The sequence below is a fragment of the Apus apus genome, chromosome 1 (genome assembly GCF_020740795.1).
Source record: "Apus apus isolate bApuApu2 chromosome 1, bApuApu2.pri.cur, whole genome shotgun sequence".
NCBI lineage: Eukaryota > Metazoa > Chordata > Aves > Apodiformes > Apodidae > Apus > Apus apus.
The window spans coordinates 96,852,517-96,985,642 of record NC_067282.1 but is presented as its reverse complement, the minus strand read 5'-3'; the positions used below and the strand labels follow the sequence as shown (position 1 = coordinate 96,985,642).

General features: G+C 40.3%; 3 protein-coding genes across 9 annotated transcripts; 2 read left to right on the top strand and 1 right to left on the bottom strand.

The window, feature by feature from the left end:
* Positions 1-32,510: 32,510 nt before the first annotated feature.
* On the top strand, positions 32,511-57,480 carry VPS26C (VPS26 endosomal protein sorting factor C). Of its 3 annotated transcripts, none has more exons than XM_051608589.1 (8): positions 32,511-32,656; positions 40,442-40,585; positions 42,475-42,624; positions 46,197-46,277; positions 48,722-48,796; positions 53,679-53,829; positions 54,166-54,318; positions 55,977-57,480. In XM_051608589.1, the coding sequence occupies exons 1-8, from the start codon at positions 32,600-32,602 to the stop codon at positions 56,057-56,059; spliced, it is 894 nt and encodes a 297-aa protein (XP_051464549.1). In that variant the 5' UTR covers positions 32,511-32,599; the 3' UTR covers positions 56,060-57,480. The 3 variants fall into 3 exon arrangements, with proteins under 3 accessions (XP_051464549.1, XP_051464550.1, XP_051464551.1); XM_051608590.1 differs by lacking the exon at positions 32,511-32,656 and adding an exon at positions 39,507-39,732; XM_051608591.1 differs by lacking the exons at positions 32,511-32,656; positions 40,442-40,585 and adding an exon at positions 41,412-41,568.
* An 876-nt stretch (positions 57,481-58,356) lies between these two features.
* On the bottom strand, positions 58,357-127,855 carry TTC3 (tetratricopeptide repeat domain 3). Of its 3 annotated transcripts, none has more exons than XM_051608587.1 (46): positions 127,795-127,855; positions 126,571-126,656; positions 121,810-121,855; positions 120,887-121,013; positions 120,372-120,456; positions 119,097-119,150; positions 116,221-116,344; positions 115,435-115,520; positions 114,588-114,682; positions 112,869-112,931; positions 112,273-112,327; positions 110,406-110,568; positions 110,246-110,294; positions 109,068-109,191; positions 105,921-105,984; positions 101,302-101,362; positions 98,241-98,298; positions 96,050-96,187; positions 95,394-95,474; positions 94,585-94,697; positions 92,353-92,479; positions 90,656-90,778; positions 90,390-90,491; positions 89,131-89,223; positions 88,406-88,470; positions 86,195-86,331; positions 82,938-83,252; positions 81,884-82,147; positions 81,410-81,456; positions 79,713-79,763; positions 78,454-78,530; positions 77,553-77,705; positions 75,962-76,862; positions 74,038-74,103; positions 73,155-73,304; positions 71,772-71,911; positions 70,316-70,384; positions 69,508-69,604; positions 64,912-65,012; positions 64,143-64,233; positions 63,514-63,612; positions 60,831-61,252; positions 60,250-60,370; positions 59,878-60,099; positions 59,220-59,309; positions 58,357-58,666 (listed from the first exon to the last, which is right to left on the bottom strand). In XM_051608587.1, exons 2-46 carry the CDS (start codon positions 126,643-126,645, stop codon positions 58,556-58,558), a joined length of 5,895 nt encoding a protein of 1,964 aa, XP_051464547.1. In that variant the 5' UTR covers positions 126,646-126,656; positions 127,795-127,855; the 3' UTR covers positions 58,357-58,555. The 3 variants fall into 3 exon arrangements, with proteins under 3 accessions (XP_051464547.1, XP_051464546.1, XP_051464548.1); XM_051608586.1 differs by having other exon boundaries at positions 126,571-127,157; positions 127,795-127,851; XM_051608588.1 differs by lacking the exon at positions 127,795-127,855 and having other exon boundaries at positions 86,225-86,331; positions 126,571-127,377.
* Positions 127,856-128,059: 204 nt separating this feature from the next.
* Positions 128,060-132,652, top strand: PIGP (phosphatidylinositol glycan anchor biosynthesis class P). Of its 3 annotated transcripts, XM_051642939.1 has the most exons (5): positions 128,060-128,140; positions 128,476-128,577; positions 129,881-129,953; positions 130,559-130,677; positions 132,020-132,652. In XM_051642939.1, exons 2-5 carry the CDS (start codon positions 128,496-128,498, stop codon positions 132,157-132,159), a joined length of 414 nt encoding a protein of 137 aa, XP_051498899.1. In that variant the 5' UTR covers positions 128,060-128,140; positions 128,476-128,495; the 3' UTR covers positions 132,160-132,652. The 3 variants fall into 3 exon arrangements, with proteins under 3 accessions (XP_051498899.1, XP_051498879.1, XP_051498889.1); XM_051642919.1 differs by lacking the exon at positions 128,060-128,140 and having other exon boundaries at positions 128,410-128,577; XM_051642929.1 differs by lacking the exons at positions 128,060-128,140; positions 128,476-128,577 and adding an exon at positions 128,584-129,247.
* Positions 132,653-133,126: the final 474 nt, after the last annotated feature.

Below are 133,126 nucleotides of genomic sequence, written 5' to 3'. Positions count from 1 at the left end.
CTCCCGGCGTGTCCCCGCCGGACCCTCCGGAGACAGTTTGTTGTTTGGTTTTTTGGCTTTTTTTTTTTTTTTTTTTTCCCCCGGGGTGTTCTTTCGTTTTTCTCGGGAGATAACGTCTTTCGAGGTGGAGGTGGGAAGGAAGAGGAAGAAAAAAAAAAAAAAAAAGAAAGGAACCCCCCACACACACCACGATTCAGGCGGGAAGAGGGTTTTGGGTTGGTTTTTTTTTTTTTTAAAAAAAAAGGCAGCTAACTGACAAAATGGCGGCGGGGAGAGCCTGTTTCTATGGCAACTGTCAATCAAGCGGCCCGGCCGCCCCACCCCGGCCGGGCGGGAGACGGCGCTGACGTGGGAGGGCGGGGACGCGCGCGACGGGGGAAGGGCGGGCCTGGGTCGCCCGGGCAACCGCTGCTCCCTCCCCCATCCCCCCCTCCCCCCGCCCCTCCCCGCGCCCTCCGGCCTGTGACGGGTTCCGCGCCGCTGCGGGCCGGGATGGCCCCGGCGCGGGGGGGAGGGGGAGGCGGCGGGGCGGGGCGGGGCGCCGGGCGGGAACGGCGGGGGCGGGGGCTGCCCCTGCTGCACGGTGCGCGCCCGGGAGGGGGCGGCCCGTCCTCACCACCCCCACACACCCCCCCCCCCCCCCCCCTTCCTCGCCCGCCACCCCGCGGGGCTGTGTCGCCTTCCCCGGCCCGCAGGGGGCGCGGGCAGCGCGGCGGCCGGGGCGGGGCGGGGCGGGGGTGGGAGCGGGAGCGGGGCTGTGCGGGGCTGTCCGGGGGCCCGAGGGAAGCCCGGGAGACAGGGCTGCGCCGGGGGGCAGCGCCCCTGCACTGCGGGGCCGGTGCGGTGTGTGCGGGGGAGTCGGGCGGGTAGGGGTGGTCCTCGTCGTCTCCCCCCCCCCCAAAAAAAAAAACACGAGCCCCGGCTTGCTGAGGGAAGGAAGGCTCCTTTCCACCTGTGACTGCGGGGTGGAGCTGCGGTGGCGGTGCAGCAAGCCCAAGTCTTGTGACAGGGGTTGTTTTAATGTGGGTTGTTCGGGGTTGTTTTTTTCTGGGATGCCCACGAAGGTTTTAAAACGAGGAGAGCATGGGTTTCATCTGATACTTTAGCATGTGATACTTTCACCTAGTCATGTTAGTTCACAGCCAGCCTCCGTGAAGGAATGAGGACATAGTACTGACACTTGTTCCACTTGCCTTTCTTTCCATTTTAATATTCTTAATCTCAGCTTATAAAGTGGAAGTAAGCAGCCAAGGAGAGGGAGACAGGTGCAGCAACAGCCAGAACCATAGGGCCCCCAAAATAACCTAAGCACTGATTGCAAATGCAGTATCACACATGGTTCAACCAAGCTAAAAATTTGTTACAGTCCAGAGCCTCTTTCACCTTCAGCCACACAGTACTGCTGCCTCTTTTTTCTGCATCGGCAGGAATGCTAACAAAAACACCCTTCCAAAATTGCAAAGTTCCCTGTATGGCTAGGAGAAATACTGAGGCACAGGAGGCAGCAGGAACATGTCATAAAGGAATTGTGAGACCGCCCCATTGAGTATCATCCGTGAAGCTGAACCTGAAAGCTGTGGTAGGTGTTGGGGAGCACCATGATTGAAGCAGTCATTGCTCATTCCCCTCAGCCCCAGAAAGACAGAGAGGACGCTTTGAGCTGCTTTGACACTTCTCTCTTTCCCCTCCAGTGTGACTACAGTGCAGCTCTTACCCCGGGATGAGGAAAGCTAGCACACACATGTGCTGTGCAGTGAAACAAAGCCCCACAGGATCTCTGGCTTCTACAGAGGGACCCCCAAGTTAATATGATAGTTTGGCCTAGAGCACCTGCACGCACAGTGCGCTGTGCAGGAAATCCAGAACACACGGCATGGGCTGTCGTCCCTGGGCTCCGCTCAGTTCATCAGTAAGGAAAGGCCACGCTTCTGAGGACAGTGGGACCCATCCCCATGAGGATTTCCTAAATCTTGCTAAAATCTCTTTGCCTTTCTGTGGGAATGGTGACATGCAGTGGTGGAGTAATTTCGCTGTTGTTCAGTGTAAGTAACTGTAAAGTGCATAAAATGTTGTCACACTAGGTACTGTATTAGAGAATGTTGCACCATGTCACATGTTGGGGTTTGTTTGAGTTTCTTGAGAGTCTGGGTTTTTTTGCTGATACTTAAAAATATTGCAGCATTTTCATGAGTTTGTGCACTCAGTAGTCCTCCACCTTTACTTTGCTGGCCACACCCAAGTTTATGGTATATATGGTATATATATATTTATGGCAACTTGGGCTGAGATAAAATGTCCTTTAAAAGGTCATGGCCTTTTTAAAAATTTTATTTTCCAGCCCAAACAACTAAATATTTTTGTCTTGTTAATATTATCTTGATAATGAATAACCTGTATAGTTCTTCTCATGTACAACAGTATTCTCTTAAACGTCTATTTCATTAAAAGCACGTGTATACACTACGGATGGTCTATAACATTTTCTGCTTAGGTCCTTAACAGCTGAAGTGTTAGAGCTGGTAACGACTAAAATGTAACGATAAAGGCTGTTGTGATCTGGAGTTCTGCCAGAATCCTGCTCCAGCTGCCGAATCTGGGATCAGAGCTTGTGTCAGGATGGAGTTGTTTGTCTGTGTGCACTGGGAGGAGTATTTGTGTCCTCTGCTGCCAGTAGGCTTAGGGCTAGAGTTAGGGATCTGAGTATTGTCCAGGCTGCAACTCTTCCAGAATCCTGCCTCATCTGGAAACCTAGCACATGGGGTGAGCACAGGACAGAGCTTTATATTACCACTGGGAGCTAGGAGTCCTCTTCTGCACTGCAATAACAGCTAGGGTGAAGGTTGGTTCTAGCATGTGGGAAGTGAGGGTCTTCCAAGCTGGGACTCAGCTAGAATCTTGCTCCATCCAGAGAAGTTTTGTTTTTATTTTAAAACCAGGTCAGCCTCCTGATCCGTTGTGTAATGCATCCCATAAATGGTTGTACCGGGGTAATCAAGAAGTTGGTAGTGCATAAATGTGGGGTGGGAGTAAGGGCTGGACGATCCACGGACACTAACTGGTTTTGCTAGAGAACTCCATGCAACAGGCCAAAAATAAAGAGGACAGCAAGAGACACTGCCTTCTAAGGGATCAAGTGGAGAGACATAGCTGAGATAATAGAGACTGAAGATGGAACCGTGAGAAGCAGTTTGTGATTTGGAAGAAGGGGATCCAAATGCTTGCTAATTTCTTCTACTTTATTCAACATAAAGTTACTGTATCTTAGTTTGGGTGGGTTTTTTTTCCCTTAGGAAAGAAGGGACTGTCAAGACAGAGTCCTTTTTTTAAAAAAGTCTTCATCAAAAACCACCTAGAGTAGGTTGACAGTATTTCAGTATCACACTTGAAAAGAGGAGTTTGCATACATTCTTTATGAATTAGTAGACAGGCTCCCACAAAATACTTGATTTTCTCTTCCTAAGAGACTAACCCCTCAGAAAGGTGAGTATTTTGGGACAAAAAGAACAACAGTAAGCAGAAAACTTGAGAAAAAAAGAGGAAAAAAGTACATAAAAATGAGGAAAGAATACAGTATGGAGAAGTAAGATCTACGAGAGAAAATAATATACCACAGTCCAGAGAAATAGAATAGATGTAAAAGAAACAACAAAACAGTATAAATTTTTTCTTAGTTTGGTAGGTACAAGGTGGTATGATGCACAACATTCAAAACATTTTATTACAGTATCTTGCTGGGACAGTAATTTACATCACAATCAACCTTGGTTGACTATTCTGCATCTCCTGTTTTTCACTATGATTATGCTGAGAAATATAATGCTTCCAGTTTTCCTCTGTTTTTTTGGTGTGCATTTACATCTATGCTGTAAACAAAGTAGACTTAGGACGAGTGAAGAAATGGTTGTAATTGGAACTTAAATTTTAATTCAGGAGTTCCTGGAGGTGCAGGACTACCACAGAAAGTGTGCTGTAGAAACAACAGGTTTCCCAGAGTGATGGCTAGCATTACTATTATTGATATTAGGGGAAAAAAACACACACTTTGTTATCTAAGTGAAGAACAATAGGATGCAGCCTGGCAGGTTAATATAAGGTCAGAAATAAATATTTGTGTGTTCCTATTTACTTTTAGCAAAGATCAATGAGATCAGTAAATCATAGGGGAAAACTGAAAATTGCATCATGTTACTTTCATCCTTTGAGGTTTCTACCCAGTAAAGATTAGAAATTACTTGTTAGGTCTGCTTGCTTTCTAATTGTTTTTAAAATTTAGGGAAGTGAGAGGATGGACTACTAGTGCACTGAATGTGGCACTTCTTATATCCACAGTGGTCAATTCTGCTCATTTATTTGGTAGTTTATTTGTTTGCCTCTGATTGTGGGCATAGTCTACAAGTCTGAATATGATGCCAGATTTACTTACCTGGCTTCCCACATGTTGGAAGCAGTAGGCAATTCCAGATCCTTCCTCACTTCCTGTGGAAGATTACTAGGACTTCATAACTCCTCAGTTAGGAAAGCCTACTCACGTAACTAGTATTTTAAAATAGCTTTTTAGTTACCCAACTCAGTGTTCTGCCAATCATAGAATTAAAGCACTATAGTTATGTCAACAGTAATTATTGTGGCCTTCAGAGTACATGTTACATCAGTAAGACCACCTCTACCATTTTGGGGATGAAGACGTTTTCCTAATTAAAGGGAAAAGTACTTCCCAAGGCTATGGAAGCTCCTCAGTATCTTATCAGCTTGGATCCATCTCTTCCTGCTTTAAACTACAGAGACTAATTTTGTTCTTTTAGCCACACAATTGCCTGATAGTGGAATATGATTATGGGTAATATGTCCCATTGTTTTCCTTTTCGGCCTTTCTACATTGAGTAGAGTGGTCCATTTGCCTCTTCACCATATGTTCTGGAAGTCATTTTGTGATCCAAACCTTAAAAAGCCCTTGTATCCATGCAGTGTGTCTTTTGGAGTGTGTGCATTTCTATGTGAACTCCAGGCTACCTCCACACTAGTCATGGGCACTCTGGCCTTCCCAGGACTTAATATTCATCCTTGGATAGATGCTTCAATCTAGATGATGTGTTGTGCCAGTAGCAATTAAAATAATCCTTGGCATCCTGCATGTCCTCTGCAAGAATGGCCTTTTTAGGCCAGCAGACCAGCTTGGATCTTCAGAAAGGATTTCTTCATTGTATAGAAAAAATATTATGTCAACTGTTCTGTTAACTTGTGTTTCTCAGGCAAATACACCTTTGGTACTAGGCCACAATCTGAAGCTGTCCCAAAAGAAGTTCTCCTCTCTGAGTTACATCATTAACACTTCAGAGAATGCCATAGCAGCTCTCAGACAGATTTAATTCTAAATCAAACCATCATCTGGAGTGAGCAGCTTGTGTTTCGCCTGTCAAAAAGGTGCTGCTAAGTAACTGATGTGGTCCATCTCTTTTTAGGCCAGAGAGGTTGCCATGGTAACCTATTCAAATGTAGATAGATATACTTTTGAGTCATCAGCAGAGCCCAGCTTTGATAGCACAAGCCTTGGATTGACAGCCAGTACTGCATATTGTGTAGGTTGGCACGCCTCTGGACCAGAAGGTCCTGGAATTGCTGCTGTTGCTGCCGGATGAGACTTGCAATGAAAAAAAATATGTAGCTTCTTGAGTTCTCTCTAATACTCTCTTGAATGGCAGGCTTGTATTCCTTGGTGTTCTCATACTATAAAGGGACAGGCTGAAGAACAGACTCCTTAGTATGACAACTTCTTCCTTCTAGTTTAAAAGTCCTTCACCAGGACAATGGAGGTTCTTGGAAAAGAAGCCTCTGGGAAAGAGGCTGTGTTACTCATTTTAGGGGAAACATACTTTAAAGTTTTATCACAGAAGTTCTCTTGAAAACGCTTTTTCTGATATATGCATTTGCAGGAGTGCAGAACAGTTTTAAAGTCAGGAAATGTGATTCTTTAAAAATTTTGCAAATCAAGTGCTATAATGTCAAGTGTTTCCCATCTGGGAACTCCTCTACATCCTCAGTTTTCAACTTCTACAGGAAGGTTTCCCTGTGTTTGAAAAGATGAAAAAAAGCATTATGTTAATTTAATCATAAAGTTTCATTCACATCCAAAAGGACTAGTACAACACAATTCATCTATTTGCATTTGGTTCTCCTGATAGTAACACAGCTAAGTTGAATCTACCTACACCTGTTCAATGTAAAACTTTTCCTTCTCTGTAAGAATTCTTGAAGAGTCAAAAACCGTTCTCAATCCTGTTAAAATTAGATCCTTCATTGGCAGCTTCTCTAGAAGCTTATCCAGTTACACAAAATACAGTTTCCTTACTCTGTAGTTGTGCAGCAGAACGTATGTCTTTGCTGGCTAAAAGGAAAACTTTGTTCTTGATGTGGGGAGAAAGATTCTTGTTCTCCCTCTGGAGGGATATTACCTACATGATATTTGCAATATTGTGACTTCACAAATCTGTTCAAGCAAGTTCTTAGAAGTATGTTCTGCTAGGTGCCTACATGACCATACAACCTCCTGCTAGCTAGGAAGAAGAAATTGTCACAAGTTTTAAATTATATTTCTCTAAAGTTGCCACTTATGTATTTCACCATACAAAAAAATCATTCTTTGAGCAGTAAATGCAGGAATGCTTGGTTGTCCATCCCTTTTTCCTCCCAGTCCAATATATTATTTCAGTTTTTCAGATTCCCTGTGTACCTCAGACACTGAACTACCCCAAAGCTCCAGCTTGAGACCCTGCACTATCTATTGAACAAAGGGGACTGTAAACTGTGACTTCTCTGGGGTTACATGTGTGCAGCTTGGCCAGTTAGCCAACCAAAAAGAAGCATTAACAGTTCAGCTTTTCTCAGAGTGAGAAACGGTTAACTAATTAACCAGGATCAATCCTTGACCCAGTCACCACTTTTCACAGAAGTTCTTTGAACCTCTTCTATTCAAGATCTCTGCCCAGGATGGGTCTGTCAAATCGTGAGGTGGCAAATCATTACTGGGAGTTTAAAAACTTTCACAAGAGATGAATTGAGCATCTAATCAAGAGGCAATTCACCCAGCTTTATGAAACACAAATAAAAATAGTTTGTTTCTTTCCAATGTGCAGGTAAAACCAATCAGCTGTGTGTACAGTACCTTGCTGTAACGTATATTTCAGATTGAGTTCCCTGGCTGTCCACATTGTTGTGGCCCTTGAGCGTATTCTGTGGCATCACTAATGTAGGCTAATTGCTATGTGGGCCAGCACTCCTTTTTGTAGGACATGTTTTTTAGGGGCCTGCAGTTTTACTGCAAGCTATTCCAGGGAACTGGAAGGCAGGCAAGGTTGGTGCTGACCCCGTGCTGGGAATGTGTCTGCTCACCACATCATGATCACTACTGCATGCCAGGCCTGTGGTGTCAAGTCCCACAGGGGTAGTCCTGCCAGAATGGAGCTACTAAAATAGTGTGTTGGCTGCCTGGCAGGGTTTTTCTGGTAGTGCGAGGATATCCCTTCAGTATTCCCACTGTAGGTTCCCCAGGCTGTCTGGGGAGGACACAATGCCATAAGCATCTGTGGGTGAAACACACACATGGACACAAATCTGAAACTGACATGAGAAAATTAATGTCATACAAAGAATGTGGTACTAGCATGTCAGCCAGCACCTCTTCCTGTGTTTAATTCAAGTCCCAGTCCCCTTTTAGAGGTGTAGCAGGGGGATAGTCCAGAAGGTCACTAGGTGGTTTGCAATGAGTTAGGCTGGCTTGATTTCATTGGACCTTAACAGTTTTCCATCCCCATTCTTTTTAAAGAGGCTACAGGGTGATCCATCTTCAGTGTCAGTGCTAGTGACTTCTACCCCAAAGTCCCTTGTACTGGGACTATTATATTATATTATAAATATAGCATAATAGAAACTGCCTGTTGAACTGCCAGGATGAGTTAAAGGGGGGGGGAAGGTTGGAGAAATTATGGCTTTCAGGTCTCAGGTAATCCAAAAACCTTGCAAGGGGTCCAGCTCCCCAAGAAAAAGAAGTGGGGGTAATGCATCCTTTTCCTTCCTCAGCTGCAGTCAGGACATGTCTGTTCATTTATTCAGCACAGATATGTTTGTGAAATTATTTGAATCATCTCCAAATCAGTTCAGGAAATCCTGAGCTGGGCCAGATACTGGCATTTTGGCAACCCTTGCTGGGCAAGAACTGGCCTATGAGCATTGCAGAACAGATAGTCAGTTATTATTAGTGGTTTTCCCTCTGCAGGACTGTTTATTGCCACAGGTTGTTCTACTAAGGTCAGTTCCAGGCTTTGAGTAAATCTACGGTAACACAAGATGCACAACGAGTACACTAATGTGTTACATCTCTCTGATACTCCTGTAGTCACACTGATTTGTTCAGAATATGTTTACACAATGACAATGCCATAACTACAGATTGCCTAAACTTGCAGTCAAGTGTTCCCAGTGTCAGTATGTTTGGAGTGCACGTCTGAATAAAGTCTTAGATCTGGTTTAAATATAAATTACTAAATCTGCATTTTGGCTCTTAAACAGTAATGGTTTGGTTTTCAAGATGCTAAGCTTGTTGAACTATGTTTATCCCCTGCTACTGGCAATCCCATTATGTCTGTTATATGTATGTAAATAGTATAGACCTCCTTCAGCTCACCTTTATCTGCACCAATATTAAATGTGGAAGGTGGATAGAGTGGTTTATACTGGGGATGATGGAAGACTGGCAAGCATTGGTAGTACAATTGAAGATGAGGTGAGCTGTTTGCCCAAGCGCTGTGAAACCTGATTGAGAGGGGAGGAGAAAAAGGTCTTCTGCTGCTGTTTCATTTGTTGCTGGGTTTTGTGCATTTGCATTGGTGGTACTTCAGGAATAGTATTTTTAAGTGTTTCAGAAGAAATCTGTCATTCACAAGAAATCTCTCATTTTTGAAGTGTAGAACGGACGGGGTAAAGGTGGCAAGTCTGCAGAAATGTGAAAGATTTCATTCAGCAGCAGCTGTGCATTAAACTTACTATGCCAGTGGTTGCACAAAACCACTTCTCTGTTCTCTGTTAAGTGCATTGCCCATAAATTCTTTCCCTTCTGGAGAATAAAATTAACATAACTCCAGCTAGCTAATATTTTTATGTGTAGGGCCCATCAAGTTTATGAATGCACAGACTAGCACGCTTATGAGTGCACACATCGTCGAGTTTATAAGCAGAACACATAACAGTTATGCTCACAGCACATGAAGTTTATCTCTTGGCATATAAAACTCAATTATGAAAAAACAAAAGCTGAAAAATTACTTCAAACTCCTTGGTTTTTTTCACCCTTCCAACCTATATGTTACAGCAGGTCTTTTCACAATAAGCCTCAACTGAATTTTTAATGTATTGACAGAGGAGTTTTTTTTAAGATACTACCTCAGGTATGTTAAATTGGGCTACTGTAGCCAAATTTCAGGCAGAACATAGTTTTGAAGACTTCCAGTTAAAAATCATAACAAAGCAAAATTAATAGCATACAGAAAATTCAAAGTGCCTAAAAACTAAAATGTGAATGCTTGTATCAAAATCCTGCTAATCTCAGAGAAAAACCCAAATTTGTTAATATTTAAGCCATTTTTTTAACACAACCCTCTCTTTGCTGTAGCCAAGACGTGTCCATGTAAAGTATATAAAAATCCTAATGTAACATACCTACACTAACTTTTAGTTTATTCTGTGTGTATCAGTATTGAATGTAAATTCCATACTTGACACCAAGAAATCTGCATTAATACATTATCTGAAGAGCTAGACTATATTCATTTAATAACATAGTAATTACACAGTGCCAATTATATACATGGGAGACTAATAAAAAAAACCACCACAAAAAAACAGTGCTCAAGTGTACACAGGTACTTTATATCTGGAATGGACAAAGTGTACAATTTTCTTTTCTATGTGAAACAGCACAGAACACTGTGTTACTTAGCTCTTCTGTTTTATAATTACAAACTCTCCCTTCCTGGTACTTAACTACTCTAAATACTACCTTAATTGTTAGGCTAATGCCAGTGGCCACTGAGCAGAGCACATACCTCCCAATACACTGAAAAGAATCATAGAATCATAGAATCATAGAATCCTAGGGGTTGGAAGGGACCTTGAAAGATCATCTAGTCCAACCCCCCTGCCAGAGCAGGGTCACCTAGAGCACATCACACAGGAAGGCGTCCAGGCGGGTTTTGAATGTCTCCAGCGAAGGAGACTCCACAACCTCTCTGGGCAGCCTGTTCCAGTGCTCTGTCACTCTTACAGTAAAAAAATTTTTCCTGATATTCATCTTAAACCTCCTATGCTCCAACTTGTATCCATTACCCCTTGTCCTATCACTGGTCTTCACTGAAAAAAGCTTAACTCCATCGTCTTGACACTCACCCTTTACATATTTGTAAACATTGATGAGGTCACCTCTCAGTCTCCTTTTCTCCAAACTAAAGAGACCCAGCTCCCTCAGCCTTTCCTCATAAGGGAGATGTTCCACTCCCTTAATCATCTTTGTGGCTCTGCGTTGGACTCTTTCAAGCACTTCCCTGTCCTTCTTGAACTGAGGGGCCCAGAACTGGACACAATATTCCAGATGTGGCCTCACCAATGCAGAATAGAGGGGGAGGAGAACCTCTCTTGACCTACTAACCACACCCTTTCTAATACACCCCAGGATGCCATTGGCCTTCTTAGCCACAAGGGCACACTGCTGGCTCATGGTCATCCTCCTGTCTACCATGACCCCCAGGTCCCTTTCACCTACACTGCTCTCCAGCAGGTCAGCCCCCAACCTGTACTGGTGCATGGCGTTTTTCTTCCCCAAATGCAAAACTCTACACTTGCTCTTGTTAAACTTCATCAGGTTTTTCCCCGCCCAAGTCTCCAGCCTGTCTAAGTCTCTCTGAATGGCAGCACAGCCTTCTGGTGTGTCAGCCACTCCTCCCAGCTTGGTGTCATCAGCAAACTTGCTGAGGGTACATTCTGTGCCCTCATCCAGGTCGTTGATGAAGATATTGAACAACACCGGTCCCAGTACCGACCCCTGAGGGACTCCACTAGTCACAGGCCTCCAACTAGATTTTGCCCCATTGACTACAACTCTCTGACTTCTTCCTTTCAACCAGTTCTTGATCCACCTCACTGCCTGATCATCAAACCCATACTTGATCAACTTATCTACAAGGATGCTGTGGGAGACGGTGTCAAATGCTTTACTGAAATCAAGATAGACCACATCAACCGCTCTACCATCATCTATCCACCTAGTAATTTCCTCATAGAAGGCTATGAGGTTAGTCAAACATGACTTACCCTTGGTAAAACCATGTTGACTGCTCTTGATGACCCCCATCTCCTTGATATGTCTAGAGATAGTGCCAAGGACAAGTTGTTCCATTACCTTTCCAGGGATGGAGGTGAGGCTGACCGGTCTATAGTTACCCGGGTCCTCCTTCTTGCCCTTCTTGTAGACTGGAGTGACATTTGCTATCCTCCAGTCCTCAGGCACCTCTCCTGTTACCCATGACTTACCGAAGATGATGGAGAGTGGACTAGCAATGACCTCCGCCAGCTCCCTCAGCACCCTTGGATGCATTTCATCCGGACCCATCGATTTATGGATGTCCAGATTATGCAACTGATCCCTAACCCAATCCTCATCTACTATGTCCTCACCTATCTTGACTACTTCTGGGGTTATATGAATCTGGGGCTCATGGGAAAAGCCTGCAGGAGTAAAGACAGAGGCAAAGAAGGCATTCAGCACCTCTGCCTTCTTCATATCCTCTGTCACCAGGGCACCCACCTCATTCAGCAGTGGGCCTATACTGCCTCTGGTATTAGCTTTGTTGGCTATGTATTTGAAAAAGCCCTTTCTACTGTCCTTAACCCGACTTGCAAGGTTAAGTTCCAAGGAGGCCTTAGCTTTCCTAGTTGCCTCCCTACATTCCCTGACAACATTCCTATATTCCTCCCAAGTGACCAGTCCCTCCTTCCATGATCTATAGATTTTCCTCTTCCACTTGAGTTTCCCCAGCAGTTCCTTTTTTAACCACGCTGGTCTCCTAGCTCCCTTACTAGATTTTCTACCCATTGGGACACACTGATGCTGTGCTTGCAAGAAGTGGTCCTTGAATATTGTCCAGCTATCTTGAGCCCCTTTACCTTCTAGCACTCTGTCCCATGGGACTTCCCTTAACAATTGGTTGAGGAGGCCGAAGTTTGCTCTGTAGAAGTCCAGGGTTCTGGTCCTGCTGGAAATTCTGTTCCTCCCACACAGGATCCTGAACTCCACCATCTCATGGTCGCTGCAGCCAAGGTTGCCATTGACCACCACTGCTTCAATAAGGCCCTCCTTGTTGGTGAGCACAAGATCCAGCAGCGCTCCTCTTCTAGTCGGCTCATCCACCATTTGCATTAAGAAGTTGTCATCAATGCATTGGAGGAACCTCCTAGACTGTGAAAGGCTGGCTGTATAAGTCTTCCAACAGATATCAGGATAGTTAAAATCTCCCATGAGGACCAAGGACTGCAGTTGTGAGGCTGCTTTCAGCTGCCTGTAGAAAGCTTCATCAACTTCCTCATCTTGATCAGGAGGTCTGTAGTAGACCCCCACAACTGTGTCACCCATACTACCCTGTCCTTTAATTCTTACCCACAGAATTTCAACTCGCCCCTCATCAGCCCCTGTACAAAACTCAATACATTCTAGCTGCTCTCTCACATAAAGAGCAACTCCACCACCTCGCTTCACCGACCGATCTTTCCTAAAAAGCACATAGCCATCCATGGCCACATTCCAGTCGTGTGAGCTGTCCCACCATGTCTCTGTTATTGCTACCAGATCATAACCCTTAGACCGCACACAGACCTCTAACTCTTCCTGTTTATTCCCCATGCTGCGTGCATTGGTGTACAGGCATTTCAGGAAGCAAGTAGAGCACATCGGTGGGACTAAATCCTCCTTAGCCCATCCTCCTACAGGCCCTGGTATGTTCCTCTTGGGCTTGTCCCTAACAGACCCAGTTTTCTCCCCTTCCCCCTTCACATCTAGTTTAAAGCTCTCTCAATGAGCCCTGCTAAGTCCTGCCCCAAAAGCCTTTTCCCCCTCTGGGACAGGTGCATCCCACCCGCCACCATCAGGCCAGGTGTCTCATAGAGCAGCCCATGATCAAAAAAGCCAAAGCCCTGCCTTTGGCACCAGTCTCTTAGCCATTCGTTCATCATTAAACTCTTCCTGCTTATCTCTCCACCCATTCTTGCAGGAGGTATGGAGGCAAACACGACTTGTGCTCCAGACCCCCTAACTAGCTGTCCCAGGGCCCTGAAGTCTCTCTTCATTGCCCTTACATTTCTTGTAGTAATTTCGTCACTGCCAACCTGAAAAATCAGCAGTGGGTAGTAATCAGATGGATTTACCATACTAGAGAGTTTCCTTTTAACATCTCTAATGCGAGCCCCAGGGAGGCAGCAGACCTCCCTGTGGGATGGGTCAGGTCTACAGATGGGCCCCTCTGTTCCCCTCAGAAGGGAGTCACCCACCACAACTACCCTCCTTTCCTTCTTAGTTGAAGAAGTCCTAAGTCGTGGAGCTGAGCGACAAGTCCTAGGCGGTTCACTAGACAAATCTGCCACTCCAGCTTCATTTTCCTTTCCCTGAAGTTCCAAGACCTCGTACCTATTCTTCAAGGGCAATTCGGAGGATGGACGGAGTTGGGAGGGTTTTTTCTTGCCTCTCCGAGGACGGACCTCCCTCCATTCCTCCATGTTCCTAAAGTTCTCTCCTTCTGTCTGAGAACAGGAGGGGAGGGGATCCATCACTTGTTCTAGCATCTCTTCCTCCTGCCCTTGCCTCAGGGTTTGACTCCACCAATCTATTTCATTCTCACATTCTCTGATAATTCTCAGTCTTTCAACCTCCTCTGTCAGTCTAACCACCTGCCTGAGGAGATCATCGATTTGCTCGCACCGCACACACGCGGTGCCACTGGCTCCCTCTGGCACCAGTGCCAGGCTCAGGCACTCGCTGCAGCCAGAGACCTGCACGGCTGCGTGCCTGCTCAGAACCTCCGTCTGAGTTCCCATATCCTTCTTCAATACAGTTTTAGGGCGTGTTGCCACCATGCTAGAGAAATTTACTGGTGTTCTCTGCTTCCTGCCTCCACTCACGCCGCTCTCCCCCTGCCCTCGCGCTCCCTGCCCTCGCGCCACTTCACTTCCTCTGATGGCTAGCTGCCGCTCTGCGCTCTCACCGCTGCCGCGTGCTCTGAGGGAGCTGCCGAGATGGCCGCTTTTAAACCTTGCCGCGGTTCTCAGCCACACCCCCTGCCACGTCAGCCTTCCTGCTCCTCTCAGGATTCCCGCTCAGACTCGGGTCTCCTCGCTCTGCTCCGGCTTCGCCGTCTCCGGGAAGCCCGGTCTCTTCTCTAATCCTCAGTAATTAAAGGAGCAGCTCTCACCGCTGCCGCTCTGCGCTCTCACCGCTGCCGCGTGCTCTGAGGGAGAAGCCAGCTACTCTGATCAAATGCTCAACTAGGTGAACTAAGATGTCGTATTTGAGTTGTGCTATGGGAAGTTACTCACTTTTTCTTAAATAAGGCAGAGTCCTAATACTACAAAACATCACAGAGTGTATTTAAAGCACGCGCTGCTACTATCAACCATGAAACCACAGCAAGAGCGGTATTTACTGAAAGAAGCCTGAGGCCCAAGGCTGGTCTTACTGACACTTCTTTTGCTGAGGCTGAAACTCCTGTCTTTACCATCAGTATCCATCAGAGATCTTTTTTTCCTCCATACTTTTTCCCCTCATTTGTACCTATCCCCTCACCACAGTAACCCTGGTCCCTGTCCTCTCACATTCAGTGAGATGTTTGGTTCCTCTGGACCTCAGCAGCAGCAATGCTGAAGAAACAGAAGAGACATTCTCCCCACTGGAGGTGCAGGTGCCCAGAATTCAGAGGCCAGTACATTCTGGAGCAAGCAACTTCAAATAACCTGCTGCTGTGCTAATTGGAGAAGCAGAGACTTTGGGGAACTTGGCAAAGTTTCTACTGTGCATGGGCAAATATGAGTCTTTAGACATTCATAATTTTGCTTGGGGAGGATAATAAGAAGGGTTGAGTCTTCTTAAGCCTTGGAGTGAGAACCAAGTCCCAGTTTCAGATAGGTTCCACAAGCAGTGTTCAATAAGTCTGACAATGAACTTAATCCATTCATGTACATGGTGTGTAGTCACTGAGACAAGACTCTCTTGCATGTGTGATGCAAAGCCATATTCTACACCCGTGGAATACAGCAGGTGCCTCAGACATGCTGTACTTGCATCATGGTGTCAGAGCTTTGAGCACCCGTAACATGACATTGGGGGTAAATCTGAAAGGAACAAAGAAACTCTCTGCCAGTAGGGCAGCACCTGTATTATTAAAACCTGGTTCTAGAGGACTGTGTTTTCAGTTAAAATATATGGGGTTATTTTTTTTCCTTTTCTGGCCTTGCTTTTTTGGGTTTTGGGGTGGTTTGGGGTTTTCGTGTGTGTCCAAAACATTCAAGCTGAGGCAAACATCCAGCTAATCCTTGTTTGTTTGTTTCCCTTGTTTATAGATTTGCCAAGCTTTGACTACTTGAAAGACAGTTTCTGTCCTGGGTGTCACCTTTTTTTTTCTTTTTCAGTTGTTAGGGGGGTTTTTGTTGTTTTGTTTTTTAAAGGGGAAGGAATAGGCAGAAGTTTAGGTTATTTTGGAAGGGGTAGTATTTCAGTTGGGAAATCTATAAGCAACTGCAAACAAAAGTTCAGAATTCTGAAAACAGCATAAAAAAATTTCTAGCAGAGATTTTAATAAGAAAAATCTTTTAGTTGTCTTTGTACTGTTGCTTTTCAGGGTGGTGAAATCAGCATATAATAAATTATAGTCAATATTCCCACTCTTCTGTCATTAATTTTTTATCCAAACCCCACATGGTCATAAGCATCTACTTCTTAGACAAAGAGACAACAATATACATTTCTTTATAGGCAACAGACAAGTGTCACTGGATGTGTTCCACAATAGAAACAAAAAAAAACCCCAAACCTGCTTATTCATATAAAACTATAAACAATTTTGCCTATATATCACCTAGAATTAATAGTGATTTTTATTACATCAATGTAGATATTTCAATTCTAAATAACTGCAGCATCAAAATAATTATTTTATTTTATTGATACTTTGATTCTTTTCCTTCCCTTAATGGCCTCACAAGACAAATTACATCTTTTGAATTATGATTATGTGACATTTCAACTGGAGACTATTGGAAAATGTATTTTCTTTCATGCTATATAAGCAAAAAAATGATTTTGCTAAACTTCTATGTTGAAACAAAGTACACAGTGCAAAAGGTTTTTTTAAAAATTATTAAAAAGGGAGATTAAAAAGGTTACTCAACTACAACCTTAGCTAATATAGTTCAGTGTAGCAAGCATTATAATCTGGTAAATGTGCAGAGTTGAGGTAAAATGAGCAGCTATATAAGCTGGTTTTGGATTACATTTATGCAACTGAATAAAAAAGTTTTCATTCAGGCTGCACTGTAATATTATGCCAGGTTTGACCATACATCCAAAAGGAGAGAAGTTTTGAGTATACAAATGGAGGAAAATAAGTTTTCTTTTTCTCATCTGAAGGTCACGCTCCCTCTTGCATTACTACCTCCCATATTTGCACTCTTTTCTTTCCTGTTTCTCACAGTGGCAGCAGCCACCTGAAAAAGCAAATTATTTTGGAGAATTTATGGACAATTTCCTTTTCCTTTTGGAGAAGAATTTTGAAGTGGCCTCTTCTTCTACAAGGAGTTAGCCTTTCTTCCACCATGCGCTCGCTCTTTCTTCTTCTCTTGCTTTCTAAATTAATTCTCTCCCTCTGCTCAGTGATGTGCCTTTGTAGCTAGCAGCTGTCCCAGTGATCACCAGCAGAACCATCAGACACCAGCATGCCTTCCCTGCAGAGGGCTGGTGTTAGGTATTTACACACGGGTGACCTACTTCACTGCCTAACTGGTTTTGACACTATTTTCCAGCTATATGGATTAAGATTTTTTCTTCCTGAAGTCATCGGTCTTTCTCCTAACCTTTCATGACTCTGAATCATGTCATAATGGTAAACCTCATGGCCTCTGAATCTTCTCTTTTCTATAGTATTTGCATGTGTAACTACTATACTGGGAACTTAAAACTCATCTAGTTCAGTGTCTGGTTTCCAGCAGCAACCAATAGGGGATGGCCAAGGAAGAGCTCATGAACAAGGTAAGTATTTAGTCTCCAAGCATTCCCAGTTCCAGTAATCAGTGGATTGGAGGCTTCTGCAGTGTAAACAGTGGGTAGTGTTTTCTTATTTAACAGTCCTCATACTTAACAGACTTTATTCTGTTAATTTGATTGAATTTATCTTTCAAACCTTTAGCATATTGCAGTACCTTACAGTATCTTGCAGCAAAGATTTCCACAGCTTAAAATCATGTAGAAAATCCATTTTTTTTAACATGCTTTCTACGAGCTTCATTAATATTCTTAGTACTCATATTGGGAAAATATAGTAACAGTGTCTCCATCGTCATCTTTTCTCTGCCACTAGTGATTTTGAAGACCTCTGTCATATCTCTCCTCAGTCATCTTTTTCAGAATTAAGGACCTCACGCAGAACCATTCTGTTTCTTTGGTTATCCTTGTCAAATATTTTCTGAATAATTTCCAGTTCTGTTATGCCCTTTTTGAGATGTGAAGAACAACTGTACAAAGGACTCAATATACAGAGAACTACTGATTGATACTGGGGCAGATGTGTTACAGTGTTCTCTGTTTTATTCTCTGTTCCACTCTTAATAATTCTAAATATTTTATTTCTCTTTCTGAGTAAAAGGGAACATTGTGCTGGCATTTTCAGAGAAATGTTTATCATAACCCAAAGATCTCATTTGTGAGTGGAAAACCAGCTCACAGCCCATCACTGTATGTACATTCCCCATGTGCACTACACAAAACTACATCAAATTTTAGCTACTGTTTTATTATCCAGTCACTCAGTCTTGTAAGGTCTTTCTTAATTGCTTCAGTCAGCCCTTCAGCTGCATCACAATTTGTCCTCTAACTTTTCTTTACCTGACTAGCTTAATATCATTAACAATCTGTGATATCTCACTGCTCACCCTCTTTTTCCAGATCATTTATGAATACATTAAGCAGCACAAGTCACAGCACAGGTCCCTGTGGGCCCCTTTTGTGAGCTCCCTCTTCTATGAAAACTGACCTTTTATTTCTGTTTTATTTATTTTTTTCTGCCATTTAGCGGTTTGGTGTGTTGGGGTTTTTTTAATTCCTCTTGCTTCTTATTGCATGAACGTACTTTAATTTTTTTTATTATTTTTTTTTTAAATTAAGCTTTGTCTAAGAACCTTATTGCCCATGAAAATCCTGGCAAACCCTTAAACATGAGATCTCCCTTATCCACATATATGTTAGCATTTCCAAAGAATTATGGATAAGCAATGCTTGATATAACTCAACAAAAGTTGTGTTGTCTTCCTGGATATGTCATATTTATTTATGTGTCCAGTGACTGCTCTGTAGGACAGATATTACTTACTTGCACAGCACAGACAACACAAGAGGCTCACTCACATGTAGTTGCCTGTGTCTTCTTCACATTTGCCTTCCCCACCTGGCTAGCAGGGGAAGGGGTTTTAAAATAAGGGTTACAGACTACAGTTAGCACTTCAGCTTTTTGACACCTGAGTTCTCTTAGAACACCTAGATCGAGGCCACTTGGTCCCCATGATGTCTAGCTTATTTCATTTGTTTGTTGTCTAACTTTTTCTGCCCTACACTTACATTTGAAATAGATCTCCTAAATTCTCCACAATGCAAAGTTCTGGCATGGATTTCCGTTAAGTTGTTGCACTGTGAATACAGATACAAGAAGATTCATGTAGTTTTCTCTTCTACAGTCTTGTTTTCTTGGAGTGTTCCTTTTACACCTTAAAATCATAGAACCATAGAATCATCTAGGTTGTCCAACCTTTAACCCTACTCTACCATGTTCACCCCTAAACCATATCCCCAAATACCCCATCTATATGACTTTTAAACACATCCAGGGATGGTGACTCAACTACCTCTCTGGGCAGTATGTTCCAAAGCCTGAGAACCTTTTCCGAGAAAAATAATTCCTAATTTCCAGCCTCAACCTCCACTGGTGTAGCTTTCGGCCATCCCCTCTTGTCCTATCACTGTTTACTTGTGAGAAGAGACCAGCAGCTACCTCACCACAATGTCCTTTCAGGTAGTTGCAGAGAGCAACGAGGTCTCCTTTTCTTTAGACTAAACAGCCCCAGTTCCCTCAGCCACTCCTCATAAGACTTGCTCTCTAGGCCTTCCACCAGCCTAATTGCTCTTCTCTGCACCTGCTCCAGCACCTCAATGTCCTTCTTGTATTGAGCTGCCCAAAACTGAACACCATACTCAAGATGGGGCCTCATCAAGGCCAAGTACAGGGGAAGGATCACTTCCTTAGACCTGCTTACAACACTATTTCTAATACAAGCCGGGATGCCATTGGCCCTCTTGGCCCCCTGGGCACACTGACAGCTCATGTTCAGCTGCTTGTCAATGACCACCCCCAGGTCCCTTTCCTCTGGGCAGCTTTCCAGCCACTGTTCCCCCAGCCTGTAGCGTTGCATGGGGTTGTTGTGGCCCAAGTGCAGGACCTGACACTTGGCCTTGTGGAAGCTCATACAGTTTGCCTCAGCACATCAATCCAGTCTGTCTAAGTCTCTCTGTAGAGCCTTCCTACCCTCAGGCAGATCAACACTCCCACACAACTTGGTGTCATCTGCAAAGTTACTGAGGGTGCATTCTATCTCCTCATCAAGATCGTTGATAAAGATGTTGAACAGAAGTGGTCCCAACACTGAACCCTGAGGAATTCCACTTGTGACCGGCCACCAGCTGGATTTAGCTCCTTTCACCACCACTCTCTGGGCCCAGCTGTTCAGCCAGTGTTTTATCCAACAGAGAGCACACCCATCCAAGCCATGAGCAGACAGTTTTTTCATCAGAATGCTATGGGAGACAGTGTCAAATGCTTTACCAAAGTCCAGGTAGACTACCTGCACAGCCTTTCCCTCATCCACTAGGTGAGTCATCTTGTCAAAGACAGAGATCAGGTTAGTCAAGCAGGACCTGCTTTTCATAAACTCATGCTGATTGGGCCTGATCACCTGGTTGTTCTGTACATGGTGCATAGTGGCACTCAAGATGATCTGCTCCATGACCTTCCCTGGCACTGAGGTCAGACTGACAGGTCTGTAGTTTCCCACATCCTCCTTCCAGCCTTTCTTTTAGCCTCACTACATCTTTGTAGTCCTCATGAGAGACCTGCCCCCTCTTCCAAAGGCCATAAACTCTCCTTTTGTTCCTGAGTTCCAGCCAAAGCTCTCTATTTAGCCAGGCCTGTCTTCTTCCTCGCTGACTTACCTTTCAGCACATGGGGACAGGCTGTTCCTGCCTTTAAGACTTCTTTTTTGAAGTATGCCCAGCCTTCCTGGACTCCATTACCCTTCAGGATTACCTTCCAAGGGATTTTGTCAATCCATCCCCTCAACAGACCAAAGTTTGCCTTCTGGAAGTCCATGGTGGCAGTTGTACTGACCCCCTCTTCTTACTTCCCCAAGAATTGATAACACTATCATTTCATGATCACTATGCCCTAGAAAGCCTCCAACCATTACTTCCCCCACAGGTTCTTTTCTGTTCACAAAGAGCAGTAGCTTCCCTGGTCGGTTTCTTCACCAGATGTCAGAAAGTTATCTTCCACACCTCCGGGACTGTGCTCTCTCTGCTGTACTCTATTTCCAGCAGACATGTGGGAAGTCGAAGTCTCCCATGAGAACAAGGGGTAGCAATCGTGAAACCTCTCCCAGCTGCTTATAAAATTCTTCATCTGCCTCTTCATCCTGGTTGGGTGGTCTATAACAGACTCACACCACGGTATCAGCCTTGTTGCCCTTCCCCCTAATTCTTACCCATAAGGACTCAACTCTCATTAATTTGCAGGCATTCCTGTGTCTCCCTATTAAAGTTGGTAGCTATGACTCTTAGCACTCCAGTCATCTGAGTCATCCCACCACGTTTCCATGATGGCAGCTATATCATAGTTTTCTTGCCACACTATGGCCTCCAGCTCCTCCTGTTTTTTGCCCATGCTGCATGTGCACTGGTGTAGATACACTTCAGCTGGGCTAAGGGTCCTGCTACCGTTCTGGGGGGAGGAGCCCTAGTACCTACCTGACTGTTCTTGCCTGCTTCCAGTTACTAACCTGGCAACGGAGCCTGGTGTTTTTGCTGCCACATGGATCAACATCCCCCCCCTCCACTGAGACAGCAGATTGAAAGGCCCTACCAGCACACCATCCCACAAGCACTGGCACAGGCTCTTCTCCAGTCAGCCCAGCCCCATCCCCTTCAAGTCTAGTTTCAAGACCCTTCTATAAGCCCTGCCAATACACATGTAAGGATCCTTTTTCCCCTTTGAGACTGCTGAATCCCATCTGTTGCCAGTAGACCCGGTGCCATGTAAACCTCCCCATGATCAAAAACCGCAGAATTCTGTCAGTGACACCAGCCTCTAAGCCTGTTTTCCTGTTTCTTTCAGGACACTTCCCTGCCACTGAGGGGATTGACGAAAACACTACATGTGCTCCCGATCCTGCAACTAATCTCCCTAATGACCTGAAGTAATTTTTAATCCTTTTGGACTTCTCTGTAATCTTGTCACTACCAGCTTTGATAACCAAAAGTGGGTAGTAGTTTGAAGGCTGCAGGGAGTCTTCTACTAATATGCCTAACCCAGGCTCCAGGGAGGCAGATTTTGCTGTGGGAAGGATGCAGTCAACATATGGGGCTCTCAGTTCCCCTCGGAAGGGAGTCACCTACCATGATTACTCTCCTTTTTTTTCTGATTCAACTACTCCTAAGGTGTGGGGGTGACTGATTCACCCTGGGTGTCTTCCCAGATGGACCTTTCCCTCCATCCTCACTCATCTAACCCTCAATTTCCAAAGCCCCACACCTGTTGCGCAGTAGTAACTATTGAGGTAAGGGAGGCAGGGAGGAGATTCACCTGCCTTCCCCAGGAAGGACCTGTTTTCAACCCCCCTCATGTCTTCAGTCCTCTCCACCTGCTGGCAAGAGGGCAGGGGATCCTGTGCTTCATGTGGAACCTGCTGCCCGTGCCTCAGGGATGGGAGGGTCTAACTCCACTAGTCTCCTTTCCACCTCCTCCTTTAGCTCAGCCACCAGGCTGAGCAGACCATCCATCCGGTCACATCAAACACCGGTGCTGTCTGTGCCGCCCTCTGTTGCAAGTACCAGGCTCCGGCACTTGCTGCACCCAGAGACCCGCACGGCTGTGCGGGACCTCCGTCGGGATCGCCGCATTCCTCCTGCCAACGGGTTTTAGCCCGACTGGAAACCACAGCTAACACTCTTCTGGGAGGGCGACGACCACACGTTACGTTAGCCTATGGAGCCAAAGGGGCTCTGCGGCCCCCCCGCACCCCCGCCTTGGGCGAAGTGCTTCGCCACTCCCTGCCCGCCGCTCTCGGGCTGCCGGGGGGCTGCACTGGCACATTGCGGGGGGCGGACCCCGCCCCCCCGTGCCCCGCCCAGGCTGAGGCAGCGCCCGGCCCTGCTGCCCCGCAGCGCTCTCTTCCCGCCGCGAGGAGGGGGTCGCCGCTCCCGCCGCTCCTGCCGCACCTCCGCGCTGCCGCCGCGTTCCCTGCCGCGGCATCCGTCCCACCGCGGGGGTCCCTCTGCCTCGGTGACTTCGTCTCGGTGACTCCTTGGTGGTCTACAGGCCCTACCCATTCTGTGGCAAGTCTCATGTTCCTGATAGTTCAGGAAAAGGGCTTAGATTTTGTCGTTTTGTTGTTTTTCTTTTTTTTTTTTCCTCATGTCCTTGCACGTCATTCCTCAAGCTCACTTGTGATCTACCTTATATTAATGTAACAGAATGTATGAACTCATTTGTTTTCTGCATTTCCAATACAGTTTCCCAAGGATACCTTCTTGTTTCTGTTGACCTCCCTTGTTTAGTCACATGCTGGCTTCCTCTTCTCGTATGTCCTGTATGATGTTCTAAAAAGCTCGAATAGCTCATTATTAGCAAGAGATTGAAAACTAGGTTTCTCTTGAATACTAAAGAATAGACCAGAAAGGCCAGAATTTACCTTGCAGGGGTGTTACTTTGCATCTTTCTGACAACAGAAGCTTTCTTCTCCACAATTAAAGGATTCTTTCTTGTCTGACGTGCTTAAGTCGATGCCCGGTCCTGCCCAACAAGCAGCTGAGGATGTGTCTCTACAATGTTGAATGAGACCTAAAAATGAACACTAGTGATGTTTTAAGAAGAATATGTGCTCTGCTGCCTTTGAAAATTATTAGATAACTTTACTCTGTGTATGTACCTGTATGAAAGTTAAAAATAATTTCCATACCATCCCTCACTCCCTTTTAAAATATTGCCTCCAAACATACAGAAGAGTATGTCATTCAAAAAGCATAGTGCCACTGAACATTTGTGATGGTGTCTCATTGCCACCATAGCTACAATATGCCAAAGGAAGAAGCTAATTTAGGGATCAAGTTACATAGTTTTATTTTTACGTGCCAAAAAGAAAACTAAACAAGATCTGTGTACTATCTTAGCTAGCTCCGTATCCAACAATCAGATTAGTATGGTTGTAAATACCCAGTCATTAACATACCTTAAATTTTATGCTCATTTGCATACTTCTTAAAACTAGAGAAACATTAGTAAATAAAAAAATAACATATAAATTGTAACTTTAGACTTGCAGTTTTAAAAGCTATTTATATCACATTAAAATGTAAAAAGCTGAGAATATTGATATGTGACTGATATAACTTTCTTTCTCAGTCCCAAATCAATGTTTTTTTAAAAAAATATATATTAAAAAGTTCCGTTACATTCAAGTCTCCTTTGAGGCCACTACAAAATTTGGCATATCTAAGCTTGTTGATAATACAAGCTGATGTAAAATGTGAGGTTTCTGTTGCATTATTAGCAAGTCCATACGCTTGTTTCCTAGGAACACATGGCATTTTCTACTCCTCTAAGTGGCTGCTCTGACCTAAGCACTGGGCTTAATGACCAAAGGAATAAAAAAATTAACAAGATAAATCAAACTAGTGAGTTGATTGATCAAAGGTTGTGCTATCTATATAAGGCTTGTAATAAAAAAACAGCATGGAGAGTTACAGAGTATCCAACTCCCAGATAATATTTGGGCAACACTTTTTTTGTTTAATATGAATGGACGTTTTCAATATCTATAAAAATATCAATTTATTTTTCAAGTGCCATCAGCACTCAAAGAGTTAGTCAATTTTACACGTTAAATATGTGAGATTATTTTCGTATTATTTTAACATTATTTTAGACAAAACCTTTTTTTTTTTTGACACTGCCTACTTCCATGTATGGCTGCTAGCAGATTATGCAAGTTTTGGTAGGAGTGTGTAACTTACTTTTTGCTGGTTTTATTCTACATACTTGTATCACCCGATAGACTGACAACTTATCAGACAGTTCCTTTAGATCAATTAAGTCTCACCAGAAGTCTGCAAATTTTACTGTTTCTTTTAAGAACTTACTTTTTTGCAACATTTTTAAAGATACCACCTTGCACATCATCATACAGAATCTCACAACACCCATTATTAACCTTTTGCACTACCGTTTATTTCTATAGTTTTCTGATTTTAAAGTACCTCTTATTTGGGCCAGACTCTTTCAATAATTGTTTTTAAGGTCTAAATCACTTGTTTTGTTTTATTCGCTGTTGATTGTCATCCCCTACATGTTTCATAATGTTATTTTCCATATTTGCTAATCCCTTTAAGAGGGAAGTAAAGCTCAGTGCAATTTTCAGTCAGTTCAAGCTCTTTTTAAGTTATCTAATCACAGGATCATAGAATGTCTTGGGTTGGAAGGATCCTATAAAGGTCATCTAGTCCAACCCCCCTACAATAAGCAGGGACATCTCCAACTGGACCAGATTGTTCAGAGCCCCACCAAGCCTGATCCTGAATATCTCCAGGGACGGGGCCTCCACAACCTCTCTAGGCAACCCATTCCAGTGACCCACCACCCTCATATTAAACAACTTTTTCCTAATGTCCAAACTAAATCTACCCTTCTCTAGCTTGAAAGTCCTTATAGTTAAATGCCCTAGTGAACAGGTCCTCCCCAGCCTTCTTACAGGCCCCTTTCAGGTATTGGAAGGTCGCTATAAGGTCTCCCTGTAGTCTTCTCAATCCCGACTCCCTCAACCTCTCTTCATAAGAGAGGTGCACCAGCCCACTGGTTGTTTTTGTTGCCTTCCTCTGGATGCACTCCCAACAGGTCCACATCCTTCTTGTGTTGGGGGCTCCAGAGCTGGACACAGTACTCCAAGTTAGGTCTCACCAGGGCCACACTTCTTTTGATGCAGCCCAGGATGCCTTCTGGAGTACAGTTGCACATTGGTGGCTCATGTTCAGCTTTTGATCCACTAGTACCTCCAGATCTTTTTCCACAGGGCAGCTCTCTAGCATGTCTTCCCCCAGCCTCTGTTGATATCTCTGGTTGCTCCAGCTCAGCTGCAGTACCCTGCACGTGGCCTTGTTGAACCTCATGATGTTCACCTGGGCCCACTTCCCCAGCTTGTCCAGGTCTCTCTGGCTGGCATCCCATCCCTCTGGCATATCGACTGCACCACCCAGCTTGGTGTCATCGGCAAACTTGCTGAGGGTGCTCTCAGTGCCACTGTCAGTATTGTTAATGAAGATATTAAAAAACACTGGTCCCAGTATGGACCCCTGAGGGACACCACTTGTCACCATTTTCCATCTGGTTATCAAGCCACTGACCACTACCATCTGGATGTGACCATCCAGTCAATTCCTTATCCACTGAACAGTCCACCCATCAAATACATATCTCTCCAGCTTGGAGAGAAGGATGTTGTGGAGGACCATGTCAAAGGCCTTCCAGAAATCCAGACAGATGACATCTGTAGGTCTTCCCTTGTCCACTGATGCAGTCACTCCATTGTAGAAAGCCACGAGGTTGGTGTCACGGTCCACTCCTTGGTGGACACATGATGGTTCATTTCAGCTGTGATCCCAAAGTGCAAAAACAAAATGGCAACCAGGCCAAGGAGTTATCAACACACAATGACTTTATTGGTCTTGCCCATAAAGCGGCATGCAATAGAAAGGAAGAAAAATAGGAAAGATGAGGTAAAAAGGAGGGGGAAAAAGGATAATAGGTACCACCACGGGTCCAAAGGTGTCCCTATGGTCCCGAATCCAGCAGGTGTTCTGCTGCTTCGATCGTTGTGATCTCTTGGTGGGGAGGATCTTTGAAGTTTGGAACTAAGGAACCATCTTTTATCCTGGGTAGCACACCTTGCTCCTCCTTGGACCTTCCTCCACTCCACCTCTGTCTCGTGGAAATCTCCACCTGTCTGGAGTGAGGCTTCCACACATGCCCAGAGAGGAGTGTCTGAGGCATGGCCAGCTTTGGAGGCAGGTAGCTTCTTACCAGGAGGTGTGGTTTTGTATTATAATAACATTATAATGAGGAAAGTTCAACTGAGTCTTCATTGGTGTTGGCACAGAAAGCGCAATCCATCTTCCTCATCAGCAGTTCTTGGCTTTGTTGCTCCAGTAGAATAGACCCGTACTAGTTACTGGCACTGTCCGTACCTCAGTCCATTCTCCATGGTTTCTGCATCTGCAAGCCAGTTCAGCAAGTCACTGCAAACTCATGTCAAGATGTTAGTCCAGATTTTGGGGTCTAGTCACTGATGACAATGTTGAGACAATACTGATCTTATGATCGACTCTTACAGTGGGTCAGGCAGGATTTGCCGCTAGTAAAGCCGTGCTGGCATGTACCTTAGCATGTCTTCTAGGAGGATCTGTTCCATGATCTTCCCAAGCACAGAGGTGAGGCTGACATGTCGGTAGTTCCCAGGGTCCTCCTTTCTACCCTTTTAAAAAATGGGCATCATGTTTCTTACCTTCCTATCACCATTTTCTGCTTTTTCAACACCCTAGCTTCCAGCACTACTTTGTTGCCCGGCACAAATAAATTAAGTATCCCTAAATCTCCTGTGACACATCAGTTTGCAGTGTTTTTACCCTCGTTAGAAGAGTCCTCATCATGCTGCCACTGAAGTAAACATTAAAAGCTCTCTAGGTTTCAATAGCACTAGATCTAGTCCTTGTTCTTTTTACTTTCTGGTGGCTGAATATGGCCCTCTAATTAACCTGGACAAAGAATCTACATCTGCATTCTTCTACTATATTTATGTCTCTTGTTTGCATGTCTTTGAACATTTACTTTTATTGTACTTCTCTTAATTTTAACATGACTACTATCTGGCTTCCTTTAGATCTTCCATACGGATTTTTTCCCAGCTTAGTTTCATCTTGACTAGCTTTTTCTACCTTGACGTTTGAACAAGCAGATATATTTTTTTTTCTTCTGTAGCCTTTTCTTGTTTTCATACATGTGTTCTTTTAAGTCTGATATATTTTAAAGGATAAGTTTTAAAGACAAATTTATGTACAATGGGAAATGTTTTAGAAAACATGGATAAGATTTAGTGTTACAAGATTTAATGTGTATGCAGCCCCTCTATGTGGCACAGAGATTTTAATTTCTTTTTTATTATCTACCTAATTTCTGAGGCACTCAGAAGCACTACCACTTATGTGTTACAGTGCTGGGATTTGGTATGATTTCTCCACCAAAGGTAATGAATTTCAATATGCATCCTATTTTGAATGTATCAGTTACAGTCATTTCTTCACCTAATTCCTTTGTGTTACTTAAGAGTAAAGAATAGTCTTTCCACAGAGGTGTTGTAAAAAAAAACCTTTCAGCTTCTCAAACACATGTTTATATAAACCATACAGTGCTCTAAAAATTGTCCAATACATGAACAAAATTTGAAATTACTGTTTTATTAAACTTAATAATCTCTGATCTCTTTCATTAGTATATACTCCATATTCTTCTAGTAGCAAGTAGTGAACTTTCAAGCACTTTTCTGTTGTTGTGACTTTGTTACCTGTACAACTTCTCCCATTAAATTCCTTAAGTACACCACTGTTCCCCAAGCAAAGACTATTGAACTATTAAAAAAGGAGGAAAACAACTCCATTTTGACATCCCCATGGACTTTTACCCAATTTGCACAGACTAAATTTTGCTTATTCTAAGTTATTAATGCTATTATTCTGTACCAATTCATGCATAAGTATCAGCTCTAAGTTGAGGCAAATACAGAAGTCTGATTATTCTAAACAACTTACACATTCATTTGTTTTTTAAATAGTGTCCCAAAGACAATCAGTTATATCTGGAAAACAAATGTATGTATCATACTGTTCAAGTTAATGCAGTATTTCCATTTGGTTTCACTTAAGTTCATCTGTTACCAGAGTTATTCTAGTTCAGTTCTGGTTTAGGCTCAGAAAAACTAGAAAGAAAAAAATAAAATTAAAAAATGACTGAACTTCAAAGTCAAGATTGGGTTTGGCCAACTCCACAAGTAGAATGATATACAAGATTAATTCAAACAAAAGTATGCCCTTTTAGTCTAGTTCTTCATGATAAATCCAAGAATAAACAGAATATATTTATTTAATATTATTCTTGTAGTTGAATACAGCACTGCATGAACCAACGACAGTAACAATTATGTAAATTAAGTAATAAAGAGCTGTCATATCATAGTAACTACTATGTTTCTAAGGGAATTCGGATCTCCTAAATAAATCTATGTTAAAATAAAACAGAACAACCAAAAACCAAACAGAAGAAGGGGGGAATAAAAGAACTGCTTTAAGGGAGAGAAATATTCCATACAATTTAGTCATTAAAGTACATATACAGAGAGAGCACTGGAAGATTGCAGAGTACCTTTAATGTTGTAATTATCTACCCTGTGATTCTTTAACTTTGGGATCTAACTAGAACCTACAAATTCCTAAAAACTGAAGAAAGCAACTAGAATATCTCCCAAATTCCCCTAAACAGCACAGCAGTGATCCACACAGACATCACCTGTTGGGAACATCTTAACCCCCATCACAGGCCACTGCTACAATTGCCTCAGAGCAATACAAACTGTTGCCCTGGGCCTGCCCTAGAGGCCATAAGCCACATGTTTTGCTCCAGTCCTCACAGGTAGTGGCTATCAACGCAGGCAGGGTGGCCAGTAAGCTGCCTTCCCAACTCCAGCATGTGGGCAACAGTGTTTCCTCAAGAAGCCTCTTATCCCCTTTTTCCTTTTTATTGCTTCTGCACCTTCACCCTCAAGTGTGGCTGGTGCAAACAAAAGGCAGTTGTGACTTTTTGAAGGACCTCCCGTTGGCCAAATGAAGCCTAAAAATTTCATTCTCATCATTTGTCCAAATTTGGAGTAGATTTTTCAAGAGGATAGAAGCAGCACTGTCCTGACAATGAGAGGACTCACTGCCAAATTTCAAGCATTTGCCTTCAAACTTGAACTGTTTAGCTGATTTTGCTGAAACCTCCCAAAATGACTCAGTATGAAGTGGATACTCGGTAAAGAAATTTTTTAACTTGGATAAATCAAAATAAATCAGTTCCTATGAATGGTTCTAGTTAGACCTGTAGCTAGTAACCTGACAGAAACAAATAAAACAAGAGATGATCTCTTGGTGATCCATGATCTTCTCCTCCAAGAGCTGGATTTTACTCTGACAGACCTTCTTTTTTAACATCTTGGGATAAAAGTGGTTAAAGAGAAATAAGAGTAAAAATCAGTGTCAGATGTTGGCAAGCTGAACTGAAGAGATGAGGTTGGTATTTGACTAGGGCATCTCTAGCTGTTGTAACTAGCATCAACTTGGACTAGACATTTAGAAACTCTGATGGCCGCATCTGCAAACCTCTTTATTTTAGCCAGCAGCGTCACTAGTCCACCAGAACATAACTTGCGTCAGAGCTTATGGTCATGAAGGAGATACCCAGTGCTGGCAAAAAAACCCAACAAACTTGCCATGAGAGTGTTAAACCGCAGATGCAGAGACTGTATTTGGACACCACACTCATTGGGAGCCAAGGATGCTCCAGAGCAGTTTGTTTGTGATCTGTGTTGCTAGGCAGATGGGCAGTTACAGCTTGTAGCAATGGGAGCTTTTTCTGGACATGAGACTTCAGTTCCTAGAAATCAGTAACTGAAGTACCTTTAAAAAGTTTCCTAAGAGGGGTAAACACTGGACTGTGAAAGTGATGGCAGAAAAATCTACATACTCAGAAGACAACTATATTATCTAGGCTAACATGTTTTTCTTTAGTGTTCTCCTTTGTTGGGGTGAAAAAAAAAAAAAATTTCCCTCTTTAGCTGCCTCACAGTAAGTAAAAACAGTAACCAGGTATATGACACATGGTACTAATATTCAGTAATCAAAGTTAAGCACTCCTCTTTACATTGCCCAGTTTTGCCCTCTCTTCTCTGAACAAACACTGCAGAATGTGGAATGACTTGAGATACCTCACTTATTTTCCCAGAACAAAAGATGCTCCTCATTACTGTCTTTTGCCAAGCTTTTTGTAAGCGCTCAAGCAGGAAGGGGGGCACAGTGATGAGGTGGCCTTCAGTACTGAAGCGTGTGTAGAGGCAGGGAGGAACAGGATAGAACCATCTTCTCAGCTTCACATAGCCAAGAGGATTGGATGCAGCCTTGGAGTGCTGCAGATGGCTTCATGTAAGCAGTGAGCGCTCCCCTCCTGTCACTTCTAGAGGCCCTGCATGCTCAGGAATGGTCTCTCTGCACACTGTTGCTAGGGCATGGAACTCCCACCACTGATAGAGACTGTATTTTTTTTTTTTAGTTATGTGAGGCTTAAGAAAATTTATCTTTAGATTGCTACTTCTAAATACCAATCTTTAAAATAAACACAATAAAATTAAAATACAGAGAACTTCAGAGTACTTGAAAGACATTCATTCTATAATTTCATCTAGATACATTTTCATTCACTGTTTTCATGGAGAACCATAATAAAAATGCTATCAGAGTAGTCTTCAAGCTCCTATCAAGAGAACCAGCTCTAGCAATCAGGCTTTAAAGATCTGTAACGCCACCAATGAACCAATCCCCCAATGTCTTGGACCATCTAAAGACTTCTCAGAAGACAGCATTCCACAGACAGATTTGCCTTGACCCTTCAGCTGTGCACTTTATGCACGTTTGTTAGAGTAGGGCCAGCTTACAGTAGCTGCACAGTCCACTGCCAGATTTTTTTGTTCAGGCTTTCAGTAGTTCTCTTATTTTGACTGCTGGTATTCAAAAACCTAGAACTCTATCACAATCCCTGGCTCCCTCACCAAGCGATAGTTGAAAGAGTGAATTGAAGAACTCCCACCTTTTCAAATGAGCTAGGAATGGTGTTGCCAGACCCTGAAGCTGGTTTCTGCTTAGAATATCTCAGTGAAATGGCTGCCCTCACTTCTGAACACAGGAAGAAAAATGACTTTAGAAAAGCATTAAAATTCATTACTAGGTTCGTGCTGTACAGATTCCTTTTGGGATTGCTCTGGGGATACTGCTGGTGGGGCAACTTCTGGCCCCACTGAAATCCCAAGAACTACCTATCTGTGCTGCACAGCTGCAAGAGACTGAAGCATTTCCCAGCGCCAAAACGTGACCGCACACGTTAGCCGTTCACCTGCCGCGCTTTCCAGACAAGGTGCTTTCCGTGCCTCAGGTGGTTTTTTTTCAGGACAGGTTTTTCTCCCCGCACGTTTTACGAGGCACCGCCCTCTCAAGCGGATCAAGCAGGCTGCCGACGAGCTTCTCTCAGCAGAGCGGCCGGGACGCCCGCTGCGGCGCGCTCTCCTCAACCGCACGTTAACGGCCGAGCCAGACCAACGGCCCCGCGCGCGCCCCCAGAGCCCCGCCCGCTGCCGCTGCCGCTCCCGCCCCGAGCTCGGCCGCGCGTGCCCCGCCCCGCCCCGCCCTCCCGCCGCCGCCGCCGCCGCCGCCGCCGCCGCCTACACGTCCCGTCAGGCCGCGCGGCGGCCCCTCGGGCTCGGAGCGCCCGGCCGGCTCGCCAAGCACCTCCCTCGGGAGCCGTAGTGCCCGCGTCACCGGCTGCTCGGCCCCACCGCCCTTCGCCCCCACGGCGGCGGCAGAAAGGCGCCGACGTGCCCGGCGGGAAGTCGTCCGTGTGTCTCCTCACCACCCCCCCCCACCCCAGACCCCCCCTCCCCTCCGGTTGCTATGACTACCAGGAAGCGGGCGGAGCCGACCGGGAAGCCGAGTCGCCGGCCGAGAAATGACGGCAGCGGGGACCCGGATGTGCACGGATCAGGCCGCCGCCCCTCCCTCCCGCCTTCCCTCCCTCCCTGCCCGCGGAAGCGGGTGCGGGGACCGGCCCCCTCCCCGCCGGCGGGTCACGCGGCCGCGGCGATGGGCACGGCGCTGGACATCAAGATCAAGCGGGCCAACAAGGTCTATCGCTGCGGGGTGAGTGCGGCCCCCGCCCAGCGCCCGCCGCCGCCCCCGCCCGTCTCCGGCGCGGTTCGGGGTGTGCCCGCCCGCTGCCGCGTCCCGGCCGCTGGGTCTCGGCTGGGACCTGCCCCCGGCGCGGGGAGGGCAGGCCGAGGAGTTCGCCCCCTTGTGTCTCCGTAGCGGCGGCGCCTGGCGCCGCGGGGATGGGCTGCGGCAGGGCGTGCGGGGGGCTGCCGCCGCGCCGGGGGAAGCTCCGCTGCTGCCCTCTTCAGAATTTTCCCCCCTCTACCGTCTCCCCTTCCCGCTGCTCCCCCTGCGGTCCCTAGCGGGGACGCCGCGGGTTCCCGCTGGCTCCCGTCGCGAAGCAGTGCCCGGCTCCGGCTCGCCTCGGGGAGGAAGGCCTGCTCTCCGTCCCGCTTGGCCCGCTCCCTCGCGGTGGGCTGCAGGGAGCGAGGCTACCTGGGGCAGGGTCGCTCCAAGTTGTTCCCGCTTGTGGATGACGGCGGGACTGAGGCGTTGGAACAGCGTCCGGGTGTGGCCGGTCGCTGTTCCTGAGTCTCGTTCCGTTTCTGTACTTTGCAAGAAACCTGAAAGTCTCCTGAAGCTGTTGCTTGTACCTCATAAGAGAGCTCCTTGGGTCAAGTCCTGCGGCAAGAGAAGATTCCCCCTCCTCCCCCCGCCACTCGGCAGGCATCTGATTTCTTAACTTTTTTTCGCTGATGTTGATAGTGATAAAGTGATTGTATGCATCTCAACTTTTGCCGCTGCTTGAAGAAATTCTGTTCTTCAAGTACAACTAGAAAAAAAAAAAATCACCTGGTAGTTGTTTTCGAGATTTATCACTGTTTTTCAAAAAGTATTCTGTTTTTTAAGCAGAAGTTGAAGTTTTCTGAAGTTTTCAGGTCTCTTTTCTTTTTTTCTATCCAGCTACATACTTGTACTATAAAAATCCATTTCACACATAACTTTCTCATATGTTAGTAGTTCAGCTGTTACAGTGGATAAAGTGTGTTTCAATTTATTGAATATTTTTAATGCTGGAAAACTACTTTAGATATATTTGAATGGAAGAGTATGCTGCATCTGTTCTACAGTTGTCAAATCTGCTAGAGAATGACTTAAATAAAGCAAAATTACCCTTTTGTGAACAAAACATCCCTGTAGGTGTGGCATCATAGTGATGAACACTACTTTCTGTATCTCACTTTCATGGTGTTTTGTTAGAGCACATTATTATAAGGATCTTTTTATTTCAGTATCATAATGCTGTGCCTGTTCCCAGTTTCCTCACTGGGGTTGCTTTATATCACTCTAAACTGGATTTATATATATATATTTAATACAGGAAAGGGATACTTCCTCTGTTTGTAAACTGAAATTAAGTAAGATATTTATGGTTAGTAAATCTGTCAGTATTGTCTTTTTGCTTCCACTTTAATTCCATGTGGAAAGGTTTATAAGTATAGTTTGTTAACGAGTCCTGAAATTTGGAGGTCTGAGTGATGTGAAAATACACAAATGAAATAACTGTACACTAGAAGTACAACTTGGATTTTTGGTAGAAATTTCCTAGGCACAGAAAGGAATCGCAAATCTCTCTTAATTATGTGTGCAGTGTATGGAGGTTTGTTTTAGTTTCTTTGTTTGTTTTAGAAATTTACTGATTGTTGTGTATGTTAGTGACAGTAACTATGCTAATAATACCTTCAGTCTAAGGCAAATTTCATCACAAAATACGCTTGTGTCAATGCTGCTTGGGAGTCCTGTGGTAAAGACAGTAGTTCATCACAATGTATATGTCTGGCTATTAATTTTGAAGGCAATAGGGATACTGTGGCTAGACTCGATCTTTTGCTTTCTGTCCTTACTTAAAACTGCATTTGGATATGGAAGAGGTGATGTCTAAATTATGCGCTGATATAAAAGTCCTTTAGTTACACTTGTTACTTTCTAATAGCACAGTAATGTGCTAAAATATTATTGAGCTTTCTAAGTCATAATTTGCCTGAGAGAATGATTAATCCAGCATTACTCCACAATGCCACTCACCTCCCTGGCCATTCCATTTCTGCTGCCTTTCCTGTGCTGGTAGTATTGGTTATGCAGTGAGCCAGATCAGAGGAACAGATAGTATTTGGTTGGTGTGACACCCAAGAGAAGTAAATAGTAATAAATTAAAGAATCAATCTGTTGAATCAATATGCATTCTTTTTTGTTTTTCTTATTAACGTCTTCTAGAGTAGAAGAGAGTTTATTTAACAATGGGTGTCAGAATGCTCTTGTGCTGGATGGTCTACAGAAGAGAGATTAGATGTATGGAGCAGCTCCAACGGCAGAAAAACAGACCAACAAAATAAAGTAGGGTGAATGAAGAACAGTCTAAAGGATCTCATACTGTGATTTTAGGTGATAATAGATGAAAGAACTGGTAGCAGCAATAGTTGCTGATTCTTCCATTCAAGCCCTTGTCTTTGTTCATCTTGAGAGTGCATGTTCCAGGTGAAATATTGAGGGATTTTTAGCAATCAGCATATCTTGCTTTGTTGCATGTACATCAACCAGCGTATTTACAACTGTTGAATGTATTTGCCATATGTCTTTATTGACTCCAAGAGGGAAGGGGTGAGAGGAAACAGAGGAGAGACTCATATTTAGGAAGCAACTGTTTTGAGGATCTCGTACTGGTAAATTGCATACCGAATAAGGCCCTGAAGATGCAGGAGTTTTTAATGTAAGCTTCTAAAGAAGAACTCTACAGATCGAGAAACTTAGCTTTAATAATTTGAGTCTTGTTAGGGGAAAATGTTGATAAAAGTACCTGTGAGAAGACTGGTGAGTGGAGGAGATGAGGATGTGTCTAAAGCAAATAGCTGACAAGGAAAGTTAATGTTGAATAACTTCTTTTTTGCTTTTTGTAAGATTGGAATTATGTATATGTTTAATTATAAGCTTTCCCCATCAGGCCAAGATCTTTAAAAATTCTCTTTGGTGCTGAATTATCATAGAATCCTAGAATCATAGAATTGTTTTCGTTGGGAGATACCTTTAACTCGATGATCTTAAAGGTCTTTTCCAACCTAAGTGATTCTATGATTCTAAATCCAACCATTAACCTAACTCTACTGAGTCCAGTGCTAAACCATGTCTCTAAGCACCACATCTATACATCTTTTAAACACCTGCAGGGATGGTCATTCAATCACTGCCCTGGGCAGCCTGTTCCCGTGTTTGATAACACTTTTGGCGAAGAAGTATTGAACAGTCTCAGAAAAAAAGCAATGGTTCCTAAAAAGAAGTCATCATGTAACAGAACCTTCAGATACTCTTCCCTGTTGTCTTGGGTTGGGTCAGACTACTTTTCATCCTGGTACAGTGACCTTGGTTATACTAAATCCAGCTGAATTAAAACATTTTTCAGTGTTTCAAAGCAGTCTCCTACACCAAGTGGAAGTCACTTCACTTCCTAAAACTTCCGTTAGCTCTAGGTAGTTGAGTAGACAACAATTATGTTCTTTTTAGTTGTTCTTTGTTTCTGCGCTGATGGTTCTTTTTGAATTAGAAAAAATTATTATACAAAATCTGTAAAAATAGTCATGCAAGCCTGAGATTGTGCTCCTGCTTTTAAAAAGGAAGTTGGTTAAAATAACTTGCTGTGTTAAACAGTAAGCAGTTTCTGTATTCATTAGTTACAATCATCAGAAACTGGAGGAACTAAGCAAATAAAGACCTTTATTTTGTCCAGACTTCACTTTGAGAAAAGCTGGTTTAAATAAATGTCTGTAAGTTGTGAGTGAACAAACAAGTTTGCCACCTCTTGGACCAAAAGTGTAATAGTTAAAAAATAAAATAAGAAGTTATAAGGGTTTTAAGAAGAAAAAGACAATAAACTGAATCCTAATAGCACAGTAAGGCTTATTGCACAAAAACTGCTTCAGTTCCTAGGAACAGAAGATGTGTGTTCAGGAGACTATTTTTTTTTTTTTTAATTGGATGGAGAATTCTTGAGCCATTGAGCCTCATTTAATAAACTGTGGAATGCTAGAAGAACTAATAGAGAGGCACAACTAATGATGTGTTTTATGTAGAAAACCTAAACAGGATGACTCGAGTGACTGTGGCAGTTAGTCTGAGATTGATAATTAAGAAAATTCTAGGCTGAAAGGCCTGAAAATGCATTGTACAAAGCAAGGTGCATTGTACAAAGCGCTGGAACAGGCTGCCCAGAGAGGTTGTGGAGTCTCCTTCACTGGAGACATTCAAAACCCACCTGGACACATTCCTGTGTGATGTGCTCTAGGTGACCCTGCTCTGGCAGGGGGGTTGGACTAGATGATCTTTCGAGGTCCCTTCCAACCCCTAGGATTCTGGGATTCTGTGAAGGTGCGATATTTAGTGTCAGCCAAGACTTCTAATAAGTGAGTCCAAAATATGCTTAAGTCAGAATTTGCCAAAAGGAAGCCTTTTTTCCTAAAAAAGCAAACTGATTAGTAAATCTGAGCATCAAGGTTTTAAAGCATCTGATGACTGGTTAGTTTGGTCTAGCAGACTTTTTCTATAGAATGCACTCAGTTTCCTTCTAAATAATCAGAAGAATATGTAGTTAAGATTTGCAGGTGACTTGCGTAGAGGTATAGATACAGAAGAAAATGAATATTTAGTAAATGTGACTTACATAAACTTAATCTGAATTTTCAAATTGCGAAATGTTTGATCTTTGTCCAAAAAACGAATGCCTGTGATGTGGAAAGTGGAATCTAGAAGGAACCTAAGGCACCTTGTTGGCAACCAACTTACCATGGACTTCCATTCTACTAAAATAATGAAAAGCTTAATCTATAGATTTATAGATAATATCAAATGAAGCTAGAGAAACATTAATAATTTGGCATAGCATTAGTTGTGATGTCCTGTGCCATTGTCAGCACCTCAAAAAGTGTGCTGACAGATTTCAAGTGGTCTTGAAAACCTGCCTTGTGGTTTGTTTGTTGTTTTTTAAAAACTACCTTGCATTTGAAAAATAAAAGGCTGGTTTTTCTTACCAGGGATGTTGTAAAATAATTAGGTACAATCAGGAAATACATAGTATCTAGTTAAAATTATTTTTATAGCTCTATGATGTAGCAAACAGACCTGTCAGTGTAAACAGTCAGGTTCGAATTAGTCTATATTTTGACAGTAAATGTAAATTTTGCAACAATTCATGGGACAGTATCGTGTACTTTGATCCTTCCATCTTTATTGAAGTTTATAGATATAGAATATCTGTCTAGTTCAGTCAGAAGTCTAGATGCGACTTAGGACTCTTGAGATGAGATTCTGTGATCTGTGTTATGCACCGTTTCATGTTATTGATTGAAGATAGTTCCAAACTCTCCTCAGCCAGACTTGGGTAACTCCACTCCACAACTAGAGGAACGAGGCATTGTGCTGCCAGATCAGATCAAGTGGATGTTTGCTTAGTTGTGACTTTGAAGGTGACTGAAACTTTGAAAGTGTCAATATTTCTGGCACTTTCATGAGCATATCTGAATGGTAAGGAGTTGACAACAGAAAACTGAAAAGCTTGTTTGGGATCATTAACCTGGGACAGCCTTCTCACAGGAGTGTCCTGTTTGTAGCTTAGCCTTCATAGCTCACTTCTCTGACTGCTTTGTACAATAAGCTGGCTTTCCTGTGTGGGTGGGTACCCTGTTTTAGATGAATAGTTCTGTGTAGAACCCTGTTAGCATAGTTCCATCTTGCAAAGTTTTGGCATTGCCTGGTGAAACCATGTGGAGTCCCTATAAAGACAGAAAAGAAAAAGTGATGGAGAGCAACTGATCATAAGTTAATATATTGTAGTAAGTGCAGATTAATTCCAGAGGTGACTTTCTCTACATGTTTAGTTTTGTGGTGTTAAAGGTAAATGAACCCCTTTTGATACGAACTAAAACAGTGCTACTTTAGTATTAGATGATGCCATGTAACTTTTACAAATGTTTGCATATATTTTGCAAAAATAATTTTCACATCAATTGTGTGCTGCTAACTGTTAAGTATTTGAACATCTTGATAAGCTTATGTTCTTTGATTTGTAGCTTTTAGAAGGACAAGTGTACATACTGCTTAATATTTAGAGAGTACCCTGCTTCTACAGAAAAAAAGACAAAGTACCTCTCCAGGAAAGGCATAGACAACTTCCCCACATTCATCAAACAGAAATATAATCTGATAGCACACACACAGATTAAGTGAATATTACAACATCTTTTTCATGATGCTTCCCTCTCTCTAACACTACCGAGCTTTAAAAGTTTTTTTTTAGAAAGCAGTTTTGAGTTTCTTAAGAGACATTGAATGTTATAAGAAAAGTTAGTATCTAAGTTCAAGTCATTCTGCTTTCTGCCCCTAACACATACAACCTTACGTCATGAAAGTATGTAGGCAGTAGCGCTGGAGTAGGATGTTGCTGTGTGGTGGGAGACTGTTCTCATTTCTTAGAGCAGTTCATATGTTCAGGATTGTCCTTGCTTCTTATAGTTCAGCTGTACTAATTTTTCAAAGCAATAACCTAATTGCTTGTACTAATTAAAGCCTGTTAGCAAAGCAGTACAGTATTTAGGTCAGCTTTTCTTCAGTGTCCTTTCGTGCTTGTGCCTCCTGTTCCTGGCATTTCCCAGTTGCTGCAGGTCCTCTTTTCAGACTTGCAGCATCTCAGCCTTCATTGTGATGCTCAGTGTTCTACTTCTGTCCTGTTTTGCTCTAATCTGCCTGACCCATTTTCTGTATTGTCACCCTGTACCATCAGTCAAGACAAAAGGCTGGAAAAATTCGAATAGCAGCTGATGTACATAGCTAGACTGGTTTTAACTGGTCGAGTGTAGAGTGGGCAGTCTGACTTATCCTTTGATAGGAGTGATCTGTAGTTTGGTGTCTAGTCTGCAAGCCTGGTGAAGGTTCAGAGTGCATTACTGTCGAGCAGGAGAAGGTTAGCCCCAAGAAACTTACTTCAGTCTCTCAATTCACTTGCTAAATCCAGATGTATATGAATGCTTGACATGGAACTCTGCATTGGAGTGGATTCTTTGTTGTAGGAGACGATGAACTGTGGGGTATGTAAAATGAACTGTGTGTTGCTCTCCTTCAGTAAATCTCTTTTTCAGTGTTAAAATTTCTCAGTTGATACTTCCAAGATGCAGTGTTCTTGTGCAAATACAATTTTGTAGACAAAACATTCTTAAATGGGATCTCTTCAGTCATATAGCTTGTGTCTTGGATTCAGATGCACTTTTAGACCATTTCCCATGTAGCGGAAAAACTATTTAATTGTTTTATCTTAAATATATTCCACTCCATTCTTGAGGTAACTCTTATCCTCAGCTTGGCCATCACCTTTACAGTTATGCCTTTTTTTCCATCTCCTATGGCTGACTGTCCCACTCTTCATGAAAAAATTCCTCCTGGGATTTCATTCTAACATGTGAAATGGAACTTGTCTGTTACCAACTGACCTGATAGTTGTTTATGAGGATACTATTCATATTTCTGGAGAGGAAGATCTTGAAACTTTGGGAAGAAATTAAAGCTTGGCTTAATACTTCTGGAAGGAGAAGAAAAACATTTCTAAAGCAAACAAACTAGAAGTACAGAAATCTGTTCCTTCGCATTACTTTCATTATCAGTATTTGTCTTTTCTGGCAAGGTTAGACTGTTCTCTGGGAACAGTTTTCTAGAGTTTGAAAATCAGTTAGCACACTGAGCAACAGCTATAGAAGAAATTTATTTAAACAAATGCTTTAATGTTGTATTTTCTCCAATTAGGAAGTTCTTTCTGGAGTCGTGGTCGTAACAAGTAAGGATGCAGTCCAGCACCAAGGTATCTCATTAACAATGGAAGGATCAGTAAATCTGCAGCTTAGTGCCAAAAGTGTGGGTGTGTTTGAAGCTTTCTATAACTCTGTCAAGGTAAGACCTGTGCAAGTTTATATTTTTAGCACAAGACTTTTGTCTCTCTCTCTCACTTTGAGAGTTACAGCACTTCATGGTATGTAAATGATAGAAAACAGAAACACTCAGCATTATCTAGGGATATATGATGATGTTTTGGAGGAGGAGCTTGCACTGATTGGAGAGTTTTCTTTAGGGCTGAAATACAGTATCATAAATAGTATGATTACTGGATGATGCATTGAAGGACCACAGTTTGAAGTAAAATTGTGTCTTTTTATTTTTAAGTACTGGGTTTAATTGGGCTTTTTGCCAGATCAGTCACTATCAGAATAGTTTCTGCAGAGGTCATTGAAGCTGTGTGTTGCTAGGCATGCTACAGGACATGCACATGTTCTTTCTGTAGAGGATGAGACTGTGAACAGACTGATTTGCAGAGCTCCTGGAAGGCCTCTGCACCGCTCTCCAGGTTTGGCAAGTATGGGATTTGGAATCTAGCAGGACAGGCTATCTCAGGCTCCTCACGAACATGGCTGTGCTGATTGAAGCAAGGCTGGCTCTGTCTAGAGACAGTATAGTTATATTTACAAAACAGTTGGCTTAAGTTAGGATAGCCTTGGTGTCACCGTTTGACTCAGGTCTGACAACAACGCTCTTGATCCTCTCCCCCTCCCACCCAGGTAGGGAAGGAGAGAGAGAAAAAGAGAGAGACTTGGCTGGTTTGAAAACTAAACTACACAGCTTTAATTAAACACTAATGATATAAGAAAATACATACAATTATATACAGATATGTTCAGGTATGTGCAAAAGCCTCTCGCCTCCCCCCACCCCCAGCAGCTCCCACCACACTCCCCTGAGCTGGAACAGTCCCAAGAAATCCCGGAGTTGCTGCTGGAGAAAGCAGAGAGTGATGAGGGTCAGGAGAGCTCGAGCCTAAGGGTTGACGGTGCTGGATGGACAGAGTCCTCTCCGAATGCTGGCCAAGGATGGAAGAGAAGGCAAGAAAAAGCAGGAAGGAAGTTGTCTTCTGTGATCTCTGACCTTCCTTTGAGCTTACATAGATATATGGAATGGAATATCTCTGGCCAGTTTTGCTGTCTGTCTAACTCAGTCTCCTATGGGGGGGTCATAGATCTCCCCGTAGTGTCTGAACCAGCAGAGTGAAGGTGCGACCTTGGAGACCCAGCAGTTAGAAAAACATTCCACTGTCTTATCAGCCTAGCTAGAACAGAATGTTGCTAGTTAAAAGAAAGCTCACTGAAGAAAGAAAAAAAAAATCAGTAAAAAGGGAAATTGGCTTCATTTGTATCATAGTTAATGTGTTTACAGCATGAATAATCTGTCCATGAATGATTGAGAAACAGAAAAAAGAGCAGAAGCAATAGATTTTCTTATTCCTATCAGTAAAGGGAAAATAATAGTAGAACTCCAGACAGAAAAGAAATGTAATCTTTAAGCAAACTTCCTGGGTTGAATCATAGTTAACCATTGTTTCAGGGAAAGACTATCCCTAAATATAGATCTTTAGGGTGGGAACAGGACAGGGAGAAGGTGGGAGGGAATGGCTAACTACTCAACTGGCACACATATTTGTTGATTCCTTTTGCTACTGTCAAGGGTTATAATTTAGAAACTCTGCTTTCCAAAGTGCTTGAGATGCTGCTATTTAGCTCTCTGGTCATTAGTATGGTACAACCATAAAATAGATCACAAATTGTTTTCTTGAGGAAAGCATTCTTACTATTCCTTTTCATTGTAAGACTGGAGAGCTGTGTGTCATGAAGAAATACCTGAGTTCCTGGTAATTCAGGAAGTCTATTAGAGTTTAGTGGGTGTTTTTAGTTCTTGAAATGAAAAAACGTAAGTCTGCTTCAGCCTAAACCTCTTAATAATTCTGTTTACAGCCTATTCAAATTATCAACAGCACTATTGAAATGGTAAAACCAGGGAAACTTCCCAGTGGGAAGACAGAAATTCCATTTGAATTTCCACTGCATATGAAGGGGAACAAAGTTCTGTATGAGACCTATCATGGTGTCTTCGTTAATATTCAGGTAAGGCAGTCATATCCGTGAAGAATATCTGGACTCTTGTTATCTGCAGAATGTATTCTAAGCATCTCTTATTCCATGGAAGCAGAGGATAAAGTTTTGTAATGATGTTTTCTTTTCATAATGCAATATGTTTTCTTTTCTCAGTTTGAAGAACGAGCAGAAAGTTAGAGATCCTTTGATGTAGATAGCTTTTAAACTTCCCTTTATTAATATAGTATTCTTCTGGTGTGTACTGTATATTCTAGATATAACTTTACATTAAAAAATCATGATACATATTAACCTTCTAGTACTAGTTTGTAAGTAGTTTCTAGTTGCCTTTTTCAGTTTCTAGGAGTCAACACTTTCCACAGGTGGTGACACTTCTTAAATGTTGCAGAAGAACCATCCCAGGATCTTGGAATCTCATCAATATAGTGTTGCTTTAAACAATTGTTCACAATGTCTGTTCCTCCTTTTTTTTACAGCAAGTTTAAGCTTTTCATTTGAAATACTTGATGGTAATAAAACTTACCAGATGTGACATGGGATGTACAAGAAATAATTAAAAGCATACTGGAAAGAGGGACTTCGAGTTGAGAAAGGATAAAAACGTGTTTGTTGTGCTCATTAAATCTTGTGCAGTTCTGTTACGGGATGATGTTTTCATCTAGTTCTGATTTGATTGTGAAGAAGTTGCATTTACCTTTTTGTAGATAATCTATATACTGGTACATATACAAATATACAGATACCAGTGTCTTTGCTGTTAACGTAGTACCACTGAGACTTTGTTAGCATAGTAGATAACCAATTACTGCTAATAATACTTAAATATTAAAATTAAGTGTACTGACTTACCAGATCCATTTCAAGATACTGGGATAAATCCTACAGGAACAAAGCTACTTAGTGTTCAAACTCTGTTTTCTTGCATTCAGTCTTGAGAAGCGTCCTCTAGCTAAAGGAAATCCTACCATTGCTTGTTGTTTCTGGTCTTCCATATGGAGTAAATCTTTAAAGACTGATGGCACAAGCAGTAACAAGATGTCTTGCCTGAAATACCGTGTCAGAACTACTGTATCATGTGTCTGATCCCTCCTTATGTTGTAGACAACTACATCCATTCTCTTCATGAAAAAAAGACTCCACCAGTCTCCTTTCGTTCAAAACAAATATGGCTATGTAATTTCATAATGAAGACTCAAAATAAAGTGTTGAGAGCTTTTAGCATCTTTCTTGTGAAGGTGACTGGTAAAATTTCCTGCCTGAATCTGTATGTACTACATGTTTCTAACACCCTGTGGAAAAACAATTTTTAAGTTTAACCTTTTTTGGTTAAAAATTGTTTTAACGTAGGAGGGTTCATTTGTTGAAGGTTGTTGGGGTTTTTTTGAGGGAAAGTCTTTCTTCAGACATGTCTTGAAGGTTAATATTATGTTAGACAATGCTTTTTCTTACCGAGGAGTGGTGGTTTGGGTTCTTCGTTTGTTTGTTTTGTTTGTTTTTTCCTCAAGGAAAAAGTTGAAGAAGCCACTAAATGTGAAAATGTTCAGACCGGTGCTGGTGAAGAATCTCTGGGTTGAAACTTTTTTTTTTTTGCTTCCACTTGTATCTCACTGATAAGAGTATTGGATTTGATGACAGAGTATAAAACGGTTAGCAGTTTAGCTGGACTGCATGTCTTACATTACAGTCTGGCATTTAAAAAAAAAACAACAAAACCCCACAAAAATCCCCCTACCTGCTAGCCTATCGGAAGTAACCCAAAGAAAAATTCACTTGCTTTTTGTCTAGGTTCAGATGTTTTGTTTAAGAACTTCCCAGATGTTTTTTCAGTCTTGGTTGTCTTCCTAATGTAACATCTACTGTTTGTGGTAGGTATGTCAAAAGTGGTGCAAAGCTGGTTGAGTTGCTTTCCATAATCCAGATAACTCATCTATGATCAGTGTCAGTTTTTTTAAGGTATACTTTAAAGCTGAATATTTGTTTTGTTTTGTCATCCCCTCTCTACATAGCTTCTCTTTACAAGCTGGGGATAAAATGTTATTAAAAGGTCAACCATTAGATTTCAGCCAGTCCTGCACTCCTGAAGGGGAAGATGTAGTCTCTCCCAACGTTATTTAAGGTTATTTAAAGTGCACTGATACCTGATAAAACAGATACATAGATACAAACTGGGGAATGTTAAGTCTGTTTTCTAGGAAATCAGGCTTGAACAACTTAAAAATACTTCACTAGTTTTAAATATTTCAAAGTAAACAGTTCATTTGCTTGGACCATGTTTATACTTCTTTGTCTGTGCAAATCAAGAAATAGAAAAATAGACTACAGTTTACCACCTGTTCATTTTTTCAGCTGAGTAATGAAAGGTGCTGTTGCAGAAACACTCCCTAGGCTTTTGTCCAAGTCCTGGGTAATTTAAAAGCAAGCCTTTCTTCCTTGATCTAGCTAGTAGTATGTTAGCTGGGGGTTCAGTGTCAAGATTCAAGTCTGTGTTCTCATGCAGAGATCTTCTAATTAGGCACTGATGGGGAGGCTGCGGGCCAAATTGCAAGGCATGTGTGGTCCTGCAGCCTCATTACACTGTATTCTGTGGTCTGAGTGAAGTGTAGCGCAGCAATACAATGTTTGCTCAACGGTGATCAACTTCAGTGGAAACCATAGTCTGTGATGGGGAAAGAGATATGCTCCCTGATCTTATTCTTGCACACACATTCAGGTTACCTGCAGAGAGAGACCATAAACTAGAAGTTACAAAGCTGAGTACCTTAGTCTGAGTGTACCTATTTTTTGCCAATTCCTCATCTGTAAAGAAGGAATTAAAAACAAAGCAACAAAAAACCCTCCCTAACAAATTCCCTATCTTGTAAGGATGTCGAAAGGCTGTGTTTTAGATGCTATGTGATAATCAGGGTCGTGCTATTTTAAGTCACTGGTTTATGGCTCCCTTTTTAGGGGAGAAAGGGGAGGAAACAGGCAATAAGTTTTTGAACAGTGAACAGGAAAACTAACCTTTTTGCCTGATGTCTGACTTACTATACACTGCTGCTTTTCAGTTCAACTATATGGTTAAAAACAGTTCCTCATTAAATATGCTTATAACTGTTACCACTGTGAAATTGACTGTAGATTGAATTTAAAATTAGAGGGCTATTAATAAATCTTATTGATAATCACTTATCCAAAGTATGGTGAAAAGCAATACTGTAATCACTTAATTGAATGTCATTTGGGTGCCGAAGCCATTCAAGAGCACTACTGTCTGTCAGAAAAATTGTCCCTCAATCTCATGTGTTGTCACATAGCACAGAAGGTATGGAAAGCATTTGCAAAGGGCTATGGGACTGTAAACATAAAGAAAAACCATCTTTCATTTGGGAGCATCTAAAAATCATCATATACCTCTTATCTGCTCCCCCTCTCCTCATCACTGGTATATACCTTGCCTACCAATCTGTTGTAAATGATGTCTTCAATTTTAGTAACAGTAATATTCTGTATATATGCAATAAAAGATGAAATGTTAAGAGAGATAGAGGAAATATCAGCTAAGGCTCTTTTCTTTTTCTCTGCCATCTTGTTCTTGTCAGTATACCCTACGGTGTGATATGCGACGTTCTCTGTTGGCAAAAGATCTGACTAAGACTTGTGAATTCATTGTCCACTCATTGGTAAGTGTGGTTTGTATTAACTATATAAAGTGAGATATTTTTTGTTGGTTGTTTTTCACTTTAAGTAAAGTTTGGCAATAATGTTGGTTTAGAAAACCAGGTGAACTAATTTAATCTGTAATAGCAACACATGGGATATGTATGATTAAAGGAAGCTAGCCTCAAAAAAAACCCCAACAAAACATCCAGAAGAGCCAGGGCATCAGTTGCTTCTGATCAGAATAACTTACCTCTTTATTTAAAGAAAATGGTACAAAGAGGATTTAGATTATAAGATCTTTTTATACTGTGCTGAGTTTATTTTCTTATTCATCCTTTCACTTCTGAAACAGTGGTGTAGGTAAATACTATGATGTTCTTCTAGACAGTGTTTCAGATTATCTGAGCATTTTTTTAGCCAAAGGTTCTAGGCACCCACAGTGCCTGTCTTAGAAATGGGAGTTTGTTGATGAAAATATCTGATTTCTCTTCTTCAGATGACTAATTGGGATTTAGAGCCCTGACTCAAAGTATCAAAGCTGGGACTACATTAAGGTGGAAATAAGAAGCTTTTCACCTTAATCATCTTTGCCAACTGTTGGCTTACTTAATAGTAATATGCTAAGATAACTAGGTTACCAAATATCCACATCCTGGGGTCAGTACATGGAGTCAACCTTCTTCCTGTGGAGATGCCACATGGGATGAGATTTGACTATCTCACAAAAAATGCTTTGCTGCTTGTTATTTGAAGTTCCTGTGTCAGATTGGTTTTTAGTTTATATTGACTTGTACACATGTCCAGGGCATCTGATGTCAGTACAAACTGTGCTGGCCTAATTAAGTAAATTCTTTTCCCACCCACAACTTGCTGGAACACATTGTTTGGATCATTCCTTTGAACTCTTAACAGGACAGTAAAGTATTAGATTCTTTTGTCTTACTTATGAATAACAGTGGAAATATATTATTTTAATTCTATAGTACCTTTTTTAAAGTTTGGCTAGGTGCTATAAAGAAGTTTCTTGTTCTTTAGATTTCATTATTTTCTAAAACATACTATGCTACATTTTATTGGTCCATTATTGCATTATAAGTAAGCCACACTTGTCAAAATAGTGAACAAATTACATATTATGCTGTTTCATGCTTTTATTTCTTGTTCCCACTACAGCCCTTCTTAGATCACAAGTCAGTAAATCATGAATCTCCCAGTTAGGGTGAATTAATGATGTTTTACTGAACATATAATTCTCACTGTCAGTGCTCAATGTACCATTTCACTTAACCTTATTCTTTGCCAGAATTTGTCATTTATGGGAAAATACAATCAATCTTTTGCTAATATCTTCCATCTTGCAGCTGGGCAGCAGAAGCTATTTTGAATTCTTAAGCAGTGAGAGTAGATCCTAACTTAAGCATTCAAGTTAAACCATTGGTGGTGGTATGCTCTGCCAGCTCCCAGTCACATCCAGCTGGGTCTCATATTTGATGCTGCACTGGTTAGGGAAAAGGCAGTGCACCTCAGTGGGGTAAGGATGGAGTGGGAGCTCAGTGAATGTCAAGCAAAGCTTGTCTTTCTGATGCAGAGTATGAGCTGCATGTTGCAGCAGGGCTCAGAGCCCGTTCAGCCCCTTACAGAAAGACTTGGCTTCTTGGGTTTGTCATAAACGTGTTAAATAGATATTGAACAACTGTAATAATGTGCCCCTAATATAGCTTTCCTGGTGTGGAAAGCTAACCTGGATCAAGTTTGGTTTATTTTAAAATTAAAGAGGCTGGAATGTTAAGCCCATTAAATCAATGCTATGCTGAATTCCGTCAGCTGAGGATCTCCCAGTAATATGGGAATGGCTTAGGAGACCTGAGCTCTGAGCTGGTACTGAAAGGGCAGGAGAAGGAGAGGGAGAGTTTATAAAACATATTTGAAGCAATGGAGCATTCATTTATTATCTCCCCCTTTCTCCCCTACCCAAATTTATAAGTATTAATAATGAAGGGGAACACTGCAATTGACATATAAAATGTAATTATTTGTAAATACAGAAATGTGAAGTTCAGCTTTTTCCTAGAACGTACGCTGTGTTTCAGATAGGTAATGTATTTCTTCTTTTCCAGGCAGTTTAGAGTAGTGAACCACATGGGTTTTTTTAATAGTAGGTAGAACTTATGCCAAAAACTTACACATGTAGAGCTTGTTGGTATATGGCAAACACAAAGTAACCAAAAATTGACACAGTTGGGTTTCCGCAGTTTGGATTTGTGATGCGTGTGACACATATTTAGACAATATCATAATGCTATTTAATAACAAAGGCAGGAAATCTCAGGGTTTTTATTATGTAGGTGCATACTTTCAGCCTGAAAACTAACACATCCAACAGTGGGTTGACTTTGTTGCATTTTTTAATATTCTCTGTTTTGTAAATCATAGTTTACAGTTTTAACTCTTTTTTCACTTGTAGTCGCAGAAAGGGAAACTGATGCCAAGCCCAGTAGACTTCACAATTACTCCTGAAACTTTGCAAAATGTTAAAGAGGTAAGAGTGTTATGTTATTATGTTCTTTTAAATGTAATGCTTGTGTGATCCTGAGTGAGCACAGGAGAGGAATGATTAAATGCTGCCCTGCTTTTTTTTTTTTTTTTCTTTCCCCTTTTTCCTTTTTTACTTTTGTAAGCAATAAAGTGATTCTGTCTGATCTCTTGTGACAGTGGTGACCGATAGAAGGTGGAACTTTGTTCAGTAATGGTGCGACATTTTTATCATTTTTCTGAGTGAAAGATAACAGTGAAGCAAGAAAAGATGTACTATACTATGTTTAGCCAAGATCCTTAAAAAATATATGTTCTGATATTTGATTGTCTTTTTTTTTTTTTTTTTTTCAGCCCCACATGGCTTTGGGAAGTCAGTATGACCAGAAGTAACTCTCTGGGTCATCTGGCTTTCTGAACACTCGTTACTGTTTGTCCACTGACACTTGTGTTCTATTTTTCCCGGTTTTCCTGTTGTGATCTTTTTGTTAATAAGACTGCTTCCCTGCTTTAGGTCTCCTTTCTGCATCCTCAATTTGTCTTCCATTGCTCTTAGTCCCAAACTTCTGAATTTAGATCTAGTCTTTCACTTTTTTGTCAAAACAGGCCTCTTAATCAACTATTTGGTTGTTTCATGCCTTTTTTTTACTTATTCTACATATTGACAGAATCTCTGTGGTTGGAAGGGACCCCTGGAGATTTGTTAGTCCAGCCACTGTGCTCAGAGCAGTCATCTGCAGGTTGCTCAGACCCACGTCAAGTTTTCAATATCTCAATGGATGGGGACTTGCAGCCACTTGGCAATGTTACATTGTTTGACCACCCTCAAAGGATTATAAAATAAACTAATGCAAAAAATAATAATTCCCTTTATTTCAATTTTTTCCCATAGCCTCTTGTTCTTTTGCTAGATTCCACTGATCAGCGTCTGACTCCATCTTCTTTACTCTTTCCCATTAGGTATTTATGCATATTAATAAAATCCCCCTGAACTTTCTGTTCTGCAGGGTTAACAATCCCAACTCTTGGCCTCTACTTTTATGTGATGTGCTCTTAACCATCTTCATGGCCAAATCCAGAAAAGGCTGGACTTGCTCTAGGAAGTCTGTGTTTCTTGTACTGGGAACTCTTGAATCTCGGAGACACTATCGTCAGTTTTGTTTCACCAGTGCTGAAAAGATGGGGAGAATTGCCTCCCTCAGCCTGTTGGCAATACTTTCTAAAGCAGCTCAGGATGCTGTAGGCCCATTTGTCCAGCCTGTTGAGGTCCCTGTGAAGAGCAGCACAATGACCTGGTTCACCAATCCTTCAAATTTTTTATTTTCTGCAAGATACAAGGTAGTATTGGCTCTAGTATTGACCCCAGTCACTATTGTACACCACCGGTGACTGGCCTTCAGCTGAACTTTGTGCTACTGATCACATACCTTTGAGTCCAGTAGTTCAGGCTGTTCTCAGTCCATCTCAGTGTCTGATCTGTACATCTGGTCTGTACTCCATCAGTTTGTCAGTGAGGTTGTTAGGAGGAAGAGTATCAAATCCAGCACTGAAGCCAATGTAAACAGCATCCACTGCTCTCTACTTGTCCATCAAGCTACTAATTTCATCATAGAAGGCTGTCAGGTTGGTTAAGTATGATTTATTTTCCATAAATCTATACTGACTGCTTCCAGCTACTTTCTTGTCCTTTGTTTGGAAATGGCTTTCAGGGTTATTTGCTCCACTGCTTTTCCAGGGGCTGAAGCAAGGCTGATGAGCCTATAGTCCCTTAGATCTTCCTAACTGAAGAGTGACATTTACTGTCTTGCATTTCTCAGGAAACCTTTGTTCATTACAGCCTTTCAAGGATAATAAAGATTGGCCTTATGGTGTTGTAGGTGAGCTTCCTCAACACTTGTGGGTGGGTGCATCCCATCAGGTCCCATCCCCTGGTGTGCATCCGGTTTGTTTAAATATTTTCTAACCTGCTCCTTTTCTACCAAGAATGACTCTTTCTTTAGGTTGCAAGGGCCTGGGATTCCTGAAGGCAAATCTGATCAATAAAGACTGAGGTGGAGAAGACATTAGTGCCTCTGTCTTTTTCATGTCTTGTTACTAGGATGCTGCCATATTCAGTTGCAGGCTGGCATGTACCCTTGTCTTCCTTTTGCAGCTGGTAGACTTGCAGATGCCCACTTTTTTTTGCCTTTCTTGTCTCTTGATTTAATTCCAGGTTGGCTTTGGCTTTCCTAAAACGATGCATGCACACTCAGATGGTGTTTTTTTGTTCCTTCTGGGTCACCTGATCCTACTTTCATCTTTTGTGTACTTCCTTTTTATTATTTTATCAGTACCATCTTGTTCACCCATTCAGGTCTCTTCCTACCTTTGCTTGACTTTCTGCATGTTGGAATAGGCTGTTTTTGAGCATGGAGGAGGTGATTCTGGAAAGCCAACCAGCTGTCATGGCTGAACTTAAAAGGATGAGCAGGTTGTGTCCAGCAGCCTCTCATTTCTCTGGAGACTGCTGCACACTGAAAGGATATGGTTTTCCAAATAAAAGCTATAATGACTCTTCTTGGTGGCAAAATTAGTTTTTAGACTATTGCTAAATACTAAGCTCTCATCATTCTGCTCTTCTTACAAGCTGTGTTTTTATATAAATGTTTTTTCTGTTTCTTTTTTATCTTCTGTGTCTTGATTCTCTTCTCATTAGCTTAGCAAAGACTCAGTGGTGTACATCATGAGAAGGTCCTGCCCATTAAAAGCTTTTTCTTAAGTTCAGTAGCAGACCCTGTGCCTTTTTCTGTACATAACCACAAAAGTAGGTTCTAAAACTTCTGACATCTCTGATCCAGCAGAACTTGGTATTTAATTGTGAAGCTGTCTAAATAATGGTATTGAAACATGTATGGTAGCACAAGCAGTGGCTTTTTTTTTCATTCCTCTCTCTGTCTCAGAAAATTGTATGGGTCTGAAGTGACTACCCGGTGGACAGGTAAAAAAAAGTCACTGTTCTGGCATATTTAAAATACTAACATTTTAATTCTCTGCTTGTCTAGAGATTGTGATTGACCTATGATTTCTGGTAGCGTACTAGAATACTGATTAGGAGATTTTCAGTAGCCAAATAAAGCACAAAGATGTTAGATGGAACAAACAGGATAGATTTGATCATATGTTCTTGATTCTCTTTTTTGGAGGATTATGAATTGGAGTGTAAATGGTAGGTCCTATGAGAGATGAGCTGGCTAGGATTAAAATATTAAGAGTACTAAGACTTGAGGGGAAATACACCTTTAAAAAAACAAGTCTCATAGACTAGGATTGAGCAAAATGGCCTTTAGTTCTTGTTCCATAAGTTCCTTTTGTATCTCTCTCTGAGGTTCCTGACAACTTGTGCTTCCAGGGATGATGATGTCCCTATGAAGCAAGGAAGCAACTCATTGCTTACTAAATGGTGATGGGAAGATCCTAGTAGGGATCATACAATAAAAAGCATTTTACTGATACATTATTAGGACCAAATATTTCATAGGGTGGTTTTATCACGGATGGAACTTCTGTTATTTAAGCTGGGAGACAATAACCAAGCGAGGTCACATTTACTAAACACATGAAAATTCCCCTCTTCTTATTTCCCCCAAAGGTGTATTTTGAGTGGAACAGCTAAATTCTGCAGGGGTGTTGGGTGTCTGAGTGAAGCAGTAAACAATAGCTGAGGAGAACTTTTCTGCCATTGCTGCTGGCAGCCAGGACTAAGGAAACAAAACAAACAGACTGGGAGAAAAAAAGTTTGCCACCAGAGAGTTGGTTCGGAAGAAGGGAAAAATCAGTTACGTGGGCAATGAGATATCATGCCACAAGTAAGTGTGAGCAGATGGTTGGAGAGAAGGGGCTAACATGAAAGTTGTCAATAACAAAAAATCAAGGAGGGAGGGAAGAAAAAGGCTTGCAAAAGAAGGGGAAGGTTAGAGCAGGATGCTCAAAGAGCTTGAAGAAAGTTGGATGGTGAAGATACGAGCTGAAGATGTGAGTAGAAAACTTGACTGTTTCAGTATGCCTCCTGCCAGAACTTGACATGTAAATGGAGCTTCTGGCATAAGAGTTTCTATGCTGGCAGAGAGTATCTGTGATACCTGCTGGCCTGAAGAAGGGCAGGGCAGGGGGAGCAAGCCTCCCACTTCGGTCTTTTATGGAAAATGATTTATAAACCTTCATCCTTGATCAGCTTTTCTTACTGCTCCTTCCTTAAAAAGCAGGAAGCATGCTTGCTGTTACAAAAGTTTTGAAAGTTAAGTGTGATTCTGTATTAAAATTAAACTGTTCGTTGTCCTCAATTGGTGTCTTGGTACATAAGCAGTATGCTCAGCTTGCGTTACACAAAGATTTTTAAATGCTTGTCTTCCAATAGCAGTGGCCACAAGACAGCAGTGTAAAAAGGTGGGAAAATCACTGAAACAATCACTGAGACTTAATGTAATCCATTGCAAAGTGGAACCAGAATGCAGTTCTCTAAAGCACTGCCAGCTGACTTAACTTGGCCATCCTGTTAGTTCCTGTCAGCCTCCCTCCTTAACAGTGAGGTTCCCGACATCTGGATTAGTTGTAACAGCCAACTTTTGTCACATCATCCCAGGAAAAATGCTCCTGTGGATAGATGGTATGCACGGGGGGCTGCATGTCAAGGGGAAGGGTAGTAGGAAATACTGTAATGTATCTGCATAAGGATGCATATTTAACAACTTACATCATTTAAGTTTCATGAGGTATATCTGAAGTTTTGAGTTGATAACTTCGCAGCTTTTTGGAGTTTTCTACATATTTTGATAACTGTCTTTCTGTAAGGTACTTTTTTCTTAGCCTGCTTTTACAGTTTGTTGTGGTTTTTTTCCCCTCAATCTTTTCAGAGAGCTTCACTCCCAAAATTTCTCATCAAAGGTCATCTCAGTTCTACAAACTGTATCATTACACAGCCATTAACAGGGGAGCTGGTCGTGGAGAGCGCAGAGGCTGCAGTCAAAAGCATTGAGCTGCAGTTAGTACGTGTGGAGACGTGTGGTAAGTGTCTCTATAAATGCCACATGTATAGAAGAGGCTGCAGTAATGACCACTTGCATTCTTTTAGTTTAAATATGAAAAATTGTCCAGAGCCAGATCATTAAACAGACTTGCAAAAGATTGTTTTGCACTTTAGGTGGAACAGTCCAAACGTAAGATCTGTGATCTTTAATTCCTAGTGTTAATGTGAAAACTTGGAGGTCAAAGGGCAAAATGTTTTGCACACACATACCTCTCCCCTAACCCTGGTGTATCTTGGTTGTAAATTTTGGCCACTGCTTTTTCTTCTCTCTTTCCCTTCACCCCCTCTGCCTTTGAATTTCCCACTTCCACCAGGGTGTGCGGAGGGTTATGCCAGAGATGCCACAGAGATACAGAATATTCAGATTGCTGATGGAGATGTCTGCAGGGGCCTCCCTATTCCCATATACATGGTGTTTCCCAGGTTGTTCACCTGCCCTACCCTGGAAACGACAAACTTCAAAGTTGGTAAGTGAATCTGACTTCATGCTGTATTGGTCTCTTTTATCTGAGATAAGTTTCTAGTTTCACTTTAGCCTGTGGCAGGATGGGATAAATCACTGACAGCACTGCAAGAACAACCAAGGACATCCATCTGCTTCCTTGTAGAGGTTTCTTGAACAGGATTGTAGTTCGCTGTGTTTTATACAGAGTGATAAAATACAGCCCATATACTTCTAAATAAAAACAGTTGTGCAACTATTAAGCTACTTCTAATAGAATTATATAGTAAAGGGACAGGAGAAGCAGTGCAATGGCAGGTGATTTTTCTTTTTTTCTGCCAAAAAATTATGATTAAACACTTGAGCAATGGCCCAAGAATAAAATGCCAACATGATCCTCTCCTGTTCATCACCAGCTAGAACTCCTCTTTCTGTTTTTGTTTCCCATTGTCCTGCTGCCCAGACTCAGAAGTAGAAAAATTAAGGTCAGGATGTATGTGACTTTGCTTTTCTTGGTCAGCACCAGCTGCTTCTTGCTGGTTTTTTTTGCCAAAATCCACCATTTTCAGAAACAGCTGAAATTTAGTATTTTTTTCACTTGTTCAAATAATCACTGCAGAAATTCTCTTTGCTAGCATCTTTTTCTTCCCTTCATCCTGCTGGAATCTGTTGGTTCCTTTTGTATTTTTTATTTTATTGTATCAAATTGAATCTAGAATTCCCTGCCTTTAGGATACTTCCCAACTGAAGCCCCTCCCACTTTGCTGCTCTATACCTTGGATAAATGTGCACAACTGGTTTTTCGGTTTTGCCTACCCATTTATCTGTTCTCCCAAGAGCATTTTTGCACCTGATATATACTGAGATTTTCCCCAAAACCATCTTCTTGTCTATTTTTTGTTATTTCTAGCTATTAAATAGTAATGTACAGTGACAAATGATGACTACAGTGACTACTATTAGAGTAGTATCTACTTCTTTATAAGAAGTCTTAAAATACTTATGATTTTTTTAAAAAGGGGCAGTTATTCTCAGTTTATTTTGATCTCTGCTTCTGTCATTTATTAACTCTACCTGACTTTGTATTCTGTCTACATTTAGGATTTATTATAGACTTGATATGATTTTCATTTTGAACAATACAATAGAATGTCTGAAGAATCGATTATTTTGTGAAAAATGGTTTTTTATAGCTTGCAGGTATATGGCGTTTTGGTGTTCAGTGTCAGGAGGCCACACACAATGCAGGATTCTAAGGCTACGTTATACACTGACAGCACAGGTGGAGTCTGTTCCCTGACTCTTCCACTTTAGGTGCTTCTGAACAGTGTGTATTGGTGTCAGGCATCTCTCCCAAAACATTTTAATCTCAGATATCTGAACTCTGCCTATTGTCAAGGAGACTGTATGTTGTAGTTTTTCAGTGATACGGAAGTGAATCCAGAGGTCCCTAAGACTAGAATGACCCACAGTTCTCTAGGAAAGGTCAAAGGACTAGGATGCATGTGGTTAAGGTTCTGTCTAGAGTACCTTGTTCATCTCTGCCACAGGAAAACCCAGGGTGTTGAAGTGGTTTGGAAGAGCCCTGTGAAGTGCTGTGCCTGATGGCAGGAAGTGCCTGCCTCATCTTACTGTTACAATCGAGATTCATACAGAACTCTGGTTTATGTTCCCTTTTTCCAGAGTTTGAAGTTAACATTGTCGTCCTCCTGCATGATGATCATCTCATCACAGAGAACTTCCCACTGAAGCTCTGCAGGATGTAAATAGCCAGAGGAGAATCACTTATGGATTTACTGAAAAAGAATGAAATTCTTCAGAGGCCAAGTGAAAATTTATCCATGTCTCACTTTAACTGAAAACACGTAATTTCCTTCTCCCTGGTCGTAGTTCTTGTGCTTTCAGTTCTCTATAGATCTTGCTAAGACTGCCTGCCTTCTGATATCCTGTGTGGATGGATGTATCCAGACAGCCTTGTCAGGTATTTTCTCCTGACTTCAACAACCATGTTTTCCTCCATTTTTCTGTGACAAATTCTGAAGGAATGATTCTGTATATTTCTACAACTTGTAGAAGTATGTAGTAAATTTCTCTCTTTAGTTCATTTTGTAATACTTGTCCCAAAGTCCTTTAAAAAACTGTTACACCTGGTATGTCCCACTATATGTGGTGTATAGATTCTGGGAGGAGGATACAAGACTTGTAATATAATACTTAATAGTGTCTTTGAAGCTGTAATAAATGGTGCTACAACAATGCAGGGTGGTGGTGTGGGATAAATATCACAAGATGAGGATGAAATAAGTGATGTGCAATGAATAATGATATGAAATAACACCAAGTGTGTTTTGGTCATAGTTGGAATGTGAGTCTCTAGTGAAAGGATGCTTAAATTGATGTTGCTTTGCATGTGGTTTTTTCCCTCCATTGCAGGGTGTTTTCTCTGGATTAGAAAAACTGCATCTTCCTTTATCTTTGCTATTTGTGTAAAATAACACAGAAAAAGATGACAAGTCAGAAGTTTTAGCTTGAGGATGTACTTGTACATTGTCATCTTGCCTTTTATAAGACTTAGAACTCAGTTTTGCTGTGGAATAGCCTGATCTGCCAAACAGCACCAGCCAGCCCAGGCTGAGGGCAGGGTGGAAAAGTGGAGGGAAAACTGCATTGGAAAACTGCTGTGCTGTGGCACCTTCTGCCTTCAGCATGTGACTTGTCCCTTTATGAACAACCCTTCCAGGGGAACCAGGCCAGTCATCCTTTTTTCATCAGGTGGGTTAATATTGCCCTTGTTCAATGTAAAGTATAAATGTAAATGCCAGGAAAGTTAAGGCAGTAAGTACATTAAAGTGTTTGTAACTGTGCATCTTAAACAAAATATATAGAAAACTATTTCAGCAAGAAATAGCCTTTGCAACATAAACAGGGTGTAGGTTTTGATATTAACAAAACAGCCACAATTCCATTTTAATTGTGAATGTTCAGTACAATATGTGGGATGGAGGCAGGCTAAGTGCAGAAAGTGTTAAAGTGCAAGTGTCAAGATGGCAACCTGAAAAGGCAGAATGAAGAAAACTGCCAAAAAATAATTTCTATTATCTTTATCGCCATGCAGGTAAATGTAGTTCTTGGTTTGGCCCTGGTGCTGTATCATCTGTATTTTAGGAATAAACATCTGAAATTTTTATTTCAGTGTCTTAAAAGAGTGGTGGGGAAAAAAAAAGCACTATTTATTAGAACATAACACTTCTCTAAGATCAGGAAACCAAACAGGATGGTTTTTCTTAAACCAAGACCACCTTTCTGGTTTATGTACCGTTACACGAGTGCCACCTGCTGCTCAGACTAGAACTGTCACCTCCCACCTTCAAAAGTTATTTGGAAAGATCACCAGGGTTCATCCTGTCCCCAGCCCAGCATCCAGCATAGAACAGCTCGAACCTGCTCCTTTCCCTGTGTAGTGATGGTCTGGGGCAGGGGAGGGGTGTATGCACCAAGGCTTCCTTTTTTTGAAGTATGAAGGAACTCCCTGAAAATCACTACAATGCTTCCAGCTTGTGAGAGTCAGGAAAAAGGAAGAACGATCAAAAACCATGCTGCTTATTTAGGAACTTGGGGTTCTGTCTGTGCTGTGGGTAGAGGAAAAATAAAATTGGCTGATAACAAGCAGGTGAATGTAAATACCAGTTCAATGTATAAACAGCAAGTGAGGTCTTGCCAGAGGCAGCCCATCAAGGCACTCTGTTCTCTTTGGAGAACAGTGTCCAATACAGCATGCGTGGAGCTGCTTTGCCACTGCTCTACGGGTCAAGTATAGCTTTGGTCTGGAAGTCTCCTTGGAAAAGCCAGTGACATAGGCTGCTTTATAGATGAGCGAAGATGATGATGATACAGACATATCCCCCATCCCCAAAAATAACAGAAGCTGAAAATGACACAAGTGCTGTATGGCTGAGCAGCACAGTACCAAGTTCTTCAGGCAGCAAGGTGCCTTAGCTTTCTAGCACAGCGTAGATCACTCACCAGTACCTCAGACTTCACAAATAGTAAATATACTCATGAATCACAGAACACTTTAAAACTTTATTTGGAAGATACATACTTACTTGGGGAAATGATCCCTACAATCAGCTAGACTAACCTCATTTAATCAACTGAATACTGATTCTATCCAAAATATTTTCAGAGTGGTTAAGCTGTGCTGTTCCTCACCACCATGGTTATTTTGCATCTTATTACACAGTGTTAAAATAAAACAAGGTTTACATGTATTTGTTCCGTGCAGGAAGCTCAGGAAAGTCTTCAGGTAACAGAGCATGAACGCGGCACACAGGGCAGGTACTTGAATGTTGCTTCAGCCATGTTCTAATGCACTGCAAGAATGGGAAGATAACGTTGGGGAAGCAAAGGCTGGTACAAAATGTTCAGCTTAAGTATATTAATAAATTGTTACTAACAGGTTAAGAATTTTTCCTATATGTTCTAAAGATTTGCAGTTAGAAAACTGTTCTCCAGTTCTGATGCTGTGCTGATCAGTTTACATTTACACTTATTCCACAGTAACAAATCAGCAGTAAACAAGTAATGGGAACAGGTCACAGACAGAAATATCATTAAGTTAGACAGAAGTATCAGTAGTTATTCTAACATAATTCTGACTTCCTTTCTATGTGGAGTTATACACGTGACTGCTGTCAGGTGGCAAATGCAGGGTTTATCGTGAATTACCTTGTCAGTTAAAATCTAAACCTGGATACTTTCTGTAAGACCACATATATAGCACATCTTGGTGTACTAAGTATGTAAAAAAAAAATGTGCCCTGTTCTTTAAGCACTGAGAGGTAAGCAAGGAGGGGGGTTACATGTAGGAAGTGGAACCATGGCATAACTGAACAGAGTTCATAAGCAAAGAACAAAAATCCTTACTTCTTTGTGAAAGCGATGCCCACATTCTAGTTCACATGGGTCTCTGTTTAGCTCATCATGACATATTGTGCAAGGATCATCACTGGAGGCCTATACATAAAATGTCAAGTTATTTGCAAGCTAGCAACAGTTAATCAACAAATTCCAGTAAGTTAATGTTACGAAACAGCTATATTTGAGCTTTTGAACATGAACAAGTAAGTTATTTTTCCAGCAGTACTTTGATTGGTTCATGTCATGTTAGAGACCTGGGGCTTTTCAGTCTGGAGAGGAGAAGACACAGAGAATATCTACTCAATGTCTATACATGAGGTCTGGGCATTAAGAACCACCTCTTCACTTGTGCCCTGTGATAGGAGGAGGGGCAGTGGATTCAAATTCAAGCATGGGATGTTCCACCTCAACATGAGAAAGAACTTCTTTACTGTGAGGGTTACAGAGCACTGGAACAGGCTGCCCAGGTGTTGTGGAGTCTCCTTCTCTGGAGACTTTCAAGACCATTCTGGATGCCTTTCTGAGTGATCTGCCCCACTTTGGCAAGGGGGTTGGACTTGATGATCTTCAGAGATCCCTTCCAACCCCTAACACGTGATTCTGTGATGTTATATTTGATTAGTACATGGCAACTTCAAGTTCATTGAAACAGCAAAGAACTTACTGTATTGTCTTGTTTTTTCCATTTCAATTTAGATGTTGCTCCAACATTTCGCCATGGTTGGAGATTGGGCTGAGATGGATTTTTACTTGAGGCATTCTTATGTGCCGGTCCTGCCTTGGGTGTGCTGGGTGCACTTCCTTCTGCAGGCACTTCCCGACTCCCAGTCTGCACAGGTGAAGCTGCAGATACTGCCTGCACAGGCCTCCCTGTTGGAGTTGGTGCCTGGACAGGTATGGGAAAAGAATTTTGAGCAAATTGGTATTTTGGAGCTTAACAGCAAAGGGGAGCTTGCATCCTTTTCTGGACTGTGCTGCTGTTTGCTCTGCCAGAGATGCACAGTAGAAAAGGCAGTGATGACATACACCCCAGTACCTGATTCTGCTGGTCCAGAATGAGTTCTGTCACTCTTCTCAGAACTTCATCTAAGCTCAAATTTGACAGTGTATTCCCATTTCTTCTGTTTACGTCTTTTATGAAGCTGGTCAAGTCTGAACTAAAGGGACAAAAAAGACAATTACTGAGTGGCAATACTATGGCAGTTCTCAGCTTAAGAGAACACTAGCTTCCATGTTTGACTCACAGCAGCAGAGCCTTTAAAAGGTACTAACTTCTCAAATGGACTGTAGTACTTGCTTCCACTACCTCTCAACAAACTAGGATCTAGTGACCTTAATCATAAAAAAATCCCAAATAATAACATACTACTACTAGCTATAGTGGTTGAAAAAAAATTGAAAAAAAATTGAAATTGAAAAAAAAAAACCACAAAACATGTAAGTCAACACCACAGGTCTTTTCCCTTAAGAAATATCTCACCGAATGGGCACAACCAATACTGCTACTCTTGTGAAATAGAATCCACCTAATAAGAAATCAGTTCTTTTTGCAGTTTATCATGGGTTGTTCAGAACTTCTGTTATCCAACATAACATTATACCCATCAAAAACCATACCTGCTGTAGTTTGGGAATATACTCTGTAGATGCACAATAATTTTTTCAAGTGGTTTTGAAAGCATTTTTTTGACTGGAAGTCCAGAAGGCTTCAGTTGTAGAGCTGGGTCATCTTGTTGGTTCTGGTTTGGCTGGACATTCTGAGTATTACTTTCAGAATTCCCTGAAGGGCAAGTTTCCAAAACTTTATCAGAATATGATCCTTCCAGAGGCTTGGATTGTGTTTTCACAGGCCCACCACTTGCAGAACAAGGCTTACAGTTTGCATATCCTGGCTTAACTCTGGCCTCTGTGTTAAATGAAGCACATGTTGGACCTTGATCTTCAGAACTTGAAAATGCAGGAAGTGAATTAGGATGTGCAGATGCAAAGGAATACATGACAATGGCTGGATCACTGACTGGAGGTCTGGTTTGGTTTGCCTGGGACATAAACAGATTTCATGGGAAAAATAGTGAATCAAGTCAATTCACTCTCAAGCATTTGCATCATGAACTATGACAAATTTAGTCATGCTAAGGAACTTGAAAGTCTTACTGACTTATCTTCATTTGCTTTACCTAGATGAAAATATTGCACAAACATGCTCCTTAATATGTAGTACATACAGACACAACCTGTTTGAAACAGGATTAAATAGGACAGCACATACACAAACTGGTCCTTATTACTGCTTTGCTGAAGAACCCATGGCTGTGGGACAGCTGTAAGAAGCATAGTTTGAAGTTGGTAGTGGTGGAAACAAAAGAGCCATCAAGTTGAAAATACAGAATTCATCACTTTTAACTGATTATAAAATCTAAAAAAATTACACTGGATTCTATATAAACAGAAACACATCAGCTGTAGTCATCCTCTTGAAAAACTTGGGAGCTGACATGACCCAGGAAGACTTCTTTTTGTGCTAAAAACCCCTCTTTCATAAATGGAAATAACTTCTTAAAATAAGCTTAGCTGTTTGACCCATAACTGCTCTTTGTTTCAGAACTCAGCTGTAGGATGGTTGCACTCTAACACAACAGAACTAAAATTCTGCACTTCTCCATAGTCAAACCTACTGGTTCTTGCTCAGTGTTCTTCAGTTTAATGCCTTTCCGAGGCGATAGTTTACCTTCTCTGTAAAAGGTGTTTAACTAAAGGAATTTAATAAACAGGAAGAAAAAGTTTCCATCAAGTCTTTTTCATTTGGACTCAGTATTTGCCTATTAAAGTCTTCTCAAAGCTGAAATAATTACAGATCTCTCTTCTAAAAGGTTACTCCTCTATTACTGTCGTAAAAATAAACAGCAAATGCCAAGTAAGAGCCTCAGTTGCTCTTTCCCAACCTGTAAGTTGATGGTAACTCAAGTTATCTATTTCAGAGTTCTGTGCCAGTAAGGAGAAAGGAGATCCCCAGAAGTAAGTGGGGAAGAAAACGTATGCAGGAGAGCCTAAATGTAACTATGGGGAAAATTAGGTTAGACATTAGGAGGAAATCTCTTCACTGTGAGGGTGGTGAGACACTGGAACAGGTTGCCCAGGGAAGCTGTGGAAGCCCCATCCCTGGAACTGTTCCAAGGCCAGGCTGGATGGGGCTTTGAGCAACATGGGAGGTGTCCCTTCCCGTGGCAGGGCAGGCTGGAACTAGATGATCTTTAAGGTCCCTTCCAACCGAAACCATTCTGTGATTCTATGGTTCTATGATTACTTGTACAAGTCCAGAAAAGCTGTAATAATCATGAAATATACAGTATTAGTACAGAGACCTGAATCTAGACTATATAAAAAACAGAAGGAAAACACATTGTAGATAATATATATTAAAAAGTTGTGGCATGTTTGATGAATTCAGGCATTTCATATGTCTGTGCACTATGAATGCATTTTACTTATTTGGCAAATTATCTCTCTTATTTTGAGCCACAGCCGAACCCTTTTTTCCTTATTCCAAGCTGTCTCAGTTCCAGTGGTTTTTGAACACCATTTGTCTTCAGGACTGGGCATCAGCTCTGTGCCCTGGAATTCAATTTTACCCCCAGTGCATGGCAGCATGTAGGCTGTTAGCACTGCTGCAGCCAGCTTGGCTGTAAGGATTTCATCATGGTTACCTGACGCCCCAGCACTCTGATGAACAACAGTTCAAGGAGTATTGACTTAGACTGACTTTGTCCTGGAACAATCACAGAGTTCAGAAGTAACTGACATGATTTAAGTGCTTTTGGAACTGTTGGCCCACGAGAAAATGTTTTAAACTTGTATTTATCCGGGATTCAGTCATTACAGATGCATCTTCATAAATGCCTGTACTCCGTCTAGTTCATAAAAGATGTGACTGGAAGCTGATTTTGGTATTCACAATCACCTACACATGTTGGTGTTATCAGGCCTTGTCCCTATAGATTTTGATGCTACAAGAAAGTCACAATAGGTGAAAATTGTAGTCCTAATCCAGATAGAACATGAAACTTAAGCCTCTCACAGGACTTGAGAATGTGCTGCTCACTGGACTTCATCATGCTAATCTGCAGTCACCTTTTCCTTTTGAACATTACCTGGGCATATGGAAAGCCAAATGACTTCGCATTCAAGGGTGTACTTTTATATATATGTATGTATTCAGGTTACTTGTGTACATGTCCTATAACAGACAATGCAAACTTAAAAGACCTTCTTAACAACCTGCTATCAAAGGAAAGATACGTACTAAGGTGTTGGGAAGAGAAGGAAGCTTCACAGTTTCCACTTTGGTGAGGCAGTTCCGTACTCCATTTTTCACCATCTGAATTTTTTCTTCATACTTGGCCTGCAGAAGGAAAACAAATTATCCTTCACATTAGCATTCAGTAAAGATCTATATTTATTTAAAATGGCATCAACAAAACTATTTTTTTGCAGAACACTAAAGATATTGGGCCTTTCAAACGGAGACACAAGGCTACCATTTCAGTACTTACATTGATGCTTGAAAGTGTTTGGGAAACCCTTTCTAGTTCTTAAAATTCAGCCCAGCCATTCTACAGCTTTTCATAGAGTTTTATGTTGTTTTTGAAGAAGCTGCACAGATTCTTAAAGATGAAAAAATACAAAGGAACCAAAAGACTAAACTCATTCATGTGGGATCCAATTTTTGAAGCAAGTATATAAAGGGCAGATTTTTGTAACTTAAATAATTTGGACTTAAAAATGGATCTTTTTATAATTAAAAAGTGCAGTTCTGTATTTGGAGGACAAGCTACTATTGTTTTTAAAGAGGAATGGAAAATTATTTAAGGTATTCTGTTTTACTTTCAGAAGTTCAACTTAAAAAGCTTGTTAAGAGAAATTAAGACTTACCTCTACTTTTTCCAGTTGATTCTTTTCATTTGAAATAAATACCTCCAAAAAATCAATATGTGACTTCAACTTGGGTGCCACTGAAGTTGAGCTGTTGAAGTATTTGAGATTTTCAATTAAAACTCCCAACATGGCTATTATTTTTGTTTCAGACCAATGGTTTTAGTACAACAGTTCCTTCCCGTACCAACTAAATCACAGTTAAAGACTACAACCAATTTCAAGTTAAAATCAGTTAAATTACTGGTACTTAAGAACCCATCCAATCTTAGAAGTGGAGTCCTCAAATGTGAATTAGTATTTTGCAGCAACATCAAGATGGGGAAGGGAAACATGGCATACATTTAAAAACAGGCAAACACCAAGAGCTAAATTAGTTCCTTCTAAGGAAGAAAATAATACTGTTGCATGCCCAGCAGTTTTGTTTGCACCCTTGACTATTTACATTGCAGCCCTTTCCCAGTGGTACTGGGCAGGAATAACTAATGTTCCCAGTAGCCTATCTTCCCTGACTAAGAAAGAGTAAGACAAGAAGCTTGCTCCTTTTCTTGAGTACCACACATCTGTATAACTTAAGACTAAGAAGAAACTCAGCTTCAGGAATGCTGCATTTAACTATTTTTTTTCTACCCACCTTCCAGGCTGGCATCCCTTTGTGAGAAAAACTGACTTGTCTATTTAAGTGACCATGATTTAGCATCCAGTAGTTATTTGTATTTAGTTAGCATCTAGTAGTACAGAAATGTCTGGTGCAAACTCTCCATCATACCTGCTCATTGACTTCAACACCTTGAGATTTGCTTCTGCACTGGCAAGTATGTCATTTATCTTGCATACGTCAGTTTCTTTCCAGTTTTTGAGTACAGATACCTGTAACAAAACACAGCTATGTAACAAAACACAGCTATGTAAAAAAAACAAGTGCCATAAAAGTACAAGGAATAAGTTACGATAACAACAGATTTTAAGAAGTGCCTGAAAAAAAACAGTTTGGTGATACCGAGAGCACAACACACACAATTCCTATGGTGAGGATTACAAGTGAGATTAACAGCCCTGGCAGCATTTGGGAGGATACAAAGGCTACATTCACTTCAACTGATAGTAGAAAGCTTCCATAAATGTTCCATTTGCAACTCATCCTATACATATATATGTGTGTGTGTGTGTACATATAACACAAATGCACACCTACTGCAAGTGATTAAGGCAGCCATTTAAACACTGCATGGTTGAAGAGTAATATGGACCAACCATGTCGTCTTTTTTTAAAATCCCACAGCTGCAGGTAAGGCAGATAAGCCTTTCTGAAGAAGGGAGAAACGTTCATGATACTCAAAGCATTTCCAGTATAAAACATACTGGTTTAGAAAAAAACCCCTTTATCAGTTTTCTCCTCCTTTAAGTGAAACATGCAAGTCGGTTGTTACATTCTCATTCTACGTGATAAAGAAGCAGCTATATAGTCACTAACCTTAACTAACTTTTAACAAGGCATTTTTTATGTTCCTATGTTTTTATTCTCACTAATTGAATCTATTCATAACAAGGTTAAGTATGAAACTGAATTACTAGTTGAATTTTGATTAGGACAATACCCTCACATTCTGTGTACTTTTAATACTGGTTAACAATAACAGTAACAATAGTAACAATATTTTGATGATCCTGCAAAGTTTTGTAGGATAACATCACAATCAGCACTTGTCAATAGTTGATTAATACTTGATACACACTTATGTGAAGTTTTAGATGCTAAGGTGGCCAAACTGCAAGAACCAGTAGCAAGGCTACACAGTATTAGAGGAGCTGAAGAGGGATGGTTGCAAAACCCATAATCCTTTATGGGACACCACTGACAATGAGACACCTTTGATCCTGGTTACCCATAAAAGCAGGACCAAATGTCATGCCCCACCCCCTAACATCAGTACCAAGAACAGATATGATGCTTTTGACGTCTCCAGGCACTCCTGATCAAGTACAACATAGCAAAGCTCCACCAGAAAACCAGTTATCATAAAAACAAATGACGGGTGCTCACAGGGGAGACTGTCCGTTAGAGGGCACCAAGACACCCATCTGCTGACCTGACAAGGAATTTTGTCAAACTTGCTGCCTCCCAAGAGCAAAAATCCATGACGTTGCTGAAAGGGTGCCAGCATTTGTTATCAGTCCAAGCTGGGACATTTACTGCTAGTTAAAAGAGAGCTTATTGAAGGCAAAAAGAAAATTAAAAAATCAGTAAAAGGAAAAGCGGCTTCATCCTGGCTCAAACCAGGACAAGATCACTGACTACTACCCATTGTTACTCTTCCAGGTGGTTGTGAATGATAGACCAGGAACCTGAGCAAAATCAAGGCAGACTATAAAGCTCTGGGGGCACAAGTTGAAAAAACTGGGGACCAAGTTATCTTTTCTTCTATCTTGCCAGTTACAGCAAAGGGGACAGTGAGGTATAGAAGAATAATGAACATTAATTTCTGGCTAGTAATTGGTGAAGGTTTTGGCTTCTAAGACAACAGGACATTCTATGATGACTATGACCTGCTAGAGTGGGATGGAATACACTTGTCTTGAAGAGGCAGTAGAATCTCTGGGGGTAAGCTGGCCGACTTGGTCAGAAGGGCTTTAAACTGAAGCTGGGGGGGACACCAACACAGCAAATAGACCAGACCAGTCACAACCATAACAGATGCTTCTCAACTAAGTCCCTGAAGTGTCTGTGCACCAGTGTGAGAACCATGGGGAATGAACAGGACGAACTAGAAACCTGGGTGTGGTCACAGGGCTGTGATCTCATTGCAATTGCAAAGACATGGTGGGACAGCTCACATGGCTGGAATGTGGTTATGGACAACTAGCTCCTTTTCAGGAAGGGTAGACTGACAAGGTGAGGCAGTGGAGTTGCTGTTTATTTGTAAGCAACTCAAATGCATTGAGCTTAACCCAGAGGGAGACTATGAAAGTGTTGAATGCTTATGGGTAAGAGTTAAGGGACATGCAAACATAGGTGGTACTGCTGTGGGCATCTACTACAGACCACCAAGCCAAGAAGTTGTCAACAAGGCCTTTAACAGGCAGCTGGAAGTAGCCTCAAGATCATGAGACCTGGTGCTCATGGGGGACTTCAATCCCCCTGATTTTAGTTGGAAAGCTCACACAGGCAGGCATAACCAGTCCAAAAGGTTCCTGCAGTGCATTGATGACAACTTTCTGCTACAGGTGTTTGAAGAACCAGTGAGGAGAGGTGCAATGGACAGGTTCCAAAGGACCAAAGGTCCAAAGGACAAAGAAGGTCTGGTCATGGATGTTAAGGCTGGGGGCAGTCTTGACTGTAGTGACCATGACATGTTAGAGTTTAGTACTGTTAGGGAAAAAAGCAGGATAATAAGTAAAATTTCTACCCTGGACTTAAAGAGGGCTAACTTGGTCCTCTTCAAAGATCTACTTACAAGTATCCCATGGACTAGGGCTCTAGAAGGCAGGGGGGCCCAAGAGAGCTGGCCAATGTTCAAACACTGCCTTGTCCAAGCTCAAGATAAATGTATTCCCTTGGAGGTGGGGGAATAAATCAAGTAGAGCAGGCAGGAGACCTGCATGGATAAGCAAGGAGGTCCTGGAAAAACTCAAATGGAAGAGGGAAATTTACAGTATGTGGAAAAAAAGTCTGGTTAATTGGAAGGATTATAGAAATGCTGCCAGAGTGTGTAAAGACAACAAAAAAAGGACAAGGCTCTCTTGGAACTTAGTCTAGCTAGGGAGGTGAAAGAAAACAAGAGCAGCTTCTTCAAGTACATCAGTGAGAAAAGGAACAGTAGGGAAAAAGTGGATCCCCTGCTAAATGAGGTGGGAGATACGATAAGAAAGGATGCAGAAATGGCAGAATTGCTGAATGCTTTCTTTGTCTCAGTCTTTACTTCTAACACCAGCCCTCAGGGACCCCAGTCACTGGAAGTAAGGGAGCAAAACTGGAAGAAGACTCTCCACTGGTCAGTGAAGACTGGGTTAGAGATTGCGTGGATAAACTGAAAATGCTCAAGTCCATGGGCCCTGATGGGGTGCATCCACGTGTGCTGAGAGAGCTGCCTGATGTTGTTGATGAGCCACTGTCATTTTTGTAAAATCATTGAGAGTGGGAGAGGTACCTGAGGACTGGAAGAAAGCCAGTGTCCCTCTAGTCTTCAGAAAGGGCAATAAGGAGGACCCAAACAACTACAGACCAGTTGGCCTCACCTCCATCCCTGGAAAGGTGATGAAGCAGCTCATTCTGAAGGCCATCTCTAACCACATGGAAGAAAAGAAGGTTATCAGGAGTAACCAACATGGATTTACTAAGGGGAAATCTTGCTTGAGTAATCTGATAGCCTACTATGAAGGCATGACCAAATGGGTAGATGAAAGGAGAACAGGGGATGTCTCATATACCTTGACTTCAGTAAGGCTTTTGATAGTGTCTCCCATAACATCCTCATAGGAAAACTCAAATGTGGGATAGATGACTGGACTGTGAGGTGGATTGAAAACTGGCTCAGCAAGAGCTCAGAGGGTTGTGATCAGCAGCACAGAGTCAAGCTGGAGGTCTGTGGCCAGTGGTGTCCTCCAGGGATCAGTATTGGGTCTAGTTTCGTTCAATATCTTAACGACCTGGATGAGGGGACAGAGTGTATCCTCAGCAAGGTCACTGATGATACGGAACTGGGAGGAGAGGCTGACACGCCAGAAGGCTGTGCTGCCATCCAACGAGAGCTAGACTGTCTGAAGAGCTGGGCAGAGAGGAACCTAATGAGGTTCAACAAAGGCAAGTGTAGGGTCCTGCATCTGGGGAGGAATAACACCAGGCACCAACACGGATTAAGGCTCATCCTGCTGGAAAGCAGCTCCATTGAGAAAAACCTTGGAGTCCTAGTAGACAGTAAGCTATCCATGGGACAGCAATGTGCCCTTGTGGCCAAGAAGGCCAGTGGTATCCTGGGGTGCATTAAGAAAAGTGTGTCTAGCAGGTGTAGGGAAGTTCTTCTTCCCCTCTGCCCTGGTAAGACCATACCTGGAACACTGTATCCAGTTTTGGGCTCCCCAAGTCAAGACAGACAGGAATCTATTGGAGAGAGTCCAATGGAGAGCTATAAGGATGATCAAGGGACTTTAACATCACTCCTATGAAGAAAGGCTGAGAGAGAACTGGGGCTGTTTAGTCTTGAGAAGGGGGGGGTTTGGACTAGATGATCTCTAGAGGTCCCTTCCAACCCCCATTCTATGATTTAAAAAGGAAATTCTTAGATAAGACCAGTTATCTTCCCCACATACTATCAGCATAAATGATCCAAGCTCTAGCAAAAGCTTTTAAGATTTTTTTTGTTCGTACCTCTGCTTCAACAGCTCTTTTCACACACTCTTGGTAGTCATCTTCACTCTTTTTTATAAACTCTTCCAATTTTACTTTATCATTAGCAAATTTATTACTGTGAAATAAAAAGAAGTTAAATGTTTGAGCAACATTTTCCGAGTAGCATTTAAAAATTTTGGCATTTTAGAGGTTTTCTACAGCTACTACTTCTCTCCAGAAGCACACAACTCCACTTAGGCTGCATAGCTTGTGCCTTCAGGTATAGCTTCATGCTCTTTTAGCCATACTGCCGGTTCCATGGACATGACCTTGGAATGTCTTAAGCACAATTCACTGTGCAACCTAAAAAGCTTACAGGAGTTTGACTACTGTAGTCATGCAACTATTATTGTTCTGACCCTGATCACATCTATGAAGAACGTATCTTATAAATGAAACCTTGACTTTAGACAATGTGCAAATGAGTAACTTTCAGAAAGTGTGTAGGTAACCTTACGTACTTTCAGAAGGGTATGTGTGTGACAACTCAGGCCACACCCAACATTTCAGTATGTCTCTACCACATCCAACTTCTAGCATGTGTTCTGTAGTATCTAATCAAGTATATAATCAAGGGAAATTTAGGAGAGTATTTTGAAAAGACAGACTTCTATTATTCCAATATCTAAAATAAAATAATATTTACTTAGGTAAAAGCAAACTGAGATTAAGAGATACAGGTTAAAGTGCTTACTCTCCTAAGTTTTCACCCAGAGTGAAGCAGACAACTGCAATAATGACAAGCCAGTAAAAAATTTCATGTTGCTGAAAGGTACAAGACTTTTACCTGGTCTCAAGAAATTCGTTTAAGCACACGTTATACTGCTTCTTCTTCTCATCAATGGTCTTCGAGTACCTAGAGTAATCAAACATATTTTTAAGCTTGTTCTGAAAAACATTCATTAGCAAATACATGACACATTCCTCCATAACCATAGTGACAACTATGCACCAATGACAATCTATAGGTTTTATATGCTGTTTAATACTATTAAGGGCATTTAAATGTATCCCTAATTAAGCAGCAACTAATAGAAAAGCAGACCAATGCTTTTTTCAAGAGACACTTAGCCCAGCCGACTCAGACTAAAGATAATAGAACAGCATTCAAGGACAGAAGCCTTCTCAGGTCTATAAGCAGAAAGAACATTCAAGATACAATAGGAACTGTCAAATCTGGTAAGAAACATGCTAAGAAAGTCAATTTAATTATTCATCTAGAACCTATTTTTAAATGTTTACCTGTAACTTGCAAAAACTCAACACACTAAGGCAGACATGTACCTCTTTTAGCCTGTTACTGTAATAAAACATCTAGCAGGTTACACAGCCAATTATTAGGTTGGTTAAAGATTTCTTGAGTCTTTAGAATGTTCTGGGAAAAGCTACTGCTAACACTTCATCAAACTAACACACAATTTATTTTTCAGTACATCAGGGATGTGATCTCATGGATGTTTGTTGGCTGTGGTGTTGGTGCTTGTTCCTCCATAACCAGGAGAGCTCATTGCCAATGGAACAGCTGGGTTTGCTGCACATGGTGTCATGATCAGGATTCATCCATTGGAATTATTGATTTAATTTCCATGGAAAGCCCTGCAGATTTCTAGGGTTAATGGTGGATTTAAAAAAAAAAAAAAAGCCACAGACACATGCAGTTATGTGTCTCCTGCAGTTTTACTTGAATCTGAGAAATGAGTGACAGGACTAGTGAAGAAAGAAACATGCATCCTTTGATGACCTCCAGATAGGCTATGTGCCAGAACAGACAGTAAGTGGGTCAGAAAAACAGCTGCAGACCACAGGTTGGTTGAGTTGATTATACAACAGAACAAGGAAAAATGAAAAGCGAAATGAAAAATTAAAGCTAATCATAATGCTGAGGAAGCAATGGTAAGTCAAGAAGAAGCACAGTGAGAAAGAAAGCAGAGCAGATCTAAAGGATTCAGGGAAACATGGGAAGATCTTAAATGATGGAGGACTAGTATTTGTTAATTAGGTTAAATAAAGTCTTAGGTAGATCCTAATAAGAGTGGCTTTAATCCAAGAATTGCCTTCAGCTTATTTCAGAATGACATAATAAGGGCAACAAGTTTTGAGTTTTCACTCTGCATGCATCATGGAATCAACAGATACTGAAACTTATCATAGTTGATCAGAACTAACTACTTACTCCTGCTTTAAAAACAACCCCACAACGAAACAAGGGGAAAGTAATGTAAATCTGCAATTAAATTTAGTACCTATCATTGGTATCTGTATGCTTTTTAACTGTGTTCCTTAGGGCTTTTAAGTTCTCTTGATTTTCTTTTTTCTCCTGTTGCCATTTTTTCACTTGTATTTCTAAGTCTTGATTAAACCAATCCAGTTCATTCTTTGATACCTAAAAGCAGAAAATAAGAAAACATTATTTCTGGAAGTACCATTTTATTCAAATGCAAGTTCAAGCAGATTAATCACACATGATCAAAAACTAAGCTAGTGAAAATTACAGTAACAGAGCTTTACTAGTGCTTAAATTAGTCTTAGTTCAGCTGTTTAGCATAGGCAACCTACTCACAAATGCTTTCCTGTAATGATCTGCACACCTTATTTACACAGTTAGCTTCAGAATACTTGCAACCCTGTCTTGCTGTCAGCTAAAAGAAGAAACCCAGTTCCATCACGTCAAATACAAATCCATAGTAAAATCCAACTGAAATCCAGCTCAAAATCAGTATTGATACTGTTGTATCAGTACTAAGAACTGGGAAATTGAAATTTATAGCAGCAAGACAGCACTGAATTTTATGGCTGCCATAACTGCTAAAAAAATCAGAGTAGCATCAATGCATCATTGGGAAATATAAAAAAGTATTTTTTAAGAAGTTCCTACAATGCCCATGGACAAGTTCATCCATCTTATGTATAACCATGAGTTCAGCCAAAAACTTTTTCAGCTCACATTTTAACCAAATATTCACATAGAAAAAAAGATGCAAGACTCTATCATCCCTTACAGGAAAGTTTGCCAGGCTACTCACAGCCAGAGGTAAAGCTAGAACTCGGGAGTTCCCAAGCTGCAGTGCATGAGTGTAATCCAACACACCATTAAAAGGAAAAAGAAATATATTAAACCAAATATGAATGACAGGTCCAATCATACTAAAGATTAAAGAGAAGGCACAGGGACAGATGGTTTTGGTCTCTTTTTCATGGAAAAATTCCTTCTCATGTAGAAAAATGTGTAGTCTTTAGCATCTACAGCTTTAACTATAAAATTAATCCAGTCGAAGTCATAATAGGCTGACAGTGTTGTTTTGGAACTACTCCTCCTGCTCCCAGACATTTTCAAGGAAATAAAGCCTATTAGCAAACCCAACAAATCAAGAAAGAAAGGATCAGCAGTGTGGTGTTTTGTTGTTCCTAGGTTGAACTAAAATCAATTCTATCGATCCCATCCACTAGATGGAGGCAACCAATACCCTTTGCGTTCCAGTCAGTTCACAGGAAGACGACACACAAAGATTGCGAGGTTTGCCGAGTCAGACTTCACAGCAATAAGGCTACCAGTCAAGTTTCAGAAAAAACTATTGATCAATTACAACCACTCTTGCGAGTCACTGTTGCATGGATACAAGCATTACCTCAGTCTCTTCAACACTTTTTTTTAGGAGCTCTTTTAAAACACTGATTTCCTCTGAGCTTCGACTTTGTAACTGTTCATATTTTTCCTGTGCTTCTTTAAGCTGTTCTTTTAACACGTGATGCTCTTTTTCCATACGTAGAATATCTCCCTGAAAATAAAAGTTACATATTAAAAAAAAACCAATCAAACAGTCTTGTCTGTTACCACAAGGCAGCAAACACGACATCTAAAAGGAACAGTCTTCTGTCAGCTGAGATTCAAAATTTTTAGAGTGGTTGGGGGGGTTTTGGTTATTTTGTTAGTTGGTTTGAGGGGGTGTTTAAGAGAAAGCTGTACAACATCTTCAACCCAGCTCAGGAAAGAAACATTCCTGTCTGACCATGAATGGAATATGATCAGTTCAAAGGCCATGTTTTCTCACTTTTATCTAGATTATTATTAACCTCAGCCTGAGCTGTCTATAAGCCCAAATAGAGTATTTAAATCAAACCTTAAGATTTGTGGAAAAGAAATACTAAATTTCCTTAAAACGTACTCTAATATCTGAATAGCTAGAGAACAAAGCTCCAAAACCTCCCTGTTGTGGGCCTATGTGAAGTTTTCAAGAACATTACAGAACAACAAGAAACAGGGGGAAGAACCCCAAAATCCCCCAAAACAACAAACCCAAACAAAACAAACAAAAACCCCAAACAAACAAAACAAAACTAACAAAACCACAAACACCACAAGCCATACACACCACCAAAAAAAACCCCAAACTAAAATAAAAATTATCTGTTAAAATATGACATTTTTAGAGAACCTTTATCTTTTCACTACTGAATTTTTGGGCATTCCTTTAACCTTCTTAATGAGAAACAAATACACAGATAACTTACTTGTTGCATTTCAAATGGATGAAAAGGTAAGGTATTATTTTCCCTATCAACTACTTCACGATTTACCTACAATACAAAGAAGCATTAGTTGATTAAAAAGTCTTCCAGTTTATACACGCAACTTATAGGTCAGCACTGTTTTGAAGCTTTTGCACCTAACCTACAAATTTACAAATCAAACTACATTATGAAATAGATCTATCTCCAGTGTAAAATGAAATTATGCAAGTATTTCTGAAATCTATAATGAAAGCACTTTCTTCTTGTCATGACCTTTTCTGTAGTTTAATTGACCATGAAACGTTTATACGGAGAACAGTTCTCAAGAGTCTGTAAACACAACTGTGTCACGAATGTCTGAAAACTTAATACTTGCAAAAACTTTGTCTGACAGCTCACTGAGGAACTGTGTTTTATGTCTCCTCCTAAACTCATGATCTACTCCCTAAGTGTCTCTACTTAGAAGGGACCAGACTCAAGGACCCTCAGTCCCTGGTTGTTTTCCTCTAATACTACCCATCAGGGAGTTAGTGAAACAACTGATTTAAAATCTAATCATGCAACATACTAAAAATCAAGTTGATGCTCCTGCTGTTGTTTAACAGGCTATTAAAAATCATAGTCAGATAATATTAAACACCTTGCTTATTTGGTCTCTGCTGATCAGAATTCACTAAATTAAAAACTGCTGCCTCTTCTGTTAGTTCTTCATTGCACATGTTCAAGAACCAAACATAGACCCCATTTTAAAAGCCCAGTCAGCCAAGTGACAAAATTAATCTGCCAAGACTGATGGGAAACCAACTTTCAGCAACTGCTCAGTAAAGATTTAAAGTGAAGAAAAGTTTTGTATACAAAAAAAGTTTAAAAAAACGGGTTGACATTTTCCTAATGTAGGAAGCAATAACAAAAAGACTATTTATCTTACAGCTATAAGCAGCTATTCCTCTCTTAATGACAAAAGTAAATGAAGATGAGGAACTCCTCCCCAGCAGTCACTCTAGAGTGTTTGATAATCTATCATAAATGCATCTGTCAAGCTGTCATATCCATCTTAAAATCTAGAACCTTAATCCAAAGTGTTTTCTGTAAAAACTGTAGGTATGACCATTCTCTTCCTCTGTTATTTTAAGAGTGGTTTCACAAATGGTGTGTGCTGACCTAACTCCGGGGTAGGATTAAAGAATGAATGCTTGAGCCCCTTTTCTGTTGTGCCGCATGTCTTGCCCCGTTCTGTGGGTTCAGTGGTTTCTCTGCCTGTAGGATAAAACTTCCATTTTTTTATTTCAGAAGGGAAAAGGAGTATGTGAAGGAATTTGCCCCTGAATTCATCCTACAGCTGAGCTGCCACTGTAAAACTGCAAGGGAAGCATCAGGCAGCAACTCCTAGAATGTAGAAATTATCTAAATCCTCAGATACTGTGACAGAAGAAATCAAAGTGATTACAAAAAGAAAAAATTGTAACAGAGAGAGAGGCCCTTCCTTAACCTCTTAAGTGAAGTTAAAAGTGATGTGTACCAGTTCCAGCCTTTAAATCCTCGGAACCTTTAAACCTGAAAACTTCAGGCAGAATGAAATTCAGTGACCTTCTCTTCAAAGAATTACAAACTAAAAATAAGAATAGTTGTAGAAAGCATCAGCAAGTTCAACTGCAGGTTCTGAGGAGTTTCCAGTCCGAGAAATACCTCAGTAACTTCCAACCTGTGGCCTTTTTTGGGAGGTAAGTACTAGAGAATGCGAAATGCTACTTTTAAGACCCCTTACATGTGGGTGGCTAGAAGTATTACTTGAATATTTGCTCTTGAAACTCTGTAAAAGTCACAAAGAAATTAACTCAAAAAAAGGAGCTGCATTTCTGAGTGCTCAGTGCTGTCATTTAACACTTAAAAGCTCTCAAATAACTTTTCCATTTTACTTTCTTACCTGAACAGCTATCATCCTTGTATGAGGACTGTTTTTCAATAGAGGTGTACCTCTGTTTTCTTTTTCTGTCTTAATAACCCGTATACCACAGTCAGCTTCTTTTTTACCATTTGCAACAGCCAAATTCTTTTCATAAAACTTGTTATCCAAGTTCTCCAGTTGGCACTGCGGGTCTTTGTACGTTGGTATTTCAGGGGGATAAAATAAACTGCAGGCGACGTATTCTCTGTCTGAAATAGCTGATTGATCATTATCCTGATGAACTATGTGATCAGCATAAATACAACTAGGTTTCTCAGCAACGTTTGACATAAGAGGCATTTGAGAAGGCACTGGCAATATTATTTTATGTTGATAAAACCAGGAAGCCCAATGCATATATGGATTTCTAGAATCAAAGCACTCTAGTGAAATGTCTGTCAACTTATTATCTATGCTACCATTATTCTGACGACTCAAAGAATGCATGGATGTACTTGAAGTAGGAGAAGAGCAAGGCAAATACTGTGGAGTCTCGTAACTTGGTACTGTTAATTTAGTAGATGATGATATATGGGGCTTCTTAGGATAAAACTCTGGTTTGAATTCCTTAGCATTTGGATTTAACTGTAGCTTGTTCTGGGAAGAATTTTCTTGCACATCACAGATGGTATCATTTTTTTCATCATTATCCCCTGTCTCATTTCCACTGGCATTTTCATTAATAAGAACTGCATGCTTTCTTAAGCCAATAAGATTATCCACCATAATAAAATGAGAGGATTTCAGAAGAAAAGATTTCAGACCACCTTCATTTTCTACAATCTTTTGAGCTTCTTCAGGGAAATATTCATATTCCCCAATTAGTAATTTATTATTAATTTCCATGGGGCCATGTTCTTCCAAGATCTGAGAGAAATACCTTTTAAAAAAAGTTGTCATTATTAATAAATTTTGTTCATGTCATTCTAAAATAATATTTTACGCATTATATTTTCACAATAACTTAAAAGTAAAGAAACTCTAGAAACACTGAAGCATAATCATTTGGAAGACTGTAAGGGAGCCCTTATATGAGCCTTCCAGAACCTGAAGGGGCCTACAGGAAAGCTGGGGAGGGACTTTTAAAAAGGTCTTGTAGTGACAGGACAAGGGTGAACAGCTTTAAACTGGAAGGGGGTAGATGTAGGTTAGACATGAGGAAGAAATTCTTCACTGTGAGACACTGGAACAGTTTACCCAGAGGAGCTGTGGATGCCCCCTCACTGGAAGTGTTCAAGGCCAGGCCGGATGGGGCTTGGAGCAACCTGGTCTAGTGGGAGGTGTCCCTGCCCATGCAGGGGGTTGGAACTAGATGATCCCTTCCAACCCAAACCATTCTGAGAGTCTATGAAGAGAGTGCTCTAGCAAAAAAAAATTCTGTAATACCCTTCTTTGTTCACATCTTACTAAAAACATGCAACTACTTCAAAGCATTAGCACATACCTTTATGTACATGCCTACACACACCAGGACACCAGGACTCAAATTCTAGACTTAATCATTTTTATAACATATTGTATTAAGTAATATTAAACCCTTTAACTGCTAAGTACAGAAATGTATACATACTCATATAAGCTCTCAGAAGTTTGATTTGAGCTATTATCCAAGACTCTTTGATAACTGTTACTATTTGAAATGTCATAAAGAGCTTCAAATTCATCTAGTTGTCCTCGAAGATATTCTGGGATTCCAAATGGTTCATTAGAATCTGTGAAATCTCTATAGCATTAAAAAACCAAAAAAAACAATAAATACAGATCAAATACACAGTATTTAGGAACAATTATTCTTGTCTCTGAAAATAATTATAGTTTTCACATATACTGAAAATAGTACACAGTGCTAAAAATATACCCTAATAGCAAACTTTTTTCTAAGAAGCAAAATAAACACGATTCTCGAAATACTTAGCTGCTAAACTCAACTAACTGACCTGCCACTAGCTAATAAGACCTAGTTCTTCACATCCATAAGCAGCTTCACATCCATAAGCAAGAACAAAACAGGGCTCAGGATACAAGAGTTTGACTCCCAATTAACAACAAATGCTGAGCAAAGCACTGCAGACAATCTCAATTCAACATCACAACCTGCCTGATACGGAGCAGATGGCAAAGTTCACTTGTGACTGACAGAGTATGTAAAAATCTGTCAACTAATTTCTTCCTACATTAAAATAGAACACAAAGCAAGATCTTACTTGAAAGAATAGCTTTTGGCTTAGATGATGTACTGGGCTGCAGCCTCACAACCATTTGGTTATTTCATACATTGTTAAGACCTTTAAAATTCTAATGCCCTGTACCCCTGTACTGAAAGCAGAGAAGTAATGGCTCTACAGAAGCTCATATTAAAAACCCTTCAAAGTAAAACCAGCCTTGGTGTTTGTAAGACTCTATCTTCTCCAGTACCTGCAAAGCACTTTGCTTTTATTGACCTAACTCCAAAGATGCATGATGGTACTTACAATGTATTTTCTTCTATAAATATCTTCTCCTCTTCTCGTGGTGCTGTACTAACTCCACTGGATAACACTAAAACCGACTAATTAAAAACAGATTGTTATTTCTTTCATCTCATGAAACTGTATGTAAAATGATCCACTGCAAAGACTACGAGTAACTTGTTTACACTGAACCTTGTTGGAAAAAAAATAAAATCAACACTATAGCTTCACTTCGTTAATATGTTTGCATAACTTCTTTCCACTGGGTTGCACATGAACTGACTTTCTAGGAACCTCCTCCTTTACATTTGAGAGTCTTCAAGCTTTTTACTACCAAGTCTGCATTATCCCTTGTTCCACATGGTTTTAATATGACACGTGTTATTCTTACCTTCACCATTACAAATGTTTTAGCTGTCTTCTAATTTTTATTATCTAATAACTTTGGAATAATAAATAACTTGTATAAATGCATCTAAGTCAGAAAAAGGAAATCCTGACTGATGAAAATACAAAAAGTCTTAAGTTTAAGCTTGAAATTCTAGTTAAATTATAAAAAGTAGGAGCGTGGAAGAAACAAAGAAGATTGTATCTGAAGCTTTCAGTAAAGCAAAACCCTCGAATAACAGGATAAAGGACAGTATAAATTTCAGGTAGGATATTATTCCTAGCAAAACATAAGATACTGAACAGCTAATAACACTTTCTGCAGCAATAAATGGAACACTTGCATCTTCAATCACTGACACAAGCACAAAAATAATCAGAACCATTAAAATAATAATTTCAGATCTATTTCATGAGATGTAATAACTCATTTTTCTATCTAAAAATTACTGTAAAGTGCTCTTCTACAAATTTGTTATCTGTCAGTGCAGAAAAAAATGGAGCATAAAGTATTAATTACATAGTGCAGTCAGTGTACTCTATTCACAGCTGTTGTTTTTTCATTTTCCCATGTTGTAAATTAAGATCAAAATAGTAATTCAGAATGAAGACGGTGGATAGACCAAATATATTTCTATCCAGTGAGAACCAAAGTTATTAAAGAACGACTTTTTTTTCAAGTTTAAGAATACTTTTTATACTGTGAAATTCATTTTGTAACAAAAAACCTATACTGAGTCTTAAGAGCATTCTTTTACACTCTTTTACTTCAGGAAAAACTACTTCGAGAATGAGCCTCCACAAGATATTGAGGAAAAGAGCCTCTATATGCTTGAATGCCAGCAATTCTAAAAAAAACCCCATTTGTAGTAAGCAGCTAAGAAGTTACTGACCTTAGAGTCTTTTGAGGTCTTCTTCCTGTTCTTGTTTTTGATACCATTAGTCTGAAACAGAAAAAAGTGTTTGTATTTTAATTAGAATAAAATTATGATTCATTTCCAAAGCCACTATGTAAATTTAAAAGTTTCATACTAGAATTCTCATTCTGGTTTGACCATGCAATCTTTCCCCTCTCCACTCCATCCTCAGTTGGAAAACACAAACAGAGCATCACAAGACATGATCCGTTTTGTTCCTTTTTATAATCTTCCTCTTTACACACATAGAACACTTGATTTTCTAACAGAATATTCTATTATTTTAATATATCAGATGTTTACTAATCATAGCTGAATCTGCATATTTAAGCAACTGCAACATCCCACACAACACAGTTTTGTATAGGAAATAACAAGCAAAGAGAACTGTCAGATGTTCTGGTCATGACAATTTTCTCAGATATGCAATGACACAGGAACTAAAAAAATGCATCTCCCCTTTTAATAGGGCTGTGATTATAGGTTAACATAACTTTAACAACAGCAACTTACAGGTTTGGTTTTTTATATTTTAGGATATAGGTAACACTGAAACAGAAGTAGTTTTATTGCAATTGCTTTAATTTCATTCTTGGATTTTCAGTTCAGGAAGTGAAAAAGCAAAGGACTCCACATCTTATCAAGACATATATTAGCTAATTAACTCTAAAAGATTTATTCTGTATCAAAACTAAATCTTGGTTTTGTACAGATAAATTTATCTGCAGGCTAGAATAATTTTAAATGAGTACCTCAAACACAAACTTAATTGAAATACAAAATATACTTCTGCCAATTAGCATGGATTTTAATCAAGATAATCAAAAAGTGATTCATGGTGTACAGTTGAAGGCTTATGGGTTGAATTTGAGAAGTATCTATAAATTGTAATGAATGTGTAATTGTAAAAATGTGTGACTTGCTTCAGATTTCCTTTGCTTGTTAGCAGAACAAACATCAGACTCCTAGCCTTACAATTTAATGACATCTGAAGCTGGATTACACTACCTTTCCATTTGTTGCTCTGGATTGTAAAGTAAGTCATACAATTAGTGTCCAAAACTATGCAGATTCAAGTTAAGCACACTCAGGGAAGAGTTATTCTTCAAGTTCAGTTGCCATGGTAAATATGCATATATAATATTTATTAAGAGCCTCTCTATTTGTAAATCATGTTTTGTTTTTTTTTTTTTTAACTCCCCAATTATATTTTTTAAGAGACTCTTTCTCCAGGTTAACACTAAACTGCTGTTATCAAGGATTATGTAAATGCTATTCCCATGCACCTCATTTGCCTCTATCCAAAGGAGGACATCAGCCTACCCTCATCCGCTTTCACTACAGCTTCCTCACCTGTATCCTTGAAATGCCCATCATGTAAAAGGTATTTTGTTGGTCTATGTTTTAGCTGCAGAAAACACCCTAAACAAGTATTTTACTACTGGAAGATCATGGAAAACGGTACAAACAACACACAGTCTTCAAACATTTTATGAAAAGCCAGGGGAAGAGTTCAGGGAGATGATAAAACAAAGCTAGATCTCCAATCAGGTCTGAAGGAGGATGATGTAAAATAAAACAGGACAAGCATGTCTCTATTCACTTTAGCACATTTTTAAAACACCATGCATTTATTTCTGAGCTTATACCAAATAGATAATAATTTCACTTACCAATATGTTTTCGTTTCCCTGCTTCTTTAATACAATGCTAGGGTCATCTATTGGAAGGATAACAAAGACACATTTGTAAGTGGAAATAGTAGTATTTATGTAAGTTATAATTGTGAGCTAGGAAATTATAATAATAATTGTTATAATCCTTTATCAAATGCCACCAAAGCACATCAAAGACCGCAGCTGCAAAACCTTTCTGCTTAAGACTAAAGGTAATACTTATTTTACTTGGACATCACATATGCTTAATGGTAAACTCATGTGCTGGTTGTGGCACATGAAACAAAACAGCAGAACGTAACCTAAAAGAGGGTGCTTTGCCCTTCAAGGCCATTTTGCCTTTTAAGCACTGAACACAGATCATGAGGAGGTTAGTAGTTTACTGAGTCTTTGGCCTTTTATAGAGCCCATGAAATGTGGTGTAAAAACAGTCCAAATACAATGCTTGTAAGAATGATGAACTTTACATACCCATTTTATCAAATAATTCATCTAGAGCTTGATGAAGACATGGAAATTTTTCTCTGTTGTCTTCTAACAGCCAGATAAAACAACGGCTTTTTTCTAGGGGTGGTTTTAAGAAATAATCATGAATTCCTTGGTCTTCAGAATTAGTTGTCACATAGCCAAATTTACTACCATACTTCTCATTCCAGAGTGTGGTTAAAATAGAAAGGTCAAGCTCTTTTAAAAAATGTTCATATTGAAGAAGAAAGTTCCCTGTAGCTGTCAGACCTAAAAGAGATGAAAAAAACAACACTTCATTCCAGTCTCAAGATTTTCAGTGCTTACAATGTGATACTTCTCTTTAAAGAATTAAAAAAATTAAATACATGGTAGATGAAACAGATTACATAAAACCTTTTGTATCTTGAAAATGCACACAAGAAACTATAAATGCAGTTTATATAAATTTTACTTCATCAACACCAAATTATTTGTATAATATATAGATTCATTAAAGCACATGGACACAACAGAAGTAAGATCATAAATCTCATTCAAGCTTTTGGCATCTAATGTCTTTTGCCTGCTAAAACAAACTTCTACCTTAATCCAATTACAGATTCAATATGAAACTACACAGCATGGCAACACTACCATGGAGCACCGAGCTGAAAACAATTTAAGTTATAGTCAGCTAAAATTTGTGGCAAAAAACCCACCATGATTTACTTTTCAGAAACAAATTATTGATAGAGATCTTCTAATTTAAGCCTATCGTGGAATTTAAAGGCGTTTCAAAAATAGATCTGTTCAATTTTATGGACAAACCCCTTCCCATATTAGAATCTTTTACTTGTGGAGATAAGGGATGTTGCTCCTGTGCTACCAATGGTCACACTTTCTTCTCTAGAAATCCTAACTTAAGATCAAATACATGAAAATGAGGAAAGCTCTGCTTTACTGTTTGAAGTTAAGAAAGAAAGAAAGACTGGAAAACAGGGTGGATATATTTTCATCTGTAAACTAAGCAACTATGACAGTGTAACATCTCCTGCTATTACGTAAATACATAGCCTACCCAAGTCGTTAAGATGTTTCAGCCATTTGCGTAATTTGGGATCCACTTCTTCCAGCTTACTCAGCACGTGGATAAAACTCCTTGTTTTAACTCTGTTTTTTTCCTGAATTAAGTAACTGATGAGCTGCTCCATCACTTCATGTGACGTGCCACTAGCTTCAATATAGGACGTGTAATCCTCCTCCCCAATTACAAACCATGAAAGTAACTCTTTCAGTAGTTTGGAAACATCATGAACAGCTGTTTTTATTTGCTCGGCATTTCGACTGATATGCTGCAGGACTCGATCACCAGCATATAAATCCTGAACATAACCTATAATGGGATTAAAAAGAAAACAAAATAAAAAAATCAAACAAACAAAGATTTCACATCTGTTTGCCACAATTAAACCCATCAACTTCAAAGTACAGATCATTTGGACTAAGTGGTGCTTTCAGCTTTATAGCAACACAGTGAAAATTGAAGAACATGTAACTTCCCATATAAACCAGTCTTAACATTATGGATCTGACACAATCTTGCTTTAAATTTGGCTTACACAAAGAAGCAACCCGTAGCATCTTAACTAGATTTCAGAAATAAAAAAAAATAAAGTATCACCTGCCAGTAACAATAGCTTCAAACAATTGTCTGTACAGATTTATCTGTGTGAACTAAATGCTGGCCCTGATGCAGACAGAATTCTGCCAAGCATCAGTTCTCAGACCAAAGGCACACTGCTGACCACACCTGAGGACACACCTGGTAGTTAACCTTTGCCCTGCCCCTGGTTCTTGGCAGAACAAGAGTGAAAAAGATTACTAGCTCATATCAGGCTTCACCTTTCATTATTCTTCATGACCACACATTTATAGAATGCCACTATCAGAGCTTAATTGACCGCAATCATAGTCAAAATGCATAAATCTGAACATAATTTTTTAAAAATAAAGCACTACATATCACACCTAGAGTAACTGCGCACTGCAACACAAAAGCTTCTAAGCATACTAACAGATTCAGTGAACTCTGCAGGTACAAGCCATGCTTGAGTTTATCCTGCAGGAGTCTGCATTAAAATCCTCTGTATCTTACAAAAATGCATACAAACGTGCTCCTCTCACCCACGGTCCTCTCCAATTTACAGATTTCTTATTATTTAAAAGTACCTATAGCTGCTAACAAAGCAAAACGAAACAATCCTTCATGATCTCATCAGAAGTGGCCTCTTGCCCTGTCATAAAGCTTGGGAGAATAAATCAGACATTCTTTTGAAAGATTTCCTCATGAAATTTCCCCAAGCCAAAAAAACAGGTTAATAGATAGTTTATCTCCAAACACGCACAAGACTTCAATTTTATTGCAGAATTAACTCAGGACTAATTAAAAAAGTTGGCCAACACCAATACACAGATTTTTGCAGAACTGTGTTAAAGTTGCTCCATGTTGACATATTCCTACATCAGTGTCCCAACTTTTACCAGCACTGCTGCAGGGTGAGCTGCTTGCCTTTTTTTTTTTTCCCCACACCAAAGGCATTTTTAGAGGTTTTAAGGGAATCTGGGACTGGACTGAACTGAAAAGTAAAGTTTCCTTCTTTTAATCTTACTTTTCAGTTAAGTGCCTTCTAAGCAGCTGCAGCAGCAGTGGCAAAGACCAGCAGGAACAGGATGAAAATGAAGGTAGACATATAAGTGAGTGACCTGCAGTGGATCCAAGGACCAGAACTAAAAATAAGCCATAGGAAAGGAGATAGCCTAGACCTAAAGAACAACTCAAGAGTCAACCAACCATGATTTTAGAAAAATCACATGGAAGCAAAAATAGTCATATATAGTGCTAATGGAAGGGACTGCTCCCACATAAAACAGTTAAGGGAAAAAAGCTAAAAAACTAAAAAGATTAGCACCTGAGAATGTTTTATAGAGAAAGTGCCAGGATATGCCACTTAACAGGCAACAGGGTTCTAGAGAACTCTGAGTATGGTACCTATGGGATGAAAAAGTGCCTGCAAAGTATTTAATAAAAAAACACTTCAGAAACTCCTTTGTGAAACTCTGGCTAGATGGCCAGGCCCAAAGAGTGGTGGTGAATGAAGTTATATCCAGTTGGTGGCTGGTCTCAAGTGGTGCTCCCCAGGGCTCAGTATTTGGGCAACCCCTGATTAATATCTTTATCAGCGATCTGGACGAGGGGATTGAGTGCACGCTCAGTAAGTTTGCAGCACACCCAGCTGGGTGGGAGTGTTGATCTGCTTCAGGGTAGGAAGGCACTGCAGAGGGACCTGGACAGGCTGGAGCAATGGGCCAAGGCCAGTTGTAGGAGGTTCAAGAAGGCCAAGTGTCAGGTCTTGCATTTCCGTCACAACTACCCACAGCAATGCTACAGGCTTGGGAAAGAGTGGCTGGAGAGCTGCCCAGCAGAAAAGGACCTGGGGATGCTAGTGGAAACCCAGCTTAACACGAGCCAGCAGTGTGCCCAGGTGGCCAAGAAGGCCTACAGCATCCTGGCCTGTATCAGGAATAGTGTGGCCAGCAGGAGTAGGGAAAAGATCACACCCCTGTATTTGGCACTGGTGAGGCCACACCTCAAGTACTGTGCTCAGTTTTTGGGTACCTCAGTAAAAGAAAAACACTGAAGTCCTGGAGCAGGTGCAGAGAAGAGCAACTTGGCTGGTGAAAGGCCTAGAATCTTATGAAGAGAGGCTCAGGGAACTGGGGATGTTTAGTATGGAAAAGAGGAGGTTGAGGGGAGACCTCATTGCCCTCTACAACTACCTGAAAGGAGGTTGTAGGGAGGTGGGTGTTGGCCTCTTCTTCCAAATGAATAATGATAGGACGAGAGGAAATGGCCTGAAGTTGTGGCAGGGGAGATTTAGTTTAGACATTAGGAATAATGTCTTTACTGAAAGAGTGGTCAGGCACTGGAACGGCCTACCCATGGAGGTGGTTGAGCCACTACCCTTGGAGGTGTTCAAGAAGGGTTTAGATGTAGAACTTCAGGGCATGCTCTAGTGGCCATTGTTTGGGGTTTTGTTGTGTGGTGGTTTTTTGTTTGTTTGTGTTGTGTTTTTGTTGTTGTTGTTGTTGTGGGTTTTTTTGTTTTGTGATGATGGTTGTACTCTGTGATCTCAGAGATCCTTTCTAACCATGACTATTCTGTGATTGTGATTATTTTCAGCATTACTATTCTGCTGTAATATCACTTAGGACATTCAGACTGCTATTTACTCTACCTCATGATAACTTAGAACAACAACCTACACTTCCACATACCACTGCAATCACTGTATTGAGATGGCTTGCTTTCCATCTGGTTTTCTTCTGTTTTCTTTTTAGCAGAATTCTGTGCCTCTTCTTGTGCACGCTTTCTTCGTAGTTTTTTTTCTTGTTTCATTTTTAACTTCTTAAGACTGAAAAAAAAGCAAATAAGCAGTGAGCCTAACATTAGTTGAGATGTTGCAAATCTCACATTTTCCATGTCTTAAAATAGCTATTGTAAGCTCCATTCTACTGTAAAATATTATGCTGGAAAGCACAAACATAATAAAACCAGTTTTCATTTAGAAAGGACCTGAAAATTGCATAAAAGTTTCATAAAAAGTTAGTGTAAGAATATCCCAAAGTTGCAGTAATTTTTACTCCTATTAATGGTATCAGAATTAGGATTAACTGAAATACATAGTTTTTCTTAATTTGTAACTCGGCATTTTGAACAACATACATAACCCATAAGTGCAGCACAGACTGGGATCCACCTGGCTGAGAAGCAGCTCTATGGAATGGGATCTGGGGGTCCTGGTAAACAATAAGCTCCATATGAGTGATCACTGTGCTGCAGTGGCAAAGAAAGTCAACAGGATGCTGGGTTGTATCAACAAGGGCATCACCAGCAGATAAAGGAAGTCATCATCCTGCTCTACTTGGCGCTTGTCAGACCACACCTGGAATACTATGTTCAGTTCTGGTCCCCACTATACAAAAAGACATGGGCAGGCTGGAGAGGATCAAGAGAAGATGACCAGACATCTGGGAAGCCTGCCAGAGGAGGAAAGGCTGAGAGAGCTGGGTTTGTTCCACCTGGAGAAAAGGCGGCTCGGGGGAGATCTTATTGCCACATTCCAGTACTTAAAGGGTGGCTACCAAGAAGATGGAGACTGCCTTTTTACAAGGAGTCATATGGAAAATATATGGGGTAATGGGTGTAAGCCACTGCTGGGGAGATCCCCATTGGGTGCCAGAAGACAGCTTTTCATTAAGAGAACAGTCAGAATAATCTCCCCAGGGAAGTGGTGGATTCCCCAACACTGGACACTTTCAAGACTCAGCTTGACAGTGTGCTAAAACCATGTTCTTTCTTAGAAAGGTTGGACCAGATGATCCTTGAGGTGCCTTCCAATCCGTCATTCTATTATTCTATGAACATTTGGATTTCCTCAACTTTTAAAAAATCAGTTTTATTTATCCTCTCAGCATGATTCCTCATTGTTTATAACCTTACTTGACAAAAAAGTGGTAACTCAGTTATATCAAAGGCATATGCCTCAACAACTGAAATAGCATCATTGCATGCATTTTTTATGTAGAGTTTCTAAACATTCACAAAAAGGTGGTTAGATAGTAAATGCTGAGAAACAGTGGTGCTGAATTTATGCCACTTAGTGATACCTCTCCCATCCAGCTAAAAATCTTGCTGAGTTTGCTCCCTCTAGCAAGGAGAAGGAAAAGAACAACGCTTGCAACCTCAGACTGAAACCAGAGTGATATTCTAATCTAGATATATTCAGCTTTCGTGGTATGTATAATTAAGACAGCCCATTAAGGAGCATGCATCAGACACCCATTCTTTTAGCATTCAAATTTTTAAGTCTCTTAGCACAAATGAGATATGAATGGGGAGGAAAAGTAGAGAAACAGTCCTCAAGTTCTGCACACAGCCTGCAAAGCATTCTTCCCCCAAACACGTTACTTCCCTGCCCAGATTTCACAATTAATTTAGGCTTCAGGTATAAAGACATTAAAATTACTATAGCCATTTATATTCAAAAAGTATTGGTTCAAATTGGTGCAATGGACAAATAATCACTCAATATAGGGGTATGGAAAACACAGATTTGCATCAACTCATAGGCTGCAGATTTGAGAACAGCTTCCTGTCACCAAACTGAAAATGTTTTTAAAGAACTGTATGACTACTAGAAAGCTACTAGTAATTTACTCAGCAATACACAGTAATGCCTTCCTGTGCTCTTGTTATAAACCTGTAGCTCTGTATCTTCTTTTACAAGTTAATTTAAATGTTTTTATAATTGTATCGTAACATATTGTACCAAACTTTTTAGTTTATCAAAGGCAAAGGGCAAGAATAGCTTTCCAAAGTATTTGTTGTATTTTAGCAATTCTTAAAAAGCCATGAAAACCAATTCTAGAGAAACTTGGTTTGTTCTCAAATTGATTCAACATAGTTTTAAACAATAGAGAGCTTACCTTGAACATTTCTGTTTAATACTGGCTCTTGGTGGTTCCTTGGGTTTTGTGAATTTTTGTTCAAACTACCAAAATAAGTGACATCGTATTAATAAAATTTGGGTTACAATGCAACATTGCTGTACTCAAAACCCAGGGACATTTGATGCTTTGGAAAGCAGTAAAAGTAACACTACAAGAGGTAATGCAGCCTACATAAGCCTCATAGAAGTCCTTCTAAAACTGCTACAACTGGCTGTATAGCAACACACCTTCATCCGAAGAAAAGACAGGTTTAAAGACAACACAGTCAGGAAGGACTAGAGGTTGTTCTGCTCTACCAGTGGGCAGGAGGCAAAATTTACAATAATTATTTTTGTGCTTCTCACAGACCAATCAATGCTGCTCTGGGAAGAAGCACTCATCTTCCTATGACTCTGCAGAGTGTAACAGCAGTCTTCCAATGCAATTATGTCATTTAGCAAGATTAGCTCCGAGTTAAACTAACATTTGCTTTTGTGTTGCACAAGCTAAATATAAAACAAAGCTCATACATGACAATTCTAACCGATACCATAAGGTTATGCCTGCTCCACCAGAACAGGCAAGAAGAAAACAGGTAATTAATATTACTAAGACAGTACATCACTTATGAGTTTGCAGTTACATTCTCATCTTCACTATCTCTTTCACCAGAGTAAGTATTTTAAATATTATTTTCTTATTTTATAAGAACATTTACTTACTTCACACTTTACCAGACCAGAAGAATTGAAAATAACTATTTTTGAAATAAGGCCTGTGCAATCAGGAGTGAAACACAATTCTTGAAGAAAATCCTGTAAGAGAAAATGATACACACAACAAAGACGTTTAAATTCACACAAAATCCATTTTCTTATAGAGATTACAGCATCTTACTTTGAAGTGACCAAAGTAACTAGAACTACAGCTTTCTTTTAACTAGCAACAGTATGTTCTAGCTAGGCTGATAAGACAGTGGAATGTTTTTCTAACTGTTGGGTCTTCAAGGTCGCACCTTCACTCTGCTGGTTCAGACACTACGGGGAGATCTGTGACCCCCCCATAGGAGGTCGAGTTAGACAGACAGCAAAACTGGCCAGAGATATTCCATTCCATACATCTACGTAAGCTCAGAGGAAGGTCAGAGATCACAGAAGACAACTTCCTTCCTGCTTCTTCTTCCCTTCCCTTCCATCCATGCCTGGCATCCGGGGAGGACTCTGTCCATCCATCCCTGTCGACCCCCAGGCTCGAGCTCTCCTGACCCTCATCACTCTCCGCTTTCTCCAGCAGCAGCTCCGGGATTTCTCGGAACTCTTCCAGCTCAGGGGAGTGTGGTGGGAGTTGCTGCGGGTGGGGGGAGGCAAGAGGCTCTTGCACATACCTGAACATATCTGTATATAATTGTATGTATTTTCTTATATCATTAGTGTTTAATTAAAGCTGTGTAGTTTAGTTTTCAATCCAGCCACGTGTCTCTCTTTTTCTCTCTCTCCTTCCCTACCTGGGTGGGAGCGGGAGGGGATCGAGAGCGTTGTTGTCGGACCCAAGTCAAACGGTGACAAACTAGAACAGTCCTAAACTCTTACTGGATGAAGAAAGCAAGTGACAGCTGACTTAGCAAGGACTGCAAATCAAAAGGATCCTAGATCTGTGGCACAGACCTGTTATCTCATGCTTCAACAGCAAGACTGTAGAAGAATAAAACTTCCATAAGGAAGGACACAAATGATGCAAGACAAACAGTCTGAGCATACTAAGCCTTCACACAGACAGGCCTTTCTTCTGTAGACAACTGCAAGCTTTACCCACACTTGCATGTCAGACAAGTTAGGAAGAGTCTCCTCTCTCCTGTCTTTCCTCCTGCCATTATCATGTGGGTGGAACATCAAGCTGTAACACTGCACTTAACAAAAACCAAAGGAACACTATAATCTTGACTAAAAAAAGAATAAAATGCTCAGTCTGACACAGCTCTTACCTTATCATTTTTATCACTGTACTTTGTTGTTTTCAACTTTTTCCAACAGCTGATATGAAACTCCACTCTACACTGCTGACAGCAAGTAATACGTATAAAACCCTAATATTGAGGAAAAAAAATGAATTTAATATTTAAAAAACCCTCAAACAAACAGAAAACAGTGCACAACATAAGATGGTGAGAGCTCTTTAAGATGAAAGAGGGCAGCAAACATGCAAAACAAGAAGTTTCAATTCCCAAAACCTTTTAAACTAAAAATTTACCTTAAAGTCTGGGTCAGTAAAAAATATTTGGATTTTGGAGTGGCCATGGCATTGTTGATATCGACAAATTGCATCTGGTTCTGGTGGGAACTTGCATTCCTCAATACACTTCTTTAAAAGCAACTGAGAAACACAATATTATGTAAGACAAATTGCAAAGAAACCAGGAAAAGATTCAATATCTACTTACAAACTTCTAGGAAACTCTGCAGTGAAACACACATCTCTCTTTGAGCAGCAGATGACTAATAACAAAAGAAGAACTCTTTTCTAGTGAGAGCTATGGAAGATTGTCCTTTTATGGCAAAATATTCAAAAGCTCATTTGAACTGCTATTAGTCAAGTACTCGTTGCTTCCCTGCATGCAGGTTTATCTTGGACTCATGTTTTAATTCCTGATCAACTCCAAAATGCATGGGACTATAGGAAGTTTACCATTACCAAAATGATGAGCCAGATTAATTAAATAACACAACAAAAATGAAGTGTCTGCCCATTTCAGGAGTGACTCACCTGGGATCTGCATTACACAATCAAGTACATTCCTAGGGACAGCTCAGACCTGGCCCTGCACTGGGGAGAGATCTCCCAGAATCCTGTCTGAGTTCAAGACATCACAGTGGCTTTAAGTAAAGTCAGTTCAAGTCCCACCAGTGTTGGCATTAAGGCCAGGTTAATAAAACATTATTAGAAAAGAAACCACCAGTTACAGCCTTTCAAATATTTGCATTATGCTCTCCAGAAGTCCCAGATCACTCATTTATTACTGTGGTGTCATGTGGGGGTCAGTTTTTGCTTAGGAAACAACACTACTGCTGCTTCTAACAGAAATGAGACAGGTCAGTGTAGTACAGACAAGTTCATAAACAGAATAGCCCAGCAAGTTTTATGGTGTCAAGCTGCCTCCACACAGAGCAACTCATCTGTCTTGCCTCTCACAGCATGATTTTATCCAGAAACCCTTAACAAATAACAATTACTTGATTTATAGTTTAAAAACACTAACAGTAGTAATAGCAATAACAACAATAATAATTATAAATGCTGTTCAGTGTGATAAAGTAATTTGTAGTGTCAGAACTGTAAGTCAAATTTTTCAAGACAAACATGGAATTTTATCATACAAGTCCAGTTGCACTGACCAATAACAATACAGTCAAACTGTCCAGTTTTGTTTTAACTACAGCACCACTGCTGCAATTTTCAACTTCACATTTTTGCTAATTAAAAATTCCAACCACTTCTCTCTAGCATTATGCTGTGAATAGTTTTCATATCCATCTAAAGTTTGCTAACATGCAACTAAGAAGTTAGCACATTATGGAACACTTGGAGCAAATTAGAACCATACTATTACATAGAAATACCCAAGCACAGAGCCTGATACAGAGCCCTTGGCCTTATGCTGTAAATGGGATTCTCCCCAGGTGTTCAAATGTGTCACTGGAAGAAGAGTTCTGCTCTACAAAGACCAGGCCTTGTGGCTGACAACAGCACTCTGGACAATGTACAGCAGTGTTTCTCCTGGCTGCTCCAAGCTGAAACCTCCCTTTCACCACACATTTTTCTTTGGCCTTCACAATGGAGGGGCAGAGAGGAGGATGACAACCTATTTTTTTTTAAAAGCTGTTTTCTTTAAAAAAAACAACAGCAAAAACAAACAAACAAACAACCCAAACAAAAAAAAAACGCCATACCTGTAAATTCTCTGTTCGTGTCTCTTCAATGACTTGAGATGATGTGGGCCAAGTTAATACTCCAGGTACAATCTTGTGATTAATCATGGTTTGTGATTTCATTAACTGATCAAGAGCATCTGAAAATCTGAAGTTTGAAAATGGTATGACATGTTCACATCGTACATAAATAACTTCTACAACACCTGTAATACTTTTATGACTCATTTTATGATCCAAGGGGAACTGCGAGAGTATGTACAATGGTTCATTAAGTTACCTGTTTGAGGACTCTTTGGCATAAAAGACTAAAGATGGGAGCCAGTAAGCCAGGCTGAGTAAGGGGCCCAAAATCCAGGCACAGATACTTGGCAGACAGAAAGCCTGCACTGATATATTCAAGGGACCCACAAACATGGCCATGCTTGTCAATACAGAGTGAGGGCATGTGTATGTTCATGAGTGCCCTTCAACCCTGATCAGCCATGGAGGAGGCAGAGGGCTCTGCTACCTACACTTACGTTTTACATGAGTTCAAGCAGTGCTATACATGGAAGCAGCTTTGCCCGGTGTAGTCTGGGAGGCCAGCTGTGCTGTCATGTGTGCATACTCACCTCTTTGGGACACACTCACAGCCTCACTACAGGTCAAACCTGCCAAAGGACACAACAGCCACATCTGGGTCTCAGACTGCATCTAGCTACACTGCAGCACTGGGAAGAATGAATCCCCTCTCAGTGTCCAATACTGTCTAAGTATGAGGGCTAAATGTTTCACATCAAACTTATTTATTTAGCACGATACTGGGTTTACATGGCAAGGCTGGATTGCAGAGTGGGGAAAACTGGTACAGGGTTGGCCTCTGTGAGAAGCTGCAGCTGCCTCAATTCCAGCTGGCTCCCAAAAACCCACCACAGAGCACAGCTGAGCCCCTCAGGCAAGACGGTGGCACTTCAGGGAAAGCATGGGTAAGAAAAGGACAAAGCGTACTGCGTAGCTGAGAGGAGTAAGGAAAACAAGTGTGAAAACCAACACTCCAAGCATCAAGGTAAGGAGGAGTAGAGGTGTTCCAGGCATGGAGCAAAGATTCCCCCCCTGCAGCTCCTGAAGAGGACCCCAGTGGAGCAAGTATCCACACTGAAGCCCTGAAGGACCCCTTCTAGAGTAGGTGGATGTCCCCTGAAGGAACTGCAGCCTGTGGAGAGGCCCCACTCTGCAGCAGGGGAGGAGTGCGCAGAGGAAGAGGCAGCAGAGACAGTTGTTACTACAGACTGACCACAACCCCCCCCCCTCCTTATCCGCCTGAGCCGCTCAGAGGAGGCAAAGGAATCAGGAATGAGAGAGTGAAGTTGATTCTGAGATAAACGGGGGGTGAGGGAGGAAGGTGATCTTAGGTTTTTTTATTTCATTTCCCACCATCCAACTCTATTTTAATAGACTATAAATTAAACTATCTTTCCTCAAGTTGAGTCACTTTGCCTGTGACTGTTAATTAGCAAGTGCTCTCTGTGTCTTTATCTCAACTCCTGGGTTTTTTCCTCTTATTTTCTCCCATGCTCCCACTGGGGAGTGGGAGTGCCACGGGGTTAGGGTCTGGCAGCCAGCCAAGTAGAGTGATACAGTGAAATCACAACACAAGCATAACACAGCAACTGCAATATGCACTTGAATCAATACAAATGTGATTCCTGTTTCTGGTCTCTCTATGCTTATCTTAGGACAATGTGAAGAAATACCACCAAGAATACATGGGCTGACGCCAGCTCCAGCCTTTTGCTCTCAAGTTTTAGTTGTCCAGTTTCTGTGCCTTGTGTTTGGCTAAGCCATGTTTTCACTGCCCCCTCTCACCATGCTGGTCTGGCTAGCTCAGGAAGACATTACTCTTTATGTAGCTCAGGGAACCCGATGACTCACTGTGCAGCTGCCTTATCTGAGACCAAGGTTACCCTCCAGTTTCCCTGGTGTTACAAGATAAGTAAGTCTTTCCTTAGGATACATTTTTCTCTGAGATAATTCTTTTGTGCCCTTCTGCTACGAGTTCTCCTCCACTGTAGCAGTATGTTGGTGGTCATATCCCCATACCCTAGAGTCCACTCAATTCAGCAACTTCCACTAACAAACTTAAAGTTGTAAAACATCAATCTGATATACGAAATTAGTGTTTAACAAGGAATACTTAAAAAAAAGCCACACATGGTTTCTCAAATGAAAATATTTTTAGTACCATATATTGAAGCTTTACATTATACTAACCTGTTTTGTCTGAGGTATACTTTTCCAGTTCCATAGTATGCCAAACAGCCACATCTTTCTTCCTGGTACTGTTCAATTATTTTCTTAAACTGGTCTTCAGCCTTTGTCAATGCCTTCAAGATAAACGTAAGACAAAAATATGTGATTCTATGCCAGAAGCTTTTCACTTGTCCCCTCCTTTTTTTTTTGCTCCAGTAGACTGGGTCAGTATGCCCTATTCTTTGATCAGTCTTACCAACAGCAAAGGGAACTTAGCAACCTTATGATCACAAAGGCCTCCCTTTTTTTAAAGAAGAAACTTATTCTGTAAACATGGGCTCCCTCTGAAATGATGAAATTAAATTATTGAGCTACAAACACCCAGACATTTTTAAATTCGTTATAGGACATCAAGTATTTTTAAACACCACAGGAAAACAAACAAACAAAAAACCCCAACAAACAAAGCCCAAACAACCCACATTTCTGTTTTGGTGTTTTTCCAGAAACAAAAGCCTTCTCTGTCTCTTGTTTTAGAAGAAGAATGTTTGTTAGAAAGACTAGGGCATAACCACATTACAATGAGGTAAAATAAAAATAATTAACTATACTTCATTAATACTTAAAAATCTAATTTGAAGGCTTAAAAAGAAGTCTTATTTGTTATCATAACTTATCCAAAACCATTAAAGATGTACTCCCAGATATTTAAACTTGATGATTCTAACATGTGACAAAAGCTTTCCTTCCCCACTCATTTTATGTCTGGACAAAAACGGATGACCAACTAGAATTTTGCATAAAAGCAATACAGTAGCTTAATGTTGTACCTCAGGCTGTCCTATTCCAAGAAGAGCAGTGGCATGTCCATAGATGATTACAACATAATTAATGATACGAAAATTCAGCTGCTGCAAATAGAGTAAAAATATAGTAGTAGCACACATTTGGGAGCTTGAAATACAGCAACACATGCACACATGCTGTCACACAAAACTAAATACTACAGTAAAACAATTTAATGAGATCAAGAACAACAAATGGGTCAATGACTGGCTAGATACATATACAAAAACTTTCAGAGTATTCGCAATCAAAGAGTTATCTGACCTGAAGAATATAAATTCTCTTTACCCTACATTATTATGAATAAAGGTTGAACAAGGTGATAACGGACAACAGTTTCCTAGCAAATAAGATAGTTGATAAGAGTACCTTGTATTATTCTTACAAGAAGATTATTTTGGTATTTTTTTATTGTACATCTAGAAATGCACATGTATGCTGAACATTATAAAAATATATCCTATGCTACTATTGTTTCATTTTGTTTTTATCCTGGTGTCATTTGTAAGCTCCTTGGCTTTGCAGACATTACAGGCAACAATTCAATAATAATAATTACTATTTTGGCGGAAGGTAGAAGCATAGTATTGAAAACAAACTTCAATTACTTCAATAAACTTATTTATTCCTCTCAGTTTACCTTTAACTCTGAAGGCTTTAGAATGCTCAACAATTGTGAAAAGGCATGTTCAGCACTGTGATACCGCTGGTCCATCAAGGCTGTGTATCCATCACGAACAAAGCATTCAACCTCTTCTAGCCTCTTAACTAATTCCCCCTAAAATATTTAGGAAAACAGTAAGTCCCAAAGGAAACAGTCTTTTCCTGTTTTGTTTGTTTTTTCTTTTTTTAAAGCAAGCAAGCTATTTGCTAAAATACTTGCCCAACAGAAAACTAAAAATCTGTACTTCCTACTGTTTTATCACTAATTCACTTCTAAAGCAGCAAGTCAGGCACAGTTTTATAAAACTGTTTCAAATTCAACTTCTAAAAGCTTAAGAGTTTCATGGACCTACTGCTGTTAATCTCTTAAAAAAAAAATATCTTTTTTTTTGTATTAAGATTAGATCGTTTTCTCTCCAGAAAGTTTCAAGTTTAGTTCAAGCACCATTTTAATCCTCCTTACATTAAAAAAAAAAACCACCCAGATTTGCACGCTCTATTTGAGTACAAATATTTTTGAAAAACTTGAGAACTATTTGTTTTTGCCTACACTTTCTCTCCATTTACGTTAATAGTTAATGCTAGGACCTTTCAGAATGCATTATGCCTTTCACTACAGATACTTCCTGAAGTCTGCAGGAATTTCCAGTAGCGTGACTGTAAATCAAGACAAACAGTTGCAAAATTAGAAACTTCTATTTCCTTTATCTGCTGAAACACTAAAATAAACTGAGCTTTGGAAAGCAAATCATTGTGCCAGGTTAGAAGTAATTTGACTATTTAAGAGGCTCTTCCAGCTACGACTCCTGCAATCCTAAGCAAAAAACAGTGTAATGAGGAGGTCCACCCGTGTATTTTAGGCCACTCTATCAGTACCAAATCTTTGGTACCAAGTGATCCTGTTTTACAAGCTTTTTGTTAACTGCCCCTCTTTTCTCCCCTCCATATGTTAACGTTTGAGCCTGGGATTCTGAAGACAAGATCGTGGACAGGGAAAAGCATAAATAATAGGGAGGTTTGGGAAGAACAGAAAGAATAGAACATAACCTTTGAGTTGCCCATTTTTTAAACATAACTGTAATGCTGAACTTAATTGTATTCCTGTGAACTTAATTAGGCTTTGCTCAGAATTCGTTTTCCTAAGCATCTATGAATTTTGATCTTACTTTGTCCTCATTCTGTCAACTGACCAAAAAGGACAAACATAAGAAAATACCCATGGATTTAACGACGGTTATAAACAGAAGTGGCAAGGGGAGTGGAAACTACAAATAGATACAGAAAATATGAAAATGCAGAAATAACTTCATGAAAGAGTTAGTAAAGCTTAATTTTCTAGAACTACTGATATAAGGTAATGCTGTCAGAATAAATTATATTAATTTAATATTAAGCTAATAATGTTAAACTACAAGACACATAAAGCTGATTAAGCCAAGTAAAAATGCTTCTTTCAATACCAGTAATATATTAGCCTTAAAAAAATAGGTATTTTAAAGGAAATAAGGGGTCTTAGTGCAGGCAGAAGCTACGCTTTCTCCCGAATCCAATTTCATCATATGAGGTAACTAATCAGAATGGAGGTTTCTGGTATCTACTTCCCCAAATTGACAGTGACAAGATGATTAAGTATGTACATTCCCATAATTTCATTCAAGAACTCTGGGATACTCATCATTCATTGCTAGTAAGACCTCAGAAGAAGAAATCTCAATTTATGAATTTTATACTGTTTTAAACAACTTTTCAACAAAATGTTCTGATTATTCTTAAGTGTATGTATGAAACATAGGAAAACATATTTAGTTGAAACTTTGTGAAGGGTATTATAAATCCTGAATTATTCCCATTGATTTTTGTAGGCTTTTTAAAAAATTAAGATATAAGGGAGCTATACTACTAACTAATGGTTTGAGCTAAATTATTCTATGACTACACTGAGTTTTGTTACAGTCATTTCCAGTGTGAGGTCCTACAGGAGAAGAAGAAAAAATATAACGAGCAACAAGACAGTATAAATCAGTGTAATCACAATCTTTGTCTCCAGATAAAAGTCAGGCTAAGCATGAAGTGTTAAAAGTCTGAATGAACAGAGATTTTAGACAGCATTACTAAAAGACGACAAATTATTTGCACTTAGGGTCATAAGCTAATAAATTCCCAGTTACCGGTAGCAAAGTATAGCAGTGGTCATCTCGGACAGCTGACTTCAAACTGAGATGATATCTACAAATAATAGGACAATGGCATAATGAGTTTGCACATGTACTTAATATGTAATCTTATTTTCAAGAAACAGATATTTCTGTGCTTTTATCAGCCACATCACATTTACCTACATGCTAGAGATTGTTACGGCAGACTTTCACAATAATGGTAACAAGTACTATAACACTATCAAGGATTATGATACTATTAATAAAGTTAGTGTACTTCTGGTTCAGGAATCACTAGGGCTTCAGGGAATTAGCATCACCATAACTGTTTTCTTTTATGTTTTCCACCTCATTCTCAGCTGAGTTGATCTTATAAAGGGGTGGGATAGGTGACTAGAGAACTTCACTACACCAAAGGCAGCTGCATAAGTGTGAGAGACTGAATCATGAGCTGTTTGTCTCAAAGTTTGCTAGCACAACCAGAATAAGGCGGCTCACTGGCATGAGATTGAAGCAACAGGAAGTGTTACTGCCTGAGATAACACAGGAAGACTAATGGCAACACCAACAAGACCATGGAGACCCAGCCTGAAGGCAGCAACCTACTGCAAGCACGCGCCATGGACGCATGCAACTGCTGCGCAAAAGGCGAGACCCGAATCATGTGAAGCAAGCGCACATGTGTAGGACTCTGAGGACAAGTGGCACACGCCCTTGCCCTGGGGACAAAATGAGGAAACAGCTCCCTGAACTCTTTATAAAAAGCCATAACAAATAATCCCAGGATGGCCACTCATCACTGAAAACCTGAAGTTTATGGTCTCTCGGGACACCGTGGGATCCATAATGGTGACTATCCTTGCAAATTCTATCCTGCACATTTTCTACATTTCTACCTTGATTTTTTTTCCTCCCATCCTATTACTCTGTGTCTCTCCTCTTGTTACACAATAAAGCTTTTGGGTGGCATTTGACCTCATCTGCATCTTAATTTCACTCTTGGCATCACCTCACATCTTCCTAAGTCTTGTATTGGACTGAGAGAATACAATGGTTAAGCCTGTTTCTCCTCTGTTCTTAAGTAGAAGTTCCTTCATCTTAGCATAACCACCACATAAAGTCAAATATATGTATCAGCTATGCATGGTGGGGGCAGTGAGTGTAGAGAAGAGAGGAACAGAGTTTTTCTTCCAAGCTCTCCCTTTCCACTACTGCAGCAGAAACATCATGCACAACTAGAGAATGGAGAAAGTACAACAAAAAGGCGAAGTATTGCTTAATATTCTAAACTACAAACTCAATGCTAAGATTGCTACTTAATCCTTAATGCTACTATATTGCCTTTTGCTAATATACATTCAGATCTGTCCCACGTTCGAAGGTATCAAACACTCATCACCTGAGGCAAGCAGTTTATGGTGTCAGAGGATTCCCTAAATTTTTAGAAGACAAGCAACCTGCTAATTACAGAAACAGAGACAGCATTGTAACTAAGTACCTCACTTATTGAGAAATAGTGTGTTTTTCATAGGTCTAATAAAACTCCCTGTAAGAGAAGCAACGTTGTAGATGGTTCAGTTACTTTAAAGAGGATTTGTTCTCAGAGTGAATTCTAACATTTCCTCTCTCCCCTCCTAAAGTGAAAGGAAAAATAAGTCAGTGGCAACCTTGTTAAATAACACAGATGACATCTCCTGTGACAAAGTTTCAATTGTCCTAGCTATAATAGTATTCAAAAAGAGTTATGGAAAAACAAGATGACTGCACTGCAGCAAATATAATTTGAATGATGGTTGGCTTTGTGTTCACACTTAGGACTGTAGATAATCAGGCTCAGCTTCCCAGGTTTCCTAAAGCCTTGGACTCTTCTACATGAGAAATCTGCCTTTAAAAACTACCACTGAACAGAAACTTCCCTATTTCAGTGTTAAGAGCTTACTTTGCTTTACTCAACTGTTTTTCTCATCCTGAACAAAACTAATAAACACTAGCCGAGGAAGCATACAAACAAGAAACTAGAGTCAGAGCTTAATTCATCTAATTTCACAGCTATGGATAAAACACTGAAAGCTTCCATCTCTGTATGGCCTTAAGTAAAGAGTTATTATTTGCCTCAGTCACCTTACAAATAAATCAGCAGTAACAGTTTTTTGCTCCTTAACTACCTATTAGATAAGGAAATACACTGGCATGTGGAATCACCCATAAATCAGCAATTTCCCCAAACCTGTCTGGGGCACTTTGACTTCAGTACCACTGGAAAGTCTTATTTAGTTAGTTAAATTAATTTTAAGTGTTGCAACAGATGGAACCATAAATTTTGTCCATAATATCTATAGTGCTTTTTATCTTAACGAATTTAAATTGGGCCCCAAACCATCACACTCACACTCAGTATGTTCCATGGTGAGTACTCATGTCCTTAAAATTAGATACCAATATGTTTTAAGGAAAAATTCAAGTCTACAAACAACTGAAGTCTTTTCTACTAAGAGAACTTTAAGTAGAAGTTGTTTTCTAGTATTCAGTTCTGAGAATGACTTGCAATGCTTTCCTCACAGTGAAACCTCTTCTTAGTAAGCACAGGAAGTGTCAGAGAAGATTTAGAAATTATTTGGTACAAAGAGTAGAAATAGGACAAAAAGCCCTTGAAAATAAGACAGAACTTGAGTTATGTTGTGGTGTAAGTTTCAATGTAACAATTGCAACAAGCTTCCAATTATCTTCTGCTGTAAAGGAAGCATGTTATTTCCTATAGCTATACTGTGCGACTTGCTTTTAGGCAACAGGTTTTAAACAGTGGTTATTAAAACTGTGCCTTTATTTACTAACAATCAACTGCGCTTTGCAAAATATTTAGTTGTCAAGTAACAATTCAGGCTCCTCAGGAAAACTGGAATTTTGTGAACTTTGATCAACTATTTTAATGTGAACTATACCCTGAAGAGTACGTAAACAATGGATACAAAGCAACTGGCAAAGAGCAAGCGGCAAGTTAAAGCTGCATTAACTCCTTTTTAAGTGCTACATAAAATTACTCAAAATACTAGTAACTTTAAAAAAAAATTCTTACCTAATCTTTTCAGAGTCACCAGGTTTGGTTTTTGGCCTCCCTTTGTTTTGATGACTTTGGCCTGTAGAAAAAAAAAAAAAGAAAAAAAAAAAAAAGGAAAAAGTATTTCAAACAAAATGACCATCTCCTAAGACCAAGGAAAAAAATACGGACTTGGAACTCACATTTTGCTTTATAAATAACAGATCTTAAACATTTGTAATATCAAAAACTAACACAACCCAGAGTTTTTCAGGAAGTCACCTCTGAGTGTTACAGTATGAGTTCTATATTATTATTAAATAGTATAGGATTTATTAATCCTATAAAGGGGAAAAGATACTCCAAATAAACAGAAGAATCTTAAAATTCGGTAAGACATTATCTGACTCTACAATATTTAACAACTTCTAAAGGAGACTCCAAGATAAAGAAATCTGTATGTTTCACGAATCCACAATGCATATTATTCACTATTGGCTGATAATTAATATTTTTAAAGGTAATAATACAACACTATGGATGTTCAGTACTGACTACAGAAATATTACAAAGTCTACTACTTCAAAAAGTACATTGCTAAAGGAGTTAAGTTCAAGCAACATTAATCTTAGAAATGCATACATTCTCAGATCAAGAGAAATGTCCCCGATTACAGAATAAAAGTGTTTGATGATATAGAAATACTGGATCACAAAGACAAAAAAGAATCTGTCATGTAATACTTTACACCTTCAGAGATCTAACACTGCCTTTGATTAGTTACAGGACTCAACAAGCTAAGTAAACAATTCTTTAGTAACAAGAAAGAAGAAAACATGTTTTATACTTCATTGTAATTGTTCAAAACCAGGAAGCCATGGCAATAACTGCAAAAATAACCTCACAACCATTTTCTGCGGAATTAAAACATAATACTAGGCATCTGAATATGCACATGCATATTCATAAGTCAGGAAGTTTTTAATTTTCAAAAATTTTGAGTAGGAACTTTACAAGGCATTAATGACTCAACAACAACTGTCACAAAATTCACTTATGGGAGAGCTGCCTTCTAGTAACTGGACGATTAGACAAGCAAGGCAAAAAATTGTCTAACTGGACTGGTAAGGAACCAATCAGCAGCTGACCGATTCCGCCGCAGAACTGCTGAGCACCCCATGCTGCAAATGTTCCTTATTACACATGGTCAGTTGAAGGGGTGCAGAGCAGATTTTTTTGCAAGTTCAACATAATGGATTTTACAAGGCATCCAGAGACGCCTTCTCCTGCCTCAGCTACCTGTTCCAAGAGGGGACAGTTCCTGGTATAATCAGTTTAGGAGGTGCTTCTGGCTCCCTAACTTTGGACACAATCACACAGACAACATACAGACCAGCACCTGGATTCAAGCTATTCAAGCACTGGAACCAAACATGAAGGTACAACTACCTAAATCATTAGACATCTCTTGATTTATTATTAAACTTATACTGAATTACCATAAAACCAATTTTGAAAATGGGAGTTATTAATTTTAACTGAAAAGTTTCAGAAGCTATGCTTTTAAGCTTATGCTTTTAAGCATGCAGAAGCATGCTTAAAAATGCTTATTTCATAATACTCAGAGAAGTATTTCCTATGTTCAGATACAAAATACTGAAAAACATCAATTGTGGAAAAATACAAATCTACCCATCTGAGTAATCTCACTCAAGGCAGCAGGATGACTCATGTACTCATTTCTCAAGTTAAATCGTATGCATATCCCCTTCATGCTTTGTGCCACAAGTAATTTTTCATTATAAACAATTAAACATAAAATTTAAATTAATGAGAACAAAAATCAAACATCACAGCAATTGATCCTGTTCAGAGTTATTTAGTGAACCATTTATTGAAATTGTTACACAGGAGTCTGAATAGGTGTTTGTTGAAACAGTTCATACGTATTAAAAACTCCAAAGCTACACTAATAATCATCACAAATTTCTCATAAGAGATGTTTAAATGATGGAAAGCAATAATCCTTTTGAAATCCAGAAAAAACTTCAAGCACATAATCATTTAACCATTTAGAGATAGAGATATATTACCTTATCTTCATTATACAGAATCTTTTCCCTTAAGGAACCAATATGTCATTCAAAAGAAAGCTAAGATAAAGAGATACAAGCCTTCCCCCTCACCATCAAAAGAAAGAATTAATCTGCACATTTTCTTCATTGAATTAATCTAATTTTAAAAGCCACTCAGAAAAATTTCCTACAGCAACTGCTACTCCCACATACCACCATACAACGTAGAAATACTTTCAGATTTAAAATAAATACTTTTAAATAAAAGTAAAAAGCAAATCTTCAATAATTAAAATATGTCAGGGCATATACTAAATCAAAGGTAAAAATTATTTACTTACCCCACAAACAGTTAAAAATACTAGTAGAAGTAGTATTGCTTTTGCTAGACATTGCCATTAACAGCAAAGAAAGAGATATAACAGAAATATATACATGCTCAAAAAAATAGTACATGCAGACAAAAACTGAAACTAAAATGGACAGTAACTTTAAGATAAGATGGAGTGGCATAAAGTTCCTTTACATTAGAACTCCTGCAAGTCTTAAGCCTTTAAGCGAACAAAGGCTAAGAAAAAGAAAGCTATTTCTCCCCACCCACAGTAAACTTGTATCAGCTAGTCATTCAGAATGTAACTCCTCCTCTCAAAGCAAAGCCAAATCAAATATTTTCTTCTACATCAGTACTGACATGATGAGGGGGAGAGGAGGAAGAGAAAGGAAGAAATGAAAAAAAAAGAATCAGCAGATTTTGGTTTTGTTGGTTTTTTTTAAATTACTACATTGGACCTAACAGTTCATAGTCTCATGATCTCTTTTGCCTAGAAGAATTTTCAGTTCTTTCCTAACATTCAGTCTTTCATTACCCCTCTTCCCTCCTCAACCTTTCTGAAGACCAGCTATCCTTCCAACACCCTGTCCCTTCACCAACATCAGCAGCAGAGACAGGCTGCAGACACCCTGCCCTGGACCAGCACTGGCAGCACAGACAGGCTGCCCACCTTTTCATGTGAAGGACAATTCTCTCAAATTCCACCACTCAAGGAGTCAAGGAGCTGCACAACTCCCACCTGCATTCAAGAGGCACGTGCATGACTTGGTCTGGGCTGCCAGGTGACCTGGTGCCATGTCCCCAGAAACTCACTGCAGCCAGGGCATCACTTAAACTCTCGTGTTTGCTATCAGCAATTGGGCAGGTTGATGATCTTTTCCACTGTCTCAGTAAAGCTTTGCTTTATCATATGTCAACAGACTCCATTACTATTTGGACCACACCTTCTTTTTCAGGGAAATATCTGGATTCACTTAGTTGTCACTTGCATCAAACTAATTCAAAATTCCCTATGGCCTCCATGCACCTCCTCTTTTCCTCCTTCACACTGTCTACATATAGTTCCTCAAAACTGATTTGTCTTCCAGAGCTAGACTTCCCCTTTCTAAAACCCTTCCCTGTTTTATGCTTTCTGTAATAAGTCCCTTCAATACTTGATAGTAAAATAAGAAAAAAACTAAACACACAGCATCTTTTCAACAAATTTGTCTTGACTATTCTTTTGCAACCTTTCCCACATTTCACATCTCCTAACATATACTTTAGTTCTTCAAGATGTTCAAGTATGTCCTAAGTCCAAAACAGTAAGACCACTTCATGTACTGGTCATTTAAAAATATTTTTAATATATATTCACTGGCTTCCTAAAACCAAATTTTGAAGTGCTCTGCGCTTAAGCACCTATTCAGCTAAGTATTTAAGTATGAGAAGTCCAAAAAACAGTATGGTGAGGCACCAAGGGCTTCAGACTGCTGCATGGTCAGGACTAGAATGGCCTTGGAGGCCATAACTTCAGAGAACAGCACAAGTACACACCCAGTCCAGATCCAGTAGCAGTATTCCATATATATTTCATAAATAAGAACATTTTCTGAATGTCAGGGAAATAGGCTATGCTTTTTTAGTTACAGCATGTTTAGCAGGTGACAATAAACCCAAGCAAGCAGAACTGCTTGCACATCACTTTCATCACAGAAAAGTGACTGTGGGAGCTTTTTGGGAGTGGGAGTTCTCTCTATAAAAGGCCTGTGTTTTTTTATTATTAACTAAAAAAACAAAATGCCACAACAGAACAATATATTACACCAACTTAAAGCTCCTAAAGTTTGTAGCTAAAGATCCACTCCGACAAATACTTTGTGGCTCCTTCCTAATTGCAAGGTTATCTTCTTAAGGATCTCTATGGAGCTTTTAGTAATCACAAATGAATTACAGATATTGAAACTACCCACACTCTTCCCTTAAATGTAGATCCTTTTACATCTTATACCTGTCTCAGAAGGAGGAAATGCATTTGTAGCGTGTGACTCAGCATTCTACTTTTTAGTTCCAGAATTCATCCATGTAAAGCAGATTCGAATGACAAAAGCATAAAGGGAATAAGACAGAAATAGAGACTAGAAGTATCTAAGTAACTGCATGCTAACAGGAAAAGAAGTGAAGCATGATAGTTTACTGTTGTGAAAATAACACTAGGTACACAGCAAGGGAAGAACCAACTCAAAATCGATAAAAAGCAAAAACAAACTTACTTGGCAGAAACTCTAGCATTTCTTCAGAGCAACCTTTGCTTTCTGCTCTTTGGATGTCAGTCACCTAATGGCAAATATGTCTGATTTGTTTTATACAAATAATATAAAATATATAATATTCACTAAATATAAACAAGAAAAAAAATTACTAGCATTTAAATAAATAAATAACAATAATGCAGTATATTATGTCCCCAATCAAGAGGTAAAGAAAAATAATTTCATTAATCAAAGTGTATTTGTACATTTGTATTTGTACAATTTGTAGATTATTTTGTCCCAAATTAATACGGATTTACATTATCTAGTAGTCTTACCAAAAGTAGCTTTTTTTGCAGTAATATTAATATTAAAGAAAGATTGATTTACACAGACCTCCATTATAAAGGTTTTCATAGCACAAAAGACAACAGTAAAAAAAATAAGTGCTTCCTGTGTGTTCTATGTATCACTTTTTTTCTCCCCTTTGCCCTTGTACATAGGTTTCGTTTTCCCCACTAACGAGTCATCTTTTTTCACTGCCCTACCCTCCTGTAAAAGCTGAAAGAGATTTTCAGTTGCATATGCTCAAGTGTTTTGACCTTGCTAGTAGATTCACAGTATTTATCATTATGGTTTCTGTATCATATTGCTCACTTATAACACACTCCATAGGCTAAATTATAACTTTTATTAATTAGTTTACAATAATGACAGTAAAGGCCATCTGCAAGAAGTACAACTGTTTCTTAAAATTAATATTCAGTGTCAAAGAGAACTGTCTGTAAGCAACCTGGAGTTTGATTATTAAATTTTTAATTCCATGCTGCTACAGCAGGACTGTCACAATCCACATACATGTAGTGCAACAAACCACTCAGGAAAATTTATGCACAGGAATGGTTTACAGGCTCCCCATGATACTGGACACAAGACAGGCATTAAGACAGCAACACCTGAGAAATTCCACTGACTTCCAGTAGCAAAACGCACCTAAAATAATATAAGCACCAACAAAATCCTGCAACTTTCCACTTTGTTGGATGAGTGGTTTTTAGGGAATAAAAACATATGTCCTAATTTTGGCTGGGATAAAGTTAGTTTTCCTCATAGCAGCTGATATGGTGCTGTGTTTTGGATTTGTGCTGAAAACAGTGTTGGTAACACAGCGATGTTTTAGCTGTTCCTCAGCAGTGCATGCAGTTTCAAGGTCTTTTCTGTTTCACATGCTGCCCTGCCAGCAAGTTGAGTGGGGGTGCATGAGAAGTTGGGAGGGGGAACAGCTGGGACAGCTGACCCGAGCTGACCAAAGAGACATCTCATATAATACAAAGTGTGCAGCAATAAAAGCTTTGGGGGTGGGGAAAGGAGAAGAGGGGGGAAGTTCCAAGTTACAGCATCGGCCTTCCCAAGTAACTGTTAACACGTGATGAAGCTCTGCCTTCCTGAAAGTGGCTAAACATCTGCACTGAAGTAATAAACAAATTCTTTCTTTTGCTTTGCTTTTGTGTGCAGCTTCTGCTTTGCCTGTTAAACTCCCTTTATCTTAACCCACAAGTTGTCTTGCTTTTACATTTAGGATCTTCTCCCCCATCCCGCTGAGGGGAGTGAGCAAGCAGCTGTGCTGAGCTGCCTACCAAGGTGAAACCACAACAACAAAAATGAACCATGAACAGAGAATTAAGCTTTCTGTATTAATGGTGATGCTTGATGGATACTCTGTGATGGATGCACTCAACTCATTGACCAACCCAGTGGTTATCTGGTTCAGGCTCAAAATAAATACAGGTCTAGGCCATCACCAGGCCACGAACATCCCTGGCTCAAATCTGTTCCTTGAAAACTCAGACAGGGACAGATTGACACAGTGTGCTTTGATGTATATAAGCTTGGAAACCAGAACACCAATCATGTGATTAATACACAAGTAACAGATTGTCCTTCCAAATACTAATTTAGTCAACAAACAAAGGAAGTTGTGGGTACAAAGAGTCTCATGCTCACCTTTTCCATTGCATGTAATTTGACTACAAGCCAACCACTTTACTCCATAACTACCACAGCTTGGGTGAGCTTTTTTAGAGCTCTCCCTTTTAAGTAGCTGGCAGCACAGTGGGTGATCTCCCCTTGAGTTGGCAGACCTCTCCAGGTTACTCCTCGAGGTTGAGAAACTCCTAATCAACTGCAGATCTTTGGTAAATTATCAATATTACACATGACCTTGTATCACAGGGCGTTTGTATCGGTAACTTTTAATCATTATTATATCCTCTGTGCAGTGGAGTAAGACTGAACCTTGCCATTGGACTTTGTCAAGTCTCACTTTTACAACATCTTATTTCAGTAAAGCCACTTTTGCTACTACCTTTGGCTGTGGTTCTTTAAGCAGCCTAAATCTCCCTTATGATAGCTTCTTTGTCTTCTAAGCTCTCCTCACCAAAGAAATTAATAAAAACAATCTACTAAACAGTCTTTTCAATTGAAAGAATGAATCTAAAGAATAACAAAGGGCTTCTAAAATAACACAAGTATATCTTGCATTTTAGCGCTATACTATGCTTGTTCTAAATACACAAACCAAACAAATATTGAAAATTACAAAACCCTAAATACAATCCAGTGAAGCATATTATATAACCAGCGTTTTCCCATACATAGCATGAAAATACATCTATAACCATGCACATTCCTTAGTGTCACAGTATCAGTGGGAAATGACACTCCAGTAGAGCAGAAGCCCTGTAGTATGAATCAACTTTGGCTAAACATCTTCCACTGAACTCCATTACACCAGATCATGTTAACTCAGTCCTAAAGCCAAAGAGAAGCCAAGCCCACATCTGAATGCACATTTACAGGCAGGACTGGACAGTCCATTAAATCAGACATGACTTCAGTCCCACTTCCCATAAGCCTGAAGAGACTCCTCCTCTTAACAACCACCTTCCCATTCAAGCAGTCACCTCCCACCTCCTTTCAAATCCAAAGTTCTGAACATAGATTTGGTAGTTGAGTACTACAAGCAAAGTGCATTTGGCTGAGAAAGTACACAATTATTAAAACACAGTGGCTGCCAAATTTCAGCCACACCACATGAAGTAACACATTCCAGGACAACGAAAATCAACACACTCCTAGTCTTGCAAATCCAGCTGTAGCACAACTCACCTTAGTATCATGCTTTTGATGACAATCTTCATCTTTAGGCTCAGACTGTGTTCTCTTTTTGTCTTTTTCTATTTCTGTTTGTTCTTGAGAGATTATTAAATGAGATTCTGAAGAACTGCAGCCCCTGATACATAAAAAGAGAGAACCCTAGTTCTTCCAATGTCAAGTCATCTCTCCTTATTTAAGACACATACCATACTCATACCATGAAAAAAGCAGACTAATACACTTCCTCAGGGGTAGACTTCCTGTAATACCATAAGCCTATTTAAAGGATTTGATTAAATAACTATTTCTTTCACTCAAAAATTGTACAGTCCAAGGCTATAAAAAAAAAAATTAGAAAAAAAATATTTAAAAAACCAACAGCATAATGTATAAAAGGGACAGGAATTAAATTACTCCACATTTATTTTAAAATAAATAAATGAATGTTGGTAATTAATTAAAAAAAAATAATAAAATCAGTCTTGACCATGGCTACATTTTATTTGCACAATATAGAAGGGAAACAAATTTAAGTTCCTCCAGAGGCTTTAAGTTTACAAAAACCTGCTCAGTATTTTATTACTGTATTTTTTTGAATGACAGATAAGAACATCACTGCAAGCAGACTAATAAAAATCAAAATGGTCTTTCAGAAAAATGTTTAATACAAAAGTTATGGCATATTTATAATTTAGCTGAATCTGTGAATATGGAATCTCTCTTACTCTCTCTCTGGGCAAGGTAAAAGCACAGAACAGATGTGGCAAAACCAAGTTCCTAAAAATTAGGATACACTTTCACTTTTACCATGGCAAATATGCATTAGCTAGTATTCAGGTTAACACAAAAAAGTGGGTGTCATTGAACTGACATTTTCAGACACCAAGGTTCCTCAACAGCAAAGTATTTAATGTTGGGAGGACAAAAAACTTCAAAATGTAACTTTTTCCTGCTATTTCCAACACAGGTAAAACTTAATGGTGAAGGAAACTGCTTGGAAGTAAAACATCTCAAGATAGCTTACGTCCTGAAAAGTGCACTTTACTCCTAAGTTGCACTCTGGTCATAGTTCTTATAAGGTTTTCTTCCATTTTTATTTACAGATACATAACAAAATGTAAGCAATATCTATGCTGTGTATTATTTAGCATTGCTAATTAAAAAAACAGGCAAACTGGATAGTTGCTTACTTTCTCTCAAGAAGTGACTTCTTTGGTTTCTGTTTATGTTGTTGAATACCTATAGGAAATGATATAGGAAGGGGGGAGGAATTAGATACTTTCAAAGGTAAGTTACCAATGAAGGAATCTTGCTATGTTCAAGGCAGACCTTAAAATCAGAAAAGGTTACCATTCATTTCTTCTAATGTCTTCTTTAATGCTTCATTTTGTTGAATAAGATCTTTAAATCCATCAAGAATATTCCTGCATAGTTTCTGAGCTCTCTCATTAGCTTTCAAAGCCATTTCATGTTCCCCCAGTAATGACAGTGCCTTACAGTAGTGATAGTGACCCTAAATGGACAAAAGTTTGAATTTTGAGTGTTCATTCACACAAATAAAAAAACAATTTATGTCCAAAATAGCTGCAGTAGACAATATAAAGTAAAATTTTACACACTCAGAAGTAATCTGCTCCACTTATTTCAGGTGAAATGATGAATAATCAGAGTTTTCAACTACTCAGCACATTGAAGCAGAAAGATAATTCACAGGGAGAAGCATCTAGCCTCTGCCTTTGGAAAAAAACAATTTTGCTTTTTCACCTAATCTCAACTACTACTTTGCCATTTTGTAACTATCCCTTATTTACTCTTCTTTAGGCCAAGAATATTGGGAAATATATGTTGGTCATTAATCAGGATTTTTTAATAGTAAGGACTATGTAAATGCTTTTTAAAGCATTGTGATAACAGAGCTATGCACAATAATGTAAAAAAATGTTCTCTTCTGTCTTTACACACTGAACATCATATAACAACACTTAGAAGAATGTAAAAATCAGTTTTTAATACAAAAATACAAGGAAACTATGCACTTGGCTGACTGAAGCAGAATTTCTAGCCCACAAGGTACTGTGTTCCTCTGCTGTCATTAGTGCCAAACACAGACGTGAACCTGTCAAATCTACCTGGGTCAAACCTGTAATTAAGACTCTGGGTTATTATGTTGGTGTGGGGAACAGTTCATCTTCTCTCCCACCCACATAGGACTAAACAAAATGGCTTTCAAGCCAGCACAGCAAGAGTGGCGTCTTTTTGCTGATACAGCCAAGGATGGACTGGAACAGGCCTCTTGCTCTATCAGATTAGTCCACAGCAAGAAAAGAGCATAAGGGTTATGATAACTGGCAGAAGAACGGACAATAGATTAAAGATGCCTCTGACAGAGTACATACCTGGTCAGTGCTAACTGGCTAATTTGAACAGTGGAACCTAATTCGAACACTGATTTCTATCTATAAAAGAGGGCAAGATCTGCAGGTCTGGGGCTCTCTGCCTGCCCTGGCTCCCACAAACCAGCCGCCTCTGTCCCCGGAAGAGCCGAGAGGGAAGGGGGGGCTGCCTGTGCCTGCTCCGCAGGGACCCTGCCTACTCCGTGGGGATTCAAGCCTGCCCGAGCCTCAACCAGGTGTAGGAGCTTGCCCAGCCTGCACTTGCCTCCTTCCTCAGGACTAGAGCTGCGTTTGCCGCAGCTGCTGCTGCTGGGAGTGGTCGCCCCGGTTCCCAGGAACACACCCACACGCCACCCACACCCAGACACACACAGTCTAACTTTCCTGCTGGGCTCAACTCCTGCCCTTTCACTCCATGGATTCTACACCTCTCCCTCGGAGCATGCATTTAGTGAGACCACAGCACCTTGGAATCACTTTTCCGATATACACCTAGACAACCTCTCCTGAACCTTGATCCCTCAGTTTCTGTTAACCCTTAATAAACCGATTAATTCGTAAGCTACACATTGGTCTCAGTAACAATTTGTGAGGGTGGTGAGGGGGTATAGATTCTAATCTACCCTCTAAAACACGGTCCCACAGCGGCCGCTCCTCTGTGAGAGGCGAGTGCCGCGTGTGACCATCGGTCTTATTCACAAACCCCTCCACATCAGGGGGGAAGTCACAGAAGCCCTGACAGCCAGTAGCCCCCGATACTGCCCCGGGGACAGTTGGTTTACAGTAACAACAAAAGACAATTTTGAAATGTACACGAAACTAACCTTTGGCCAATCAGGCTTCAAAACAGTGGCTCTTTTTCCATCCGAAATGGCTTTCCTTAGAGAAAGGGGGGGAAAAGAAGAGATATTATTTATACTTTAGAAAAAGCTACAGACTACATGTATAAGGTGCTATAAAAATACAAAGCACAGAAAAGAACAGTTCATTCATCTGTGTAAAGGCGTGGTCAGATAACACTTCTTTGCTGAAACTTACCTGGGTTAAAATTACACAGTCTCAACTATTTCACTCACCAGGTATTTATTCCCTTTCCTTGCCAACTACCTTTTCCAGCATTTCTGCATATGTACCTACCCCTTAACTGGGTTCTAACAGTGTTCCTTTAAAAAGCTAAGCCTTAATAAAAAAGCCTGTGTACCAAACCTAAATATTTTCACGGAAATCATATTAGAGAGTAGTTACATAATCAAAGGTAGAGATTTGATGGTGCAAGTATTAACTGCTGACCACTGTAAGGCAGTAACCTCCAAAATTCCCAACAGATGGTGCCTGAAGAATATGCCCAACTTGACTTCCTGTATACAAGGTGTTGTGGATTAACTGGAACATTTGAGATTATAAAGAATGGGTTACTTACTTGTACTTCTTTGTGAGAATTAAACAAAGTGCTCTGTTTCCATACAGAAGATGGTTTGAAGGACTTAAAAAATAAATTATTAAAAGTTAGTATATTACTTTTGGAGGAAAAAAAAGTACATTTTCATAATCATTGCCTGCAAGCACTCTAGTACCAAAAATTACATACAAGCTTCCCTGAGTAGTCCCATTGGTTTACAAGGTAACTCACTGAGGATATTAATTATGTAATAATTTGTAAGTTTTGGGCCCACTAATGCAACTTCCAACCAACTCAAATCACTCTCAGCCTAGTATATAAAAAAAAAAAGCCATGAAGCACAGAAAAGCTATCTTGACTGTCACATATATCTTGTTTTATTTTCTTCCAGAATTCCTAACTTTGAGGACCTAATTAAATTAAACATCTCATGAACACTTCTGGATCACTGAGTCTTCAACTTTTTCATAACCCTCTGCATGAATGGGCAGACTAAGCAGCAGTTTTAAAGAGCTAAAGCAGTGCTCCCAACATAACTAATGGTGAATGAGAGGGAGAACAGGTATATGTAATGCAGCAATCCCTTAAAAGGAAGCCAAGGGAAGATGCAGCTAATTAGGGAAGGAGTGTGATGACGAAGCAGATGAAAGTCAGCTCTCTCTGGGAAAATGAGAAAGGAAAGATAGCACATACAGCAGATGAAGGATTCCCTAGCTGCTAAAAATCTCTGAGCTATCCTTTATCTTCCAGCAGGGTCTTAAGGACTAAAAGCAATTACTAACAAATCGCTGTAACAACAACTCCACAGCCCTGGCACACCATGATACTTCTTTGCTTTTTTCAAGCAAACAGATTTCCTTTGCTATTTCATTGCATTCCGCTCCTCCCTCCCCCTCATCAGCTACCCCAAGCAAAGCCTTCTCAGCCCATACATCACCTCAGATAGTCACTAGAACAAAGTCAGGTGACACAACTTTCCACAGAGGCAAAAATCAGCTTAAATTTGGGATTGAAATGTATCCCACAGGATGAAGTCTGAAGCAAGACATCAACAAAATGCTCATCCTTTCAGCTGCATAATCATAAAGCTACAGACTTCAAAACAAAAGTAAGTTCTCAGAAACAATTTTATAATGAAAGGTGGGACTTTATGAATTCACTATATTTCACAGACACCAGAACTTATAAAAGCAGCATTTGCACAACTACAACACAAGCAGTGATTGCAAAGCAGTGTTCTATAGTCAGTTCACATTACATGTGGACTCCAGGAAGGGGGCAAACGCTCTATATGCATGAAACACAAATTCTCATTTCATCTGTCTCCCTGATCCTTTAGAGGACCCAGGAAAGCCTTGTTCAACTTCTTTCTGAAGGAAATTAAGCCTGACATACACAGAGTTGCCAAGAGCAGATACTTAAATATTTGCTTTTGTTCACTAGATCTGCAGCATAGCCAAGGTGATAAATATTTGCAACAGTCGGACATACTGCTCTTCTGGAAGAATATTTAGGAGGGACAATACCAAAAGTGGCTGTTCACACCAGGTAACTGATTTATTTTCAGATTTACTATACTTACTGCTAGTTGGTTTAGATTTGTTTCAAACCCTAACAGGACTTTTGAGCTCCTGGGAAACTATACAAAATCAGGATAAATCTGAATAAACCGAGTACATAAGACACAGTAAATGTCATCTAGTAAACCAGTGACATCTAGTAAACCAGTTTGGTTCTTACCAAAACTGTATGGCTTTAGTATATGACATTATAGCAGCATCAAAATTCCCTTGGGAGAACTCCTCATTTCCTTTCTGTTTCATACATTCACTTATCTGTAAAAAAAACAATTTGGCAACCACTGTAGATAAACTCATTTGCAATAAGTAAAGAAAACATTTGACAAGAGGTAGCTAAGTTTTTATGCTTGTAAAAACAGAATGTTATGTATGTACTATTAGTTGTAATAAATACTTTTGCAATAGTATAAATAAATACATTGCAGTTAATAAGCTTCTAAGTGTACAAATAAAAATGTTATGCACACAAGAATACAATTAACAGTAACTAAAAAGCAGGATTAACTCAGAAGCTCTCCTGGGTTCCACAATATAATCATCAAAAGTGAGCATATGTCAAAGAGCAAAGTAGGCTGAGTACAGCTCAAACAGTTCCCTACTCAGTGTCTTTCAGTGTACCTCCTGAACTATGGAATTGTATCAAGGACGACACAGGAATTAGCTAGAATCCAATATAAAAAAAGCCCAAAACATCTGCACTAAAGGAACACATGGCAAAGAATTCAAGAGCACCCTATTTCTGTGTTGAAAGGATCAAGCTGAACAATCTTCTATCAGTTTTAACTGCGTTTCCTAGAGGATTTTTGGGGTGTGAGGAAGGGAACACTCCCCAGTGTACACCGGCGACAAAAGCAACCCATGTTCTGTTTATTAGACCAAGATGCCTTGAGGGAACTCAAGCTTTTTAAACCTTTACCTTTGATCATTTGATCATTTTTGTAATCTTTTATCATTATAAAAACCCAACAACACAAGAAGCACAAGCACAATCTGATATCTTCTCTCACCTTCCTGCAGTTTTCACAGGGGAAAGCTTTAAATTGCGCAGCGTAATTATAATCTTCCAAAGCAAGTTTAGTAATACACCTTTTGCCTGCAGAGAAAATTCAGAAAAACACAATGGTTAAAGATGCTACCAAAGATAAGAAGTAGTGTTTATCTTCTGCAGCTAAGAATCAAGCTGTGTTTTCTGACTGGAAGCAAAATTTGACATACCAACTAAATAATAGAGACAGATTAAGCAACAGTTGTGTTCAAAGGAATAGGAATTATCCATTATTAGGTAAGTCCAAAGTAACTGTCTGCAGACTGTAAAACATTTAAACACTTGTCTAATCTCAAATAAGCAAGTGAAACTTAATTGTCTTTTAAATAATTTGCATTTTAAATATTTCTAGATATTTGTCTTTTAAATTTATACTTTGCTACTTAACTGTAAAAAAGATTCTTCTCCTTACAGACAAGCTTGATTTCTACCACCCTGTTACTGCAAGGCTAGGTTAAGATGTATATATGCAAAAACTAAGACCAGAATGCAAGTCATTTAACACAAATCAAGACACCAAAGTGAAAAAATGTTCAGGAGCACACACACTGTAAATACGACCTATATACAGAGGCTCAAGGAAGAGCAGTCTAGCTCAAATAAGCAGGAAACAACACAAAAACCACACCCCACCACCATTTTTCCAGTCACTTCCAGACTAATGAAATCCATACAGACATTAAAGAGGTAGTAACTACAACAAAGCTGACTTTCCTCACTATTGTTTCTTCAAAGTGTTCATACTTACATTCACCAAAGAACATTTCAAGATGCATCCCACCATATTCACCAAGTTTCTCCAGCCTCTGCAGGATACTGACATCATCTAGGCATCTGATCCAACCAATTGCATCCCCAATATCAAAAAAACCCTATTTCAATTGGTTTTGAAAAAAAAAACAACACAAAACAATTGAAGAAAAGGAAAATAAAGAAAAATACAGTAACAAATTCTATACAAAGCAAAGTCTTGAAACAACACTGCACAAACCAACAGCTCACTGGCAATATAGTAGAAGAATTCCATGTAAATATAACAATACTACTATAGCACTTACATTAAGCACTTGTTCCGATTTGCTAGCCTTTGAAATAGGCAACAGCTCAGAAATACATCTGGATAGCTCAAGCACAGCATAATACAGCATTAGCCACAAAAGGAAAACAGTCATTCTTTCAACAGGAGGCAATGGAGTGATACAAGCTATAGAATTTGATTTAGTAACTTCTATTTGATGACTACACACAAAATTGCTCCAGTGTGAAGGGGCAAGCCTGATTAGAAAAAGCAACATACTCCAGGCTATTAGGCATGCAGGCCAGGGCTAAGATTTAATTCTGTAAATCATTACTTGCTATCTATTCAAACTAAATTTAATTGCTTGAGCTATACAGAGCATTATTTGAAGGACAGAGATAGAGTGAAGAATGTCTGTTGCCTGGGATAATATTACGTTATCTGGGCCTACAGACTTTGAAAAATAATTTTAAAACCAACATGACCAAGACAAATATCACTAAACATACAGGAACCGAGTTACTCAGGACTAACAGAGTTGTACTTATTCTGCTTCTCCTATTGCTATAATATTGTATTTTAACTTCAATGTTTTTATTTTAACTTTTGAAGTTAACCTAGAGCAGGGAGCAGAGACTAGAAAGTCTGAAAAGAAGTAACAGACTCAGAGAAACTAAGAATATTCACAGTGCAAAGTTGAGGAACTGAAAAGTGTAACCTGACTTAGACAGGCTGGAGAGTTGGGCAGGGGGAAACGTAATGAAATTAAACAAGTGTAAAGTCTTGCATCTGGGGAGGAACAACCCCATGTATCAGTACAGGCTGGGGGCTGACTTGCTGGTGAGCAGCTCTGGGTAAAAGGACCTTTGGGGTCCTGGTGAACAACAGGCTGATCATGAGTCAACAATGGGCCCTTGCAGCCAAAACAGCTAATGGCATCCTGGGGTGCATTAAGAGTATAGCCAGTATGCCTAGGGAGGTTCTCCTCCCCCTCTATTCTGCCCTGGTGAGGCCTCATCTGGAGTACTGTGTGCATTTCTGGGCTCACCAGTTCAAGGAGGACACAGAACTACTGGAAAAAAGTCCAGTGCAGGGCCAAAAAGATTACTGGAATAATGAAGCACCTGCCCCGTGAGGAACAGCTAAGAGACCTGGGTCTGTTTAGCCTGGAGAAGAGGAGACTGAGGGGGGACATCTCATACATCTAAAAGGTGGATGTCAGGAGGATGGATCCAGCCTCTTTTCCGCAGTATCCAATGAAAGGATATGGGGCAATGGTCACAAGCTGGACCCCAGGAGGTTCAAGTTAAATACAAGTAAAAGCTTCTTTACTGTGAGACCGACAGAGCACTGCAACAGGCTGCCCAGAATGGGTTGGGGAATCTCCTTCTCTGGAGACATTCAAAACCCATCTGGACATGTTCCTGTGCAATCTACTGTTAGTGGTTCTACTCTAGCAGGGGAGTTGGACCAGATGATTTTCAGAGGTCCCTTCCAATCCCAACCACTCTGTAGCAAGTCTAGTTCCACTATACACTGAATTTGATAATGAAGATGAATGAGCAGGTTTCCAAACCACAAACTTACTCAGCCATTCACAATCCTTCAGATTGAATCAGTATCACTATTTGAGAACCTTACAAAAGAATTCTAATCTGTCTCCGAAGAGGAGCACTTTGCAACCCTTCAGTGATCAAGCTAAGCCCTACTTGTAGCCCTGGAGCCCCATCATACAACACTGTCATTGCTAGTAACAGGCCCACAGGTTTTGTAGACTTTGCAAGGCCACAGGGCTGCACATTGTTAAGCTTATTCTGAGCTTGTCCTGACCTGCTTAGAGCTGTTTTAACTGCAACAGCAATTTTTCTTCTAACTGGGTGGGAATTACTAATTTGGTTTACTTTTGTATGGTACAATAGCTTTCATATAGACAGTAGTAACAAGTAGTTAATGCTGCTATGACCAACATAATGATGCAGTATAGAGAAATGCAAGCTAAATATGACAGAGTATATGCCATGAAAACAGGGAATGCATAATGCAGTTTAGGCAATTATAGGCATGGGATAGTAAAGAAATGGGGCACAAGCTGACACAGGAGAACTGATGGCTATGAACAACTGGCCAAATGAAAAAAAAAGAGCTGGACAAAATTGGGCAAAAGCAATTTCTAACATACGTAAAGGAATAAACTGCCAACAGGAAGTGGCAAATCTGTGAGAAAGCAACAAGGAAACCCACCAGCAGGTATCAAAGCTGTTGCTGGAGGGCCGATCTGACTCCAGCTGTGCAACCTAAACTGATCCACGACATGTCAGGAGCAACCACCAAGAGAAACTTTTTATTTTCAGCATGTGAAGTATCCTTAGAGTTCTCAGTCATTTTGGTCTTATACACAGATGATATTTATGTCACAGTTCCTGTCACACACAGATTTCTGTTTGTGACTCAGAGCTGCAATGACTGGTAAACCCAGTCCTACATGCTACCTATTCCAAAAACTAAATTCATGCAAGTATTTTAAATTTTTTGGTATCTGTACAAATATTTTGTTTGCATTCACACATGAAGAAGGATTTCTATTAAAAACAATTCAATACACTTACATTTTCTATTCTGCTGCCCATTCTCAGTATGCCACTGATAAAGTGTGGAACGTTCTGGAAGAGGGATAGAAAACAAACAAAAAACAAGTTATTAAGATCTGGTAACTTCAGTTTCCACCTGCTCTGGTTTGACTCAGTAGCATTTTCAATTCTGCTTGATTGCAGTACCATTTACTCTGGTCCACTTCAAATTTTCAGGAAATATTCTTGTATTCAGCAGCAAATGCCCCACCATTTTTGTTGAAAAACAAATGTTGATGTAGAAATATAAAATGCATGGATTTTACAACATCTGGTTAGGAAAGCCAGCCACTTTTAACTGCTTCTGCAGTTATTACATACCAAAGACCCAGCTGATACATCCAATGAAAACCATCCAAAACCAACAGTATTTCCTCTCCCAAGATCTTGTGCTCCTCCAAATAAATTTTACTATTGGATACAAAATCTTTTACATGGAGAAGGAGATACAAGCTGAGGAAGTAAGAAAAGGGAAGCAGATATAAAGACGGGAATGGGAATATACACATCCTCTTGTATAAAGCTCAAATGGGAGACTAACATGGGAGGGAACAGCACAAAGAACCCATCATATGAGATGAAGTAGAAAAACTGCAGGGACATCTTGAAGGACAGGGAGATTAAAACAGAGCACTCAGTCTGAAGGAGTAAACAGCAAAATGAGCACAAAGAATGGTGAATCCACAAGATCAATACAGAAAGTGATATAGCAGTAGGATGCCCCAGAAAAGCGTAGCTTTCAGAATTCCAGGAAACCATTTTTTTAAAACATGCTATACCTAAATTACAAAATAAGACAACACAAAAAACTCCAACAACAAAACTCTTCCCTTCAGCTGCTTATAACATTTCTTATACCATTCTCTCTTCTGCACTGCTATGATTCTATTTTAAGTCAGCAAAAATAACAAATTTGAAATAAAATTTATTGAATGAGGGGAAAAAAAAAAGTATTTAACTTGCTTATCAGGGAACAGTGCCCTTTATCTCACTGACATGACTCTCTTTCTTAGCAACATACAAGGGCCACCATCACCTGTATTATTTACACTGCAAATATTTAGTAAGGTATGCCAACTGTAACAAAGCCTATGACACACTTTCTTTCTAGAAAGCTCCAATTCGACTATCAGATTATTTATTCAGTCCAGCAAAATGAAATAACTTAAAATACAATCCCAAGCTGCAAAATGTACAGAATTAATTAACCTATTACATGTGAAAACTTACACAAAGTTAAAATACAGTACTTACAACAACTTTTTTCATTAATTCAACAAGATCTTCCAGAACATCTGTAGCACAGAGGAATTTCCACTTCTCTTCTAAAATAATTGACCTTATTAAAAACAGAACAAGTTATTATTTGGAAAAGTAAGACTATATTACATGGTCTTAATTACTAATATTTATGGCAAATAGACCTAAGGAAGAGCATGGTTACAAACTCAAATCAAGCCCTTCAGAGAAGGGGGTGGGGAGTGGGGTGGGATTAAAAAAAAAAGAGCTGCAAAGCTTTTGGTACTTTTGAAATATAAGGCATCCATTTAAGTATTTAAATAACACCCTTAGATTCCAAACTTCTGAATTTTCTTCTATATATTCAAAAAACTATTCCTTCTAACCTTAACTTACTTAGCCTACTGTAAAAACATTCTCACAGACCGTGTAGTCACTACTGAAAGCTGAAAGTAAACAATCATCTTCCACAGGAAACAAAAAAAAAAAGTAAAGGCTGACGTAATCACTTTGAAAACGTAATCACTTACTCAGGTAGCAAAGGTTCATCCCAAGTTTTGAAAAGAAGAGGCCAATAGGTCAGTATTCTAATAACGTCACAATGTTCTCTTAATATCTCAACTGGCTGACTGCACCACACTTCACAGGGATCAACATCTTCAAGAAAACAGCAAGGAATTAGACTATGCAATTCAGACGTTACAAGTAATCAAAGTACAAATACACACTCAAAAATATCAGTTTTTTCCAGACTGCATTCCTAAGTACTATCTAATCAAAACAAGAAAAATTGAACACTAATATATCAAGCAAGTTGAGGTTTTTATAAATTTAAGGGGGACAGGAAATTTCTGTGGAGGTAAGAGTAAGGACCTGCTGGCAGGCTTTACACTCCTCACTCAAGAAATTGCCTATGTTCTAAATTTTATTGATACAGTACATTATAAAGGAATAAACGCAGCCTGCTTCTAAATTAGGAGTCTAACAAGGGCTATGAGGCGTTTAATGGCTATAAGGAATGCTATTACCAAGATGAAACATGAAACTCTTCTAACTGTGCCCATTTAATTATTTTCCACAATAAATCCAGTGCAGTGAGGCAACTAGCAACATAGTACAAAAAGATGAGTAACAGTATATCTTCTCCAAAGGTCATTGTGTGTGTGATGCATGGCTCTTTCAAAAGCGGCAATGCATGCATGTATAGATTATTTACTATTTGCACTGTTCTCACAAATGTATAGCAGTCTTTGTGCACACTACATTAGGACAAAAAGATGAGAGTTTTTACAGTGTAAAAGAATATACCACAATGCTTCTGCCCAGAAATAATAGCTTTCAAATTACTCAGACAAAATAAAGGAAAAAATGAAATAGCAATCAGAAGATCCAAGCACAGAAGAAAAAAAAAAGTGCATTAGGAAGTTATGTAATATTGATTTAGTTTACATACTTGTTTTACTCTTAGGTGGCGACTGCTGTGCAGGTGCTGCAGGACCCTAAGGATAAACATATTTTTAACATTACACATCTTGCAGATGCATTACACTAAATGTAAGCAGTAACTCCTTAAACGTGTCTAAATATTAAACCAATATAAACTGTTTACATCAGGGGAAGAAAGGAAGAGAAGTAATTCTTACATTGTATCACCAATTCCTTTTCTCAAGAAAAGGTAATTACTGAACATATTTAGACCAGTTGTATCTTCACAACCAGGCAGCATGACCAAACCAGAAACAAATCTATCAAGCAAAATATTCAGTACTAGGCAGTCTACTTTCATATTATATGCTCTTCAAGGGGTGTTAGTCTACATTGGCTCAAATCTTCCATAGAGAGAGCATCTATTTGTGGTTCACGCCCTTTACCTGTACTCTTAAAAGTACCTTTGAGATTAGTTTCATCCCCAATGAATCCCCACTAGCACACTTCAAGACCTCTTCACAACATAACTAAAAATGAATTATTAATAAACTAAAATTATTTAGTTAACTATTATCAGCTATAATTAATTATTCAGTAATTAACTAAAATATTCGTGCATACACTATGGGCTTAGACAGAAAAATTATTTCTAGATATCTACATTCTGAACAGAAGCTTTTTACAAAATGTCAGAAATGTGTAATCAGTGCTCACTACCTCCACATTCACTTCTAAGATCAACCTGAAGTGGGTGAATTCCCCCTGCTTTTTTCACCCCCAACCCATTTCCCCAAGAACAAAATACTACTGATATTCCCAGTTTTCCCACGTTTCTGCAGTTCTGCCAAGTTTTCTGAAAAACACATGAGAACTTAGAAGTCTGCAATATCTGGCAGTACCAAAAAAAAAACACACTTTTGGATCCAATATCTACACATTAAGCAAACAAACCAAACAAAAACAAATGGTGAAAAAGCATGTGTACTGGAGTTACCTAACACAATGGTTTCCTTACTGTCTTATGAAAATAAAACTTCTAATAGTTTAAGCAATATATTAAATTACACTAGTGTTCTAAAAATGAATAATGCAAAATCAGATACTAGGCAGCAATATAATTTTCAAGAATACCTAAGGAAACCTGTTTAAGAAGACAAAACAGGCTTTCAAAAAATAACTAGATAGTCAGTGCTTTTAATTTAAATAAATACACATATATCAAAGTAAGTGGAGTGAGTGGTTGACTTACTACTTCACAGCAGCATGCTGTGTCAGTACTTTAATGGGGGTTTTTGTGATCCAAGGGCAGGACCTGGCATTTTGCCTTGTTCAACCCTCATACAATTGGCCTTGGCCCATCGATCCAGCCTGTCCAGGTCCCTCTGTAGAGCCTTCCTACCCTCAGCCAGATCAACACTCCCTCACAGCTTGGTGCAAACACCTGCACGCTTATTGAGGGTGCAGTGGATTCCCCTGTCCAAATCATCAGTAAAGATACTGAACAAGACTCGCCAAAATACCAAGCCCTGGGGACAACACTGGTGACCAGCCACCAGCTGGATTTAACTCTGTTCACTACAACTCTGGGCTCAGCCATCCAGTTTTTAACCCAGCGAAGAGTACACCTGTCTATGCCATTGGCTGCCACATTCTCTAGGATAATGCTGTGGGAGACAGCATCAAAGCACTTACTTAAATCCAGATAGCACTATGACAACAGCCTTTCCCTCATCCACCAACTGGGTGGTTGAGCAGGACATGCCTTTCCTGAACCCATGCTGGCTGGGCTTGATCCCCTAGCTGTCCCGCACTCGCCACGTGAGCACACTCAAGATGAACCTCTCCGTGATTTTCTCCCATACCGAGGTCAGACTGACAGGCCTGTAGCTCCCTGGATCTTCTTTTGGGCCCTTCTTGAAGATGAGTGTCACATTGGCAAGCCCTCAGTAATGTGGGACCTCCCCTGCTGACCAGGACTGTTGATAATCGGTAAGAGAGAGGATTAGCAAACTCCTCCACCAGCTCCCTCAGTGCTTTTGGGTGGATCTCATCAGGCCCCATAGACTTGTGAGTGTACAGGTGCCATAGGAAGTTCTTAAATACTACCTCCTGGTCTACTGGGGAGTTGTTCTGCTCTCCATCCCTTATCTTCCAGCTAGCTCAGGAGGCTGAATACCTTGAGGGTGGCTGGTCTGACTATTAAAGGAGGCAAAGGCGGCTTTAATTATCTCAGCCCTTTCCTTGTCCTCAGTTGCAAAGTTCCCTACCACATCCAATAAAGGATGGAGTCTCCCTGGCTCTCTTTATTTTTAATGTATTTGTAAAAATCTTTCTTTGTTGTTGCTTATGACAGTGGCTAGATTAAGCTCTAGCTGGGCTTTTGCCTTCCTAATTTTCTCTCTGTATGACGTAACAAGATCCCTGTAGTTTTCTTGAGTTGCCTGCCCCTTCTTCCAAAGATGTCATTTAATAAACAATACATATTGTGTCTATGTACTGAACATTAGCATTTAAAAGAAATAAAAAGCTATTTCTGAATATGACTGGAGAAAAGTATAAAAACAAACTTATTACCAAACACATATTTCATAAAATTTAACAGACTGTGAGGGACAAGGCCCCAGGACCCCTACTTGATAGAATTGCTTTTGAAACCCCATGGTAACCTCTCAAACAAAGTCTCATTTACATCCCAGAAGGCCTGCCTGAGAGGATGGAGACAACACTGAAGGCCTGCATATAGTCTGCAGTCTGCATGTCCAATGATCAAGGGATGGAGAGGGTGGAGGTCCACTCCAGCTGCTCAGGCTTATGACTCAATCACACTTACTCATCCTGGTGAAACATGGGAGCTAAGCCTATAAAACAGAGGGCTGCAATGGTGGGCTTTGGAGACTTCACTGACACCAACTCTCCCCTGTTGGCTGGCCCAATGCTGGATCCAGGACCGGTGATTTACTGTTACCTACCTCTCTAAATTTTTCTTCTCCTACTCTCTCTTTCCTCCTTCCTAAAATCATTAAGTAATGCAAGGCCTACCCACGATTTTTTTTTCTGGGTTATGCAGCTTAAACATGTATGCATTGTGCTCTTGTGATCCAATTGTCAGCCTTTATGATCATGCAGCCTACAATAACTGAAGTATACATATTCGTTCTATAGTTTTAATTAAACCTAATTCAAATACAGACCTCAAGTGTCATTTCACCTCAATGTGACCACGGGGTATCGGACAGCCAAGCATTTCCTCAGACTGTGACATTTTAGTCACTCTCACTAGAAGGGCCAGCTCTGAGACAATGCAGAGAGTCCCTAAGGGGTTAAGCTAAGGGAAGAGGCCTTCAATACAAGTCAAAGGTTGGATCCAGCCACAACTGGGCTCCTCTCTGAGAGGAGGTTAGAAAGCAAGGGGGTCTGATCTGAATCTCCCTGGGTTGCCCTACCCTGGTCATGACACAGAACTCCATTCTTTTACAGGCAGACTGTCTGGAAATACTAGTATGCTGTGCAATTAGGAGTCACCAGCTTGACCTAAGGTGATAACAAGCAATCATATGATTTCATCCAAAGTAGTGTTTCTGAGTTATTACAACATTACATGTAAATCAAGGCTTACTCTCAAAAATAAGTTATAACCACTGCAACATATTTATCAGACCAGGCCCTCAATAACAAAGAGGAAAAAATTAACTATTATTTCAAAATTAGTTAATCTTGAAAGATGATGAAACTTTTCCTTCACTCCACAGCACGGATTTTGTTACAGTATTTAAAAACAAAAAAAACCAGACACACACATCTCAACACATACCCTCGGTTCATCAAGCCCAAGGTAGTATTTCCACAAAAGCGAAACTGAAAACCAAGATTTAGCACTTGCACACTTGCTTTATTTCCATAGCATAGCACAGCACACACATAACTTTAAGGAATAAAATATCTATTATCTTTTGTCAACACAACAGTGGGAAGTTCTTTATTTTGTTCACAGCACACCAAAAAAATACTTTTATTGATATGAATTATTTCCAGTGAGACTCACTACTCTACTGGTAATGGTCCTTTGTATAGAGATTAACAAATAAGAAATCCAGTTTACCCATACTTTTTATTTCTATATAGGAAGAAGAAAAGTAGGCCAGCTAGCCTGTATGTGGCAGCAGCAACACTTAGGATAAATAGCTCATAACTGAACTCTCCAAGCAGCAGACAGATTAGCTAGCACAGTGTCTTCTAAGACTCCTTAAGCACAGCAAAAAGGGAAAAATGAGAGTCAACAAAAGCATTGTTGGAAGTAATAAAACAGAGGAGTGCTACAGTTCATTCAAGAAAAGCAACAACTGACTAAGTGGAAGCCTAATCAGGCACAAAGAACTAGAAAAAAATATTAACGAAGAAGGGGTGAACACTGCAGTTAATTTGCAGACTTAAACTTTCATTAACTAAGTTGCAAAATAAACTGAATCTGTTACTTTGAGGCGTATCATCCCAAGCATTAACTGGATACATGGCCAACAGGTTGATCAAGATCTGTTAACAGACCTACACATCACTGTCTAGTTTTACGCAGCTGTTACACACATTGAGAAAAACTCACCTGATAAAAGATACACAGTCTCTATGCTCTACCCCAAATTAGTACCTTTGCAAGTGAACAACACACAGCGATATCAGTTGAATCAGTTTCAGTTAATCAACACTTAATGATTTTTCTGTAGATCGGATCTACATACAAATCCCACTGGAAGATCTTGCAAGTTTTAAATCTAGTTTCAAATCTGCTTACCAATTCACAGGAGCATTTACCACAATAAAACGCAATCCAGGCTCCCAATGCGGCTTCAGATACAGGATCACCCATGGTACATGATCCTGAAAGAAAAGAATTATGAGAAATACAAGAGAGGAAAGCAAGAGAAAAAAAATAACATGTGCATTGCAGGACTTAAAATGATCACAACTACACTTTGCAAGAGTTGTATAGAAGTTGTGCATTTCTATTTTTACACAGAGTCATTTAAGCTAGAAAAGACCTTTAAGACCATCGAGTCCAACCATAAATCAAACACAGGATGGGAGGTGCACTGGCCCAGAGGTCAGTTCTCAGTATTTCCTCTTCAGACCTTGCGGACAGGTCCTCTAGTCGCCCATATACAGACAGGAAGGATCTTTTGAAAGTGTCTCCACACACAAGCCTGACCACCTGAAAGTGGCCTCACTTCAATAAACGCTGGCGTCTTTCCAGACGCTGCCAACACGGCTCATGCCGACGTGAGAAGCCCTATTTAAGGCGAACATCTGGCCCGTGACACGGCCTTAACCGGAGTGGAACCATCACGCACAGCACGGGTGAACGCTGGAAAAAGCAGCAACCTGAAGAATCAGCCAAAAGCGAGTTAAACCGGCTCTTCACAGCCTCCGAAGCCCCCGACAGCGCTCCAGCACTCCCACCTCCCACGCGAGCGGCAGGAAAGGGCAACGCAGCTCCCACCAGCCGGCTCGGAGGGGGCAGCACCTCAGCAGTCACCGCCGCATCCCGGCGGCAGGAATTCCGCAGCAGCCCCATCCCACCGGGCGCAGCACCCGGCCCCGGCCCCGGCCCCGGCCCCGGCCCCGGCCCCGGCCCCGGCCCCGGCCCCGGCCCCGGCCCCGGCCCCGGCCCCGGCCCCGGCCCCGGCCCCGGCCCCGGCCGCGCCTCCCCCCGCCCCGCCCCGCCCGCCCGGGCTCCCCGCAGCCGCCATTCGGCACCCGGCCCCGGCCCCGGCCCCGGCCGCGCCTCCCCCCGCCCCGCCCCGCCCGCCCGGGCTCCCCGCAGCCGCCATTCGGCACCCGGAAGCCCCGCGGCTGGGCTGGCCCCGCCACCCAGCCGGGCTGCGGAGCCGGGCGTCACCTCCCGCACCCCCGCGGCGGGGAGGCCCCGGGCTGCGCGACACGGGGCTGCCGGGGCGGGGGGGGGGAAGGGAAGAGCTCCCGCCGCCCTCCCGCTCTCCCTCGCTCGCTCTGCCCTCACCAGCCACGCTCCGCTCCCGCAGGGCCCAGGCGTTTCGTGGCGTTTCGTGGCGTTTCGTGACGTTTCGTCGCCTTTCGGCCCGCCCCGCCCCGCCCCTCCGGCCGCTCGGCCCCGCCCCGCCCTGCTCCCCCTCCCACCACGGGCTCTGCGCATGCGCAGGCGGCCGCGGGCAGCCGGAGGTGGCGCGGGGGGTGGGGGGGGTGTTTGGTTGCGCATGCGCGAGGTGCGGGCTGGCAGGGCGGGGGTGCGGGGGGGCCCGGCTGGGGCCGCCCGCCTTCCTGCCGCTGTGGAGGGGGAGGTGTCCTGGGTGTGGCGACCTCACTCGGCCAGGCCGTGATTTCGAAAGGCAGGAGATAGAGCGGCTGGAGGGGGCGGGACGGGGCGGAGGGGGCTGCGGGCAGGAGGTGCGTGCGGGGCTGGGAGGGGGTCGGCAGCCCCGCGGTTGCTGCGTGAGGGGCGTGCGAATCCGCCGCTGTGTGCGCGCCCTCCCCCCACCTGCCGGCCCCGCCGTCCGGTCGGGGTGGAAGCCAGGGGGTGAGGCGGGGTCGGGGGTGAGGGCCCCGGGGGCGGCAGGCGCGGGGGCTGCCCCGCTTCCCGCTGCCGAGCGGGGCTGCCGAGCGGGGCTGCGAGGGGAACGTGCCCGGGAAACGCTCGTCGCGCCCCGTGTCCTCCCCCGCCAAGGTAACAGGGAAGAGGCCAGGATGGTCGAAAACTCTCCATCCCCGTTGCCAGAAAGGGCGATATATGGATTTGCTCTTTTTTTGGGATCGTGGTTTGGCTTTAGTAAGTATCCTGAGCAATGGCTGCTCCGCTGGGAAGTGTTTCTTTGCTTGCGAGGGGACTGTAATTTCAGTAAAACCACACGAAAAGGGTCAACGTTGTATTATGGCACCTGTTGTAAGAGTGCACGATAAAGGTGACCATTATTTACCAGCCTTGCCGGTTAGAAAGGTCACAGAAGATCATCTAATTTCAGCCCCCTGCATGAGGACGGACACCTCCCGCTAGACCAGGCCGGTCAAAGCCCCATCCAGCCTTTCGTTGCCTTTTGTGATTTCTTCGTGCTTTGTCTTTGACCATATTATGAGGCCTTTAATAGTATTAGTGAGTCAAAGCATTTAAAAAATTCTGAGCGTTTTCGTTCCAGTAACATTTTACTGGAATTGTAAACATTGTAGAGGGTAATAGCGCAACCTTCCTCACCCAAATACTGAAATAAACAAATTAATTAAGTTGGTCTGGTCGATGGCAATGGAAGATGATGAGGGTGATACCAGCATTTCTTTGCTGGTGTCACGGGTGCCTTAGCGTTTCACCAGGGATACCTTCCATGCCCACTCAGGACCAAGGCTTGAGAGGATAAGAATGCTTTTTCATCACAAGAAAAGGTGCTGCAAATGTGCTGTAGTTAAATAAACCGGGATCCTACAGTAAGCCTTTCTCACCATAGGAAGTAAGTAGAAATGTAAGTTGGCTTCTCTTCCTCTCACAGGAAGCCACTGAAGTTCTGTAACTTGTGCCACTGGTTACTAACCTCTTCCTTCCTAGTTGTTTTAAACCTTACTCTGGATTAGTAAGAGAGCAAAATTTCTCAGTATTGGTCTTACTGACATGAAAATGACTAATATACCAAGAATCAGAAAGTATTTCTGGTAACTTTTTCTAATCTGTTCCATCCAAGCACTGCAGTTGTACCGACTTTTCTTGCCATCAAAGGACTCACTGTGTGAATATTTTCTGCTTGAATATTTTCTGCATCCGGTGTCATTTGGCATCCTTGTACTGGGGGTTTTTTGTTCTGCTGTTCATTGTGCAATAAATACTTGTCTGTCTACACAGGAAATCAGAAACTAAATGTCAAAGCAAATATAGAAGATGTATCGTGTAACCAGCATTGTCCTCATATGGGGCAGGTTTTGTGTCTGAGAGGAATATTCTACAATGCTTTGGCAGAGCTATTTTTGGTTTAAATCATGAAGTGAAATACCACCTCAGCATGTATCAGCAGGGAGGTATTGCTTGAAAATGTAGGAAGTATAAAACCATATCAGTTGTACTATTACGACTTTTTAATTCTTTTGTGCAGTGTTGTATCTTATCTGGGCATATGTTCCTGAGACTTGGCTGTTTTCATTGGGACTAACATACTGGCCTCAAAAGTAAGTGCAGCTCTTTAGCCTGAATGTATGTGAGTATAGAACACTTTTAATCATTTTCAAAGAAGAAAAATTTAGTTTTAGTGATGGTCTTTTATTTAATCCAGTTTTCCTGATGATAAAGGACCGACATCTTTGTGAAGCATAATTTTATGTAGATAAATAGCTGAGGAAAATTTTTCATTGTTTAATGAAATAAATAGTATTTACATGTTTTATGATAGTTTAACATTTTGTTTCCAGGAAGTTTGTTGATGAAAATACAGTAAACTTTAAGCTGTCATTTGTAATTTGTAATTTGATCCTGTTCTGGCAGGGGGGTTGGACTAGATAGTCTTTTGAGGTCCCCTTCCAACCCCTAAGATGCTGTGTGTAATTAAAAAAATAAAAACCTTTTGCAAGGAATCTTTTTGACAGTTTATTACAAACTAACTACAGTGACTCTGCAGTCAGTAATCCTCTTGGGGAGGGCGCAGAGTCCGTATTCAGAGGTGCTGTTTCTATTTCTCGTGGCTAAGTTTGTGCTGGGTACAGCCACTACATTAAAACTGCTGTATCATTAGGCATTTGATGTTGTGATATGTAAATTTTAAAATATTTTTCTTCAGGTACTGGGCGGTTGCTTTGCCAGCATACCTACTAGTTGCTATAGGAATTGGTTATATATTACTTTTTGGTATTAACATGATGAGTACTGCTCCACTTAACTCCACACATAACATTACAGGTAATTTTACTGGTGGTTTTTTTTTAAGATTTTTATACCTAACTGATAAATTCTCTTTGTGTAAACGGACATAGCCATACATAATATAAATAAAATCTTAAGCATTTAAATATTTTGATCTAGAAAATAAGTTCTTGGAAGTGCTAGAAGATAAAGATAGCCTTGAGTGTGACTCTTTCCTCTTGGCTATCTTACGGCAATGGTTCCCAACTAGTAAAGTGTACTTTGTTAGTAAAACAGACAACATTAGAGAAACGGGTTAGGTGTATAAATTTCTCCCAGGTGTGTACCTTGCGTTACAGACTTTTGCAGTGTCATGGGAAGAAGGGTATGAATGGCACTGGCAGACGCGGGAAGTCACGCAGAGCCAAGGTTGTGCAGAGGAGGATGCTGCAGTATTGAGACCTAATCAGATATGTTAGTGATTCCCTGTCTAAAAAAGCTGGTTTTCTCTCAACTTTTGCATAACCTTTACTCCTGCCAAGGAGACGTATTCTAGGTAGTCACAGTGTTCTCCCAGCAGCTATCTTCTTTCACACGAGGAATTCCAACATTACTTGTAAGTGGCCATTTTTGCTAGAAAAAAATGCAGACTGTAAAATCTGGGAAGAAAATTACCTGCTGCTGAAGTTACATCATTTTAACAGTTAAAACTACGTATGTAGTATTACGTTACACTAAACTGGTAAGGAAAAAAAAAATCAGTCAAGGCTGTAGTTGAAATGCATGAAACCAACACTTCTGTCAAGAACTGCCATTCAGTCATTGCTGTGTCCCTGGCTACTCATTCACACTCTCATGCCACCCTCTCTTTGGTGTCAACCCTAGAGTTTGGCTGTCTGGCAAGTGGGGTGGGTGACCTAATCAGTTTGAAAAAGAACTGTATTTGAAAATCTTCATTTTGAGAGGGAGTAGTTTCTTAATTGTGTGGGAACTGCACCTGTAAAAATGTTTATGCTGTTGTAGGAATGGGTGCTGTGTAGTGATGGGAACAAGCAGCTGAGATAGAGGGAGAGAGGACAGCATCTCTCACTGGAAGTCCTAGTACAAAGTGTTCAGACCACAGACTGATCTATTCACTGTGGGGTTTTTTTTGTTTGTTTGATTCTTTTTATTTTTGGTTAGTATGGTTTCATGGTCACAGTGATTTTGGCTGGAAGGTGGGGTTAATTTCTTCAAGGGTTCTGCTAATATATGTTGATGTAAAGTGTTTCTGGTGGCCATCTCATTATGCCTCAGCAAGCATCACTCACAGGAGCTAAATTTATATGGTGTTGTGTTATATAATATTTCTTGAAAGAAAAATCTGTAATATGTGGAATATTCTCATTTTCTCTTGTAGATAACTATGCAAAAAAGCAGCAACAGAAGAAATTTCAAGAAGAAGCGATTCCAGCATTGAGGGATATTCCCATCAGTGAAGTAAACAGAATGTTTTTCCTTCCTGAAAAGGAATCTGCAATAGCAGATAGTTGTTACTAATTTCCATTTGAATAAAACATTAGTAGAAGTGTTGCATCAAAACTTCACCAAGCTATGAAAAAATGCTTTCTGTTAATAGAACAAAGCTGCTTTTTTTTTTTTCTTTTCTGAATTTCTAACTAAATTTATGCTAAGACATTTCATCGAAATGCCTTGTTTTAACTGTTATGCATGTGCCTTACTGACCTTGGTCATTGGTATGAGAATTATGCCACGTTAATTTATCTAACCATTCATGAGTTAAAAATAGGATTCTATTGCTTGTAGATTTCTGCTGGTAATGTCACTCTCAGAGTGAAGGAAATAGCATTTGAATGTAGCTTAATTTTATTTCCCATTGAAGTCAGGGAGAGAAAATGAGTTCTGCAACTCAAATGCATGAGGCCCCCCCCCTTTTTTTTTTTTACAAAATAAGTTAATTTGAAATGTTTACATTGTAAATAAACTGTTTTCATGTGTAAATAGTAATAAAATGTGGCTAATTTTTACTTGAGGTTAGCAATTTTTCTGTGGCTATATAATATTTGTCATGGATAAAGTTATATAGTGGTCCATTTTATTTTACACAATTCTTTACTCAGCAAACTGTGTTGTTGTTTGTTTTTCTTTCAATTGGTGGCCTTATTAAATACCAAGATTCCTAGAAATAAAGAAGGTGGGTTGTGAAGGTTTTCTGAAGCAAGTCTTGAAATGACATTTTTTAACCAGTCTTAAAAGTACTGAAAACTAGTTTCAAGGAAATGTTCCGAAAATACTGAAACCCACAGGTGCATCTTATTGTAGTTTAGTTTTATAAACACAGTTACTTGTTATGGTGGTGGTTCAGATGCTTCTTAAACCGTGAATTTTCTTGCATCTATGGATTCCTGATCAGAGACACAAATTTAATTTCCTTTCTTCCAAGAGTCACAAACCCCATTATCTTCAGTAGTCTGTGTTACTTAGTTTGTTTATAAAGATCAGTGAA

What these genes read in the sequence shown, in the direction of transcription:
- VPS26C (XM_051608589.1), top strand. Translation starts at nt 32,600, where the DNA reads ATGGGCACGGCGCTGGACATCAAGATCAAGCGGGCCAACAAGGTCTAT. An exon ending in AATTCATTGTCCACTCATTG is followed by an intron (nt 46,278 to 48,721) that starts GTAAGTGTGGTT and finishes TTTCACTTGTAG; the next exon opens with TCGCAGAAAGGGAAACTGAT. An exon ending in CTTTGCAAAATGTTAAAGAG is followed by an intron (nt 48,797 to 53,678) that starts GTAAGAGTGTTA and finishes CAATCTTTTCAG; the next exon opens with AGAGCTTCACTCCCAAAATT.
- TTC3 (XM_051608587.1), bottom strand. Translation starts at nt 126,645, where the DNA reads ATGGGTGATCCTGTATCTGAAGCCGCATTGGGAGCCTGGATTGCGTTT. An exon ending in AATTAATGAAAAAAGTTGTT is followed by an intron (nt 119,151 to 120,371) that starts GTAAGTACTGTA and finishes TCCCTCTTCCAG; the next exon opens with AACGTTCCACACTTTATCAG. An exon ending in TTACTGACCCAGACTTTAAG is followed by an intron (nt 90,492 to 90,655) that starts GTAAATTTTTAG and finishes CCTCAATATTAG; the next exon opens with GGTTTTATACGTATTACTTG.
- PIGP (XM_051642939.1), top strand. Translation starts at nt 128,496, where the DNA reads ATGGTCGAAAACTCTCCATCCCCGTTGCCAGAAAGGGCGATATATGGA. An exon ending in GGGATCGTGGTTTGGCTTTA is followed by an intron (nt 128,578 to 129,880) that starts GTAAGTATCCTG and finishes TCTTTTGTGCAG; the next exon opens with TGTTGTATCTTATCTGGGCA. An exon ending in CTAACATACTGGCCTCAAAA is followed by an intron (nt 129,954 to 130,558) that starts GTAAGTGCAGCT and finishes ATTTTTCTTCAG; the next exon opens with GTACTGGGCGGTTGCTTTGC.